We start from the raw sequence: 134,427 nt of genomic DNA, 5'->3' as shown, positions 1-134,427 counted from the left end.
ACAAGCAGTTACCTACGCCCAAAACGAGTCCGATTCCGACTTCCTGCAGATCAGTGACACCGTGGACCCGAGGGAGCCTTTTTGAGTCGCTGTTATAACAAAGAACAGGCTGTCCCCGAATCAAAACCACCAGCCACTGTCGGTGCACAGCATTGATCCAGATGACGAGTAGTGTGCCACCCTGACGGTCAACCGATCCCAGATACGATTCTGCCTGGACACTGGTGCTTCCGCTAATCTCCTAGCGTGGTCAGCCTTTCAGACCCTTGGGGTTAAACCAACCATTCTTGCGTCGACCTGCCAACTAGTGGACTACAATGGCAACGTCATTCCTGCTACCGGTTCATGCCAACTCGAAGTGACACACAACTCGCGAAAAGCCATCCTTCCCTTCGAGATCGTGGGCTCCTCGAAGGACTCTCTGCTAGGCGCACAGGCGTGCAAACTCCTAAACCTCGTTCAACGAGTACACTCTCTCTCCAGAGGACACATCTGCCTTCCAGGATGCGGACTTCAGGGCGCAACTCAATGCCATCATCGACCAGCACCGCAACGTTTTCGAAGGCATGGGCACGCTTCCATACACTTACAAAATCTTGCTCAAACAAGACGCCACGCCTGTGGTTCATGCACCTCACAGAGTCCCAGCGCCCCTCAAGGACCGCCTCAAACAGCAGCTGCAGGACCTCCAAGACCAAGGAGTGCTCTCCAGAGTGACGGAACCAACTGACTGGGTCAGTTCCATGGTGTGCGTAAAGAAGCCTTCCAGCGAGCTCCGGATCTGCATTGACCCAAAGGATCTGAATCGCAACATAATGAGGGAGCATTACCCAATCCCCAAGCGCGAGGAGATCACATGCGAGATGGCTCGGGCCAACATCTTCACCAAACTTGACGCCTCGAAAGGATTCTGGCAAATTCAACTGGACAGGTCCAGCAGAAAGCTGTGTACCTTTAATACCCCGTTTGGCAGATACTGCTACAACAGGATGCCGTTTGGGATTATATCGGCATCAGAAGTATTCCACCGGATCATGGAGCAAATGATGGAGGGCATTGAGGGTGAGCGCGTCTTTGTTGACGGCATCATCATTTGGTCCACCACCCTGCAGGAGCATATCAGTCGCCTCCAGCGCGTTTTCAAACGAATACGGGACCAAGTCCTCCGCCTCAACAGAGCCAAATGTTCCTTCGGCCAGACGGAACTCAAGTTCCTAGGGGACCACATCTCCCGGTTGGGTGTCCGGCCGGATGCGGACAAGGTGGCAGCCATCACGGCCATGCAGAAGCCAGCAGATAAGAAGGCGGTCCTCCGATTTTTGGGCATGGTCAACTTCCTAGGGAAGTTCATCCCCAACCTCGCCTCCCATACCACAGCTCTCCGGAGCCTGGTCAGGAAGACGACAGACTTCCAATGGCTTCCCGCCCACGAGCGCGAATGGGAGGAGCTTAAGACCAAATTTACCACGGCCCCGGTATTGGCTTTTTTGATCCCACGAAGGAAACAAATATTTCAACGGATGCCAGCCAATCCGGCATTGGGGCGGTGCTCCTGCAACGCGATGAGGCCTCATCATGGGCCCCCGTTGCATATGCGTCACGTGCCATGACCCCCACGGAACAGCGTTACAAGTAGATCGAAATGGAGTTGCTAGGCCTGTTGACTGGGGTCGACAAATTTCATGATTACGTGTACGGCCTCCCCCAATTCACTGTCGAGACCGACCATCGCCCGCTGGTCAACATTATACAAAAAGACCTGAATGATATGACCCCTCGCCCCCAGCGCATTCTGCTTAAACTCCGGCGGTACGATTTCCAGCTCCTATACACCCGGGCAAGGACCTGATCATAGCCGACGCTCTGTCCAGGGCAGTCAACCAGAGGGGTTCGTCTGCCAGGTTGACGCCCATGTGGCCTTCATGGCCTCCAATCTGCCGGCCACGGATGAACGCCATATCCACATTCGCCGTGAGACTGCGGCTGACCCCCTACTACAGCATGTCATGCGCCACATGACGGACGGGTGGCTCAAGGGCCAATGCCCGCAGTTCTACAATATCAGAGACGATCTGGCAGTAGTCGATGGTGTCCTCCTGAAGCTGGACCACATCATGATCCCGTACAGCATGCGCCAGCTCGTTTTGGAACAGCTACACGAGGGCCATCTTGGCGTGGAGAAGTGCCGCCGACGGGCCCGAGAGGCTGTGTACTGGCCCGGCATCAATGAGGACATCGCCAACACAATGCTCAACTGCCCCACCTGTCAGCGGTTCCAGCCGGCCCAACCACGTGAGATCCTACAGCCCCATGAGTTGGTCACGTCCCCTTGGTCTAAGATAGGTGTTGACCTGTTCCATGCGCTTGGCAGGGAATTTGTTCTGATTGTAGACTATTTTTCAAACTACCCGGAGGTCGTACGCCTGCATGACATCACATCATCGGCGGTCATCCGTGCCTGCAAGGAGACCTTTGCTCGTCACGGCATCCCACTCACTGTGATGTCGGACAATGGCCCCTGCTTTGCGAGCCAGGAATGGTCCAACTTTGCCAGCAGGTACAACTTTGTGCATGTGACATCCAGTCCCCTGCACCCCCAATCCAATGGCAAAGCGGAAAAGGGCGTCCACATCGTCAAACGGCTCCTCTGCAAGGCTGCCGATGCAGGATCCGACTTCTACCTCGCCTTGCTGGCCTATCGTTCGGCCCCACTCTCCACGGGCCTGTCGCCAGCCCAGCTGCTCATGGGTCGCACCCTCAGGACCACGGTGCCGTCCATTCACGTCCCAGACCTCGACCATGTTCCGGTCCTTCAGCGGATGCAACAGTCTCGTGCACAACACAAGGCGGCGCATGACGCTCGGGTGACTGATCTCCCTGCTCTGGCGCCGGATGATAACGTCCGCGTCCAACTTCCGGAGGGTGGCTGGTCTGCAACCGCTGTGGTTCTTCGGCAGGAGTCTCCCCGCTCGTTCCTGGTTCGTCTGCCAGATGGTTCCATTCGCCGCCGCAATCGGCGTGTCCTTCATCTCGTTCCACGCTCGCTACGTGATCTTCCACCGGTGCCACGCCCTCCTGTTGTCCCCAACCTGGACTATGTGGAGATTCCGAATACCCTGCCTCCTCCTCACTCCGCCGTGGCCCAGCCCGTTCCTCAGCCGGTGGCTCCTGACCCACCCTTGAGGCGGTCAACCAGAATTCGTCGCCCACCTCAGAGACTTGACTTATGAGTGTTACAATGTTGGACTCTTTGATCTGTCCTGTTATCCTGTTTCATCGTCCCAGTAGTTTGTATATAATGTTCATTTCGTTGTTGGTGTGACACCCTATTTCTCTGCACCAGGCACCTTCCCGTGTAAATCGATTAGCCTCATGTACATTGTCATGTAAATAACACGCACACACATAGTCAGGTACATTCACTACACAATATTTATTGTCACGCAGGCACATGTTCTTTATATAAAAGGGGCGATGTCATAATATACACCAGTATATCATGGTGCAGACACACACACACACACTGATGGACATGCAGTGGGGCCAATCAGCATACACAACACCGCAGCCAATCACCATTGAGAGCACACTCACTATAAAGACAGGGGGCATCAGAGTTCCCGCTCATTCTAGGAGCGGCCAGCTCAGAGCACAGAGCTCACAGCCTGCAACACAGACATTCACCATGTGCTGAGTGCATCACCTGGTTAGGACTAGGCAAGGGTCAACAGTTAAAGCTGGTATTGCATTTACCCACAGTTCAAGTATGTTAATCTAGTTAACCTTATAATAAAATAGTGTTGCACCACTTCCAGTGTTGGTGAACTGTTTGTGATCCAGAACACCCAACACATCAGTACAGACTCAGCACAGACAGTGACCCAAGACAGGAATTGAACCTGGGACCCTGGTGCTGTGAGGTAACAGTGCTAACCACTGTGCTGCCATGCTGCCCATAGTTTCATTCAGGGAGAAGTTTCAGAAGTACATGATGGGCCTGTGTGGAGTATGAACAGCAATGTGGATATGTTAGCCTGAATGGCGTGTTTCTGTGCCTTTTAAAAGTTTGTTCATGGATTGTGCATTTGTCACCTGTTCTTCATTGTCCTTAATCTGAAAAGATTAGAGGGCAGTTAAAAGTCAATCACATTGGCTGTGGGGTTGGAGTCACACATACGCCAGAATGGGTGGAGACATCAGATTTCCTTCTCTGAAGGGCATTAGTGAACTCGATTTAGGTGCAGGTTTTATTAATTAAATTTAACTTCTAGCAGCTGCCATGGTAGGATTCAAACACATGTCACCAGCGCATCATCAGCCTGGGCCTCTGGATTATTCATGCAGTGACAGTACCCCTACACCACCATCTCCCCCCCCCCCCCCCCCCCACCACCACTCTGCACTGTTTCACTGTACGGTTGCTCATGGTTGTTTATGGGCCTTTTCATGATAAGGTGTCACTTTAGGAGTAACGCTAATGCATTTTGCAAACTTTTGGCCCCAGTGTTAAATATTGCGAATCATTCGATTGGACCTTGGGTCATCCCGAGTTCAGATTCGATTGGGCGAACACTTGTGTTTATAATTGTGTTATAAACAAACTTCAACTGTGCTTCAAAGATAAATTTAAACACTGCATTTAACAGAGGTTAAATCTGGTGATGTGCAAACCGAAAGGGGAAACTTAATTTGCAAAAGACAAGTGCAATAAGTTCACTTATCCGACAGCTGCAGAAATCCTTGACTTAAAATAAACAAACAACGTCTTTTTGATTTGGCAGTAACGCCAAAGGGTATGTGATATGTTGATAGAATGGCAGAATCTTACAGGCATACCGGACTGTCTGCCAAGGACTTGTCCTGAACTGTGGCAGACAGTAATGGTTCTTTTAAATACAGTCTGCTGAGGAATTGAAACAAAACAGGCACCAGAGACTGAAATGAAGGCTTTGACAAACTAATGAAAAATTCTATTGGCCAAGTCCTGGCTCTCACCAAGTCCTGTCCACCCATCAGCCCTCTGCTGCTTGACCCACATTGGTTAGTGGCCTGACAGCACTTTGATTTTAAACCTCTTATTCCTTGTTTTAAATTCACTTCACAGCCTCATCCATCCACCTCTCACTCTGGAACCTCCTCCAGCTCTATAAACCCTTCCTGCCGAGGTCTCTGTGCTCCTTTAACTCCGATCTCTCGCTCAGCCCCGATTCCGTTTGTTCCACCGTTGGCGGCCGTGCCTTCAGCTACCTGGGCCCCGCGCTCTGGAATTCCCCCACTGACCCTCGCTCCCTTCCATTTAGCCATGCCATTTGCGTTTGATAAAGTTTCCCATGGCAGGTTGATGTAAAAAGTGAAGTCGTATGGGGTTCAGGGTGTACTAGCTAGATGGATAAAGAACTGGCTGGGGAACAGGAGACAGAGAGTAGTGGTGGAAGGGAGTGTCTCAAAATGGAGAAAGGTGACTAGTGGTGTTCCACAGGGATCCGTGCTCGGACCACTGTTGTTTGTGATATACAGAAATGATCTGGACGAAGGTATAGGTGGTCTGATTAGCAAGTTTACAGATGATACTAAGATTGGTGGAGTTGCAGATAACGAGGAGGACTATCAGAGAATACAGTAAAATATAGATAGATTGGAGAGTTGGGCAGAGAAATGGCAGATGGAGTTCAATCCAGGCAAATGCGAGGTGATGCATTTTGGAAGATCGAATTCAAGAGCGGACTATACGGTCAATGGAAGAGTCCTGGGGAAAATTGATGTACAGAGACATCTGGGAGTTCAGGTCCATTTTACCCTGAAGGTGGCAACACAGGTCGATAGAGTGGTCAAGAAGGCATACAGCTGTGGAAGGTGCTCAGGGAGCCCGGCGAACCATGTCCATATGTTTTGGTCATGCCCGGCACTAGAGGGGTTCTGGAGAGGAGTGGCGGGAGCAATATCTCAGGTGGTGAAAGTCCGGGTCAAGCCAAGCTGGGGGGTAGCAATATTTGGAGTAGTGGACGAACCGGGAGTGCAGGAGGCGAAAGAGGCCGGCATTCTGGCCTTTGCGTCCCTAGTAGCCCGGCGAAGGATCTTGCTAATGTGGAAGGAGGCGAAGCCCCCCAGCCTGGCGGCCTGGATAAATGATCTGGCTGGGTTCATAAAGTTGGAGAGGATTAAGTTCGCCTTGAGAGGGTCTGCGCAGGGGTTCTACAGGCGGTGGCAACCGTTCCTAGACTATCTCGCGGAGCGTTAGAGGAAGGTCGGTCAGCAGCAGCAGCAACCTTGGGTGGGGGGCGCGGGGGGGGGGTGGGGGTGGGGGGGAGTGTGGGGGGGACGTCCTGGGAGGGGGGGAGAGGGGGGGAAGGGGGGACTGCCTGGGAGGGTGGATGAGCAAGAGATAACATGAAGGGTTGGGGAAACTGGCACGTACGGGTGAGGGCCAGTGTTCAAAGCTGTGTAAATATATCATTTTGCCATGTATATATCTTGCTCTGTGCGATTTCTCGGTTTATTTTGTTACGAGGAGGGGGTGGGGGGTTATTGTTTGTAAGGGAGAAAAATTGTGTTAAAAAACTTTAATAAATATATATTTTTTAAAAAGGCATACAACATGTTTGCCTTCATCGGACAGGGTATTGAGTACAAGGGTCGGCAGGTCATGTTACAGTTGTATTGGACTTTGGTTAGGTCACATTTGGAATACTGCGTGCAGTTCTGGTCGCCACATTACCAGAAGGATGTGGATGCTTTAGAGAGGGTGCAGAGGAGGTTCACCAGGATGTTGCCTGGTATGGAGATGCTAGCTATGAAGAAAGGTTGAGTAGATTAGGATTGTTTTCATTGGAAAGACGGAAGTTGAGGGGGGAACCTGATTGAGGTCTACAAAATTATGAGAGGTATGGACAGGGTGGATAGCAACAAGCTTTTTCCAAGAGTGGGGGTGTCAATTACAAGAGGTCACGATTTCAAGGTGGGAGGAGGAAAGTTTAAGGGAGTTGTGCGTGGAAAGTTTTTTACGCAGAGGGTGGTGGGTGCCTGGAACGCTTTACCAGCGGAGGTGGTAGAGGCGGGCACGATAGCATCATTTAAGATGCATCTAGACAGATATATGAATGGGCGGGGAACAGAGGGAAGTAGATCCTTGGAAAATAGGCGACAGGTTTAGATAAAGGATCTGGATCGGCACAGGCTGGGAGGGCCGAAGGGCCTGTTCCTGTGCTGTAATTTTCTTTGTTCTTTGTTCTATGCCTGAAAACCAACCTCTTACCAAGCGTTTAGCCCATCTGCAGTGAAATCGTCTTATACGGATCAGTGTCAAATCCTGTTTGATAATTCCCCCGTTACTAGAGATGTTTTAAAGAAAGAAAGACTTGCATTTAAATGGCACTGTTCATGACCACCGGATGTCCCAAAGCGATTTGCAACCAACCTTTGTAGTGAAGTCACTGTTGATATAAGAACATAAGAACTAGGAGCAGGAGTAGGCCATCTGGCCCCTCGAGCCTGCTCCGCCATTCAATGAGATCATGGCTGATCTTTTGTGCACTCAGCTCCACTTTCCGGCCCGAACACCATAACCCTTAATCCCTTTATTCTTCAAAAAACTATCTATCTTTATCTTAAAAACATTTAATGAAGGAGCCTCTACTGCTTCACTGGGCAAGGAATTCCATAGATTCACAACCCTTTGGGTGAAGAAGTTCCTCCTAAACTCAGTCCTAAATCTACTTCCCCTTATTTTGAGGCTATGCCCCCTAGTTTTGCTTTCACCCGCCAGTGGAAACAACCTGCCCGCATCTATCCTATCGATTCCCTTCATAATCTTATATGTTTCTATAAGATCCCCCCTCATCCTTCTAAATTCCAACGAGTACAGTCCCAGTCTACTCAACCTCTCCTCGTAATCCAACCCCTTCAACTCTGGGATTAACCTAGTGAATCTCCTCTGCACACCCTCCAGTGCCAGTACAATATGTAGGAAATGCGGCAGTCAATTCTCTCACAGCAATCTCCTCAAACAGCAATGTGATAATGGCCAAATAATCTGTTTTTAGTGATATCAGTTGAGGGACAAATATTGGACAGGGTACCAGAGAGGCCTTGGCCCGTTGCAATGCTCCAGTGAAGCCCAACGTAAACTGGAAGAGCAGCAATTCCTCTTCCGATTAAGCATGTTAGGGCCTTCAGGACGAAAACATTGAGTTCAGTGACTGCAGACTGTGACCTTTCTCCTCCATCTTAATCTTTTTTTTATATATCCCAAACAATCTTTGTCACAAAGCAAAAACCCTCCTTCCCCCTGTAGCCATCTGGGATGGCCACTTACAAAAGAAACATGGATACTTGCAAAGACTCAAGGGAAATATGACCAAACAGGATTCAGGCAAACTCAGAGCCTAAATGTATATTTGCTAACAGAGAACCAGACAGTATTGAAACCCCTAGCCGATTTGCATGCTAATGACCCATTTCCCAAGGACAAAGGACTGGTACTCAGGTATCTGATACAATTCTAGACACATCGGCGCCACTCCCTTCACCCAGGAAGCCCAAACAGCCAAGGTCAATGACCGCTCAGGACACGCCCAGCCATCAAGGCACCCGCCCCTTTATTGGCTCAAATCGAAGGCAGTGATCGAAGCCTGTCGAATTATTGGGTCCAAAGCTAAGGACCGCCCAAAAGAGCGCGAAACCCCAGAGGATAAAGAGCGACACTGCCATGTGTTCGATCTCTTTTGGCCCTGGCACACCTGCACTCTTCGGCCGAGAAGCACGGTTCCCGGAGCTGTGAGCCAAGCTGGGAGTGATACCCCAGATGTGGACTTCCTGGGAAAGGCAAAAAGGTGTTCATGTGGTGTACTGTTAGTAGCAGTGCAAAGTAATGAGCGAATGGAATGCAGTGCATCAGGGAGGACCTCTTGCCAGCGGAAGGCCGGGAGATTTCTGGACCGTAGGGCCAGCTGGACGGCCCTCCATACCGTCCCATCCTCCCTTTCTACCTGTCCATTTCCCCAGGGGTTGTAGCTCGTCGTTCTGCTGGAGGCGATATCCCTGCTGAGCAGGAACTGGCGTAGCTCATCACTCATGAATGAGGATCACCTGTCACTGTGGATGTAGGTGGGGAAGCCGAACAGAGTGAAGATAGAATTAAGGACTTTAATGACGGTGGCAAACGTCATGTCGGGGCATGGGATGGCGAAGGGAAAACGGGAGTATTCATCGATCACACTGAGGAAATACGTATGTCGGGAGGGGGAGGGGAGGGGGCCTTTGAAATCCACGCTGAGACGTTCAAAGGGGCGGGAGGCCTTCACCAGGTGCGCGCGGTCCGGCCGTGTGTGGTTTGCACTCCGCACAGACCTGGCAGTCATTGGTGATCGTCCTTACTTCCTCGATGGAGTAGGGCAAATTTCGTGCCTTAATGAAGTGGTACAACCGAGTGACCCCTGGGTGACAAAGGCTGTCGTGCAGGGTCCGGAGTCGGTCTACCTGTGCGCTGGCACATGTACCTCGGGATAGGGCATCTGGGGGCTCGTTGAGTTTGCCAGGGCGATACTTAATCTCGTAGTTATAGGTGGAGAGCTCGATTCTCCACCGCAAGATTTTGTCATTTTTGATCTTGCCCCGCTGTGTGTTGTTGAACATGAAGGCTACCGACCGTTGGTCAGTGAGGAAAGTGAATCTCCTGCCGGCCAGGTAATGCCTCCAATGTCGCACAGCCTCAACGACAGCCTGGGCCTCCTTTTCGACGGATGAGTGTTGAATTTCGGAGACATGGAGGGTGCGGGAAAAGAATGCCACGGGCCTGCCTGCCTGGTTGAGGGTGGCGGCAAGGGCGACATTCGATGCATCGCTTTCTACTTGGAAAGGAAGTGTTTCGTCTACAGCGTGCATTCCAACTTTGGCAATATCAGCTCTGATCCGGGCGAAGGCCTGTTGGGCCTCGGCCGCCAGGGGGAAATGAGTGGACTGTATGAGTGGGCGGGCCTTGCCCGCATAGTTTGGGACCCACTGAGCGTAATACGAGAAGAACCTCAGGCAGCGTTTGAGGGCCTTTGGGCAGTGGGGGAGGGGAAGCTCCATGAGGGGGCGCATGCGCTCGGGATCGGGCCCCAGAACTCCGTCCTGGACCACGTAGCCGAGGATGGCTAAGCGGTTTGTACAGAACACACACTTCTCCTTGTTATACGTGAGGTTGAGGAGAGTGGCGGTGCAGAGAAATTTAGCGAGGTTGGCATCGCGGTCCTGCTGATCATGGCTGTAGATGGTCACATTGTCTAGGTACGGAAACGTGGCCCGCATGCTGTACCAGTCGACCATTCGGTCCATCTCCCTTTGGAAGACCAAAACCCCATTGGTGACGCCGAAGGGGACCCTAAGGAAGTGATATAGCCGGCCGTCTGCCTCGAAGGCGGTGTATGGCCGGTCCGATTTACGGATGGGGAGCTGGTGGTACGTGGATTTCAGGTCCACCGTTGAGAAGACCCGGTACTGGGCAATCTGGTTAACCATGTCAGATATGCATGGGAAGGGGTACGCGTCGAGCTGCGTGTACCTGTTGATGGTCTGGCTGTAGTCCACGACCATTCAATTTTTCTCCCCAGACTTAACCACTACCACTTGAGCTCTCCAGGGGCTGTTGCTGGCCTCGATGACTCCCTCCTGAAGCAACCGCTGGACCTCGGACCTGATGAAGGCCTTATCCTGGGTGCTGTACTGTCTGGTCCTGGTGGCGACGGGTTTGCAATCTGGAGTTAGATTGGCAAAGAGGGAAGGAGGATTGACCTTTAGGGTCGCGAGGCCGCACACAGTGAGGGGTGGTAAGGGTCCGCCGAATTTAAGGGTCAGGCTCTGGAGGTTGCACTGAAAATCCAGGCCAAGGATAAGTGCAGCACAGAGGTTAGGGAGGACGTAGAGGCGAAAATTGCGGAACTTTACGCCTTGGACTGTGAGCGTGACCGTGCAGTACCCCCGGTTCGCTACGCGATGGGATCCGGAGGCCAGGGAGATACTTTGATTGGTAGGGTGAACCTTAAGGGAGCAGCGCCTTACCGTATTTGGATGTACAAAGCTCTCGGTGCTCCCTGAGTCCAGTAGGCAGGAAGTCACGTGGCCGTTGACTTTCACGCTGGTGGATGCTTTGGTCAGAGTGTGTGGTCTGGACTGGTCGATTACCATGGATGCGAGTCGTGGTTGATCATCGGGTAGTGAGGCGGCCGCTGCGTCGGGGTCCTGAAACTCCATTGGTCTGTGTGCTGCTGGGTGGACAAGATGGCGGCGCCCGGAGGTCCTGGGGGTCACAAAATGGAACGCCCATGGAACGCACGTTGCGGGGGTGGAGCAAGATGGCAGCGCCCATGAAACGCACGTGTTGTGCGGGGGAGAAGATGGCAGCGCCCGTTTGTCGCACATGGCCTGGGGTGGAGGGGAGAGTAGCGGCGCCCATTGTCCATGACCGGGGGGGGGGGGGGGGCGACCACTGCCGCTGAGCGGGCCTGGCACACCGCTGCGTAGTGGCCCTTCTTCCCGCAGGCCTTACAATGGGTAGCGCGGGCCGGGCATCGTTGGCGGGGGTGTCTTTGTTGGCCGCAAAAATAGCAGCGGGACCCCCCCGGAGATCACTGGCTGGCGCGTAGCGCAGGCGTACTGGGTGGGTAGCGCCCCCGCTGGGATGGCTGCCAGTAGGGCCCATGAAGCGTAGGAGGAGTGGGCTGCGCGGTTGGGGGCGTAGGACTGTACATTGCGCAGGGTGACCATCATGGAGAGCGCTAGTGTTTTAGTCTCTGCGAGGTCGCGCGTGGCCCATTCTAGGAGCCGCTGCCTGATAACATCGGACCCAATCCCAGTTACAAAAGCGTCCCTCATAAGGAGATCTGAGTGCTCCTTAGCTGTAACGTCCTGGCAGTCACAGTCCCGAAGTAGTGGGATCAGGGCCCTCCAGAAGTCCTCGATTGACTCACCAGGTAGTTGAGTGCGCGTTGTGAGCGCGTGTCTGGCGAAGAGCGTGTTCGGCTTCTGCTCATAACTTTGTTTGAGTCGAGTCATAGCCTCAGCGTAATTGGGCGCATCCTGGATCAGCGGGAAGACTTTAGAGTTGAGTCTGGAGTACAAGATTTGAATCTTCTGAGCCTCTGGAACAGGGGTCGGTGCCGCGTTGATATACGCTTCAAAACAAGCTAGCCAGTGCTGAAAGTCCTTTCTGGCGTCGCTTGGGTGTGGATCCAGCTGCAGGCGATCTGGTTTAATCCGGAGGTCCATCTTCTGAATCAGATACTAATAAATTGATCAATTTGGCTGGAGACGAAGTTGAATTCAAACTGAGGCTTTACTAGTATCTGATGTGTGGCCTCCCACAGCAGCTGGCGAAATGGCTGCGAGCTGAAGGCCACGCATATTTATAACCCGGCTCCTGGGCGGAGCTAGCATGCAGGGGCCACAGGTGAACCTGTAGTGCAGGTACCACCGTACAACCCTTAATATAGGAACACAGTGGTTTACCACAGTTAGGGTGCTCTTTCAGAGGGTCGGTGCAGACTCGATGGGCCGAATGGGAGATTTAAATTAGGTTTCCAAAATTACAAGCGGGGTAAACAAGGAAAAACTATTTCCTTTAGCAGGAGGGTCAGTAAGTATAAGGACACAACTTTGTAAGACAATTGGCAAAAGAAAATCAGCGCGGGAGATGAAGAGTTTGTTTCTACCCAGCCAGTTGTTGTGATCTGCAAGGCGCTGCCTGAAAAGGCGGTGGAAGCAGATTCAAGAATAACTTTCAAAAGCAACGTGGATTATATAGTTGAAAAGGAAAAGGTTTGCCAGACTGTGGGGGAAAGAAAAGGGGAGTGGGATTCATTGGCTAGTGATTTCAAAAGAGCTGGCACAAGCAAAATGGGCAGAATGGTCTCCTAACAACAAAAACAAAATCCGACAAGAGGCCACAAAAAATGTAACGGGGCGAAAGATTTCCATCTGTGAGTCAGCCTTGCCAGTGATCACAGCAACTCGCATTACACTGTCAATAGGGTGGAACCTGGTATTAGATCCATGGTGAATACCTGTCTGAATAGCAATTCTGGATGAGCAGACCAGCTATTTCTGCTCAGTGGGGTGGAAGCTGGGCACATTCATGAATGATGCTTTTGAGGTATTGATGCATGCAGTGAAGAGTTTCCCCAGTTGGCAAAGCATATCTTCCTGGGACAGTATAGTTGAGTGGGCCAAATCTCACCCCTCCCTGGTGGTGCGTCAGTTCACTCAGGGGGCCTGAGTTGCCGTGGTAATGTGCATTGTTACACGCATGTTGTAGTCTGGACCTATGGTAGAAATGGTTGAGGCTCCAACATTCTTTGCATCACACGGCTGACCAGGAATTTCTCCCACGCACTACCTGCCCACTGATCTGCGTTAGGAGGATTTACAGGTTGACCACTCAACCTAGTTGGCCGAGTTATGACCAGACCTTCCTTGGCCATCAAGTCCTGGGGTGGGATTCAAACCATGGAGCTTCTCGCTCAGGGGCAGGGAGGCTACCCAATGCTCCACAAGACCCCCTTCTCAGCCCTGGTTAACGATCTGCTAAATCTCATGGAATAAGAATCGTGCAATGCAGGATGATGCCAGTGAATTGAAAGGAATGGTAACTTACTGCTCAAATTGAGTCCTGTGTAATATTCTAAAATTAGGGACCACCAAGAACAGAAATGAATGAACTTTGAAACCAATTTAATGCTCAATGAATTCAATCATTTCCTGCCTGAAAGAAATCTGTGAACCAACGATGGCGCAAGACAGTTTAAAAAGGTAGGCTCACAAAGCATCTGTGCTGCCATGCACGTGAGTGTGAGATCACCCAGTACAAACAACTATCACCACTATCATCTGCACTATGTTTCCAGGAAATGAAACATTCCAAGGCTTGCTAGGCTTAGCCCAAACAGATGAAAGCATTGTTGAAGGAAGCCGTGGAAATTTTGGGGCCTTGGGCACAAAGTCTTTGCTCGGCTATGTCTCTGTACTCCAGTTATTCCACTGATGCGGCACGGTGGCACATTGGTTAGCCCTGCTGCCTCACAGCGCCAGGACCCGGGTTCAATTCCGGCCTTGGGTGACTGTGAGAAGTTTGCACATTCTGCGTGGGTTTCCTCCGGGTGCTCTGCTTTCCTCCCACAGTCCAAAGATGAGCAAGTTAGGTAGATTGGCCATGATAAATTGGTCCTTAATTTTCCAGGGCTGTACAGGTTAAGTTATGGGGATGGGGATAGGGCAGGGTGGATAGGGGAGTGGACCTAGGTAGAGTTCTCTTTCAGAAGGTCGGTGCAGACTCAATGGCCTCCTTCTGCACTGTAGAGATTCATTTCTCATTGTAAACCTACAGCAGTAGTTACCTGCAATTACATCTAGACTGATGGAGGGCTGAATGAATAATAGATCAATCAGTTTAATGATAAAATCAGAGGGGGCAAAACCCATGGACTCTTAAGTAGTGAGATCCACAGAATCATAGAGTATACAAGGAGGCCATTTGGCCCTTATCACCTTGAAAGAGCCTTGTTCTCCCTCCGTATTCCTATCCTTTTCAATTATTTATCTAATTTCCTTTGAATATTTATGACAGAATCAGCTTCCATCACATTTTTGAACAGTGCCCTCCAGATCATAACAACTGGCTGCGTGAAAAGAAATCTCCCCCTCCGATTCTGCCCTCTTTGATTGTCTCCCACTTCCTTTGCCTGAACATTCTCGGCTGTGTTCGGGGTTGGGTGGGGTGCTGGGTTACGGGCGGAGGTGTGGGCTTAGGTGGGGTGCTCTTTCCAAGGGCCGGTGCAGACTCGATGGATCGAATGGCTTCCTTTTGCTCTGTAAATTCTATGTCTCGTTAGCTGTCTGGACCCCAAGCTCCGAATCTTCCCCATCAATTCGACTCACAATGTTAAAAACCCCTATGAGGTGACCCACCCTCCTCTCTTGGTCTTTTTTTCTAGAGAGACAGCCTGTTCAGCCTTTCCTAATAGTTATTACCACTCACTTCTGATAGATATCCTTTGAATCGGTCTTCCATCTGCTCCAGTGTCTCTATTTCCTCGTTACGATATGGAGGTCGGCATTGTTCTGGTCTAATCAAGGTTCCGCACCAGTATAAAATAACTTCTCCACTTTTCAATTTTATGCTCTAGACTTGAACTTGTTATTTTTGCATTTTTAAAATGGCTTTATTAACTTTTTAAAAATAAAATTAGTGCACTCAATTCATTTTTTCCCAATTAAGGGGCAATTTAGCGTGGCCAAGCCACCTGTCCTGCACATCTTTGGGTTGTGGGGGTGAGACCCACGGAAACACGGGGAGAATGTGCAATCTACACACGGACAGTGGCCCATAGCCGGGATTGAACCTGGGACCTCGTCAGCGTGAGGCAGCAATACTAACCACTGCGCCACCATGCTGCCCTGGCTTAATTAACTTGCGTTGCTACTTTTAAATGATTTGTGAAAATGTCTCTGTTCCACCACCTCATTTTGCTCTTACTTTCCAAGGAGTCGTATCAAAATGTACCACCTCACACTTATCTATATTGGAATAATTTTCCCATTCTCACATGCAATCTGCAAATACCGACCAATTAAGCCACACTGGAAAATCTAAATCTTTGCAAATGGATGAGGGGGCTTATTTGGGAAAGGCCAAATGCAAGCAGGTAGGGCAGTGGCTAGATTAGATCAGTGGTTATGTTACTGGACTAGTCTAACCCGAGTTATCAACCGATTGTTCAAAACCCAATTGTTTCACCAATGCCCCTTTAGGGGAAAGGAAACCACTCTTGCCTGGACTGGCCTATGTTTGAGCCCAGTCCCAAACGCAGAGTCCTCCAAGCTGGTCTCGCAAGCCATTCAATTGCATCTTAAAAAGGGCAACATGGGATGGACAAAAGATAACAGCTTTTGCCAGTGATGCGCACATCCCAAAATAATTAAACGATAAGGGTTCAGAATTTAGGCTTGGAAATACATTGCCATATCATCATCAATGCAGTGACAAAATCCTGGAACTCCCTCCGTAACAGCACTGTGGGTGTACCTACACCACATGGACTGTAGCGGTTCAAGAAGGTGCCCCCACCATCACCTTCTCAAGGGAAATTTGGAATGGGCAATAAATGCAGCAATGCCAACATCCAATGCATTAATTATTACACAAAAAGGTAGTTTTATTTCTCTTTAGTCTTTCAGTCCAAAGAGATGCTGGTTAGGTGGATTGACCACGCTCAATTGCCCCATAGTGTCCAAACATGTGCAGGTTGGGAGGAGTTACGGGGATAGGACAAGGGAGTAGGCCCGGGTAGAGTTATTTTTTGGAGGGTTGCTGCAGATTCGATGGGCCGACTGGGCTCCTTCTGCACTGTAGGATTCTATGGACGAGGGTGTCACTGGCAGGGCCAGTATTTCTCGTCTACCCTTAATTGTCCATGAACTGAGTGACTTGCTACCCCATTTCGGAGGGCCGTTAAGATTCCACCATGTTGCTGCGGGTCTGGACAAACCTGTAGGCCAGGCGGGGTAAGGATGGCAGAGTTCCTTCCCTAACGGGCTTTATTGAACCAGAAGCCTTTTTACAACAATCAATGATATTTGTCATGGTCGCCATTGTTGAGGCTAACATTCCAGACTTATTCATCGAATTTAAATTTCATGGTGGGACTTGAACCTGCGTCCCCAGAGAATTATCCTCGGTCTCTAAATCACTATTCCAAGGATATTACCATACTGTGGATATTCTTGGATGACCCCCAATTTACAACCTTATTCCAGAGTATTCCTTAGTTCTGAGACACACCATGAAACAGAAAGCAGGAGCAAGCTGTTTTTGCCGCTCTGTTTGCAGTTTTATAAACTGTTTACTTGAAGAGACTGCGGCTGGCTAGCAACAAGTGAAACCTCCAGAACATGGAACGGCGTCAAACGCAGACAGCTGCACAATCCAAAATTCCATTTTGCTATTTGATAACAGTTCCAAGTGCAGTTCAATTAACTTCCGTCTGACCACATAACTCGTAGTCACAATAGGAGTGATAGGGGTGGGAGAGGGGGTGGGTGCAGGGTGGGGGAGGGGAAGGGAATCTTCCGGAAGATTGTGATGCCCTCAGCAGGATGCTCGAGGAATTTTCCTGCCCATGTGCTTCATCGGGGGGACTTTTAAAAGACTTGCATTTATATAGCACCTTTTATGACCAGTGGATGTCTCAATGCGCTCTAAAGCCAATGGCGTGCTTTTGATGTGTAGTCACAGTTGCATTGTGGGAAGTGCAGCAGTCAATTTCTGCACAGCAAGATCCCACTAACAATAATGTCAGATAATCATCTTTTGCGATGATTTAAAAAACTTTTTAAAAATATAAATTTAGAGTATCCAATTCTTTTTTTTTTCCAATTAAGGGATAATTCAGCGTGGCCAATTCATCTACCCTGCACATCTTTGGGTTGTGGGGGTGAGACCCACGCAGACACGGGGAGAATGTGCAAACTCCACACGGACAGTGACCCGGGGTTGGGATCGAACCTGGGACCTCGGCGCTGTGAGGCAGCGGTGCTAACCACTGTGCCACCGTGCCGCCTCGCTTTTGTGATGATTGATTGAGGGATAAATATTAGCAAGGACACCAGGGAGAACTCCCATCTTAATAATATTTATTGTCACAAGTAGGCTTACATTAACACTGCAATGAAGTTACTGTGAAAATCCCCTAGTCGCCACATTCCGGCACCAGTTCAGGGACACAGAGGAAGAATTCAGAATGTCCAAATTACCTAACAGCACAATTTTGGGGCTTGTGGGAGGAAACCGGAGCATCCGGAGGAGACCCACGCAGTCACGGAGAACATGCAGACTCCGCACAGACAGTGCCCCAATCTGGGAATCGAACCTGGGACCCTGGCGCGGTGAAGCAACAGTGCTAACCACTGTGCCACCTTAAGAGAGTATACAGTGAGGGTGCGTTGAACAACACACCAAATAGAGCTAGACTCCCTCAGAACTACACTGAATTATCACCTTAGTCCTGGAGCGGGACTTTGGACCAACAACATTGAGACTCAAGGGGTGAGTGTTACCTATTGTGCCATGGTTGACACTGCCTTCCTGGTGTCCTGTATTGTTTGAATGCACTCGTTTTTCTGTTCATACTTAATTCCAGTGTGGGACAGGGGGGGAACGGTGACGCAGTGATTAGTACTGCTGCCTCATGGCGCCGAAGACCCGGGTTCGATCTCGGCCCTGGGTCACTATCCATATGGAGTTTGCACATTCTCCCCGTGTTGGCATGGGCCTCACCCCCACAACCTAAAGATGTGCAGCGCAGGCGGATTGGTCATGCTGAATTGCCCCTTAATGATAAAAAAAAACGAATTGCAGGGACAGAGATCTAAAACTCTTAAGAAACCTGCTGCAACATTTGGTATCATGCTAAACAGTGATGTTCATTGGCTGTTTCAACTGAACCATAGCACTTGAACATTTTCCTACCAGCATAAGTGCGTCCCACTGTTCTCTTTTGCCTCTACTTTATATCAACACTGGATTAGTGGGTAACACTGTCATTTCTCAAACAGTTGAGGGTTCGAGTCTTAATCCAACTGGGAAAATCCAGGCTGGCATTTGCATCCCTAATTGCCCTTCAATTGAGTGGCTTGCTGGGCCGTTGCAGGGGGCAGTTAACCACATTGCTGTGGGCCTGGAGTCACACAGAGGCCAGGCCAGGAAAGGATGGCAGATTTCCTTCCCCAAAGGACATTAGTGTGAACTATTTAAAATACTGGGTTTTTGTTAAACAGAAATTGATGACAGTTTCATCGGCACCGCTTCTGAGGTTAGCTTTATATTCAAGATTTTATTAATTGCTTTTAAATTCCACCAGTTGGCCTCGTGGGATTTGAACCCATGTCTCCAGGGAGTGTCCCAGGGAGTATTACCACTACGCCATCATCGCCCCCTTTTGGCTGCACTATTGGAGGTGAAAGCTTCAGTCAGGCTAAAACCACAGGTCGAATTTCATGAAGGGTCTGGACAGAGTAGATATAGAGTGACTGTTCCTGTTGTTCGAAGGATCGAGAGCCAGAGGACACTGATTTACGAGACTGGCAAAAGATTCAGAGGCGTCATGAGAAAAATCATTTTTATGCTGCACGTGGTTAGGAACTGGGATGCACTGCCTGAGACTGTTATCACGGATTTCAAAAGAAAATTGGATACAAACCCGAAGAGAAAATATTTTGAAGGCCGGGGGAGTGGGACTAGGGGGAGATGATGGCGTAGTGGTAATACCACAGAGTTAGTAGCTCAGAGGCTAATGGGGACATGGGTTCAAATCCCACGAGGCCAGTTGGTGGAATTGAAATCCAATTAATAAAATCTTAGGTCGGCACGGTAGCACGGTGGTTAGCACCGTTGCTTCACAGCTCTAGGGTCCCAGGTTCGATTCCCGGTTTGGGTCACTGTCTGAGAGGAGTCTGCATGTTTGCCTCGTGTCGGTGTGGGTTTCCTTCCACGGTCCAAAGATGTGCAGGTTAGGTGGATTGACCATGATAAATTGCCCCGAGTGGGGTTACTGGATTGCGGGGATGGAGTAGAGGTGTGGGCTTAAGTAGGGTGCTCTTTCCCAGGGCTGGTGCAGACTCGATGGGCCGATTGGCCTCCTTCTGCACTGTAAACTCTTATGATTCTGTGCTCTTGCAAAGTGCCAGCACAGACTTGACGACGGGATGAATGGCCTCCTCTGTGCTGTAACTATTCAGAGTGAGTTACAATGGGGCAAGTCACTGGATTATTCAGGTGACACGTTGCAAATCACTTGCATGATTCGTGGGGCCATCTCAATCCCTGTGACAAAACACAGACAAATGCTGTTTGATACACATTAACAAATAGTGGAGGACGATTGTTAAGCCTTTGAAAGTTACAAGCTTGTTGAACCATTTTGCTTTGTGGATGAACAATATTTTGCACATTTCCACGTTGATCAAACATGATGGATAACCTTTACACTTGTTACCAATGTACGTAGAAACAGTCTGCACTGTGATGTATTCAATGGATAGCATGTGGCTGTTACAAACAGTTCATCACATTCTCTCCCTCTTATGCTAAGAGTTCATTCAGAGTCACCATTTCTGGTATCAATGGTTTGAACTTGATTTCCTTTGCTGTCAATCTCCCTCTGCTGCATTCCTGCTGTCCTTTGTGCTCCTCACTGTCCGTCTGGGGTTCTTTGCAAATCTCAAACACCCAAAGTTCTGTTTCTTAGAGGATTATTGGTGTCTCTCGCACTGCAGTTCTTCTCACGGGGCAAGGGTTGAAACTGGAAACTTTGAACAGCTTTTCTTCCCAAGTATTATAACTTCGAACTTCCAAACTGTTGAACAAATTCTGGAAGAGTATAGACATCGCCCCATCCAACGGTGGGAGTCATACTGATGAACTTATCTATATTCATCTTGGCCTCTAAATTTGAACCAGAGTCACAAAAGGTTAAGTGAAGCAAGTTTTTTTTTAACAAGGCACCAAAGTTACAATCATCTTACTGGCTCTCCTGCTACTGGAACAACTGTTCTTCATTTACTTTACCCAAAACCTTCATGATTTTTCATGCTTTATTAAATCTCTCCCTTACCCTAAGGATCAAAGTGCTTTTTTTCCAAAATATGGAAGTTAGCAATCCTTCTGCCCTTATGAACCCTTTGCCCTGTGGATACATCAACTCGAGGAAATATAACATCGCGCACAAGAACACACCATCAACTTCTTGGGGGATCATCATTGACCAGAAATATAATTGGACCACTAGCATAAATACTGTGGCTACAAGAGCAGGTCAAAGGCTGGGGATTCTGAGGCTAATAACTCACCTCCTGATTCCCCAAAGCCTGCCCACCCATCTACAAGGCGCCACAGGAGTGTGATGGAACTCTTCACTTGCCTGGATGAGTGCAGCTCCAACAACACTCAAGAAGCACAACACCATCCAGGACAAAGCAGCCCGCTTGATTGGCACCCCTTCCACACACATTCAAATCCTCCACCACCGACACACAATGGCAGCCGTGTGTACCAGAAACCAGGTACACCGCAGTAACTCACCAAGGCTCCTTCGACAGCACCGTCCAAACCCATGACCTCTGCCACCTAGAAGGACAAGGGCAGACGGTGCATTGGAGCATCACTAACTGCAAGTTCCCCTCTAAGCCAAACACCACCCTGACTTGGAAATATATCGCTGTTCCGTTACTGTCCCTGGGTCAAAATCCTGGAACTCTCACCCTAATAGCACTGTGAGCCTATCTACACCAAATGGACTGGAGAAGCAGCTCACCACCTTCTCAGGGGCAATTGGGGAGGGGCAATTAAATGGTGGTCTTACCAGCAATATCCTCATCCCAAGAACCAATATTACAGCACCTCATTGACGTGTCAAGTTACACATGAGCCAGTCCAAACATTTTAATTATATTAGAAAACATGCATTATCCGGTTTTGGATAAAGCTTCAAACACACCTTATTTCACTTACCTGCTGTTTGAATACAAGGATATGGCGGAGGAGTCGTGCGCCACATTCCATTAGCCGCTTTCATATGGGAGCGATCTGAAGCGAATGTCTTCAGGTACAGATCTGCTCTTATCACTCTCATTTTTCTGAACAGAAACAATACGATTTGTTGAATTATACTTTTCCAGCCTCTTTTTCCCGCCCCGAGCCCCTCCCTTGGTCGGATCATGGGCCTCCGGACAACTCTGGCCAGAAGGAAACAAGCTGCTATTTCTGTGTTTATTCACTGATATTGTTGGTGCGATGTTAAAAAGGATGGCGCAACAGACTTCATCAGAATCAAACGGGACGTCCAGCTACAGAGGTGCACTGATACAGTTGTGGATGAGTACAGTTTATTACACTCTTTAGCTTAGCCGCAGTGGGCTTCACCCTTGGGAGACGTGAGGGGACTAAAATGTGTTCAGGATTTGGGCAGGGGAGGGACAAGTGGAAAAATAAGAGTGGTAGTGTGAGAACAAACGGACACAAGAGTAGGAGCAGGAGTAGATCATTTGGCCCATCGAGCCTGCTCCACCATTCAATATGGTCACAGCTGATCGTGAACTTCAGCTCCATTTTCTTACCCACCCCACAGATCCCTGAATTCCTCGAGAGACCTAAACTCTATCAAGATTTTCCACATAACAGAAAGATGGCAGGAGCTTTTGCTAGTTGGAGGTAGTCCCGTTTTCCATCTTTTCCTCATCTCTCTCCTTCCACTATTTTTAATTCTGTCCTGTTATTCATCAAACCCATGTCAGGCGTGGCTCAGTAGATGGCGTGCCGGCCTCGGAGGCTGGAGGTTCTGGGTTCAAGTCCCACTCCAGAGGCTGGATACATAAATCCAGGCTGACAATCCCAGTGCAGTACTGAGGGAGTGCTGCACTGCTGGAGGTGCCGTCGTTTGGATGGGGCGTAAACCGAGGCCTTGTCTGCTCTCTCAGGTGTAAAAGATTCCGCTTGTTGAAGAAGGGGCAGGATATTCCCGGTGTCCCTCAAACAAGACAGCAAAACGATTACCTGGTAATTATCACAATGCTGTTTGTGGGAGCTTGCTGTGGGCAAACTGGCTGTTGTAATGTAGGAAATGCACCAGGGACTGCACTTCAAAAAGTAGCTAATCAACTGCGGAGTGCTTTTGACCATCTTAGTTTGTTAAAGGTACTGTCCGAAGGCAAGTCTTACGATTCTGTTTTTATTTTTCTCTAATTTTCTCCGCTCCATGGTCGGCGCAGGCTTGGAGGGCCGAAGGGCCTGTTCCTGTGCTATACTTTTCTTTGTTCTTTGTTCCTCCTCCCGATTCCTTGCTGGGGCATGGACTGATAGTTTAAGTTGAAGTATCCTACAGTGCCCTCTCGAAGTAGAGGGGTCTAGAATGTTAGCGCTGGTCAGTTATTTGCGTGTGGGTCACCCGGCAAGCAAGCACCACACTCCCCTCACTCACAGGGATAGGAGGCGGCCTTGCTTTGTCATTTAGTGAGATCATAGCTGATCTGACACCCAACCCTAAATGCCCCATTTCCCCCCCCCCCCCATTTTCCTCAATATTGTAAGATTTTTAAAATTTAGAATATCCAATTATTTTTTTCCAATTAAGGGGCAATTTAGCGTGGCCAATCCACCTGCCCTGCACATCATTGGGTTGTGGGGGTGAAACCCACACAAACACGGGGAGAATGTGCAAACTCCACACGGGCAGTGACCCAGAGCCGGGATCGAACCTGGGACCTCGGCGCCGTGAGGCAGCAGGGCTAACCCACTGCGCCACCGTGCCGCCCTCAATACCTTAGATTAACGAGAATCAATCAATCTCAAATTTAAAATTTACATTGACCTAGCTGACCAGCTGCAGAAAAGAGTTCCAAACCTCTTCCATCCTTTCTGTGTAGAAGTCCATAAATATCCATAGATGTCCGACAGTCCAGATGAAGGCCATTCGGCCCATCGAGTCTGCGCCGACCGTCTGAAAGAGCACCCTACCTAGGCCCACTCCCCCGCCCTATTCCCGCAACTGCACATTTTTGGACACTTCAGGGGCAATTTTTTGGCATGGCCAATCCACCTAACCAGTAGATTATTGGGCTGTGGGAGCACCTGGACGAAATCCACGTAGACACGGGGAGAACGTGCAAACTCCACAGTCACCCTAAGCCGGAGTTGAAGCTGGGTCACTGGCGCTGTGAGGCAGCAGTGCTAACCCCTGTCCCACTATGTTTCGTAATTTACTCCTGAAAAGTCTAGCTCTAGTTTTGTAGCCACAAGCTCTAGCTCTGGTCTTTTGGTTATGGAGGCTCCCAGTCGATTCCATCCATAGTTAGGCCTGTTGCTGCCAGAATGCAGAAGGTTAAGGGTTGATCTGCTCAAAGTATTTAAGATATTAACAGGGAAAGTCAGAGTAGATAAAGATAAACTATTTCCATGGTTGGTGATTCTAAGACTAGGGGCCATAGTCTAAAAATTAGGTCCAGGCCGTTCAGGAGAGATGTTAGCAAGAACTTCTTCACTCGAAGGGTGGTAGAGGTTTGGAACTCTCCCCCACAAACAGCAGTTGTAGCTAGAACAGTTGTTAAAGATACAAGGGATATGGGCCAAAGGCAGGCATATGGAGTTGGGCGACGGAGCAGCCATGATCTCACTGAATAGTGGGACAGGCTCGAGAGGCTGAATGGCCTACTCCTGCTCCTCAAGGTTATAAAGTTCACCCATGACATTCTGGACAGTGAAGAAGTTGGGAAGAACTAATAGGAGGAACAGCCTTAGTCAACAGCTTGCTCACCTTCGGAACGCTGGTCTGATGAGGTCCTCAGATCTGAAGGCTTCTTTCACGTAAGTATCGCAGGGGCATGGAAATGGAAGTGTTGTATCCAGGTCATAGATCTCACAGTGCTGTCCTCCACAATCATGAAGTAGGATAACATGGTAATCCTGATTTAAAGTACATTATTATTGTGATGCTCGCACAACAGTATATCAGATTACAAAGGCTGTTACTCATTTATGAAAAATGATATAGTATGGTAGAAACCGAGAAACTAGGAGCAGGAGTAGGCCCTTCGAGCCTCCTTCACCATTCAATATGATCATGGCTGATTCTCCACCTCAACGCCATACTCCCACCCTCTCCCATACCCCTTTGACGCCTTTAAGAGTCTAGACATAGAACCTTTGAATCACTACAGTGCAGAAGGAGGGCATTCGGCCCATCGACTCTGCACTGACCCTCTGAAAGAGCACCCTACCTAGTCCCACACCCCCACCGTCTCCCCGTCAGCCAGTAACCCCACCTAACCTTTTGGACACTAAGGGACAATTTAGCATGGCCAATCCACCTTACCTGCGCATCTTTGGACTGTGGGAGGAAACCGGAGCACCCGGACTAAACCCACGCAGACACGGGGAGAACGTGCAGACCCCACACAGTCAGCCGAGGCCGGAATTGAACCCAGGACCCTGGCACTGTGAGGCAGCAGTGCTAACCACTGTGCCACCCCTATTTATTTCCTTCTTAAATATATTCAGTGACTTGGCCTTCTGAGGTAGAGGATTCCACAGGTTCACCACTCTTAGAGTGAAGACGTTTCTCCACATCTCAGTCTTAAATGGCCTACGCTGTATCGTGAGACTGTGACCTCTTACTCTAGACCCGCCCCCCCCCACAAACCAGAAGAGACAAGATCGCTGCATCCAGTCTGTGCAGCCGTCAGACATGTACACGTGGCAATTAGATCCCCTCTCATTCTTCTAAATACCAGCGAATCCAGGCCCAGTCAACCCAATCTCCCCTCATACGACAATCCTGCCCTTCCAGGAATCAAACAATTGATTCCTTAATTAAAAGTCACAATTGTTACACAAGCAAAAGAAACCAGTTGTCCAGCGCCCATAAACTACAGCTACAAGGCGAATGGCCAGATAATCCTCTCTCAGGATACAGGCAGCGGGTAAGACCTAACTTGCACCAAGTCCCACTCACCCATCAATAGCTGTGCTCGCTGGTCTTTATGGACTCCCGGTCCGACACACCCAAATTTTAAAATACTAATTTTTCTTTTCATTCTTTCATTGGATGTGAGCGTCACTGACAAGGGCAGCATTTATTGCTCATCCCAGTCGCCTTTGGGAAGGTGATGAACCGCTTCTTGAACCGCTGCAAGTGCACCCACGGTGCTGTTCTTGTCCAAGTCCTTCCCCTGCTTGACCCCCTCCCTGTCTCTGTAATCCTCTCCAGCCATACCGCCCTCCAAGGTGGCTGCATCCCTCCAATTCTGGCCTCTTGCACACCACCAATTTTTTTTAAAATATAAATTTAGAGTACCCAATTCATTTTTTCCAATTAAGGGGCAATTTAGCGTGGCCAACCCACCTAGCCTGCACATCTTTGGATTGTGGAGGCGAAACCCACACAAACACGGGGAGAATGTGCAAACTCCATACGGGCAGTGACCCAAAGCCGGGATCGAACCTGGGACCTCGGCGCCGTGAGGCAGCAGTGCTAACCACTGTGCCACCGTGCTGCCCTACGCCACCAATTTTAATTGCTCCACCATTGGTGACCATGCCTTCAGCTGATCAGTCCCCTAAATTCTGGGTTGAAATCAGCAGGCATCTGGTCAGGGTCTTAATTCACTCGGTTGACTCTGAGTTACATTATATGCAAAGGCGGAATTCTATATTGCACTAGAACAATGTATGCTTACAAAGTGCCTTTAACATAACTAAACATCTCAAGATGCTTCACAGCATCATCATAAAACAAAGTCTGATACTGAGCCACATAAGGGAGATATTAGTTCAGATTACCAAAAGCTTGGTCAAAGAGGTGGGTTTAAAGTGTTGTCTTAAAGGAGGAAAGTTAAGGTCCGAGAGACAGAGAGGTTTAGGGAGGAAATCCCAGAGCTTGGGGCCCAGGCAGCTGAAGACAAGGCCACCAACAGTGGAGCAATTCAAATCAGGCAAGCTCAAGGAGACAAAATTGGATGAGTGCAGAGATCTCAAGAAGGTTGTGGGGTCGGCGGAGATTACAGAGGTAGGGAGGGGCAAGGCCATGGAGGGATTTGAAAACAAGGCTGAGAATTTAAAAATCATGATGTTACTCAACTGGGAGCCAAAGTAGGTCAGCAAGCGCAGGGGTGATGGGGAAACAGGAGATGGTGCAATTAAGGCACAAACGGCAGAGTTTTGGATAACTTCAAGTCTACAGAGGATAAAACGTGGGAGATCAGCCAGTAGCGAGTTGTATAGTCACGTTTGGAGGTAACAAAGGAATGGATGAGGGTTTCAACAGCAGATGAGCTGATATAGGGGTGAAGTCGGGCAATGTTACGGAGGTGGAAATAAGAGGTATTAGCGAAGGCACAAAAATGAGGTTTGAATTCACATTATTCATAAATGACTCGGATGATGGCATAGAAAGTCATATATCCAAATTTGCCGATGGTACAAAGTTAAGGGGTATTGTAGACAGTCTAGATGATGGCGTAAAATTGCAAGGAGATATTGACAGACGAGGTGAATGGGCAAAATTGTGGCAGATGGAATTCAATTTAAGCAAGTGTGAGGTTGGACCAAAAAAGGATAGAGCAGAGTACCTTCTAAATGCAAAGAGGTTAGGTACAGTGGATGTCCAAAGAGACTTGGGGGGTTCAGGTGCATAGATCCTGAAAATGCCATGAACAAGTGCAGAAAATAATCAGAAAGGCTAATGGAATACTCGCCTTTATATCTAGAGGATTGGAATATAAAGATATAGGGGTTGTGCTGCAGCTATACAAAACCCTGGTTAGACCACACTTGATCCAGCAGAGGGCAGTCGAGCGGAGCTGCTGATTGGCTGTTACGGGGAAATTTGCATACGTCCGTTGTGGTCACCCTAACTTGAAGGTGTACCTGTGCAAGAGACCCCAGCTGTTCAAGTGAAGACAAGCATCCAGCAGAGGGCAGTAGAGCGTAGCTGCTGATTGGATGTTGCAGGCAAAATTTGCATACGTCCGTGGTGGTCACCCTAACTTGAAGGTGTACCTGTGCAAGAGACCCTAGCTGTTCAAATGAAGACAAGCATCCAGCAGAGGGCAGGAGAGCGGAGCTGCTGATTGGCTGTTGCGGGGGAAATTTGCATACATCTGTTGTGGCCTTTTGGCTAAAATCAAGTGTAGTCTCATTTGATCGAGGGAAGCTGAGGATTTCGATGACGATCGTGGATTGGAGAACTCGGAGGGATTGAAGTCGTCAAAGAAGAAACGTTTGGAGCTTGGCTGCTATTGGTGGATCTACATGCTGGCCTAAACCTTGGGTTTAGGCCTAACGCCGATACAGTTTCACACCCAACGTACGAGCTATGGATGCAGCTGCATCCCGACCACCAGGCTGGGGAGTGCGAAACACTGTCCGAGTCACAGTGAAGAAAACGGAAGGAGAGTCACCTTTGGACCGGAAACACTTCGTGAAGAGGGTGCTGCTCGAGTGCTGTGGGTTTAAAGCAACAGAGATCTTCTGCTTGCAAAACTTCCCCAAGAATGGTTTCTTTGATGTCACCTTCAAGAGCGTCGCAGCGTGCATCAAATTCTTGAACGTCTTCAAGGAAAAAGGTAACCAGAGTCCCTTGTCGATCCTGACTGCGGAGCCTCTGTTTACGCTACCGGCACAGCGAAATCGGGTTGTTACACTGCACACGTACAACCCCCACGTCCCTGTGTCTGATGTGCTCACGTTCCTCGCCAGGTACGCTGAGCTGAAAAGTGACAGCGTGCAAGTGAAAGACACCTTCAGCATCTGGACAAGTGAGCACCAGGTCAAGGTGACCCTAAGAACGGACAGCAACGGAGCCATCCTGCATCCCCCCTCCAATTTCGCTATTGGAGTAAATCGTGGCTACCTCTACTACGTGGGACAGCCACGAGTATGCCACACCTGTGGCAAAACGGGGCATGTTGCCGCAAACTGCAGTGTGACCTTCTGCAAGAACTGCAGGCAGGAGGGACACATGACTAAGGACTGCAAGGAAGACTAAGTGCTGCAACCTGTGTGGGGAGGCCGGCCATCTTTACAGGGCCTGCCCGAAACGCGGGGCGACATACGCACAGATCATCAGCAGCGGAGTCAAAAAGGCGACCAGAGAGGAGGTGCATACACCCTCCACCGAAAAAGACACCACGGTTCAGATTGAGGAAAAGCAACAGAAGGGCCCCCAACAAAAAGAGGAGGCCCCAGCACCTCCTGACAACCCAGCCCCAGCCCCATCTGATGAGGAACACTCAATGGAAGAGGAAGAGGATGGGACAAAGAATAAAGAGCCCTGGGAAACCGTGAACAGGGACAAACGTAAGAGGAAACAAAAAAACAAACTGAAGAACCCCCTGAGGGGTAGTGGCAAAAAGCGACACCTCTCAGCCGGCGCACTTAGTGCCGACACTTCATCCGATGAGGGAAAACAGGACAAGAATCGGCCTCAGATAAAGAGGCAAAGCACCAACGTGGAACGGAAGGCACAGACCCCCCAGACCACCGACCGGGAAGAAAACAAGGTCACAGACCAACCCCCGATAGCAACGAGCAGCAACAACCCAGGTGAAGACCGGCCTGCAACCCCAACACCTACTGACTGCCACGACGAACCCCAGGGCTACACCACCCCCCCAATGCATCTGCATCAAAATCACGGGGCCAGTACGGACCAGAACAGTTTTCTCAGCCCTGCAACTGTGCTAAGGTTTGCAAGCACCACCGGCATGCTGGGGAACATTCAACAGCTGGAACAGCCAACTGCATAGACTCTGGACTCTTGAGACTGGTAAATCTATCTTTTTATAATGGGTTTAAAAATTGCATCCATAAAGATACTTCGCGGTGTGTAGCCACACTCAACTACTTGGCAAATGTAAAAGCTGACCTACTGTTCCTGCAGGAGTGCGGAATTCCGCACCTCAGCAACTACAGGCGCTGGTCGAGCTGGTGGTCCCACGGGCCATCCATCTGGTCAGGAGGAAACGACTGCCGCTCCTCCGGCCTGGGTATTCTGCTGCGGGGAGGCAACTTCACCATCTCCGACGTTAAGGAGGTGGTGGGCGGGCGCCTCCTCGTAGCAGACGTGAAATACAAAAACACCCCTCTCACACTTATTAATGTGTACGCCCCGGCCGTAAAAAGTGAGCGGCTGGCAGTTCTTCAGCAACTCCCACTGCTGTTGGCCACCTCCAAGCCGGTCATCCTGGGTGGTGACTTCAACTGCATCATCGATGCGGCTGGACGATCCAGCAAAGCCGACAGCAAACTAGACGCTACGTCCAGACTCCTGATGGAAACGGTAAAAGACGCCAAGCTGCTCGACGTCTGCAGCAACCCTGCAGACGGCGCACAGCGTAGATACACATGGTCACGGCCAGACGGGTCCGTCCGCTCCAGGATAGACTTCTTTTTTGTGTCCCGAGCTTTCACGGTCAGGTCCACCGACGTAACGCCGGTGTTCTTCTCTGACCACTGCCTCCTACTGGCCGACTGCCACCTGCAGGAAGACCAGGGGGTAGGCAGGGGGACGTGGAAGCTAAATGTAAAACTGCTGACCCCTGAGAACATCGAGGAACTCAGGAGGGATTACAAAGGTTGGAGAACCGTGAAACCCCTCTTTGAGGCCCCACATCTCTGGTGGGAAGCAATCAAGGGGAATATCAAGAGGTTTTTCATCCTCAAGGGCGTTCAGAAGGTGAGAGAGAGACGAGGGGTCATGTCCAGGCTCCAGAAAAGTATGCAAAATTTGCTCCAGCTGCAGTCGATGGGGGTGGATGTCAAGGAGGATCTCCAAGAGGTGAAGAGCCAGCAAGCCTCGCTCTACACCTCGGAGGCCTCCAAGGTTATCTTCCGTTCCAGAGTCCGCTCCGTGGAGCAGGACGAAAAGTGCTCACGCTTCTTCTTCCAAAAGGTGCACAGAGAGACCTCTGTGATCAGCAGCCTGAAGGAAGAAGATGGCTCTGAAAAGTCATCGCAGTCTGACATCCTGAGGATCAGCCAATCCTTTTATGCCGGACTGTATGACCTGAAGCCAACAGATAGCACTGTTTCCCAGACCTTCCTGTCGACCATCACGGAGGTCATAGGCGACAGCGAGCTGGAAAACCTGGACAAACCACTAACTCTGGACGAGCTGACAAAGGCCGCCAAGTCCTTCGAGACGAGTAAAACTCCCGGAAGCGACGGCTTACCGGTTGAGTTGTATTCGGCTCTGTGGGACTGGATGGGCCCAGACCTGCTGGAAGTGTACGAGAGTATGCTTCTGGAAGGCAGCATGTCAGAGTCCATGAGGAAAGGCATCATCACCCTCATCTACAAGCAGAAGGGGGAAAGGGAAGAAATTCGAAATTGGCGACCCATTTCACTGCTGAATGTGGACTACAAAATTCTAGCAAAGGTCATCGCCAATCGGGTCAGGTCTGCTCTGGAGTCGGTGATCCACCCTGACCAGACCTGTGCTGTACCCGGCAGGAAGATCTCTGATAGCCTCGCGCTACTCAGGGATACGATCGCCTACGTGCAGGACAGGGGGGTGGACACTTGCCTCATCAGCCTTGACCAGGAGAAGGCTTTTGACAGAATATCGCACACCTACATGATGGATGTGCTCTCCAAAATGGGGTTTGGGGAGGGAATTCGCAATTGGATCAAACTGCTCTACACAAACATCTATAGCGCAGTCTCAATCAATGGGTGGGAATCAGAAAAGTTCCAGATCAGATCTGGAGTCAGGCAGGGCTGCCCTCTCTCCTCTGCCCTTTTTGTGTGCTGCATAGAACCTTTTGCCGAGTCCATCAGGAGGGATCCGGGTATAAGAGGAGTGACGATCCCAGGCAGTGGAGGCATGCAAGTCAAGGCCTCCCTGTACATGGACGACGTTGCCATCTTCTGCTCGGATCCTGCGTCTGTACGCAGGCTCTTGACCACCTGCGACCAGTTTGAACTGGCCTCTGGAGCCAAGGTAAACCGGGGCAAGAGCAAGGCCATGTTCTTTGGGAACTGGGCCGACCGGTCCTTTGTCCCCTTCACTGTCAGGTCAGATTACCTGAAGGTGCTGGGGATATGGTTCGGAGCTGCTGGGGCGTGCACCAAAAACTGGGAGGAACGCATAGGAAAGGTAAGACAGAAACTGGGCTGGTGGGAGCAACGCTCCCTCTCCATTGCGGGCAAAACCCTGGTCATCAGGTGTGAGGTACTCTCGGTGCTACTGTACGTGGCGCAGGTCTGGCCCATAACCCGACCCTACGCCACAGCAGTTACCCGGGCCATCTTCAAATTTATCTGGCGATCCAAGATGGACCGTGTCCGAAGGGACACCATGTACAAACCTCTGGAGAAGGGAGGACGGAACGTACCCAACGCCTCCCTCATCCTGTTGGCCACCTTTGTGTCCAGCTGCATCAAGCTGTGCGTGGACCCCCAGTATGCAAACACCAAGTGTCACTACATACTGAGGTTCTACCTGTCCCCGGTGTTACGAAGGATGGGCCTGGCCTCATTGCCGCGGAACGCTCCAAGTAGTTGGACCGTACCGTACCACCTGTCCTTCGTGGAAAAGTTTTTGAAGAAAAACACCTTTGACCACAAGGCAATGAAGCAGTGGTCAGCACGTAATGTCCTCGAGGCCCTCAGGGAAAAGGAGACCGTGGAGGATGTTGGATGGTTCCCTGAGCAGACTGCCAGAGTCATCTGGCAGAACGCCTCATCACCAGAACTTTCAAACAAGCACCAAGACCTAGCTTGGCTGGTGGTGAGAAGGGCCCTCCCTGTCAGATTCTTCATGCACACCCGAAGGCTCTGCACCAATGCACGCTGCCCTCGGAGTGGCTGTGGGGGAAATGAGACGGTCACACACCTCCTTGTGGAATGTGCCTTTGCAAAGAAGGTCTGGAGAGAGATGCAGTGGTATTTGTCAAGGTTTATCCCAAACAGATCTGTGACACAGGACTCTGTGCTCTACGGACTGTTTCCAGGGACACACACCGAGACAAATATCAACTGCTGCTGGAAGGTCATCAACTCGGTAAAAGACGCTCTTTGGTCTGCCCGAAACTTGCTGATCTTCCAGTGCAAAGAATTGTCCTCGACCGAGTGTTGCAGACTGGCACATTCCAAGGTCCAGGACTACGTGCTGAGGGACGCACTCAAGCTTGGGGCAGCTGCCGCCAAGGCGCAATGGGGAAAGACCACTGTGTAAAGTCTTTCCAGCAAATGTACACCGAGGGGCGGGTAACAGTGTAAAGCCCCTCGGTCGGGGCAACCAACACTCCAATGTATAAAACAAACATGCCACTGTAAATATCTCAGAAGGAATTGTAATGTAAAGAGTGATATGTGTACGACAATATCAAAATTGAATGAAAGAAAGTCAAGGCAACATGTAACCCTGCCGAAAATGTACAGTCAAGACAATTTGAAATGTTTCTGTAATGCTCATGATAAATTTTTATGAATAAAGTATATTTTTTTGAAAAAAAAAAAAAAAAAAAAATCTGTTGTGGTCACCCTAACTTGAAGGTGTACCTGTGCAAGAGACCCTAGCTGTTCAAGTGAAGACAAGCATCCAGCAGAGGGCAGTAGAGTAGAGCTGCTGATTGGCTGTTGCGGGGGAAATTTGCATACGTCCGTTGTGGTCACCATAACTTGAAGGTGGTTTGTGGAGGAGCTGTTGTTAAGTGACACTTAAACCCGAAACACTTCTTCAGTGTTTCCCTCCCTACCCCATCCTCTAACTAAAAAAAAAAAACAATCGCTGTAAAGATCAAGAGGAAGGCTCGAGGGCAGGTAGAAGTAGAAAGAAGTTGAACCGTGATGTCACAGCCTGCAGGTAAGGGATTGGCTGGTGACTGGTAAGTAGTTTTTCTTTTATTTTCCCTCAGGTGTTATCGTGCGGGGCAGCCCCTGGAATGTTTGAGGTGAGGGACGTCATCAGTGTCCCTGCTGATTTCATCTGTGGGAAGTGCACCCATCTCCAGCTCCTCAGAAACCGCGTTAGGGAACTGGAGCTGGATGAACTTTGGATCATCCGGGAGGCAGAGGTGATCATAGGTAGAAGCTTCAGGGATGTAGTTACTCCGAAAAATAAAGCTAGATGGTTCACGGTGAGAGGGGCTGGGAGGAAGCAGTCAGTACAGGGATCCCCTGTGGCCGTTCCCCTTTGTAACAAGTATACTGCTTTGGATACTGTTGGGGGGGGGGGGGGGGAAACTTACCAGGGGTAAGCCATGGGGTACAGGTCTCTGGCATAGAGTCTGTCCCTGTTGCTCAGAAGGGAAGCGGGGGGGAGAGGAGTAGAGCATTAGTCATTGGAGACTCCATAGTTAGGGGGATAGATCGGAGAATCTGTGTGAACGACAGAGACTCCCGGTTGGTGTGTTGCCTCCCAGGTGCGTGATGTCTCGGATCGTGTTTTCGGGATCCTTAAGGGGGAGGGGGAGCAGCCCCAAGTCGTGGTCCACATAGGTACCAACGACATAGGTAGGAAAAGGGATAGGGATGTAAGGCAGGAATTCAGGGAGCTAGGGTGGAAACTTAGATCTAGGACAAACAGAGTTATTATCTCTGGGTTGTTACCCGTGCCATGTGATAGCGAGACGAGGAATAGGGAAAGACAGGAGTTGAACACGTGGCTACAGGGATGGTGCAGGAGGGAGGGTTTCAGATTTCTGGATAACTGGGGCTCATTCTGGGGTCGGTGGGACCTCTACAAACGGGATGGTCTACACCAGGACCAGAGGGGTACCAATATCCTGGGGGGGAAATTTGCTAATGCTCTTCGGGAGAGTTTAAACTAGATCAGCAGGGGCTTGGGAACCTGAATTGTAGCTCCAGTATACAGGAGGTTGAGAGTAGTGAGGTCATGAGTAAGGTTTCAAAGTTGCAGGAGTGTACCGGCAGGCAGGAAGGTGGTTTAAAGTGTGTCTTCTTCAATGCCAGGAGCATCCGGAATAAGGTGGGTGAACTTGCGGCATGGGTTGGTACCTGGGACTTCGATGTTGTGGCCATTTCGGAGACATCGATAGAGCAGGGACAGGAATGGTTGTTGCAGGTGCCGGGGTTTAGATATTTCAGTAAGCTCAGGGAAGGTGGTAAAAGAGGGGGAAGGGTGGCATTGTTAGTCAAGGACAGTATTACGGTGGCAGAAAGAACGTTTGATGAGGACTCGTCTACTGAGGTAGTATGGGCTGAGGTTAGAAACAGGAAAGGAGAGGTCATCCTGTTAGGGGTTTTCTATAGGCCTCCGAAAAGTTCCAGAGATGTAGAGGAAAGGATTGCAAAGATGATTCTGGATAAGAGCAAAAGCAACAGTGAGGTTGTTATGGGAGACTTTAACTTTCCAAATATTGACTGGGAACGCTATAGTTTGAGTACTTTAGAGAGGTCCGTTTTTGTCCAATGTGTGCAGGAGGGTTTCCTGACACAGTATGTAGATAGGCCAACGAGAGGCGAGGCAATATTGGATTTGGTACCGGGTAATGAACCAGGACAGGTGTTAGATTTGGAGGTAGGTGAGCACTTTGGTGATAGTGACCACAATTCGATTATGTTTACTTTAGTGATGGAAAGGGATAGGTATATACCGCAGGGCAAGAGTTATATCTGGGGGAAAGGCAATTATGATGCAATGAGGCAAGGCTTAGGATGCATCGGATGGAGAGGAAAACTGCAGGGGATGGGCACAATGGAAATGTGGAGCTTGTTCAAGGAACAGCTACTGCGTGTCCTTGATAAGTATGTACCTGTCAGGCAGGGAGGAAGTGGTCGAGCAAGGGAACCGTGGTTTACTAAAGCAGTCAAAACACTTGTCAAGAGGAAGAAGGAGGCTTATGTAAAGATGAGATACGAAGGTTCAGTTAGGGCGCTCGAGTGTTCCACGTTAGCTAGGAAGGACCTAAAGAGAGAGCTAAGAAGAGCCAGGAGGGGACATGAGAAGTCTTTGGCAGGTAGGATCAAGGATAACCCGAAAGCTTTCTATAGATATGTCAGGAATAAAAGAATGACTAGGGTAAGAGTAGGGCCAGTCAAGGACAGTAGTGGGAAGTTGTGCGTGGAGTCCGAGGAGATAGGAGAGGTGCTAAATGAATATTTTCATCAGTATTCACACAGGAAAAAGACAATGTTGTCGAGGAGAATACTGAGATTCAGGCTACTAGACTAGAAGGGCTTGAGGTTCATAAGGAGGAGGTGTTAGCAATTCTGGAAAGTGTGAAAATAGATAAGTCCCCTGGGCCGGATTTATCCTAGGATTCTCTTGGAAGCTAGGGAGGAGATTGCTGAGCCTTTGGCTTTGATCTTTAAGTCATCTTTGTCTACAGGAATAGTGCCAGAAGACTGGAGGATAGCAAATGTTGTCCCCTTGTTCAAGAAGGGAAGTAGAGACAACCCCGGTAAATATAGACCAGTGAGCCTTACTTCTGTTGTGGGCAAAATCTTGGAAAGGTTTATAAGAGATAGGATATATAATCATCTGGAAAGTAATAATTTGATTAGAGATAGTCAACACGGTTTTGTGAAGGGTAGGTGGTGCCTCACAAACCTTAGAGTTCTTTGGGAAGGTGACCAAACAGGTGGATGAGGGTAAAGCAGTTGATGTGGTGTATATGGATTTCAGTAAAGCGTTTGACAAGGTTCCCCACGGTAGGCTACTGCAGAAAATACGGAGGCATGGGATTCAGGGTGATTTAGCAGTTTGGATCAGAAATTGGCTAGCTGGAAGAAGACAAAGGGTGGTGGTTGATGGGAAATGTTCAGACTGGAGTCCAGTTACTAGTGGTGTACTACAAGGATCTGTTTTGGGACCACTGCTGTTTGTCATTTTTATAAATGACCTGGAGGAGGGCGTAGAAGGATGGGTGAGTAAATTTGCAGATGACACTAAAGTCGGTGGAGTTGTGGACAGTGCGGAAGGATGTTACAAGTTACAGAGGGACATAGATAAGCTGCAGCGCTGGGCTGAGAGGTGGCAAATGGAGTTTAATGCAGAAAAGTGTGAGGTGATTCATTTTGGAAGGAATAACAGGAAGACAGAGTACTGGGCTAATGGTAAGATTCTTGGCAGTGTGGATGAGCTCAGAGATCTCGGTGTCCATGTACATAGATCCATGAAAGTTGCCACCCAGGTTGAGAGGGCTGTTAAGAAGGCGTACGGTGTGTTAGCTTTTATTGGTAGACGGACTGAGTTTCAGAGCCATGAGGTCATGTTGCAGCTGTACAAAACTCTGGTGCGGCCGCATTTGGAGTATTGCGTGCAATTCTGGTCGCCGCATTAAAGGAAGGATGTGGAAGCATTGGAAAGGGTGCAGAGGAGATTTACCAGAATGTTTCCTGGTATGGAGGGAAGATCTTATGAGGAAAGGCTGAGAGACTTGAGGCTGTTTTCGTTAGAGAGAAGAAGGTTAAGAGGTGACTTAATTGAGGCATACAAGATGATCAGAGGATTGGATAGGGTGGACAGTGAGAGCCTTTTTCCTCAGATGGTGATGTCTAGCACGAGGGGACATAGCTTTAAATTGAGGGGAGATAGATATAGGACAGATGTCAGAGGTAGGATCTTTACTCAGAGAGTAGTACGGGCGTGGAATGCCCTGCCTGGAACAGTAGTGGACTCACCAACACTAAGGGCATTCAAATGGTCATTGGATCGACATATGGATGATAAGGGAATAGTGTAGATGGTCTTTAGAGTAGTTTCACAGGTCGGCGCAACATAGAGGGCCGAAGGGCCTGTACTGCGCTGTAATGTTCTATGTTCCTGTGAGCAGTTCTGGGCATCATACCTGAGGAAGGATATTTTGGCCTTGGAGGGAGTGTAACATTGGTTTACAAATATGATACCCGGATCACAAGGGTTGAGTTACGAGGAGAGATTACTCAAATTAGACCTGTTTTCGCTCGAATTTAGAAGGTTAAGGGTGATCTGATCGAAGAATTCAAGATATTTACAGGGAAAGACTGGGTAGATAAAGATAAACTATTTCCACTGGTTGGAGATTCTAAAAATTAGGGCCAGATTTTTCAGGAGAGAAGTTAGGAAGAACTTCTTCACTCAAAGGTTGGTAGAGGTTTGGAGCTCTCTCCCACAGAGCAGCTGAAGCTGGAACAATTGTTCATTTTAAATTGGAGATAGATAATTTTTTGTAAGCAAAGATATCAAGGTATACGGACCAAAGGCAGGTATCTGGAGTTAAGCCACAGATCAGTCATGATCTCATTAAGTGGTGGGACAGGCTCCAGGGGCCAAACGGCCAAATTCTGTTCCTATTTCTTATGCCGAGAAATATGAAGAAATCCGTTGACAAAAAACAGCAGTCAGAAGTGACTGGGGTGGAGTCGACTCCTCAACATGGCGACTTTGTGAGCGAAGAGGCTCTTAATTCGGCACTCTCAAAGGCATCACAACCGATGACTGCTAATGTCATTAAGGTAATTGATGAGAAACTCGGTCTATTAGCACAAAATATCAGCGCTGACACGATAGAGCTGCCTCCCGCCGCGGGGAGGCCAGAGAATCTCACCTGTTACTACGGAGTTACGAAGGAATCACTTACCCAGATTACAGGCTGATTATCACTGCCTGACTGCTGACTCCAGATGGGCACCTTTGCAGTAATGAATTAAATAAAAACAAAATGTAAGTTAGACAAATAAAAAATTCCACCGTTTTTATTCTTTAACGTGACAGTTCATTCTCTTTTATTACTGTTTCATGTTTGTTTGTGGTGGTGGTGCCTGAGAGTTCACTCGAGGAGTTACAGACACTTTTACGTGCAGTTTGTAGTCAGCAGCTATGGAGAGTGATGGTAGAGGCTCCAATGTTCTTTCCATCACATGAATGACCAGGAATCTCTCCCACTCTTATTGCAGTGGGACCGGCATGTGCTGCAAGGATTTTCAGCTTGATATCCAAACTGTCTGGCCACGTTATGAACGCACCTTCCTCGGTCGTCGGGTCCTGGGGTGTGATTCAAATCCAGGGCTTCTGGCTCTGAGGCAGGGGGGCTACCCACTGTGCTACAGGGCCTCATTACTGTTTGTACATTTTCACTAATGCAACTGAGATAGGGGTTAGGCTGGGGTCCCCTCTGCTGGTTTAGTGCGGAGCTGCACCGTACAGTGTGAGAATGAGTCTTTCAGAACATGCTGATTAATCCCAGATTCAAACCCTTCTCCATTTCAACTCCGCAATCTCAAATGAAGCACTGGTGTGCTATATAATTGAGCAATAACATTGAATATTCTTATTCATGCTCACTGTTATTAAGGCTAAAGTGCGACATTAGGAGACCGAGTCCAGGGAATTTGTACCATGCAAGTTCATAGAGTCCAAGGGCAGAGAAAGGGAGGCCATTCTGGCCTCTGTATCCATGTTGGCTCTTTGAAAGAGCTCTCCAATTAGCCCCACACCCCCTGATCTTTCCCCACAGCCCTGCCAATTTTCCCCACTCATATATTTATCCAATTCCCTTTTGAGAGTTACTACTGAATCCGCTTCCACCGCCCGTTCAGGAAGTGCGTTCCAGATCGTAACAGCTCGCTGTGTGAAAACAAAATCATCGACCCTCTGCTTCATTTGCCAATTGCCTTAAATCTGTTTCCTCTGGTTCGCGTTCCTCCTGGCAGTGGAAACAATTTTTAATTTAATTTGGGAATCAAACCCTTCATATTTCTTAACTCTTCTATTAACTTTCCCTTTTCAAATATATCCAAAATCCCTTCTGAAAGTTCCGATTGAATCGGCTTCAAGTGCCCTTCCAGGCAGCGAGGTCCAGATCTCAAGACCTCAGTGCGTTAAAACAAAATAGCTACATTTCTCTTTTGTTCCTCTGGTTAGCGCCACCCCTGCCAGCGGGAACAGTTTCTTACTCTATCAAAACCCTTCCCGTTTATTAGCACATTTCCCTGCTTTAAGGAGAACAATCAGAGATTCTCCAGTCTCTATTGGTAAATTAAGTCCCTTATTGTGGAGCCATTCTAGCAAATCTCCCGGGCGCCCCCTCCAGAGCCTTGCCATCCTTCCTATAGTGTGGGGTCCAGGATCAGACACACAATACTGAGGCTGAGGGCTAGCCAGTGATTTGTACAGATTTAGCAGAACTTCCTTGTTTTTGTGTACTATTTTCAAATTTTAAAAAATCCAGGACCAACAACAACCTCCCCCCCCCCCCCCCCCACCCCCCCCCCCACCCCAAGGTGCTTGACATGAGTGCTACATGACATTGAGACACACAGGGAGATATCAGGTCAGAGACCAAAAGCTTGATCAAAGAGGACCCCTGAAGGATTGCCCTTGCTGCTGTGCAGTAACCAATTTAACACCGTCCTGCTTCACTGTGGTGAAAAAGAAATAAGAGCAGGAGTGGACCATTCGGCCGCTCCAAGCTGCTCCACCAGTCAGCACAAAATCAGGATTCATCTTCTCCCTCTTCCCGCACCATCCCCATCTGTGTGTCCCATGTGAGGCTGGGTCTGGGTTTTTTAAATAGAGTTAAAAGTGATTTTTTCCCCCCCCCCTCTCTATCTCGGTCAGAGTAACTATTCAGGATAAAACTGACAGAACCATCCGAAGTTAGCGATTCAAATCGCTTCTGTTGGATGGTTCCCAGCCCAGCACAATTGTCCAGGGAAAGTTAGTGCTTCTGGGCAATTGCCGGGTAAACCCTGACGTGGGAACTTCCAAGAGGGATTCCCTTGCACGTCGTTAGGGTAGCCCCAAATGCGACGCTGGGGAACCAGGAGGTGGTGTAACAATTCTATCATACAGGCATGAAAGGAATTATTTCAAATTATTGTACCCTGGAATTAAAAAATCGATTTTTTTCAAACTGCACTTACCATCTTTTGGTCGTTTGATATAAAAACAGTGTACCATTCTTCCAGAGGATTTTGTCGCCTCTTCTTGATATATTCACAAAGCTTCCACACATTTTCTTCACTGAAGAACACATTTCAATATTGTTGTTAACATTCATTGCTTAAACATTTGCAATTTCTTCTTCTTTTTAAATTAAATGTTGAAAGTTGAAATGTCCTGGGCACTGCTCTTCAGGAAGGTCTTTTGGACATTTGCTAGGATTTAGATGGGATGAGGGACTTAAGTTATAAACTGGGGTTGGAAAATTAGGATTGTCCTCCGTGGAACAGAGAAGGTTAAATGGTGACTGAATAGAAGTTTTTAAGATGACAGGAGGTTTTGAGAGAGTAGGTAAAGAAAAATGATTACCTCTGACGAGTAGGTCAATAAGCAGAGGTTTTGGATTTAAAACTATTGGGAAACTATCTAGAGGGGAGGTGAGGAGATATGATTTCATTCAAGAAAGCGCCAGGGTCCCTGGTTCGATTCCCAGCTTGGGTCACTGTTGTGCGGAGTCTGCACGTTCTCCCAGTGTCTGCGTGGGTTTCCTCCGGGTGCTCCGGTTTCCTCCCACAAGTCCCGAAAGACGTGCTGTTCGGTGAATTGGACATTCTGAATTCTCCCTCTGTGTACCCGAACAGGTGCTGGAATGTGGCGACTAGGGGCTTTTCACAGTAACTTCATTACAGTGTTGATGTAAGCCTACTTGTGACAATAATAAAGATTACTATTATTATAATAAAGACAATTTCTGGGATCTGGAACGATTAATGAAAAGATGGTGAAAGCTGATTCCATAAATAACGTCAAAAGGGAGTTGGACAGGTATTTGAGGATGAGGAACTTGGTGGGGGGGGGTGGTCTACAGACAAAAAAAAAACTGGGCTGTAGGACGAAGCATGGCTACTCCTTTAAACAGGTTTCAAAAGCATTATGGGATGAATAGGCTCCTTCTGTTCTGTAAAATACCCAATTCCAAGTGCAAAGTAGATTTTGTTTTTGTTCCATTTATCAATGGGGTTGCGTTAGTGGTGGAGTTCGGACCCCAGAGGTACTGGTGGCCCTTTGGTACCTCATACTTGTGGTTGATTGTCACATATGAGCATGGGCAATGCCAGCAGCTTGCCAAACCCAGGGGGCACATCAGGTCTAGTCTTTCCTACACGGGGAAATCAGAAGTGGTGCCTGAAAAGACTCGGGAGTGGTTTTACTGGATCTTACAGCACAGAAACAAGGCCATTTAGCCCAACATGCCCGTTTTAGCATGTCAGGAAAACTAGTCAATCAATCCCTCTCCCCGAGTTAAAGGAAAATACTGCGGATGCTGTAAAACTGACATAAAAACAGAAAATGCTGGATAAACTCAGCAGGTGTGGCAGTATCTGTGGAAAAGGAAACAAATTTATTTTTAAATTTAGAGTACCTAATTCATTTTTTTGCAATTAAGGGGCAATTTTAGCATGGCCAATCCATGTACCCTGCACATTTTGGGGTTTGTGGGGGCGAAACCCACGCAAACACGGGGCGAATGTGCAAACTCCACACAGAATGTGACCCAGAGCCAGGATCGAACTTGGGACCCCGGCGCCGTGAAGCAGCAAGGCTAACCCACTGCGCCATCGTGCTGCCCTGAGAGAGAAACAGAGTTAACGTTTTGAGTCCATATGACTCCTCTACAGGTCGGAGGATCATACGGACTCAAAACATCAACTCTGTTGCTCTCTCCACAGATGCTGCCAGGCCTGCTGGGTTCTTCCAGCATTTCTGATCGTATTTGAGTCCCACTGCTCTGCGGTGTCCCCAAAGCCCTGCAGAAGTTTTCCCTTCCCAGTTCCCTTTCCAAGGCACCACTGAGCTTCCTCCACCACCCTTTCAGGCAGCGCATTTGTTATAACCTGCCTACTTACCATTGGCTGGGGACTAATGACTATCCCACAATCCTGTGGGAGTATGAGCTTCCCCAATGAAGGGGGTGGAGAAACCACTAGAAACTCCTGGTATAAATAAAGCTGGCCAGATCACGTACCAGCAGGAAGGAGTGTGTAGCAAGGGAAGTTACTGCTACTGTTATGTGTATATGTTATAGTAAATAAATGTTATTACTTTGTATCCTTAAAACTCGTGCTGGATTCTTCGTGGCCCTTACAAAACTGGCGACGAGGATGGGATGTTTTTGAAGCTGCGCTGGAAAGCTGGAACCAGTACACACAACGGATGCGGTACTATTTCCGAGCAAACAATATCACCGAAAACGAGTGCCAGGTGGTCATATTGCTCACCGCCTGCGGCCCGCATACGTTTGGGGTGATTAGAAGCCTTACGTACCCAGCTGCGCCGGACACCAAAACGTTTGATGAACTTGTGAATATAGTGGGGCAACATTTTAACCCAACCCCGTCCATGATAGTCCAGCGTTACCGGTTTAATACCGCTGAGAGGACCCCTGGAGAATCCCTTGCCGATTTTCTATTCAGGCTACGCAGGATTGCGGAGTACTGTGACTATGGTGAGACCTTGTCAGAAATGTTACGCGACCGTTTGGTTTGCGGTATTAACAATGCGGCCACCCAGAGAAAGTTGTTAGCTGAGCCAACATTGACTTTTCAACAGGCCATTCAAATAGTATTGTCCCGAGAGAGCGCAGAACGAGGAGTGCAGGAACTACAGGGAATGGAAGTGCATGCCTTGGGGCGCAACCCCTTCCGTCCGAAAACATCCCCCCGCACTCCTGCGGTACCTTGGGCGAGGCAACGTCCGGACCGACGCCAGTGGCCGTCGGACATTCCTCCCCAAAGGGAGCCTTCTCTAGAACCAATGGATGAGGAGCCATGTCCGTGTCAGACTTGTAGGCGCCGACCCCGTCGCGGACGGCGGTCCTAGGGGCGGCCGTCGTTCTGACCGAAACTGGGACCAGCCCAGGGACCGTAACTGGGACCAGCCCAGAGGCCGTACCTTCCATGTGGATGAACCTGCGGCGACTACTCCTGAGGACGTGGAGACGGAGGACGACTGCCTGCAGCTGCATTGTGTGGTAGCTCCCCGTGTGGCCCCCATTAAGGTGACAGTACGGGTCAATGGCCACCCGCTTGAGATGGAGTTGGATACTGGCGCAGCGGTCTCCGTGACTGCCCAGAGGACATTCGACCGCATCAAGCAGAGTATATAGACCCTTACATTAACCGACTCACAGGCCAGGTTGGCCACCTACACGGGGGAACCACTGGACATTGCAGGAACTACAATGACCCCTGTTGTCTATGGACGCCAGGAGGGGCGTTTCCCACTTATCGTGGTGCGCGGCCATGGGCCCAGCCTGTTGGGTTGGGACTGGTTGCGCCATTTGTGGTTGCAATGGCAGCACATCCTCCAAACAGTTTCTGAAGGGTTGACTGAGATGCTAGGACGATACCCAGATGTATTCCAGCCTGGTTTGGGGAAAATAAAAAAGGGGCCGTAGCCCGTATCCAAGTTGAACCAGGAGCCACGCCACGCTATTTCCGGGCGCGCCCAGTGCCTTACGCCTTGCTCGAGAAGGTAGAAGGGGAGCTCACTCGTTTGGAGAGTTTGGGTATTATCAGGCCTGTCCGTTTTGCTGACTGGGCAGCACCAATTGTACCTGTAATGAAGCCAGATGCCACAGTTCGCTTGTGTGGCGACTATAAACTTACAGTGAATACGGTTTCCCGACTCGACCGATATCCAATGCCTCGCATAGAGGATCTCTACGCGAAACTTGCAGGTGGACTCTCGTTCATAAAATTAGATATGAGTCACGCCTACCTGCAGTTGGAGCTGGACCCTGCCTCCCGACCATATGTAACGATTAATACACACCCGGGCCTGTATGAATATACACGGTTGCCCTTTGGAGTATCCTCTGCCTGCGCAATTTTTCAACGTGTTATGGAGGGCATTTTGAGGGGTTTACCATGTGTGGCTGTCTACCTAGATGACGTTCTGATTACAGGGACGTCAGAGCAGGAACATTTGGAAAATCTGGAGGCTGTCCTTAGACGCCTTTCGGAGGCTGGAGTCCGTTTACGTCGCACAAAGTGCGTATTTCAGGCAAAGGAAGTAGTCTACCTAGGTTATCGGGTGGACCGCGAAGGTCTGCACCCCGTCGCAGAGAAGGTGCGTGCAATTCAACATGCCCCCGCCCCGATTGACATTTCGCATCTTCGTTCTTTTCTCGGTCTCGTAAACTATTACGGGAAGTTCCTCCCCAATCTGGCAACTACGCTGGCCCCTTTGCACCTTCTGTTAAAGAAAAATCACACCTGGGTTTGGGGTCAGCCGCAAGAAGCCGCTTTCCGGCGGGTAAAGCAACAACTGTCGTCGTCTGGGTTACTAACCCACTATGATCCTGGAAAGCCTTTGCTCGTCACATGTGATGCATCCCCGTATGGTATTGGGGCCGCCCTGTCCCACAAGATGGAGAACGGGGCCGAATGACCGATAGCTTTCGCCTCCCGCACATTGACTGCAGCGGAGAAGAGGTACACGCAGATCGAGAAGGAGGGCCTGGCAGTGGTTTTTGCGGTGAAACGCTTCCACCAGTACGTGTACGGCCGCTATTTCACTATCGTGACTGATCATAAGCCCCTGCTGGGACTTTTCAGAGAGGATAAGCCAATACCGCCCATTGCTTATGCACGGATCCGGCGCTGGGCTTTGTTGCTTGCTGCATACGAGTATTCTCTGGAGCACAAACCAGGTACGCAGATAGCAAATGCTGACGCACTGAGCCGATTGCCTTTATCGACCGGCCCCATGTCGACCCCCACGACCGGTGAGGTGGTTGCAACCCTAAATTTTATGGACACCTTGCCTGTCACGGCATCACAGATCCGTGAGTGGACCCAGACGGAGCCAGTCCTGTCAAAGGTTCGGCACATAGTCCTGTATGGTGGGCAGCATAGACAGCTCCCAGGCGAGTTGCGGGCATTTTCCTCCAAGCTGTCAGAATTCAGCGTGGAAGACGGCATCCTCTTGTGGGGGACGCGTGTGATTGTCCCGGAAAAAGGCCAGGAGCTGATACTAACAGACTTGCACAATGGGCATCCAGGCGTGACCAAAATGAAAATGTTGGCCCGGAGTTATGTCTGGTGGCCAGGCCTCGACACCGACATTGAGAAGGTGGCCCAAAACTGCTCCATTTGCCAGGAGCATCAGAAGCTTCCGCCGGCCGCGCCCCTACATCACTGGGAATGGCCAGGGCGGCCTTGGGCACGCTTGCATGCAGATTTCGCAGGCCCTTTTCAAGGATCCATGTTCCTTCTACTAATTGACGCCCAGTCCAAATGGCTAGAGGTGCATAAGATGCAGGGGATAACGTCCTGCGCAACAATTGAAAAGATGCGTTTATCGTTTAGTACGCATGGCCTCCCCGAGGTGCTGGTCACGGATAACGGCACTCCATTCACGAGTGAGGAGTTTGCGAGGTTCACGAAGAAATTAATAATAATTTTTATTAGTGTCACAAGTAGGCTTACATTAACACTGAAATGAAGTTACTGTGAAAAGCCCCTAGTCGCCACATTCCGGCGCCTGTTTGGGTACACCGAGGGAGAATTCAGAATGAACAATTCACCTAACAGCACGGCTTTCGGGACTTGTGGGAGGAAACCGGAGCACCCGGAGGAAGCCCATCCAGACACGGGGAGAATGTGCAGACTCCCGCACAGATAGTGATCCAAGTCGGGGATCAAACCCGGGGCCCCGGAGCTGTGGAGCAACAGTGCTAACCCCAATGCTGCCATGCTTAAATAAGGTAATTTATTACAGCACAGGTGCCCACCTAGATCAAAGCTATTACAAGATTCCAAATCCCATGATCAGGGGATCATGGACTTTACAGTGAAGGCGGGCCATTCAGCCCATCGAGTCTGCACCGGCCCTTGGAAAGGGCACCCTAGCCAAGCCCACACCTCCACCCTATCCTCGTGACCCAGTAACCTGCACCTTGTTTCGCAGCCCCCCAGGGGCACGGGAGGCCGGCCGGCTCTGCCCCCCACCCCCTGTCACTCACTCTAGCCAGGCCTCCTTACCAATAGCAGCTGGTGTACACACAGTCCTCCTTGGCAATGGCTGGCGCCTGCCTCCTGTCATCTCCTGGCTCCAACCTCTCAGGCTTCGGGCCGCTCATGACAGCTTTGAACAGAAAATAAGAGATTGGACCGCCAAACGGTTGGATTTCAATTCAAAGACGGAGAGGGAATTGCTGGAGAAATGTCTGGAGGAGCCCAGGGACCGAGTAGGATGAGGTGGCCGGAACCATCCAGCCAGGCCGGCCATAAGGGCGGGAAGCCGGAGGGGAATAGCGGGTGCACAGGCAGACGCGATGACGGAGGGAAATGGCGGGTGCACAGGGGCAAGCGGGTTGACGTCAGCGCCGGGCTGCGCGCGCAGCTTCCGCACCACCCGGGGGGGCGTGGTTTGTGAGCCCCGCCCCCGCGCCGCACTCCCATGACATCGGTCCTTACTGCGCAGGAGAAGGAGGGAGGCCATTCGGCCCCTCCAGTGGGCACTGACCCTCTGAAGGAGCACCCTGCCCAGGACCACTCCCCCACCCTGTCCATGTGACCCCACCCGTCTTTGGACTGTCTGTGCGGAGTCTGCACGTTCTTCCCGTGTCTGTGTGGGTTTCCTCCCACAGTCCAAAGACGTGCAGGTTAGGTGAATTGGCCATGATAAATTGCCCTTAGTGACCATAAAAGGTTAGGTGGGGTTATTGGGTAACGGGGATAGAGTGGAAGTGAGGGCTTAACTGGTTCGGTGCAGACTCGATGGGCCGAATGGCCTCCTTCTGCACTGTATGTTCTATGTTGTGAGAGGAAACCGGAGCACCCGGAGGAAACCCACGCAGACAGTGGTCCGTGCTGCTGCCTCACAGCGCCAGGGACCCGGTTTCCACTCCGGCCTCGGGTCACTATCTGTGCGGAGTCTGCACGTTCTCCCCGTGTCTGCGTGAGTTTCCTCCCACAGTCCAAAGATGGGCAGGTTAGGTGAATTGGCCATGATCAATTGCCCCTTAGTGTCCCATAAGGTTAGGTGGGCTTAAGTTGGGTGCTCTTTCCAGTGACGGGTGCAGACTCAATGGGCTGAATGGCCTCCTTCTGCACTGTAGATTCTATGATTCTACAGTCACCCAAGGTCGGACTCGAACCCGGGTCCCTGGCGCTGTGAGGCAATGGTGCTGACTGACGTGTGATTTTCGGGGGTCCTTTCGGCAAGCTTTCCCTCTATTCTGTTAACCGCATCCTCTAGCCCAGGCTGAAGAAACAGCCGCTCATCTTCTGACGAGGCACTGAGCTTGACAGCTTTAGACCATGAACTCTGTTCCACCCCCCATTTTGATTTTGATGAGCCATACGAATGAGGAGCTGGAGTAGGCCTAACATGCTTTACAGCAATGAAATATTTTTATAACGTGCATTCAGTGTTGTAATGTAGGAAACGCAGCAGCTAATTTGTGCAAACGACGATGTATTGCTGAAAAAAAGACATGCTGTTGAAGCTTTTCGTCTTCCGCTCAACAGGACAGATGCAAGAATGCCAAATTTTGAAGAGAACTAAAATTTATACTGCATGAGAAAATAAAGTGCTGATTGGTTGGCAGATTGAGCTCTAACTGATCAAAATGTTGCCATGGTTAAGGCATCGGAGCCATTGTCCCCGACCCCGCTTTTGTTTATCTATGTGTATATTCCTAGCACACTCGGTGTTGTTCAGCCAGTACTGCCCAATTATGGAATCACATCTACTGTTAGACATTCTGTTCTGAGTTTTGCAAGCACAGGCTGGTTGAGTGAGGCCAGTACCTCTGCCTTTTGCGAACTGCCGAAATGATCGAAGTAACATGCTATTTAATAAGATCTGCCAGACTTGGAGAAGGTGATGTTGAGCTGCCTTCTTGAATACATCTGAGGGGCTTGCTCGGCCATTTCAGAGGGCACATTGTGGTGTGAGGTGATTCCTTTTGGGAGGACTAACAATGGAAGGACATACACAATTAACGGTAAGACGCTCGGAGCTGCAGAGGACCATGAGTATACGTCGAATCCAAATTAGTAGTGTTAATCAATTTATAGCTTTATTCAAGTTAAAGCTATTTTGTGGTCTTTGTGAACACTACGCCAACCATCCTGAATTTAGCAACACAAAGAGTACCACAAATACCTTCATAGCTTTCTTCATGGTCAAGAAGGAATTTAAACTGCTGTGTTCTCCTGCACTGGCTGATATTTATCCAGGAAGTGCCGCTTGGGTAGGATACCTTAAATATTGTCAGCATTTACTGGGAGCTGAGTTGTGTGTGGAGTTCTAGTTCAGGTCCAGAGATTGTGATTAGTGAGAGAATAATCATTTCAACAAAAAGATGACACCTTGTTTGAGCACCCTCCAGATTTAGTTTTGCTTTATGAGAAGGGAAGTTAAGGAACTAACTTTAACCTTTACTGACTGGGTAAGAATTTGAAAACTTGTTCAGTCCAAGATTAGGACGATTGGAATGTAGGAACAGAAATAAACTATTCTCCCTCATGAGGCCATGGCTGCTCTCTCTGTATATTTTAAAAATAAGTTTAGAGTGCCCAATTCATTTTTTTCCAATTAAGGGGCAATTTAGCGTGGCCAATCCACCTACCCTGCACATCTTTGGGTTGTGGGGGCGAAACCCACGCAGACACGGGGAGAATGTGCAAACTCCACACAGACAGTGACCCAGGGCTGGGATCGAACCTGGGACCTCGGCACCGTGAGGCAGCAGGCTAACCACTGTGCCACCGTGCTGCCCTCACTGCTCTGTATTTTAACTCCATCGTTTTATAATCCTCAAAACACTTACTGAGCAAAAACTATGAATTTCAGTTTGGAAATTTCCCTCTACCCCCCAGTTGTTTGTGGGAGAGAGTTCAATATTTCCACCATCCCACGAGAATGGCAAGAGGGGTTCGGAACCTACGCAGAGTGGCAAAGGTAAGAGAAACAAGGACAGTAATAAAAGAGCATTAAATGCAAAAGCGGTAGGCGGGGTCATCAAAAACGAGAGGCAAATAGGCCCATAGTACAAAGAAAAGTTATGGTGATTGATTGATTTGTCACATGTACCAAGGCACAGTGAAAAATATTGTCCTGCTTACAAACCTGGCATATCGTTCCACACATAAATACATTGAACGTACTGTAATAATTTTAGAACACACTATAATAACGGTTATAAAAGATGTAGGAAGAGAATCTGCAGGGGAGAGCTCGCAAAGATTAAAAACGGCAAAAAGGCAAGCCTACATACAGGCTTTGTATCTTAATGCTTGAAGCATTCGGAATAAGGTGAGTCCTGAAAGTCGGCCTGCTTGGGTCCCAAATGTCAGCCAGTTGGCAAAAGTGGGTCCCGGGGATAAAAGAAAACACTTGGCCTCTTGCTGTGCTGTATGGCCCTATGACATTGCTGTGGGTCTGGGATCATATGCGGGCCAAATCAAATCCTGTTTATGCCAATCACCACTGCAATAATTATTTATCCCAAACTAATTTAATTCATAAGCTGAATTTAAATTTTCACCACTCCCCTGGTGGGATTCGAACTTGCCGCTTCCAATCATGAGTTTGGACAGCACTCATCCCGGCCAGCAGGCAGCCCACGTGTTTCTCCCGTTCAAAGCACGCCCAGAATGTACGTCATGTGTTGACCTAACTGTGATTGGTCCGATGTGAGGTAACCAAGGGAACCACGTGGCACCTCCATTCCCTGATTGGCTGAAAGGCTGATCAATCAGGGACGGCGGCACTGCACTGACGGGGGGGGTTTGGGCGGAGCGAGCCTTCCCTCCCTCCCGGGCCCGGATGAAGTGAGTTGGGAAGTCGGCCGCTTGGCTCGCGGCGAATTCTTCCGCGCCCGTCCGGAAAGATTCGAGCTTTCGCGAAAACAAAACTCCGCCCAGACAATATTCGGGGGGTGTCTGCGCGGGTTCCGTTCAGCCTGCCCGTCCCCCGACGGCCGGGGCGAACGGCGATCGGAAGGGAACTACTTTGGGCGCTTTGCTGGCGGCAGGATCGGGGAGGTGGGCGCGCGGGAAAGTTTTGGCGCCAGAAGCCGCCAACTGCCGGAGCGCGAGACCAACGGTCAGCGGGTGGCGGCCGTGCGGAGCAGGACCCGCTCATTCCCCGTCTCAGGGAAGGCGAGTGAGGGGGGGAAACTATCACTAATACCGCCGTCACCATGGTGATGCTGAGGAGCGGCGCCTCCCTCAGCCTGGACTCCAGCTCCGAGTTCATCGCCCTGCGCCAGAGCGAGACCCCGCCGGCCCGCTACGGCAAACGGAGCCGGGCCCAGACGGTAAGCGAGCGGGTAGAGGAAGGGACGGGGCCCGGACGGCGGATCGTCGTCACTCGCGGGGGGCGGCTGAAGGTCTCGTGGTGAAGCCGGCTGGAAGTGACCGGCCTGCGGGGAGGGAGGGGCCGGCAACCCCCTCCCCCCAATGTTGATGACGACGACAGTCTCTCTGGCCTGGGCCGCTCGGTCAGCGGTCACCATTACAGCGATGCCCCGCCCCCCCCCGTGTTTATCTTTCATTTATTCCTCCACCCGCTGCCCCCGGATGGGGGGGGGGGGGGGGGGGGTCGCCGCTGCTAATGGAGGCGGGGGTATCCCAGCATTCCAGCTGCCGGGGATAGTCCTCTATCCCGCGCCCCCAATCCCCTCCCCCCCCCCCCAAACCCCTCCCCCCCCCCCCCAAACCCCTCCCCTCCCAATCCCCTCCCCCCCCCAATCCCCTCCCCTCCCCAATCCCCTCCCCTCCCCCCCAATCCCCTCCCCTCCCCCCCAATCCCCTCCCCTCCCCCCCCAATCCCCTCCCCTCCCCCCCCAATCCCCTCCCCTCCCCCCCCAATCCCCTCCCCCCCCCAATCCCCTCCCCTCCCCCCCCAATCCCCTCCCCTCCCCCCCCAATCCCCTCCCCTCCCCCCCCAATCCCCTCCCCTCCCCCCCAATCCCCTCCCCTCCCCCCCAATCCCCTCCCCTCCCCCCCAATCCCCTCCCCTCCCCCCCCCAATCCCCTCCCCTCCCCCCCCCAATCCCCTCCCCTCCCCCCCCCCAATCCCCTCCCCTCCCCCCCCCCAATCCCCTCCCCTCCCCCCCCCCAATCCCCTCCCCTCCCCCCCAATCCCCTCCCCTCCCCCCCAATCCCCTCCCCCCAATCCCCTCCCCTCCCCCCCAATCCCCTCCCCTCCCCCCCCAATCCCCTCCCCTCCCCCCCAATCCCCCCCCCCGATCCCCTCCCCTCCCCCCGATCCCCTCCCCTCCCCCCGATCCCCTCCCTCCTCCCCCCGATCCCCTCCCTCCTCCCCCCGATCCCCCCCCAATCCCCTCCCTCCCCCCCCAATCCCCTCCCTCCCCCCCAATCCCCTCCCTCCCCCCCAATCCCCTCCCTCCCCCCCAATCCCCTCCCTCCCCCCCCAATCCCCTCCCTCCCCCCCCAATCCCCTCCCCCCCCAATCCCCTCCCTCCCCCCCCAATCCCCTCCCTCCCCCCCCAATCCCCTCCCTCCCCCCCCCAATCCCCTCCCTCCCCCCCCCAATCCCCTCCCTCCCCCCCCCAATCCCCTCCCTCCCCCCCCCAATCCCCTCCCTCCCCCCCCCAATCCCCTCCCTCCCCCCCCCAATCCCCTCCCTCCCCCCCCCAATCCCCTCCCTCCCCCCCAATCCCCTCCCTCCCCCCCCCAATCCCCTCCCTCCCCCCCCCAATCCCCTCCCTCCCCCCCCCCAATCCCCTCCCTCCCCCCCCCAATCCCCTCCCTCCCCCCCCCCAATCCCCTCCCTCCCCCCCCCAATCCCCTCCCTCCCCCCCCCAATCCCCTCCCTCCCCCCCCCAATCCCCTCCCTCCCCCCCCCCCAATCCCCTCCCTCCCCCCCCCCAATCCCCTCCCTCCCCCCCCCCAATCCCCTCCCTCCCCCCCCCCAATCCCCTCCCTCCCCCCCCCCCAATCCCCTCCCTCCCCCCCCCCCAATCCCCTCCCTCCCCCCCCCCCAATCCCCTCCCTCCCCCCCCCCCCAATCCCCTCCCTCCCCCCCCCCCCCAATCCCCTCCCTCCCCCCCCCCCAATCCCCTCCTCCCTCCCCCCCCCAATCCCCTTTCCCCCGCCCTCCGCCTCCCCCCGCCCTCCGCCTGCCCCCTCGGCCGCCGCCCGCCCGCCCGCCTCCTCCATCTCTCTCTCCTTTACCCCCCCTTTGAGAATCTTGTACGCTTCAAATGCACTTTGTTAATCTAAACTTTCGAGACTATATAGCCAACTTACTCGGCCCCTCTTCCTAAGACAACCCTCCCATCTCGGAAACCATTACGAACCTATATATATATATTATATATATATATATATAAATTTCGAGTACCCAATTAATATTTTCCAATTAAGGAATAATTTAGCGTGGTCAATCCACCTAACTTGCACATCTTTGGGTTCTGTGGGTGAAACCCACGCAGACACAGGGAGAATGTGCAAAGTCCACACGGACAGTGACCCAGGGCCGGAATTCGAACTCGGATCTCAGCGCTGTAGGCTGCAGTGCTAACCACTGTGCCACGTGCCGCCCTTTGGATAGTGCACTTTGAACTAAAGATGGATGCTGTGCCACCCCAAATTTTGCAGGCTTAAAATTAGTGACAAAATCCTATACATCAGGCAGTGTGAACACACACGTGTTCAGTGGAGAAAGCGCATCGGCTGCCGTATTGGTAGACTTGGAAAAAGAGGCGTCCGGGACCCATACCTGATCGGCTGTTGTACATTTGCAAATAAGGGACTGACCTCTTGTTTGAGGCTCTTTACAAATTTGGTGTGCCCATAGACCATCCCTTCGACGCTGACACCAAGAAGATGGATTTGCAATAAAAATTACTTTGAATGTGGAGCTGAAGACTGCTGTCTCAATCAAATGAGGTCTGAGGACCGATTGTAGTAGACTCCTAATTGTTTAAGTATGTCCACGCTGTAAATTATTTCATTGTCTTCTGTGGGCCGTCTCATGATTGAAGTCTGATGTGGGATCGCCAATGTACCGGCAGTTTCTAGTGTTTTTGGTGCTTGGAAAACACCACCTGTGACCTTCCACTGAGCATGTTGGCTGAACCAAATTTTGGTGCAGGCCTTCTAAGTGGGTGGGTTGACTGCATGGCTGCAATGTTTTCTGAAGAGAAAGGTGGTCCGCAGGGCAGGAGTTTGTAAGATTTTTTTTTTTTAAACCGTGTCTTTATATATTTAGTGTTGACTATCTTGATGTAATTTATTCTGAGGCAAAAAACCCAAAAGATTTGCTTAGGGATTCTGAGATCAATGCTAGATAGGCCAATCAGCCCTTCGGGCCGTGCAGCAAGACATGCAGGAGACATGACCTAATTTGAGTTGATTGAAAGGTGGTTTCCATGCTGTTGAATTCAGCACGATAGACCGGGTTGCTTGGAGTTTTATCCGCTGTAGAATTCTCGTGGTGGACATTGGTGTTTTTGAAAGAGCTTTGATGTGGTGTCCATAGGAGACCCAGAATTCTCCACCATACTGCAGGGTGCTAAGAACAAGGGCCTGATGAGGTTTGATTTTAGTTTTCAGCTTAATGCCCTGCTGCTTCCAGAAAGGTTATCAAGTTGGCTATAGGGAGAACTTGCTTTTTGAATGTGCACTGGTATCCTCATCAGTAGGGATATCCCACCAAGATACCAAAACTTTTAAACAGTCTATCTGGTGCTTTGTGGAATCATCTTGATTTTGGCAGAAACCTACCTAATCATGTTCTTGGGAAAAACTGATTTGTGGATCAAGGGTATTGGCAGCACTTGTTGTACTTGCCATAGTTTGGATGACTTCTTATGATGTGGGCAGCTGAGCACAATATGTCGAAGTTCTTTGAATACTGACTTTGTGCTTTTGGTGAAGGCACATTCATAGAATCCCTACAGTGCAGAAGGAGGCCATTCAGCCTATGGAGTCTGCTCTGCCCTCCCCGTAACCAAACCTGCACATTGTTGGACACTAAGGGGCTATTTATCATGGCCAGTGGGAGGAAACAGGAGCACCCAGAGGAAACCGATGCTGACACTGCAAGAACGTACAAACTCCTCCACAGACAGTCACACAAGGCCAGAATTAAACCCCGGTCCTGGTGCTGAGGCAGCAGTGCTAGCCCACTGCCACTATGCTGCCTTCTGGAGAGATTGAAGAGAGCGGAGCTAGTGTTGCCTGCGGGCTTGTCAGGAGTGAGTTTCTTAAACATTGCAGCAAAGGAGAAATTGAATCATTGGGGAGCCACAATGCAACCTTGTCTTTTATGCCTTTGGTTACCACAAAGGCAGACCATCTCATCACTGGCATAAACTCACCCAATCATGCAGTAGTTACAGAATTTTGGCAAACTTGTTCAGACATTTTGGCTATTTTGTCTTGTCATTTTGCATTGTTATGGTTTGCTAATGTCAATTATGTTGAAGGAAACAGATGATGGATATTTGAACAAGTACAATAGGCGATAGCTGGGACATTTGAGTGTGGGTGAAGAGTGTTGACACTGAATAAAGGTTAATGAATGGAAGGGCTGTGTGTCCTAGTTTTGACTTTCACCAGCATGGATCCTGTTATTTTAATAACTGATAATGGTTGGCCTAAAGGTGAAGATTAATAACGGAGATACCTTTTCAAGCAGTTGAAGTTATTTTGGAGAAGAATGGCTGAAACCCAGTGTCAAGTTTCCGGGTATGATTTTCCATCATTGTTCTGTGAAGCAGAACCATTTGACCAATGAAAGAATGAAGTGGAAGCGTCCACAAGAAAAATCAAGGGATGGCCTTGAGGAAAGTTTGGAAAATCTATGTACAATACTATTTTTTTGTAAAAAGAAAAAAAAAAAAAAATTTATTAAAGGTTTTCATAAAATATCAATAACAAAATGAGAACGAAAAAGAACCCAACACTGGTAAGTACAAAACACAATCTAAAAAAGGAACCCCCCCCCGGTACCCAGATAATAAATTAACATTAACACCCCGACTTAAGACAACAGGTGTATACACCCCCTCAGACCCTTCCAGTGTAAATAACATAAACAAAAATAAAGTAACCCCCCCCCCCCCCCCCCCCCGAGCTGCTGCTGCCATTGACCAATGCCTAGCGTTCTGCCAGAAAGTCTAAGAACGGTTGCCACCGCCTAAAGAACCCTTGTACCGACCCTCTCAAGGCGAATTTCACCCTCCAATTTAATGAACCCTGCCATGTCGCTGATCCAGGATTCCACACTTGGGGGCCTCTCGTATCTTTCCACTGAAGGAGAATCCTCCGCCGGGCTACCAGGGACGCAAAGGCCAGAATTCCAGCCTCTTTCGCCTCCTGCACTCCCGGCTCCTCTACCACCCGAAATATTGCCAGCCCCCCCCCCCCCCCCCCCCCCCCCCCCCCCCCGAGAGCACCCTGTCCTGTACTGTGTGGCAGTAGCTGTGGGAATTTCACCACCTGCCGTCTGGCAAACGCCCTTACCTGTAAGTACCTGAAGGTGTTCCCCAGGGGGAGCCCGTACTTCTCCAGCTCACCCAAGCTCGCGAACTTCCTGTCCACAAACAGGTCCCCTAACTTTCGTATGCCTGCCCTGTGCCACCCCGAAAACCCTCCACCTGTTCTTCCTGGGGCGAACCGGTGGTTCCCCCGTAATGGGGTCCACGCCGAGGCCCTAACTCTTCCCCCCCCCCCCCCCCCCATGCCGCCTCCACTGCCCCCAAATTTTGAGGGCCGCCACCACCACCGGGCTCGTAGTATACCTCCTTGGAGGCAGCGGCGCCGTTGCCAGCGCCCCCAGACTTGTACCCACACAGGATGCCGTCTCCAGCCTCTTCCATGCAGCCCCCTCCCCCTCCATCACCCACTTGCGCACCATTGTAGCATTGGCGGCCCAGTAGTACCCACAGAGGTTGGGCAGCGCCAGCCCCCCCTATCTCTACTCCGCTCCAGGAATACCCTCGGAGTCCCTCGCGCCCACACAAACCCCATTATACTCCTGTTAACCCGCCTGAAAAAAGCCTTCGGGATAAACACTGGGAGGCACTGGAACAGGAACAAAAACCTTGGGAGCACCGTCATTTTGATTGACTGCACCCTACCAGCCAGGGACAGCGGCAACGCGTCCCACCTCTTGAAATCCTCCTCCATTTGCTCCACCAGCCTTGTAAAGTTAAGCCTAGGTATGCAGGACCCCCTGGCCACCTGGACCCCCAAATATCTGAAACTCCTCTCCGCCCTTTTTAGTGGGAGCTCGCCAATCCCCCTCTCCTGGTCCCCTAGCTGAACTACGAACAGCTTGCTCTTCCCCATATTGAGCTTGCACTCCGAAAAGTCCCCGAATTCCCTAAGCATCCTCATTACCTCTGGCATTCCTCCCACTGGGTCCGCCACATACAGCAGCAGGTTGTCCGCATAAAGTGACACCCTGTGCTCCTCCCCACCCCGCACCAACCCCCTCCAGTTCCTCGACTCTCTCAGTGCCATCGCCAGTGCGAAGAGCAGGAGGGACAGGGGACACCCCTGTCTCGTCCCTCGGTGCAACCGAAAGTACTCGGACCTCCTCCTATTTGTGGTCACACGCCATCGGGACCTCGTACAACAGCCTAACCCACCTGACAAACCCCTCCCCAAACTCGAACCTCTTCAGCACCTCCCACAGGTACCCCCCACTCTACCCTATCGAAGGCTTTCTCAGCGTCCATCGCCACCACTATCTCCCCCTCCCTCACCGGCATCATGATAACGTTCAAAAGCCTCCGCACATTCGCGTTCAACTGTCTCTCCTTCACAAACCCCGTCTGGTCTTCATGGATGATCTGCGGCACTCAATCCTCGTGGCTAAGACCTTCGCCAGCACCTTGGCATCTACATTTAGCAAGGAAATCGGTCTGTAAGACCCACATTGCAGGAGATCCTTGTCCCGCTTCAGGATCAAGGAGATCAGTGCCCGGGACATCGTCGGGAGTAAAGCCCCCCCCCCCCCCCCTCCCATGCCTCATTAAATGTCCTAACTAACAGCGGGCCCAACTGGTCCATATATTTTTTCTAGAACTCGACCGGGAAACCGTCCGGCCCCGGTGCCTTCCCCGCCTGCATGCTTCCTATCCCTGTGATCAGCTCCTCCAGCCCAATCGGGGCCCCCAGTCCCGCCACCAGTCCCTTTTCCACCTTTGGAAACCTCAATTGGTCCAGGAAACGGCCCATCCCTCCCTCCTCCCGTGGGGGCTCGGATCGGTACAATTCCTCATAGAAGTCCCTGAAGACCCCATTGACGCCAACCCCACTCCGCACCACGCTCCCTCCCCTGTCCTTAACTCCCCTGATCTCCCTAGCTGCGTCCCGCTTCTGAAGCTGATGCGCCAGCATCTGGCTTGCCTTTTCCCCATACTCGTAGACCGCCCCCTGGGCCTTCCTCCACTGCACCTCCGCCTTCCTGGTGGTCACCAGGTCGAATTCGGCCTGGAGGCTGCGCCTCTTCCTCAACAATCCTTCCTCAGGTTCTTCCGCATACCTCCTGTCTACCCTCACCATCTCCCCCACCAGCCTCTCCCTCCGCTCCTTGTGGGCCCTGATGGAGATCAGCTCTCCCCTCACCACCGCCTTCAGTGCCTCCCATACCATCCCCACTCGGACCTCCCCGTTGTCGTTGGTCTCCAAGTACCTCTCTATACTTTCTCGGACCCGCTCGCTCACCTCCTCGTCCGCCAACAGCCCCACCTCCAAGCATCACAGCGGGCGCTGGTCCGAAATGGCTATTGCTGAATACTCGGTATCCTCTACTCTCGCTATCAGCGCCCTACTCAAAATGAAAAAGTCGATTCGAGAATAAGCCTTATGGACATGTGAGAAGAATGAAAATTCCCTCGCCCCCGGCCTTGCAAATCTCCATGGGTCCACCCCTCCCATTTGGTCCATAAATCCCCTCAACACTCTAGCCGCTGCCGGCTTCCTACCTGTCCTAGACCTGGAGCGATCCAGTGCAGGATCCAACACCGTGTTAAAGTCTCCCCCCATTATCAGGCCCCCCACTTCCAAGTCTGGGATCCGACCCAACATACGCCGCATAAAACCCGCATCGTCCCAGTTCGGAACATACACATTGACCAGTACCACCCTCTCTCCCTGCAACTTACCATTATGTACCTACCGCCATTATCTGCCACAATGCTCGACGCCTCGAATAACACCACCTTTCCCACCAAGATCGCCACCCCTCGATTTTTGGCATCTAGCCCCGAGTGAAACACCTGACCTACCCACCCTTTTCCTCAGTCTTATCTGGTCTGCCACCTTCAGGTGTGTCTCCTGGAGCATAACCACATCCGCCTTGAGCCCCTTCAGGTACGCGGGCCCGCTTAACCGGCCCATTCAGTCCCCTTACATTCCAGGTTATCAGCCGGATTAGGGGGCTACCCTCCCCCGCAGACTAGCCATGACCACCCCTCGGCCAGCCACGCGCCCGCACCCCACAGCGGCATACCCCCGTCTTGACCCACCCCACTCGCTCCAGCTCCTCCTTGATCTTAGCAGCAGCAACTCGATTTCCCCCCCACCCCCGGCTAGGACCCATCCTAGCTGGTTTACTCCCCCCCCGCCCCCCCAAATTGCAAGTCTGCTGACCCCGGCCACTCCTGCCTCCCCTTCGACTCCTCCCATTGTGTGGCACACCCTCCTCTTCCGCTCCCCATTTATGTACAATATTTATAAGAAAGGTGATCTGTTGAACGAATGGTCAGGTTTTGATGAATATGTAAGGGAGGACGGTTCCTCCATAGAAGAATATATCATGGAATTTAACAGGTTATATAACAGATTGCAGAAGTTCTATTTGGAGAGCTCTAATTATCATAGATAATCACTACAGTGCGGAAGAAGGTCATTCAGCCCATCGAGTCTACACCAGCCCTTCGAAAGAGCACCCTACTTAAGCCCACACTTCCATCCTATCCCAGTCACCCCATCTAACCCTTTTGGACACCAAGGGCAATTTAGCATGGCCAATCCACCTAAGTTGCACATCTTTGGACTGTGGGAGGAAACCCACGCAGACATGCGGAGAACGTGCAGACTTCGCACAGTGCCCCAAGCCGGGAATCGTGCATGGGACCCTGGAGCTGTGCTGCAGTGAAAAGTATTGTTCTGCATATAGTCCAGGCAGATTGTTCCCTACATGAAAAACATAGGACATATGATGAATACGCTTGTGACATCTGGTGAAGCATACAAAGTGTGTTACTCACTAGAGATGATGCGTAGAGAGATCAGTTCAGTCCATAAGAGGGTCATTCAGAAGCTGTTTTTGAATCTATTCATGCGTGCTCTCAGACTTGTATCTTCTGCCCCATGCATGAGGTTGGAAGACCGAATAACCTTGGTGGGAGGGATCTTTGATTATGCTGTTTGCTTTCCCAAGGTTGCGGAAGGTGCAGGCAGAGTCAATGGCTGGGAAGTGGGTTCTCGTGATGAACTGGGCCGTGTCCACGACTCTGTCGTTTCTTAAGGTCTTGGGCTGAGCAGTTCCCATACCAAGCCTTGATGTAGCCAGATAGAATGCATTTTGTGATGCATCTGTAAAAATTGGTAAGAGTCAATGTGGACATGCCGAATTTCTTTAGTTTCCTGAGGAAGTATAAACGCTGTTGTACTTTCTTGGTCATGGCATTGACATGGGTGGACCAAGACATTGTTGATGATGTGCACACCTAGGAATTTGAAGCTGTCAACCATCTCTGCCGTGGCACCATTGATGCAGACGAGGTTTGTACAATACTTCAAATGACCAGCTCCTTAGTTTTGCTGACATTGAGGGAGCGATTGTTGTCATTACACCATACCACTAGGTCCTCTATCTTCCTCCTGTAAAATCTGACTCATTGTTGTTTGAGATCCGAGCCACTACAGTCACGTCAGCAAACTGGTAGATGGAGTTGGAGCCAAATTTTGCCGCACAGTCGTGTATGTATAGGGAGTAGGGGGCTAAGTATGCAGCGTTGCAGGGCCCTAATATTGAGGACTATCATGGATGTGTTGTTTATCCTTACTGATGTGGTCTATGGGGCAGGAAGCCGAGGATCCAGTTGCAGAGGGAGGAGCCAAGTCCTAGGTTTTGGAATTTTGACTACAGTTGCTCCTTCAACACCAACAATCCAGCCAAGCTCATATCACTGAATAGGAGTCCTTGTTGTTGAGATGTTCCAGGGGTGAGTGTAGGGCCAGGGAGGTGGTGTCTGCTGTGTACCGGTTGTGGCAGTATGCGAATTGCAATGGATCAAGGCATTCTGGGAGTATGGATTGATGTGTCTCATGACCAACCTCTCGAAGCACTTCATAATGATAGATGTCAAGGCCACCGGATGGTAGTCGTTGAGACATGTTGCCTCTTCTTTGGCACCGTTATGATGATGGTCTTGAAGCAGGTAGGAACCTCGGAATGGAGTAGGGAGAGGTTGAAGATGTCTGCGAACACACCTGCCAGTTGGTCCGCGCAGGATCTGAGTGCTGACTCAGTTGCTTTCTGAGGGTTCACTTTCAAGAAGGCTGATCTGACTTTGGTGGCTGTGACAGTAGGTATGGCTGTGTCTGAGAATGCTGGGGCAGTTGACAATGGTTTGTTGGTTTCCTGCCCAAAACAAGCATAGAATGCATTGAGTTCATCAGGAAGGGATGTGCTGTTGCCGGACTTTCTACTTGTAGTCCGTTACGTTGATTAATTTGAAAGAGTGTTCTTGTGTTTTCAAAAGTTTTAATTTGAATAAAAGGGAATCTCTGTCTTGTCAATTACATTGTTAAGGGAAACGGGTGGTGGGTATTTGAACACAAATAGCGGAAGGTTGGGACATTAGGTGAGGGTGCGAGTGTTGTTACTGAGCAAAGTCAAAAAACTAAGCAAGGAAAGGTTGACTCTTAGTTTTGACTTCGGCAACCGTTGTGGATCCAGTTCATATTAGCTTAGAGAGCAAGTGCGATGCTGACTAATCTCTGCATATTTTCAGATAACAAAGTAAAAATACTGAACTTGCAGCACGATCCTGCTTAAATGGTTGCCTTGTTTATAGGGAAATTGGACACCGACAAAAAGGTTATTAGAATAGATTGCTAAAAACTTGGCCAAAGTGACCGGTTTTAAGGAGTGTCTTAAAGGAGAAGGAATTGCATTGCAGAGCTTCAGGCCGTGGCAGTTGAAGACACGGCTGCCAGTAGTGGAGTGCATTAGAGGTGAGGTTTGTGGGACTGGGGAGATTAGAGATAGGGAAACATGAGGCCATGAAAGAATGAAAAAAATTAAACCAAGGTGTTAATGGACCAGGAAGCAAGCACAAATGACAGGTGAGTAGGACTTGATGTAGCAGGTTTATTGGCATCAGAGATTTGGATGAACTAAAATATATGGAGGGTGGAAGAAGTGTCCCAAGATTCTGGATAAGCTTGGCTTTAAATTTCAGTGCATTCATACAAGTTTAAAAAGGGGCATCCAGACAAAGGCAGTTAGTGTATTAAATTGGAAGACTGTTTTCCCGAGTGACTAAGCCATAAATTACTTGCCAGAAAAATTGACAATTCTCCCCAAATACTATCTGTGGAAATAGTCACATTTCAAAATGTGACAACGCTAACATAATAGTGACAGGATCTCAATATATTTGAAGCTTCCTCTCCGCCAACTCCATGCACACTCAAATTTGCATTGATTGGGAGACTTCGAGGAGCTGTGTAACCAAAAGTAAAAGCTAGCTTATCCCTGACTCCTGAACATATGGTACATAAATCATTTTTACTAATTTCCAACCAATCTAGATATATACGGTAAATATTAGCATACGCTGCAGGAGATGTTTTCAAAAATTGTAGTTTGAATCATCTAACACTCTTAATTGTTTCATTGCAGATTTATTTGTCTGGTGATGTGAAGGAGAACTGCAATGGTAACCTGTCTCCACTTTTGAGAAGGAAAAATCAGTTGCAGATTCATACCTCCTTAGATTCGAGTTGTAATGAAAAGAGCGTGGAAGATATGTGTGACAATGGAATGGAAGTACGACATTTTACCAGGTACAGAAAGTGTTTGTATTGTATTGAGAATTTTTACAATATAATGTTTCCTTCTGCAGAGTATGCATTGGATTGTCTCTATATTTTAATTGTGATTGGGGGGGGGGGGGGGGCGAGAGCGCTACCTCGCAGGTAAGCATTTACACAATTTCCCAGAAGAGCAAACTTCCTCTGGTCAATTGCCCTGTGCTGTGAAGCATCTGAAAATGTGATGTCACAAACTTCTGATGGTCCGGACAGGGGTTACACTAATAGTTTTTTAAAAAGTGAGAAAAATTAAAACCTCTTCTAACCTCTGGGTAACTGTTGTAAGGACGCAGAATGGCTGTCTCACAGGACCCCAGCCCTCCCAACACTCTCACCACCCAGCTGCATGGGATTCCTCAACCCTATGTCCCTTGCTGGTTCTACCTGAATGCCACCTTGGCTCATTTACAGCGACTAGTGCTGTTTTTAAAAAAAAAAAAAGAGTGGAGTCATATCCGTATCCAATCTGATGGTACTGGACTTTTAGCCTCGAGGGCCACCTGAAGGTAGCACAGTGGTTAGCACCATGGCTTCACAGTGCCAGGGTCTCAGCTTTGATTCCCCGCTGGGTCACTGTCTGTGTGGAGTCTGCACGTTCTCCCAGTGTCTGCGCGGGTTTGCTCCCACAGTCGAAAGACGTGCAGGTTGGGTGGATTGGACATGCTAGATTGCCCTTGGTGTCCATTGGATTTGAGGAAGTGAGGGCTTGAAGTAGGTCAGTGCTGACTTGATGGGCCGAATCGCCTCCTTCTGCACTCTATGTTCTATGAATCTTGCCTGGCCTGAGTCAGACATGGAAGATATTTAGTGTAAGTAATTGTTATTGAAGTGGCAATCTGATGCTGATTTCCACTCGAGGCCGTATAGCCCAATTTAATTAGCCCCGAGTTCAGAAAACTCCCAAGAATGTTATCTCTTCCTCACAGAAAATGCTTTCCCTTCAGTATTTAAGAACTTCTCTTCTCTCTGCAGGCAATCAGTAAGACTGCAAATCAACAAATGTAATGATAAAGAAGGTACGTTTGACTGTTGCATTTTTGTATCTTACCTTGTTAACAAAACAAAGGTAGTTTTAAGGGATTTATATTTGTATTGGTAAACATTACAAATAAGGTCAAATTTTATTCCTATTGGTAAACATTACAAATAAGGTCAAATTTTAAGTGGGTTTTATTTAATGATTCTGTGCCTGGAAGGGTAAAACCTATAGTTAATTCATGCTGGACAAAGATGTTTGTATGTGTGGGGGTTGGTTACGTTCCAACTGTATTTCTATTATGCTCCAAGGACTACAGTGTGAAAAATGAATAAAAGACAAAAGCATGTGGGGGTTGCTTAACAAGTGGGGCCATGTCAGGTCGAGAAGCTTTAAAGGTTTAGTTTAGCTAATTTGATTGCAGTTGAAGATAAGTAGTGAGAAAGATACTCCCTCAGCTCTGTTAGAAGCAGTTGGTCTTAAAAGGCTAAAGAAGGAACAACTCTCAGCCTTGTTTTAAGAAAAGCCATACTGTGGCGTAATGGTTAAGAAAACAGATGCTGGAAATGTAAAGTACAACTAGTTGAGGAAACTGGAGAAATAATAATCATAATCTATATTAGTGTCACAAGTAGGCTTACATTAACACTGCAATTAAGTTACTGTGAAAATCTCCTAGTCGCCACACCCGGTGCCTTTTCGGGTACACTGAGGGAGAATTCGGAATGTCCAATTCACCGAACAACAGCTCTTTCGAGACTTGTGGGAGGAAACCGGAACACCCAGGAAACCCACGCAGACACTGGGAAAACATGCAGACTCCGCACAGACAGTGACTCAAGTTGGGAATCAAACCTGGGTCCTGGCGCTGTGAAGCAACAGTGCGAACTACTGTGCTACCATGCTGCCCTCTCTGCCATCACCAAGAGTGGCTTGGTAGTGCCACCACAGACCGAGCTGGCCGGGTCCCAAAGGACATGGCTGCTAGACTGGGAATGCAGCAGGTGGTGAGGGAACCAACAAGAGGGAAAAACATACTTTACCTCATCCTCAGCAATCTGCCTGCTGCAATGCATGTGTCCTTGACCATATTGGTAGAAGTGGCCACCGCGGGCAGCACGGTAGAGTAGGTTAGCCCTGCTGCCTCAGCGGTGAGGTCCCAGGTTCAATCCCGGCTCTGGATCACTATCCCTGTGGAGTTTGCACATTTTCCCCGTGTTTGCGTGGGTTTCGTCTCCACAACCCAAAAGATGTGCAGGTTAGGTGGATTGGCCACGCTAAATTGCCCCTTAATGGGAAAAATGAATTGGGTGCTCTAAATTCATAACAAAAAAGTGACCACCACAGTCCTTGTGGAGGCAAAAGTCCCATCTTCACATTGAGGGCACCCTCCATATCATCCAGGACAAAGAAGCCTGCTTGTTTGGCAGGCCTTCTGCAAACCTTCACTCCCATCAGCCACCGACGGACAGTTGTTTACTACCATCTTCTCAAGGACAATTAGGGATGGGCAATAAATGCTGGCCTAGCCAGCGATGCCCTCATCCTGTGAATGAATAAAAACTTTGTGCACATAATAGATTGGGGTATTTTTAATATATTGGGATCAATCCCATAATAATATAAATTATAGGACAATGAGATCCGTTGATATTTGCTATGCGCAAATTAGATTGTTAATTTTCTAATTGGGTTGGGACTGGCTGACTCCTCACTTTTTTGTCAATGGAATTGTAGCTATTCCGAAAATATTGGAACTGGCAGCAAGCAATTATTGCATTGGGCAACATTGTTCAATTGGACTCACTTCAAAATGAAATGAAAATCACTTATTGTCACAAGTAGGCTTCAAATTAAGTTACTGTGAAAAGCCCCTAGTCACCACATGCCGGCGCCTGTTCGGGGAGGCTGGTACAGGAATTGAACCGTGCTGCTGGCCTGCCTTGGTCTGCTTTAAAAGCCAGTGATTTAGCCCTGTGCTAAACCAGCCCCTTGAGCAACAGCAGCTTGTCTGTAACATAAGGGAAAATGCACTTCACAGAATTGAAAAATTGGCACTGAAGTGATGAAAGAGATATTAGGTGGGATGACTGTTTAAAATTAAGAGTTTTAGGCAACTTCTTAAAGGAGGAGAGATGCAATTAAGGAGAGAATTCCAGCAATTGGAGCCAAGGCAACTAAAGGCTCATTAGCTATAGGTGGTGCAAAAGGTGTGGGGCAAGCATTCGGAGGACTGTAGAATTGGAAGAGGGTTGTTGGACTGGAGGATGTCTGGGATCGAGTACTGTGCTGCAAATCCTCTTTGTAAAGCTATCTTGCGTCGCCCAGAGAAGCAAAATGTGGCTTTAAATGCTATAGCCATGTATACATTCTGTAATATAATGCCATGCATTGTGTCCTCTTTCTTGTGAATGCAGCTCCACTCACCAGAACACGTCGGGATAAGAGAGTTGAAATGAAAGTGAATGAAAGAGTACATGAAGGCACTGAGGTGCGGCGCAGTTGTCGACTCAGAAGAAATCGCTACAACACACTAAACCAATCTGTTCTCTTTGACAAATTGATAACAAAGTAAGAGTGAGGGAAATTTCCTTTTTGTGCTCATGATTCAATAATTAGGAATCACGCTACCTTGATGTCTGTAATATATCACTGGAATCTAACATTTGCAAACGTTTGTTGGACAGCACTGCGGAAGCTGTTTTGCAGAAAATGGATGACATGAAGAAACTGCGTCGTCAGAGAATGAGAGAATTAGAGAATTTAAGAGAGTTTAATGACACAGAAGAAGATGAAGTAAGTTTGTGCTTTAGAGTTGAAGTTTAATTTGTGAACTGCATCTGAATGTGACTAGATTGATCTATTGTTCCCCGTGTTTGCTTTGGTCTCACCCCACAACCCAAAGATGTGCAGGGTCGGTGTATTGGCCACGCTAAATTGCCCCTTGATTGGGAGGAAAAAAAGAATTGGGTACTCTAAATAATAAAAATAGATTGAACTATTGTGTGGTTGAAATACTGGCATGTTCGAGATGTTAGTTGTTTTGGGGAGGAAAGAGATGATTGACAATTACCGTTGTTTTGAAATCATTCGTGTGTATTGGGTTGAATACTTGTGTTTATTGACTGGCATGGTAGAGTTGGGACAGGCCATCCTTTGTAGCTTTGGCTGGTGTGTAGCCCATTTTTGTTGGAAGTTTTGTATTGTACTCTTGAATCATGTGATGTTATTTAATCATGATAGTTCTCTATGTTTTTTTCAAATTTAGTGCTCTACCTTTGTTAGAGTAATTGAAGTCGGTCACATCCCTATCAAAGGATAAAAGTGTTTCAAGATTTGTTCTTTGATGTTTTTTTGTTTTGAAGGAAAATCTAGATATGTATTCATGTGTGGGAAAGAGGACGATTCAGACAATAGATGAAGAAACCACTGAAGATCATGAGGATGGGAGTGGTGGTAAGTAATAAGTGTTCAGTTGTCCAACGGCAATTTTGGCTTGTGCTCCTGCTCCTCTGTTTTTTAATTCCTGTATAAGTATATCAAGATAGATTAATGCAGGATCTCTCTTCTGCATACAGTAGCTCATGATTGTCAAAATTAAAAGGAAAAGGCTGAATTATCCCTTAAATTAGATAACTCATTCATTTGTACTTGCAATCAGATTGCTGATGAGAGGGAGAGTTTAATGTATGTCTCATTTTCTGTGACAGTATCTATTGCTCTAACGGGTAAGGAGCTTTTTTACACCGTGTCTGACAATTCTGGACTGTGATCTGTCAGCACGGCGCATATTGCGAGTCAAGCTTGACTGGGAACTTTGTGGTCATTAGGTTCAGAACCCAATGAGTACTTACGAGTCTAATATAATTGGGGACTGTCAGCTGATGCACATGCTGACAAAGCCTATACATTCGGGTTCAAATCCCTTAGAATTTAATAAGCAAATTTTAAAAAATGTTTGAAACATGCCTTGGTGCCAAAGTGAAATCAGGGTTAATACATCTATAAATTGAGAATAAAAGCCGTTTAGACTAAAACTTCCTCAAGCAGTCGTTGTTTTCCATCTTTTATGAGTTTAGTTAAATAAAATGTTGTGAGCTGTTAACTTTGTGACTTTGGATAAAAATCTATCCTTGGATACCTAAGTTGTTTCTTAACATGCATAAATGGGAGAAGCTATAGCTTCCCTTAGGACCATCTGATTAGGAACATGAGCTTATTTTATCCCTCGTTGATTTGTGTAGCTTGATAAAGAGCGTGTGTGGTATGTCCTCTCAACAAATCATTTCCCAAACCTATAACTATAGAACTTTCTGAGGAAGAAGAAGCTGAAGATAGAGAAGATGAGGATGGTGAAGAGGACACTCCAAAGCGCTATTATTTACGTCAGAGGAAAGCTGTTGTGCAATGCCAAGCTCCAGGTGAAGGTATAACTGCTTTTTATTTGATGTGATTCAAAGTCTTTTTTTCTTTTGCTCCCTCGGGCACCATGTTAATATTTTTATTATAATTAAATTCCTTTCTTTGAACTTTCTTCTGCATTCATTCTTGAGTTGGCTGCCGGATTGTACGTGACAACAGTAAACGAGTGACTCTCTGATTTATTTACTTTAATGCCTAGCTTTACCGAACCCCTCTGCACATAAAAGAAACCAGTAGCAACTAACTTTTACAGATCATTATCTTCTTACTCTGGAGGGGCGGGGTGGGTTGGAATGGTTGTATTCTGTGGGCACTATTACCAGGGTTCTTCGAGGCAAGGACTGATGAACGCTTGCCTGGGTGAAAAGTTTTGACTTGGTTTACAGCAGGCTTTTGGAGATGGCAATAATACTCTGGCATCTGTGTTGCCTCCAATATCCGTTTTAATCATTGTTCATCATTCCAACTACAGAAAATCAGTTACTTGGTTTTGTAGCATTGTTGTCTTGGCTGTTTTTTAAAGTCTCAAGTTTGAACATTGTAAACTGATTTATTTTAGATTGTTGTAAGAGACCTAACCTGCTTACGCATTACGCGTACCCACATCCCTGCTCGCAAGTAAACTGCATCTTTATATATGTAGTCCAAGACTACCAATGAACCTATTTGGAATGAAACTGTGCTCCAGAGTTTGGGTGGATTCCCACTGTTAATCTGAGACACAAAATATTTTCAGATTAATCCACCATTATACATTTTCTGCCAATATAGATTTTTCATTAAAAGCAAAATTGATTTATTCTACATAACTATCGCTTTCCGTTAAACAATAGTGGCGTGACCCTGCAAATTCTCACTTTTGGCTTTTACGGGTGTGATATTTCCGGCAAATAGGTAACTACTAATCTACCTTTTACATGGTGTTTGGGGAAAACCTTCAGTGTAGTCTATGTACTTACTAGAGGAGTCTGATGAAATTGTTTCATTTATGTTTTTACTAGAACCAAAAAGAAAACGCACCGTGTTTTATCATGGCCCAGCTTCTCCTGTGCGACGAAGATTTCGATTTGGTACTGACCGTTCTTGCAGTCCTTACTGCAAGAGAAAAATGACTAGGTTTGTAATTTTTTTTGAAAGCGTTTTTATTCAGCAACTCCTGTAAATGCATGATGAACAAACCCCAGCAATTGTAGAATGCATCATTCGCCCCGCTCTTCAGAGCAAATTTCGCCCTTTTCAGAGTCAGAAACTTTAGTAGGTCCCCCTGCCACGCCAAGGCACCAGGTGGAGAAGCTGACCTCCACCCCCAACAAGACCAGTCTACGAGAAATCAGCGAGGTGAAGGTTAAAACATCTGTCCCCGCATCCGCCTGCAGCTCCGGCCCGTCCGACACCCTGAATATGGCTTCATGGGGACCGGGCTCCATGTCCACATGTAAAACCCCCAAAATGGTGCTGAACACTGTCCTCCAAAACCTTTCCAGCTTTGGGCAGGACCAAAACATATGCACATGTTCGCAGGGCCCTCCCACATCGCTCACAAACATCCTCCTCCCTTCAAACAGCCGGCTCATCCTAGACTTTGTAAGTTGCACCGTGTACATCTTCAGCTGTCTCAGCCCCAGCCTCGTGCACAAAGTCGAGGCTTTTACCCTCCGCAACATCTCACACCACAGACCCTCCTTCAGCACTACCCCGAACTCTTCCTCCCACTTTGCCATAACCTCGTCCAAGGACACCCCGCCCTCCTCCAAAATCCTCATGTAAATCGTCGAGACGAACTCTTTCTGTAAAACACACACACACACACACACACACACACACACACACACACACACACTGACAGCACTGCCTCCAGCAACGTGGTTGGCCGGAAAGACATTCCTCGCAAAGTCCCGTACCTGTATATCCCTGAATCTTTCACCCCGTGCCAGCCCAAACTTCTTGCCAAACTCTCAAATCGTCCTCAAAGGAACAAATCCCTCATTTCCTTAATTCCCCTCTCATCCCATCCGCGAAACCTCTCATCCATCCTCCCTGGCTCGAACCCATGATTCCCTCTAATCGGCATCCTCCATGACATGGACCCCAACCTAAAGTGCTGTGCTTCCAAATCTCCTAAACGTGACCACCACCACCGGACTCGCTAAATACTTCTATGTATCACCCTCCTAATATTTGCCACCTTCCCTGCCCAAACAAATGAGGAGATCAGCCTGTTCACCCCTCTGATAAATACCTTGGACAAAAAAATCACCTTAATGCCTGCACCCGGCTTGCCTATTACAGAGGGAGATTGTCCCACCTGAGCAAACCAGCATTCATCCTCCCCACCAAACTAGTAAAGTTAAACTTCTGACACTCTGCCCAACCCCGGGCCACCTGCACCCCCAAGTACCTAAAATGAGACGCCGCCAGGTGGAATGGCACCCCGCCCCAGCTCCCACCCCCAGAGGGTAGACAACAAAATACTCTCTTTTCCCTAAATTCAATTTGTAACCTGAAAACGTCCCAGTTCTCTGGAGCAACCCATTAATCTCCCCACCAAAGTGCTTGGTTCTGAAGTATATAGCAACAAAGATACCCTATGTTCCGTCCCCCCAATGTCCTCTTCCACAACCATGAGCTCCTCGGCAAAATAGCCATGGGCTCGAAAGTCAATGCAAACAGATGGGGCATCCTGCCTTGTATCCCGATGTAATGCAAAATACCCTGAGTTCATACTACTTGTGCGCATGCTCGCAGTGGCTCCTTGTATAGCAGCTACACCCATGCCATAAACTTCGGCCCGATCCCAATACTGCTATCAAATAAGTCCACTTCCCCTGATCTAACGCCACCACCACCTCTGTCTCCCTCTCTGCCGAAGAGAGCAACATGTTCAGCAACCTCCTCGCATTCGAGGACAACTGTCTTCCCTTCACGAAGCTCATTTGGTCCTCCCCAATTACCTTTCGGAGACACACTTCCAACCTTGACGCCAACACCGTTGCAAATATCCTGCCATCTGCATTCAGCAGAGATATGGGCCTATACGACCCACACTCCACCGAATCCTTGTCCTCCTTTAACAAGAGCGAGGTGGAAGCCTGCCTCATTGTTTGTGGCCAGACACCCCCTACCCATTGCATCCTCAAACATTTGTGGTGCCAGCTTGTTCTTAAATGTTTTAAACTTTGACCGGAAACCCATCGGGCCCCGCCGCCTTCCCTGTCTGCATCCTCCCAATCGCCACCATTACTACCGGCTCCTCCAACCCCACCCTCTGCATCCCCCAACCTCGGACACTCCAGCCCATCCAGAAACCCCTTATTTCCCTCTGCTCTTCCTCTGGTGGCTCCAACCTATACAGGTCTCTATAGAACTCCACGAACACTTTACTAATCTGCCTTGGAGCCCTCGTCCTCCGTCGTTCCTCCGATGGCTCCAACCTACACATCCCTATAGAACTCCTTGAACATTTTATTAATCTGTTCTGGAGCCACCGCCTTATCCCGCACCTGAACTATCTCCCTTGCCGTGGCCTCCCATCGGAGCTGACCTGCCAACATACGCCCTGCCTTCTCCCCATACTCCTAGACTGCTCGCTTGCCCTTCTCAGCTGACACACGTTTTCCCTTCACCCGCAAGGTTTGGGGTGTGGGTTTCTCTCATCCTCCAAAGTCTCCTCCTCCAAAGTCTCTTCTATCAGTCGTTAGCATTCCTCCCTATCCACCTGAGCCTGAAACGAGATCACCCCCCCCCCCCCTTAACCACCGTCCTCAGAGCCTCCCAGACCACTGATGGCAAGACCTCCCCCATGCAATTAAACACCACATACTCCTCAATCACCTTCGATATCTTGTCACAGTGGCTCCGCTCTGCCAGTGACCCCACATCCATTCTCCACCCTGGTCTCTGGGCTGCCCCCTTCTCCAAAACCACATCCAGCCAATGCGGAGCACGATCCGAGATCACAGTTGCCGAATACTCAAACCCCTTAATCCCAGCCAACAACGCCTTTCCCACCACAAAAAAAGTAAATCCTCAAATATATCTTGTGCGCCAAGGAGAAAATTAAATACTCTCGATCCCTTGGGTGTAAAAACCTCCACCCCACCCCGGTCTGCGAGCACGGCTGGGACCTGTCCACCTTCGGTTCCAACACTCTTCCAATCCCCTCCTACTATCAGCTCATGGGTATCCAGACCCAGGATGACACCCAGTGCCCTCTCCACAAACCCCGCATCTTCCCAATTGGGGCCATATAAGCTTTCCAGTGGCACCAACCTCTCCTCTCACATACCCATCACTACCACATACCTGCCCCCCTGATAAGCCACCACCTTCTCGATCTGGCACCTCGCTCTCTTGCCCACTAATATTGCTACCCCGAGCCCTACTATTGAACCCCGAATGAAACACCTGACTCACCCAACTCTTCCTAAGCCTATCTAAAACGTTTAGACTATGGCTAACGGCCTCTCTTAGTAATGGGGATCACGGCACCTGTAATCCAGATAATTGATTTGTTGGCCATCTTGATCCTAAACTCTGTCATATAAAGAAAGTGTGAATATTGGCATCAGTTTAATTTCTCATCTTAGAAATTCTTAAGACTTGTCCTAGAGTCTTTGAAAAGATTACAAATGGCCTTGCATTTGTTGGTTTGATAATAGAAGACCAAAGATATATTGAGGCTTTAAAATACAATTGCTGTGTGGAACTTTAAGTAAGTCTGCTTACAAAAATGTTCTTGTTGAAGGCGACGACATGCAATACACAGCAGTGAATCCACCTCCTCTTCCTCGTCTTCTGATGAGGAAGGGAATTTTGGAAGAAACAAAACCAGGAGCCAAACACTTTTGAGGTATGTTGCATGTTTTCGAAATAGAGACGTGAAATAGAAATAGCTTTGGTTAGGGCGGCACGGCTGTGCAGTGGTTAGCACTGCTGCCTCATGGCACCGAGGTCCCAGGTTCGATCCTAGCCCTGGGTCACTGTCCATGTGGAGTTTGCACTTTCTCCCTGTGTCTGCGTGGGTCTCACCCCCACAACCCAAAAAATCTGCAGGGTAGGTGGATTGGCCATGTTAAATTGCCCTTAATTGGGGAAAATAATAATTTGATACTCTAAATTTAAAATAAAAAGAAATAGATTTGATCGAGGTGTTCAAAGGGAAATTGGTTTGCTATCTGAAAAGAATGAATGTGCATGGTTACGGAAGGCTGGGGAATGGGACTAGATGAAATACTCTTTCAGAGAACCAGTGCACACTTAGAAATTAGATTTCGAAATTCTTAAGACTTGTCCTAGTGTCTTTGAAATGATAGCAAATGGTCTTGCACTTGCTGGTTGATAATATTGTGGCTTTAAAATACATTTACGGTGTGGAACTTTAAGTAAGTCTGCTTACAGAATTTTTCTTGTTGAAGGCGACGGCATGCAATACACAGCAGTGATTCAACCTCCTCTTCCTCATCTTCTGATGAGGAAGGGCATTTTGAAAGAAGAAGAAACCAAACCAGGAGCCAAACACTTTTGAGGTATGTTGCATGTTTTAAAAATAGAGAAGTGAAATAGATTTGATCGAGGTATTCAAAGGGAATTTGGTTTGCTAGCCGAAAAGAATTGCACTGAAACAGGCTTTGGCTGGGGAATGGAACTAGGTGAAATGCTCTTTCAGAGAGCCAGTGCAGACTTGATGGGCTAAATGAGACATTCTTCACTAAAGATTCTATGATGATGTAAAATGGCGGATGGTTTGTTCTTGGCCTTTTTTATTTTGTTTTAAATCTTAAGAGCTATGACTTTTATATTTTTATATATATTATATATATATATTTTTTTTAAAGCTAGCTTTTACAGTTAGTTCGGTGTGTGAGGGAAGATAATTTTGGAATAAGTTTGCATTGAAATATATATTTTGCTGTCTACTCTTTCACTTTATTTATCTACAACTTGTGTCTGCTGTAGTGGGTTCAAGTGGAACCCGAAATAATGAGGTTAGTGCCATTGTGATTATAATATTTCCTATTGAAATGTGGCTTGCTTTTGCCAATACCTGCCCATATTTATTTTTAATTGGTACATGTGTGAAATACTGCTCTTCAGTCACAACATTTTAGGCTGGTTATTTAAATCTCATTAGAATGAATTATGATGTAATTTGGTTCTCTTTTAAAAAGAGGCTTGCATCATAACTGTAGGACTTTGTTGTTTGAATATAAATCATCCCTGGCAGTGGCATGAATAATGTAGAGAAAGTGGTTCAGAGGCTGTTGGGTTGAAGTGATGTTAATATTCAGTGAAGTAAACTATTTAAAAAATAAATTTGAGGTTTTTAATTTTTATGAAAAATTGATGGATGAACTAGAATTGGAAAAAGGTAATGGTGACTGGTGAGTGTTGTGGCTGGAGTTTTGAAACAGGAATTAACATTGCTTTTAATTTTGCATTGCAGAATTTGTTGTGCATGGTTTTCATTTGTGAAAAGGTCCTGCCAGGAATGAGAGCCCTTTCTGTGGCTTAGGTTGGACACCAGGAGGACTGAAATAAGGAGGAATAGAGAGGGAAGGACAAATGACAAGTTCTCATCCCAACAAGGAAATTTAGATTGCAGTTTAAAAAATAAGAGGTCTCCCATTTAGGATGGAGATTAGCTGATTTTTTCCCCCCCTCAGGCAGCTGTTAACCTGTGGAATTTCCTTCCTCCGAGCAGTGGTGGCTGGGTCATTGAATGTATTCAAGGCTAAGTTAGATCATTCTTGATTGACAAGGGAATCCCATGTTATGGTAGACAGACAGGAAAGTGGTGCTGAGGCCACATTCAGAATAGCCATGATCTTATCAAATGGTGAAGCAGGCTCAACAGGTTGAATGGCGTACTCCTAATCCATATGTATGGTATTGCTTTGAGGGACTATAAAAATGATGGAAAGGTGAGGTTCCCTAAAGACTTGACAAACCAAGAGAAGGGATCTCATTACTATTTTGCATGTCTTGTTGAGAAACAAAGTGAAATCTGTCGAGGTAAGGCAATCTTTTGAATTGGCTTAAAACGCTTTAAAGTTTTGTGTTATTGTGAAACGTTTATGCTTTGCCATCCCATCAAAACAGTTTTGGATACTAATTTGTTTTAAGTCTTTCATGTCTTTACTTAAAAAAACATGCTAAATCCTCTGCCCTCTACACATTCACCACGAAAATGCAACATAATGTTCCTAGTTTACAATACACTTGGAGTGCTAAATGATTTCACAGAATCTTTATAGTGTAGAAGGAGGCCATTCGGTCCATTAAGTTTGCACTGGCTCTCAAGAATATTCTCCCTGGTCTCACTGCCCTGTCTTACCCTGTAAGGATGTACATTCTTTTATGTCCATTATAAAGACATTGCCTACTTAATGGCAGCCCACAGTGCCATCTTTCGGAATGGCATTCAATGACTATGAGTCAGGGGTGGGTTCCGGTAATCTTTCCAAATATCCACTGTGCGCTGGGGTAAGCCTTTGAGTATGTTACAGCTAAAACATTCTATATCTATTTCTGAACAAACTGACAGGCTTTGCACATTTTTAGAATTGCCACTTAAAAATAGGCTATTCATCTTACTCCTAACTTGGTAAAACGCAGAAATATACAGCTCAAATACAAAGAATTCATTCATCTGATGACATTAATACACGTGATCCACGTTTGTACCTGACTTCGGAGTTGGGGGAGCAGTGGACGTTTGGAAAACATCTGGAATGGCCTGATCTGATTGTTGAGAAAAGAGTTGCTTGAAGTTGAGGCTGGTCTTAACTGGGGTTGCCTCGTAATCCCTGGAGCAGCTTTTCCTTCAACTGTTGTTCAGCGGGTGGTGACATCACTGAGTTTACTTATATTATACTGACGCAGATGAACCAAATACTTTATCCAGTACTTGCTATTATTCTGGCAATTCTATCAATTTGAATTAAGACTACAGGTTAGCAGCGGCTTATGTGGAAATGCAATGTTTGTACAGGGCTGGGAATCATGCAAGGTACAGCTGCCATTCTCGTATCCAATGTCTTTTAACCAACTTCAATGGGAATTTTCACCATGAAAGAACGTGCATTACTGGGATGGGTAACTATTCTTCCCTTCCTACATTGCCCCACATGAAGCAATAAGCGTTCACAGACATCCGCTGGAGTAAATGAATTTGTTGAAATTTTCATTCTTCAGGAGAATTTAACGCAATATAAAAGACAATCGAACAATCACCAACAGATTGTTGCTGTAAGAAAATTTTAAGTCCATGTGTCTTCAATCCTACCACCCTCCACCCCAATTTCCTTTTATGTGGGCGTATTGCTGAATAATAGTAATTGATGTTAAATTCAATAGTTACTTCATTCACAACATTTTAAACATTTGGAACGTATAATGTGAAACAGAAGAACATTTGATGGTAAACATGCTATGCCATTAAATGCAATACCAGCTGGTTGCTATAATTCAGTAACATTCTCATCAATCAGCAGCACAAGGCATGAGGATTCAGGTAGTGAGGAGATATTGGCTTGTTTTTTGACTAGTACTAAAGTATCATTACTCAAAATTGGCCTTGGAAAGAAGGAGCTGCAAAATGTCCTGCTAAAACAATACAGTACTCTTTTTTTTTTGTTTTTTAAACTCATTTTATTCACACTTGTATCAAAGTAGGTTACAGCAAATACACACCCCGGGAAACATTCTTCCCAATATTCAACTATACAGTTTGTACAGATTTTTCTCCTTTTTTACCTCCCCATCAACCACACCCACCCCCTGCGATGAACAGCTCCTCAAACACGGTCACAAACACCCCCCACCTTTTCTCAAACTCTCCTGCTGAGCCCCATAACTCATACTTTATCTTCTCTAACCGCAGGAAGTCATACAGGTCACCCAACCATGCTGCTACCCCCGGTCGCGATGCAGATCGCCACTCCAGCAAAGTTTGTCGCCGTGCAATCAGAGGCGAAGGCCAAGACATCGGCCTTCCTCCTCCGGCTTCTCTGAAACCCCAAATGTCGCCACCAAAGGGTCTGGGTCCACTCCCTCCTCCACTATCCTGGCTAAGACCACGAACACTCCTGCCCAGAATCTTCCCAATTTTTCACAACCCCAAAACATGTGCGCATGATTCGCTGGCCCCTGCCCACAACTCTCTCACTCATCTGCTACCTCCTGAAAGAACCACTCATTCTCACCCGAGTCATATGCACCCTGTGCACCACCTTAAACTGTCAGGCTCATCCTTGCACAAGAGGAGGTCCCGTTTACAATTCGCAGTGCCTCACTCCATACTCCCCAATGATCATCATTCCCAACTCCACTTCCCATTTCTCCTTGATCTTCACCACCCGCTCGCCTCCCTGCTCCCCCAGCCACTTCTATATATCCCCAATTCGTCCCTCTCCTTCCACATCCGGAAGCAGCAGTTGCTCCAGCAGGGTGTATCCCGGCAATCTAGGGAATCCCTTCCAGACCTTTTGTGCAAAGTCCCTAACCTGTAGATACCTGAACACACTTTCCCTTGGCAGCTCAACCCTCTCCCTTAACTCCTCCAGACTGGCAAACCCTTCCTCCAAATACAAATCCCTCACCTTGACCAGCCCCACTTCCCTCCACCTCCTGTATACACTATCCATCCCCCCCCCCCCCCAGCTCAAACCCATGATTCTCGCAAAGTGGCGTTAGCACCGACATCCCTTCCACCCTAAAATGCCTCCTCAGCTGATTCCATATCTTCACCGTGGACTGCACCACTGGGCTCCCTGAATACCTACTCTGAGCCATTGGCAATGCTGCCGTAACCATAGCCCTCAAACTAGACCCCTTACAAGATCCTCCTCCATCCTAACCCACTCTACCCCTTCTCCTTCCCACCACTGCTGCACCTTGTTCACATTCGCCACCCAATACTAATGAAGCAATTTTGGCAACGCCAACCCCTCCTGCTGCCTCTGTAGCAGGGTTCCCCCCCCCCCCCCCCACCAAGCACCCTCCCCGCCCATACAAAGTCAGATGATTGTGTCCACTTTGGTATAAAGATTGGGAGAGCCTGAAAGATACCTCGGCAGAATATTCATTTTCACCACTTGGACCCTCCCCGCCAACGTTATGTGCAGTGTATCCCACCTCTTAAGATCCTCCCTGGCCTCCTCCACAAGCTTTGTTAAGTTCCACTTATGGAGCCCCATCCATTTCCTCGCTACCTGAATCCCCAAGTACCTAAACCTATCTACCTGAATTCCCAAGTACCTAAACTTATCCCTCGCTACCGTAAATGGCATCCCTCCTAAATTAGCCCGCTGTGTCAGCTCATTCACAGTGAATACCTCGCTTTTCCCTACATTCAGCTTGTATCCTGTGAACCCTCCAAACCTCTCCAACAGGCCCATAATCCTTCCCATACTCTCCAACGGATCCGAAACATACAGAAAGCGGTCATCGGCATAGTGACACTCGATGCTCCCTCTGTCCCCTCCTTATCCTCTGCCGACCCCCTGAGAGCCATTGCCAGTGGCTCTATGGCCAGTGCAAACAGCCGCAGCGACAGCGGGCATCCCTGCCTTGTACCCTTGTGTAAGTCAAAGCTTCGTGAGCTCATATCATTCGTCCTCACCCTCTCTCTTGGCGCCACATACAGCAACCGCACCCATGCCACAAATCTTGGCCCAAACATAAACCTTCCCAAAACTTCGAACAAGTACCGCCACTCCACCCGATCAAATGCTTTCTCCTCGTCCATGGACGACATCACCTCCGGTATCAGAGCTCTCGACAGATTCATCACCACATTCAACAGCCGTCTTGTATTACTCGCGAGCTGCCTGCCTTCACGTAGCCTGTTTGATCTTCTGCCACCACCCCCAGGACACAATCCTCCCCGCCAACAACTTAGCCAATACTTTCACATCCGTGTTCAATATAGTTTTTTTTTAAATGTATATTAAGAATTTTTTAACAGTGCTTTGTAAGAGGGGAAAAATTGTTGTTTGGGAAAAAAATTTCAATAAAACATATTTAAAAAAAGAAAAGAATTTTTAACAGAATTTTCAACCATATAAACACCCCCCCCCCCCCCCCCCCGTAACAAAAAAGAAGAAACAACTCGCATAGCAATCCGTGTTCAATAGTGATATGGGTCTATACGATGCACATTGCACGGGATCCTTCGCTTTTTGGGGGATTAGTGTGATTACTGCCTGCTTCATCGTCTCTGGCAACTCCCCCTTCTCCAGTGCTTCATTAAACGCCCCCAACAGATGTGCTAGGTCCGCCGCAAATTCCTTATAAAATTCTGCCGGGTACCCATCCGGCCCAGGGGCCTTCCCCGACTTCATACCCCTGATACTATCCAGCACCTCCCTCAGCCCCAGGGACTCCTCCAACGCCTGCCTCTTTGCTTCCTCCACCTGGGAAAATTTCAGCACGTCCAGAAACCACCCCATGTCCATCTCCTCTCTTCCTGAGCCTGCCTCATAAAGTCTCTGGCAATACTCTTTAAATGCCTCATTTATCTTCCCTGGCTCTGACACCACATCCCCAGTCCGGATCTTCAGTATTTCCCTGGACACAGCCTGCCTCTGCAGCTGGTGCGCCAGCATGCGGCTCGCCTTCTCCCCATACTCGTATTGCACCCCTCTTGCCCTACCGCCCTCCCCGTTGTCAGCCTGTCAAATTGCCACTGCAACCTTTTCCTCCTCGCCAATCCCTCCACGGTGGGAACCCTCCAATATTCCCTGTCTCTCGCTCACTAGACGGTCATGTTCCACCCTCCTTTCTTTATTTGCACGAACCATAAATGAAATAATTTCTCCCCAGACCACTGCCTTCAGTGCTTTCCAAAAAATGCCCACCGACACCTCCCCATTCTGATTGAACTCCCACATAATCCCTAATCGGCAACCGCACCTTATCACAAACACCGCCATCCGCCAACAACCCCGAGAACTATACAGTACTCTAACCAAAGGTGATTTTTACTGAACTGGATTTTTTTGTCAACTTTTTATCATCCCTTTTGCCCAAGCATCAACTAGAGTAGAAAGAAAACACCAAATAGCCAGCAATGAAGTGCAATATGAGTAAAGACTCCGATGTCGACTGAGTGCTTGCAGCCAAATGGTCACTACACCAACTGTTATGCTACTGCAGGCGATTGTACAACTGGTCAGTGATGACATTTGTACCAGCATCAGTGAAGGAAAGATGAATGGTTTTGAGCAGAGCTCCTGTAGATTTGGAAGCCACTAGAAAAATGAATACTGGTGTGTTGGCAACATCTGTTTCAGCTGTTTGACAGACTGTGGTAGTCAACGTGAAGCGTCTGCCAGAGAGGGCTGCCTTAAAGCTGCAAGTGCTCAGCACCCAATCTGTTCCACACCCTAATCATGAATTATTTTTCAAAGAAAGCCTCCGCTGGAATGCCAGGGGAAGGCTTCAAATTGAGAGAAATTGAAGCATTTCTAACTTGCTGGTAGAAATCAGGCAGGGGGGGTCCTCCAAAGGCGGGCTGTCATTCACAGCCTTGTTCAAGTGGATTGAATAATTTCTTGATACAAATAAGACTGAAAGCTGGTATACTTATTCTTGTAGCTTTACATGTTTCTGTTTTCCTCCAACCCTCGTCCTTTGCAGAGGTTAATTTAGAGGAGGCAAATGTGCTCTTGGTAATTCCACATTGGTCTTCAGCATTGCAGAATTGTTTGGCGAGATCATTTTTTTGAATTATATTATCTTTTGATTAACAACCTAATTGTTGAAAAGTAGTTTTTGGAGCAGCACTACTTTCTTGATGTCTTTCAATCATCTTTCAATAAACAATGCATGAAACAAAGTGGGGGAAACGTCTGTACTGGTCCTGTGTCAGGATCCTTTGTCCACTAACTTAAGGACTTTTTAATTTCACCTCTGAAACAGAAATTGTAAATCCTGGATTAGCACAGCATGTCTGTCAGCATCTGGAGTGAGAATAGACAATTCAACATTCTGGATGAGCCTTTTTGTTTAAAATTGGATCTTTAGTCTTTCCCTCAGCTGCACTACTGTGTATTACAGACTCTTACCAATATTGGGAATCAAATATGGATTTCCTCCAGCTGCTCCGGTTTCCTCCCACAAGTCCCGAAAGATCTGCTTGTTAAGTGAATTGGACATTCTGAATTCTCCCTCAGGGTACCCAAACAGGCGCCGGAGTGTGGGGACTAGGGGCTTTTCACAGTAACTTCATTGCAGTGTTAATGTAAGCCTACTTGTGACACTAATAAAAATTATTATTATTAGAAATGGATAATAGCAAGTCCAAATTATAAAATGGCTAATAGTGAAAGGGAAGTCTTTTATTCTGCTCAATTTATTTCTGTTTTCCATTGATTTCAATGCCTCTAAAGTATTGAATCTTCTACTATAAATATCTTCCTGCTTTTTTTCACCTATCCACTCTACCCTTTGCATTGCCTCTTTTACCACAGTGTTGATTCAAACTACTATTTCCCCTGCCATCTAAATCTCTTGCTGTCCTCATTGCCATTCAAAACTTTATAGCTATTCCAGAGTCCTTGGCGAGGTCAGCTCTAGTTTTCTTTGCACATTGTGACCTGTTCCTTTTCCCCAGCTAAAGTCACTCTGCTATCTGCCAGTCTCTCGGGCAACTGTACTCTTAAGACATGTGATCCTACACTTTGTCCTCCAGATGTTGGAGCTTTTGCCTCAAACATCAGTGCTCTGCATCCCTCTGAATCCAGGATGAGACATTTCGTATTCTGCATCTATCCTGATGGTCACCAATCACTCCATTTCTAATTTCTGTTGAAAACATTCACGTGCCGATCTCTGCTCTGTCCATCTATTCATGATATTTGCTTACCACTATCAGCGATGCACGGAATTTAAAAACAGTTGCCAGATCTGCTTGCCTTTGTTTGTGATTGCTTTGAGAGGGCTGCCTCTTTTGTGAGTTCCCTCCTAAAAGACCGCTGTTTGTATAAAACAGGATAAGATTCATAAGACAACACAAGTGTACTCTTTTGCTATTTGGTTGAATTGTTCCCCCTTCTAAGAATATCTCTCATCAATTGTTTACGTATGGAAAGGCAAGCTTTTGTCCACAATTCCACTATTAAAATTGTTTTATATTTTTTAGATGTCTCCCACTGAATGTTAGGAAAGATGACTTGAAAGGAATTCATAAAGATCGAATGAAAATAGGTGCTAGCCTGGCAGATGTGGACCCAATGCAAATTGACACTTCCGTAAGTTAAGGGAATTTGGGCTTTCCCCCCAAATCTTTAATTATTTCTACTCCTTTGTTTCTTCAGTAATAAACTTAACGGATCAATCACCAAATGTCAAGTTAAAGATCTATAGAAAATGGGAATAGTGTGTTAACCCATTGCAATTTCATGGCCCCTGCTTTATTTGCACTGAAGTACCAGCAACTATGAAGGTTTCTTGTCATCAGTAGCAGATTTTCATTTGTTGTATATCTTGTTTACGGAAGCTTTTTGTAAGTTTCCTCTGAAGTCTAACTGATTTCTCTGAGAAAAACCACCACCTCAATTTTGTCTGCTGGTTATCAGTTTCTGCCGCTGAGGTACTTTATTGGATAGGTGAGATATTGTATGCGAGGGCACACTAGAACTTGTGAACATTTCATGCAAGGAAGCAAGCTGTTCTCCTTGCTGATTTTGCATGCACATTGACATGAGCCCTTTTTGCCAATTTGACTGAATCTTTAAGTTGGAAGAAAAGAATGACTTCACCTTTACTGGCAAGAGAGGAACCATGACCGAAGTTCAGTGGCGAGATAATCATGTGGAATTTTTAAAAAATAACTTTTGCCTTGCTCTTAAGTAGGCATCACAATGAAACTATAAGAAATGTGTGAAGAAGGGCAGTGTCTTCTCACTGCATTGTTGAGTCCAAGGCTGTGGGCTTTCTTTGAAATTTGCAGCTACCAAGGGAGGACAAGCTCACCCACCACCTCAGTAGAGGATAATTTCTCTTGTTTTTGGGATTCGAAGCTGTGAAGCAAGATTAGCATTGAATGAATTTAGCTAAACCCTTTTCACTTTAATCTTTGTCTCGAAATTGTGCTTTTGGTTTGAAGTTTCAACATTTTAAGCCAAGAAGAGTTTAAACTCATCCTCTTCTATTTTCTCCTTCCCGACTTTGCCCTGCCTAGAGAGGGATCTTTTCAAAATTCCTCTAGCTGTCTTGTTAGTTCTTCCTTCCTTCACCCCACCCTACCATCTAGGTCATTTTTGACTGAGGTCTTGTTTTCCTGCCCTGGTTGAGAGTTAATAGTACAGGGCACCATTGAAACTTCCAGGTAGGCTGTGTAACTTAGATGGTGTATTTTACCCACAACTGTCAGGAACGTCAGCTACTGTATCCCTCCTGGGAGCTTGATTCTGGTTGCAGAATGGCTGAGCACAATGCATCAGGCCCCTTCTTGATGAAGTTTGTTCTCCTTTTCACTCTGGGAAGAGAGATATGGGGCGGGATTCTCCGAGCCCCCGTCGGGTCGGAGAATCGCTGGGGGCCAGCTGCCGAATTCTCCGGCGCTGGGGATTTGGCGGAGGTGGGAATCGCGGCGGCCGTTGGCAGCGCCCCCCCCCCCGGGCGATTCTCCGGCCCGTGATGGGCCGAGTGGCCGCCCGTTTTCGGCCAGTCCTGCTGGCGTATATTACACCAGGTATTTGCCGGCAGGTCCTGGCTGCGTGGGCGGCCTCTGGCGGGGGTGGGGGGTGGTGGTGGCGTCTGGCCCCAGGCGGTGCCCCCACGGTGGCCTGGCCCACGATCGGGGCCCACCGATCCACGGGCCGGCCTGTGATGTGGGGGCACTCTATCCGTCCGCACCGGCTGCGATGGCCAACGCAGAGATGAACCCCCTGCGCATGCGCTGGGATGACGCCAGCACACTCTGGCGCTCCCGCGCATGCGCCGACTCGTGCCGGCCAGCGGAGGCCCTTCGGCGCAGGTTGGCATGGCACCAGGCCCCTTCCCTGCCAGCCAGCGTGGTGCAAACCACTTCGGCGCCGGTCTAGCCTCTGAAGGTGCAGAGGATTCCGCACCTTTGGGGCAGCCTGATGCGGGAGTGGCTCACGCCACTCCTTTGCGCAGGAGTTGCCCGTCCCGCAGAATCCCGCCCATGATTGTAGTCTTTTTGGTATTGGATTGGTGACTTTGGAATAATCTGCCTCACTGGAGTTTGTTGACCATTTACACCTTGGAGCTTGTCCTTGGTTGCAGATCAGTTGATTTTTACAACTGTTTCTGCATTTATGTATCCCTTAATTGGATCCTTAATATATTTAAGATACTGTGGCGATAACCTGGGCTAGTGTGTGGTCAATTCCAGCCCCACTTGACCCAGAGTGGCAACATGGGTGAAATTAGATTTTATTTTAAATACCCGAGGTCCTTGGCTGAGCCCAATAAACGACAGTCACCAGGTTTGTAACTTGAACACAAGTAACCATTTTATTATGTACAGTGTTATAATTAAATGGACAGAAAATGTAACTATCTAATTCCCCTTTTCCAAACCCCACCATCGCTGGTTAGGCCAGCATTTATTGCCCATCCCTAGTCGCCCTTCAGAAAGTGGTTGTGAGCTGCCTTGAACTGCTGCAGTCCGAGGTTTAGGTACACCCACAATGCTGTCAGGGAGGGACTACCAGGATTTTGCCCCAGCGACAGTGAAGGAGTGGCGATATATTTCTATGTCAGGGTGGTGAGTGACTTGGAGGGGAACCTCCAGGTGGTGCGGTTCCTAGGTATCTGCTGCTCTTGTCCTTCTAGGTGGTAACAGTCATGGGTCTGGAAAGTGTTGTCTAAGGAACCTTGGAGTGTTACTGCAGTGCATCTGGTAGATGGTACACATGACTGCTGCTGTTCGTCTGTGTTGAAGGTTTTGAATGTTTGTGGAAGGGGGAGCAATTAAGCGGGCTGCTTTGTCCTGGATGGTGTCAAGCTTCTTGAATGTTGTTGGAGCTGCACTCATCCAGGCAAGTGGAGGGTATTCCATTACACTCCTGACCTGTGCCTTGTAGGTGATGGACTGACTTTGTGGGGCTGGAGCTGAGTTAGTTGCTGTAGGATTCCTAGCATTTGACCTGTCCTTGTAGCTAGTTGAGTTCGGTTTCTGATTAATGGTAACCAAAGAAAGTTGATTGTGGGAGATTCAGCGATGGTAATGCCATTGAATATCAAGGGACGATGGTTATATCCTCTCGTGTAGGTGATGGTCATTACCTGGCATTTGTGTGGTGTGAATGTAACTTGCCACTTAGCAGTGCAAGCCTGGATATTGTCTTACTTCATTTGGACACGGATTGCTTCATTATCTGAGGAGTTGTGAGTGGGAGAAGGAGTGGTTGAAATGAAAAGGATAAAAGATCTTTGCAATGCAATGTCTGAAGCTCAGGCTTTTGATTTGGTACTTCCTTCTAGGCTTGAGATGGTTTTCTCTGGCAAGGTTGTTACTGTCTCTGCAGACTCTACATCATTTAATATTCACAGCAAAGGGTGTGCCAGGCACTCACTGGTTTTAGAACAATAAAGCAGTTATTTTACTTCAAGCGAGAGAGGGGCCGTTGCTTTTACTTCCAAGGTTTAAACACTTCTGCTAAGTTCTCTCAAAGTGTCAAGCAGTAATTAATTGCTGACTGTTGTCGGGCAGAACACTGTTCCTGGCCAACCCACCGGTTGCCAGTTAACCAATCAAAGAGAATCCCTCCAAAGCTGGTTCCTAAGATCCACTCGGCACCGAGAGTCTAGTTTCTCCTCTCCAAAATACAAAACCTGAGAACAGTGTCCTGGCAAGGGGACATGTTTAACTCCATCTTCTGGTTAAAGGCACATCCCGATTATGGTTCCGCGGACCAAAAATAATAAAATAAATGGGAACAATGTAAATAAACAGGAAGGACTCTTACTATACCACCATTCTTTTGATTTAAATTTTAATTGGTGGTTTGGAAGTGAAGGGAATATTTTGTAGAGGTATTAAAAATCATCAGTTTTGATAGAAAATGAGAAACTGTTCTTTGAAGGGTCGTTAAGCAGGGGACATGTTTAAGATTGCTCCTCATTTTATCTCTGCCTCTTTTTTACGCAGTGAGTAATAACGATCTAGAATTTACTGCCTGAAAGATCCATGGAAGCAGAATCAATAATAACTTTCAAAATGGCAATGGGGGAAAATTAGAAGGAAAAATAATTGTAGGGCAGTGGTCTGGTGGGAAACACGGGGGTGGGATTAATTGATTAGCCCTCTCAAAGAGGGGGAACACACGATTCTGTGTGGCTGACTCTTGAACCAAGGCTCAGCATTATATTATAGACCGTAAACTTCTACAGCTGGGTTCGGAAAAGATTTTCTACTGACTATACTGTTTTCCTCTTCTGCGCTGTCATGCAGTGCAAACTGTTTCTGTTGCAATTATTAAACTAATGCTCTGTCTTTGCTTATTTAATACCTATGGCTGTCAATTTCATTTGAAAGCGGGGGAGGGGGGGGGATATCCAGATTTGTAAAAGGTAATGCTTTGTCAAGCACTCAGACTAATTTACTTCCTTTATGCTTCTGATATATTTTTTTTCCCTGTGGGGTGTGTTCTGCAGTTTTACAAATCCTGCTGAATTTTCACAAGTTTGGTGGAGTGAACCCCAATGCCAGTAGGATGTCGTTATATTTGGCAGAATTTGTCAGATTCATTTTTGTTAACTTTGGCTGTGCCAAATAGATGAATGAAGACGAATATATTGTATTCAAAATTTTATAATGTGAATGGGGAGACCTATAAAAGATGATATGAATCCAGTTTACTGATGTTAGGGAGGATGGCATATGTAGGATAATGGCATTATTTGTTGAAAGTGGCATTTGTTTGTTATATATTCTTAGGTTCGTTTCGATAGTGTGGGTGGACTTTCCAGCCATATCGCTGCACTGAAGGAGATGGTGGTTTTTCCATTGCTTTATCCTGAAGTGTTTGAGAGATTTAAGATTCAACCTCCAAGGTATAGGAAGGCCATTTTGTTCATCAATTTAAATAATGCTTTTTTTATGTGGACTGAGGTGGTTAATTGAAACTTAGGATCAGTATGTTAAAGGAGAACACAAAATGCAAGTTGTATATTAGATTTTTAAGTTTTATACTTGAATTCTTCTGTGCTAACCTGCATTACTACATTACTTTCTGGTCTTCCCATTGATATTGCTCATAGGTAGTCCATGATCTGGAAGAAATTATGGTGCTTAGCTATTTAACCTAGCCTGTCCCTTCAAGCCTGCTGCAGTTAATGAGCAAATCCAGCTGATTGTGAATTGCTGTAGTTTTAAGCACCAGATCATCAATCGTTTTTTAAAAACTGCATCTGAATCAAATGTGTAGATTCATGCTAGATACAATATTTTATGTTAAAGCATGAACTATAGAAAATGAGATGATGTTCAATTCAAACAATAGCTTGCACTTATGTAGCAGTTTTAACCTTGTAAAATGTTCCTGGGTGGTTTGCAGGAGTGTTATCAAACCAAATTTGACATGAGTCGTAAGGAAATATTAGGCCAAAATCTTGATCAAAGAGTAGATTTTAAGATGAGGTTTCAGGATTAAATCACAGAGATAGACTGCCAAAGGAATTGTACAAACAAAAGACCAGAATTGGAGGAGTGTGGAGATATCCGGGTGATATGTGGAGGAGATTACAGGGATAAAGAGAGGTGAAGACATGAATGGTTTGAAAACTAGGATGAGAATTTTAAATTTCAATTGTTGCCTGACCCTGGAGTCAATATAGGCCAACGGAAGTGGTGATTGGGTTTTAGTGCAAGTTAGGATACAGGCATCAGAAATTTGCAGAATGGCCATATTGCATATTCTGTTCATGAGATGGAGGTTAGTCTCCAGCCATAAAAGCTGAATAGTAGTTAAGTTAACAGAATCTGGTCATTTAGAGTTGGATTCATTCTGTCAGAGATTCTATCTGCATGTGTGCTGATGTAACGAATACCCAATGAAATGCAATCGCACCAAATAATGAAGTTAAGTTATGCAAAAATAAAACTTCAAGTAAAACTTAGTTTTGAGTCATTTATTACCTTATTCAGTTGATCTGCAGTTAACTTGCAGGTGCTGTGCAATGGGGCTGAAACTGAATCTACAAGAACTGAACTAATTGTCACTTCAATATTTCTTCATTTGTAAATACTTGGCACAAAACAGTACTCTTGAAGTTTCTCGTCTTCAATTTTTAGAGGCTGCTTATTTTGTGGCCCTCCTGGAACGGGAAAGACCCTTGTTGCCAGAGCCCTGGCCAATGAGTGTAGTCATGGAGACCGAAGGGTGTCCTTCTTCATGCGAAAGGGTGCAGATTGCCTCAGTAAATGGGTCGGGGAATCTGAACGACAACTACGCTTACTTTTTGATCAGGTAAGTAGAAGACTTTTTAATAAGTTTGGAGTACCCAATTCTCTCTCTTTTCCCAATTAAGGGGCAATTCAATGTGTCCAATTCACCTACCCTGCACATATTTTTGCGTTGTGGGGGTGAGACCCACGTAGACACGGGGAGAATGTGCAAACTTTCTCACGGACAGTGACCCGGGATCGAGCCCGGGTCCTTGGTGCCGTGAGGCAGCAGTGCTAACCACTGCGTCACCATGCTGCCCCAAGGTAAATAGAAGAGTTTATCCTTTTCCCAATTATGATTAATTAACTTTTAAGTTGTGATTTCTTAAAATAATGCAAGTTTTTTGAGCTGTTAGCTAGCTCATTAAAAATAAAAGATACTTTACATCTAGGAAATCCATATGTGCATATAATCTCAGACAGCATTCTTTCACGGATAGGGGTGTTGCTGGCAAGGCCAGCATTTATTTATTGCCCACTTAAGTGGCCCTGGAGAAGGTAGTGAAGAGCTGCCTATAAACACTGCAGTCCAATGATGTAGATACAACCATAGTGCTGTTAGTAATGGAGTTCCAGGATTTTGACCCAGCAAGTGAAGTATTGATGATATAATTCCAAGTAAGGATGATGTGTGGCTTGGAGAGGAACTTTGAGATAGATGGTGGCATTCCCATCCATCTGTTACCCTTGTTCTTCGAGGTAGTAGGGGGTTGGGAGTTTGGAGGATGCTGTCAAAGGAGCCTTGCGGAGTTGCTGCAGTGCATCTTGTAGGTAGCATACACTGCTGCCACTGTGCTGATGCTGGAGGGAATGGATGTTGATGGGTGCCAATCAAGTGGATTGATTTGTCCTGGATGATGCTGAGCTTCAAATGTTGTCGGAGCTGCACTCATCCAGGCTAGTGGAAAGTATTTTATCACACTCTCGATTTGTGCTTGGTAGATGGTGGACAGGGTTGAGGTGAGTTACCTCTGCAGAATTCCCAGCATCTGACCAGCTCTTATAGCTGCAGTATTGTCACCAGATTAGTAATCTGGAGACCCAGGGGACCTGGGTTTGAATCCCACCATGCCATATGGTAAAATTTGAATTCAACATAAATCTGGAATTAGCAGTCTAATGATCATGAAACCATTGATTGCTGTAAAAACCCATCTCGTTCACTAATGTCCTTTTAGAGAAGGAAATCTGCTGTTCTTACCCGGTCTGGCTTACTTGTGACTCCAGATCCACAGCAATGTGGTTGACTCTTGAAAGGCCTCTGAAATGGCCTATAAAGTCACTCAATTTAAGGCCAATTAGGGATGGGCAATAAATGCTGGCTTAGCCAGCGACACCTACATTTAAAGAAATTCATTTATGGGATGTGGGCGTCGCTGGTTAGGCCAGCATTTATTGTCCATCCCTAGTTGCCCTTCAGAAGGTGGTTGTGAATTGCCGTCTTGAACTACTGCAGTTCTAACTGTGCTGTTAGGGAAGGAGTTCCAGGATGTTGCCCCAGCGACAATGAAGGAATGGTGACATATTTCCAAGTCAGGGTGGTGAGTGACTTGGAGGGGAACCTCCAGGTGGTGGGGCTTATCATTATTGTACTTAAACCCAAAATGCCATTGGCCCTTTTCAGGTTTTATTCACCTGAACTCTCGCATTCATCTATTTTTGAAAACCTGGGTCTCTGAGCAATAAGCCATTGGGTAAATATTCTTATTACCTGGTATTGGCCTCAAATTTACTACATTATACTTTTTTCATAAAATTGAATCTGTCAGCCTTTCTGTGCCAGCTCCCTATTTTTCTGTCACTAGAAAATTGTTAGATTTTCCATTTCAAAAGTGAACCTAAAACTACACCTTTGCCCTTACCACTTCCAAATCTTCTTCAATCCAAACATTTTGTCTTATATTGTAATTGATTTCAGATTATTCATTTTATGTTATCCCTTGAAGTTTGAGACAAGTAACTTTTTTTTTTAAAAGGCCTATCTTATGCGTCCTTCAATTATTTTCTTTGATGAAGTAGATGGCTTAGCCCCTGTTCGTTCAAGCAGGCAGGATCAGATACACAGGTAAGGATGCAAAGGTTTTTTTTTTTTTCTTTCAACAGGATTAAGTACTCTTGGCCAATGCTTGTATGGTAATCTGGGGCGACATTCTCCGACCCCCCCGCTGGGTCGGAGAATCGCCGGGGGCTGGCGTGAATCCCGCCCCCGCCGGTTGCCAAAGCCTCCAGCACCAGAGATTCGGCGGGGGCGGGAATCGGGCCACGCCGGTTGGCGGGCCCCCCCGCTCGATTCTCCGGCCCGAATGGGCCGAAGTCCCGCCGATAAATTGCCTGTCCCGCTGGCATAAATTAAATCACCTACCTTACCGGCGGGACAAGGCGGCGTGGGCGGGTCCTGGGGGGGGGGGGCGCGGGGCGACCTGGCCCCGGGGGGTGCCCCCACGGTGGCCTGGCCCGCGATCGGGGCCCACCGATCCGCGGGCGGGCCTGTGCCGTGGGGGCACTCTTTCCCTTCCGCCTCCGCCACGGTCTCCACCATGGCGGAGGCGGAAGAGACTCACTCCACTGCGCATGCGTGGGAAGCTGTCAGCGGCCGCTGACGCTCCCGCGCATGCGCCGCCCCGAGATGTCATTTCCGCGCCAGCTGGCGGGGCAACAAAGGCTGTTTCCGCCAGCTGGCGGGGCGGAAATTCCTCCGGCGTCGGCCTAGCCCCTCAATGTTGGGGCTCGGCCCCCAAAGATGCAGAGCATTCCGCACCTTTGGGGCGGCGCGATGCCCGTCTGATTGGTGCCGTTTTGGGCGCCAGTCGGCGGACATCGCGCTGTTTCGGGAGAATTTCGCCCCTGATGTCATTTAATATTCACTGCACTACTAATCTAATTTTATTATTTAATTTAATATATTTAGTCTGAATTGGAGGGAAGCTGTTGAAGCTGGGGTATCTCCCCTATAAAGTTCTTTAAAAGCGTGAGAGGGTAGATGCTGAGAGGATTCCTCCTGGCTGGAGAGTCTAGAATTCAGATAATCAGGGTTCATGAGTCACTAAAAGTTAGCATGCAGATGTAGCGAGCAATTAGGAAGGCAAACAGTATGTTGGCCTTCATGGCATGAGGATTTGAGGATGGGGATAAACATGTAAATATACATGAATATATTTAAGACTGTGACCAACAATCTTTGGGACACCTAAGGGAGTCTAGGGATAAGGGGATGAGATGAGTTAGCTCATTGTCCATTATCTTAATAGTGGAGCTGGCTTAAGGGACCCTATGGTCTATTCCTCCTATTTATTATGTGATGAAATTCAATTGGCAATAGTTGCATATTTCAAAGAAATTGGATTGTTATAGATGGGTGTTCCTATTTTCATTTTTTTTGCTTCCAGATTTTGTTTATTTTCCCCATTTTGTCCCTCCCCAACTTATTTAACTAATTGCAGTTTGCTTTTTTCCTTCATTCTAAAGCAAGATTTCATTGTTCATCAAGAAAATAAAGTAGAGTTCAATTAGATATTTGGTAAATTTCTGTGTAATAGTTTTATAAATTGATTTATGGAGAACCATAAATGTTGAATGCATTTTTGATTTTCAACAGAATGCCAATTTCAAAATACTGCATTTTTATAATGGTGATTTTTATTTAATAAATTCAAAACGTTGATTCCCTGGTTACACGTTTCTACATTTAAGTCTGTTTACATATTTTTTTTGTTATACATTTTCTTCAGTTCTATAGTTTCTACTCTGTTGGCATTGATGGATGGGCTTGATAGCAGGGGTGAGATTGTGGTAATAGGGGCAACAAACAGACTGGATTCCGTTGATCCTGCTTTGAGAAGACCAGGACGATTTGATAGAGAATTTCTTTTTGGCCTCCCAGACAAAGATGTAAGTATGCAGCTACTATATTAGCAAATCAATTTAGCTAATGGATTAACTTATATAAAGCTAATCACTTTCTGATTCCCAAAATGGGAAGATTACAGTTTAGTTATATTTTTGCAAGGTGCCCTTTGTGTAGTTTCTCAACTGCTTTTCTTCCTTGTGGGTGCTCTCAATTGAAACATGCTGTGGCCCACTCCCCCAGACCTTTCTCAATGCTGTTGACCTATATTTTCCAAAACTTTAACTTTCTCAATGAAATTCTGCTCAACATAGCCTAATGTTCAGAGCATGCTGGAGAAAAGGGAAGTTTTGTGCACTTTTACAAACAAGGATTGATAGACTGTACACCATTTGAATGCTGGTGGTGGGCAAAAAACATTGTGGAAGTGTGAATGTTCACTTATAGTTGGCATTGTTCACTTCATGGCTTTGTGGCACTGATTTTAGTGTCCCACTTTTCAGGTCATACAAACCTATGAATTAGATTCATCGAGTATTTAAAACAATGCTATTTGCAGAAGTATAAAGTCAAATTTAACTAGAAATAGAATAGTTGTTTACCAACACGTTAATAAAATTGTCCTCTGGCCCTTTCCATTTTGCCTGTAGGCCCGTAAAGAAATTCTGAAGATCCATACCAGGGACTGGGATCCAAAGCCATCCGATGCATTTCTCCAAGAACTGGCAGAAAAGTGTGTAGGTAAGTAATCAGTTAGTGCGTAATAAGGAATACCCTGGCCCATAATCTTAAATGTTTGTGTGTTTAGAAAGAATTGATCTAATTGAACAGTGCTGCTTAGTATATGCTCACCAATCCATTTTCTCCCCCCGCCCACCCCCCTCCCCCATAGGTTATTGTGGTGCTGATATTAAATCTGTCTGCGCTGAAGCAGTACTGTGTGCCCTGCGCCGCCGTTATCCCCAGATCTACGTCACAAGTGAGAAATTGCAACTAGATGTTTCTTCCATCAGCATAAAAGCACAAGATTTTGTGAGGGCCATGCAAAAGATAGTACCCGCTTCTCAGCGGACGGTGGCTTCGCCTGGACAAGTGCTATCACTTGTTGTCAGACCGCTCCTAGAAAACACCTTCACTAGAATTCTAGAAGCATTGAGAAAGATTTTCCCACATGCAGAGCAAGATTTTAAAATTAATTGCAGTCCTGGTGAGTATTTTGTGCTTTGTATTTACAACACTAAAATGGGCCATTTGGCCCAGCAGGGTTTTTGCAGCTGTTGCCTTAAATCTAGGTTGGATTGAGATGCAAATTTAAAGGTGAATTGACAGTATATTAACTTGCAGTCCATCCCGTTTCCAAAATAGAGGCTAATGGTGCAGCGCGGTAGCATTGTGGATAGCACAGCTGCTTCACAGCTCCAGGGTCCCAGGTTCAATTCCGGCTTGGGTCACTGTCTGTGCGGAGTTTGCACATCCTCCCCGTCTGTGCGTGGGTTTCCTTCGGGTGCTCCGGTTTCCTCCCACAGTCCAAAGATGTGCAGGTTAGGTGGATTGGCCATGATAAATTGCCCTTAGTGTCCAAAATTGCCCTTAGTGTTGGGTGGGGTTACTGGGTTATGGGGATAGGGTGGAGGTGTTGACCTTGGGTAGGGTGCTCTTTCCAAGAGCCAGTGCAGACTCGATGGGCCGAAAGGCCTCCTGCACTGTAAATTCTATGACATAGACTTGAGTACGTTTTCAGGGCAGTAGACATGCATTCCAGGCAAGCGCCATTAACCTTTAATGGAAGGTAGTGTTTTAAGTGCTCTGGAAACTCCTGTTTAGGTGTGAGTTAGTGCAAATTACCCAAATCTTTGTACAAATCAGCTATTAGGAGATTTACTTATTCCTAGGTTTTATTTATTTATTGTCAATTAAATATTAAAAGCACTTCAAGATGTTTGGTCTCCGTATCAATTGTACATTGAGCAATATGGCCTTTTTATAGTCTCAGACTTTTTGAATTGTTTTTATTTCTTTGACTTGCAAGCGCCTCTGCAACAATCTGACAGCTGGTTTCGCTCAGTGGGCTAGACAGCTGGTTTGTAATGCAGAACAAGGCCAGCAGTGTGGGTCCAATTCCCGTACCGGCTGAGAATTCTGAATTCTACCTCTGTACCTGAACAGGTGCTGAAATGTGGCAAATTAGTCTTTTCACAGTAACTTCATTGCAGTATTAATATAAGCCTACTTGTGGCAATAAATATTATTATTATTATTTGTATTGATAGCAACTTTTTATTCTCCAATTTTATTTAACTAAATTCAAATTCTCAAACTGCTGTGGTGTAATTTGAATTTGCTATCTCTGGATTGTTAGTTCAGTAATATAATCATCACCGTGTGAATAGAGTGGTTGTGTCCAGAGAAGCACTGGACAGATAATTGGTGGTAGAATCTTTACTTCTGTAAATAGATTGAGGAGGGTAGGCAGGCTGCAGGGCAAAATCAAATTCTCTTTTCCTACTTAGATTTTTGTTGTAAGCATCGTCTCTTTATAATAATCGTGACACCAAAGGCAGGATTTCAGTTTGCAGCTCAGAAGTCCGAGGTGTCTGCGTTCATACTCTCAGTCTACCTCAGTTTTCACACTGCAAGATTTGTACGATAAGTGGGTTACCAAGTTCTTTAAAACCATAGAAATTTTAGGAGAGGAAGAGGCCTTTTGGCCAAATGTGTCTGAATGTTTCAGATTTCATTTCCGAGGGGTGTGCTGGGAGGGCCAAAAGGTGCTCTCTCAAATCAGTTCACTATTGTTATATATGACTTCCGGTGATAGGGATGTGCTGAGTGAATATTGTTATAATATGTGTGTTATTGCATGGTCACTTTAAGAGCCTCGACACATAATCCATGATGTTATCGGCTACTTTGTGGGCTTTCCCTCAGTCTAGATCAAGCCTTTGTACAGTTCACATCCATCTAATAAATATCTGTTCATTATTGCATTCAACCCATGTGCTTCAGCATACCTTTCTTTTATCCTGCAAGTACAATACATAACAAATATAACTTATGATTGCTCCTTCAGCAGATGGAATAAGGCTAAATGATGGCATCTACAGTGATGATGAAGGCCCGTCTATTTTTGAAGATGGGCCACTTCAAAAATCAGCTAGTAAGCAGGGAAATAATGGCAATTTCCTCTGTTACAGCAGGTAAGAATATTTTTGTTATTTTGTAGAAATCTACTTGTTTACAGATGGTTTGTAGAACCATATGTGTGGGTTTTCTCAGTCCATGCTTTTTTTCCTGGCTGTATCACTTGAGAGGCATTACAAAAACATTTGAAGGGGACGTGCAAGCACAGTCCGAGGAGCAGATTATTCACTTACTTAAATTAATAGATTTTGAAGACTTAAGTGAGAAAGTGAGAGACTTGTATTTTTTTATTTCAAAAAAGGGAAATAGAGATAAGTATAATTAAACTTTGCAAAATATTCAACATTAAAGCTTTAAGTGATACATATTGTCAAAAGTTGAGTAATAAACTTTGGGATTTATTTTCTAATTTCCAGTTCACTGAATTTTGCCTTTATCTCTTTATGAATTTAAGCATGCATATCTGTGAATATTTTTCAGTGATAAATTCCCTTATCCACTTTAACATTCCAGGTCTTCAGTATGATATTATGTTCTTAAAGTTCCTACCTTTCAGATCCAACCTTTCAGATACAATGTTAAACCAAGGCCTGGTCTGTCGGCTCTGTTAGATGTAAAAAAAGTCCCATGCCTTTTTTTTTTAAGGAAGCATTGGGAATTTCTCTTGGGTGTTCTGGCCAACACCACCAAAAACTGGACACTTAATCTCACAGCTGTGTGTGACACCGTACTATGTGCAAATTGCTGCCTTGTTTCCCTCTAAAAAGATTGACAACATTTCAAAGATAATTCATTCACTGTAAAGTGCTTTGTCATAATTTGAGGTGGCACCGTGCTTAGCACTGCTAACTCATTGTGTCAGGGACCTGGTTTTGATTCAGGTCTTGGATAACTGTGTGGATTTTGCACGTTCTCCCTGTGTCTGTGTTTCCCCTCCAGGTGCGCTGGTTCCCTCCCACAGTCTAAAGATGTGCAGGTTAGGTGGATTGGCCGTGATAAATTGCCCCTCAGTAGCAATAGCTGGGTTAAGGGTGTCATGGGAATAGAGTGGGGGAGTGAGTAGGGTGCTCTTCTGGATGGGCGGTGCAGACCCAATGGGCCGAATGGCATCATTCTGCACTGTAGGGATTCTATGAAAGCAATATATAAAAGCAATAAAACATGACTTCTGAAGAAGAGACAAACAGATTATAAACATTTAACTCTGTTCCTCTCCACAGATGCCACCGGCCCTGCTCTGAGTTCTTCCAGTATTTTTTGTTTTGTATAAACTTTGTCACACTAATTGCACCGCACCCTGAAAGTAGAGTTGCTGCATTCAATGGGTGAAATTTTAGCATGACACTGGCACTATCCATTAATAAAGGTGGACACCAGACAACATATATTGCTTTAAAATGCAGGCTGATTTATATATCCGTACCCTCTTAATTCCACATAACCTGATTACACTTGGTCTTGACTCCTCCATGTGTGATGCTACAGAAGAAACTCAAATATAGTGTGCCTTTTAATGTGATCTTTGAGTGACTAATTTGTATAGCACACTTTAGAAGACGAGAGCATTCTGTATCATTACTTACAATCTAGTGCTGTAACAGTGCAAGGGAGTATTAACTGAAGATGCCCAACATAAGTCTTGCTATTATTCCCTTATCCTTGCCCTGCATTAAAGTATAACATTCAAAGAAAAGTAAACTTCATCTTTGACAAGTTGGAACATTTTTCTTTTTGTTTCAAAGTATTGTAAGCATACCTTTCAATGTCAAGCAGTAAACATGATTTTAAAACCACATTTTCATTAGGCGTGCCTATCACCAACCAACCTCCTACAGACCAAGACTACTACTGGCTGGGATACTGGGTTCAGGTCAGAGTTCGCATCTTGCCCCTGCACTGCTCCACAGTTTGGAGAAATACACGGTGCATATGCTAGACCTTTCAGTATTGTATGGCATCAGTACAACATCACCTGAAGAAACCTGTGCACAGGTAAGATTGTGTGGTTGAAATGATCTGAACACCTATTTTAGTGGAAATGTAGTTGTTGCTCACTCTTCAGTGGCACAAAACTCAATTGTTTAGACATATAATTTGATGGTGTGCTTTCAGTGAAGTGACTACAAATAATTGTTCAATTGAAGCTGTTTTATAAAGTAAATTATGTCTTTGCAGAATAAATTTAGGTCACCCATATAATTTCATCTTGTTTGTTACACCAGGGATCTTTCATTGCATCCTTTTCTGTAGATCACTGCAGATCATCTAAACTAAATGCTTCCTGGAGAGTACTTTTTTTTTTTAAAAAAAAAAGGAAAAGTAGGGCCATGCAGTGGTTAGCACTTTAAAAAAAAAAAAAAAAAAAATTTAATAAGAATTTTTTAACAAAATTTTCAACCTTACAAACAAACCCCCACCGTAACACAAAAGAAAGAAAGTTTGTGTAGCAAGACATGAACTTGGCAAGTCAATATGATACAGAACTTTGTACATTGGATTCCTCCCGTACATTTCAGTTTTCCGGATCATTCATGTATTTTCTTGCTCAAATGCCCCCCAGAAACTCTTTCCCCCCCCCCCCCCCCGGGTTGCTGCTGTCCGACCTTCATCTAACGCTCCGCGAGATAGTCTAGGAACGGTTGCCACCGCCTGTAGAACCCTTCGCAGACCCTCTCAAGGCAAACTTTATCCTCTCCACCTTGATAAATCCTGCCATATTTATCCAGGCCTCCACACTGGGGGGGGCTTCGCCCCTTTCCACATTAACAAGATCCTTCGCCGGGCTACTAGGGACGCAAAGGCCTGGCACGAGGAAGAGGAATTAACCCTGCTTAGGGCATTCACCCACAGCCCCCCCCCCCCCCCCCTCAATCTCCTCCCCCAGCTCCTCTTCCCATTTACCCTTCAGCTCCTCTACCAAAGCCGCCTCCTCTTCTTTCATCTCCTGGTATATTGCCGACACCTTGCCCTCTCCGACCCATACGTCCGAAATCACCCTGTCTTGAATCCCCTGTGCTGGGAGCAGCGGGAATTCCCTCACCTTCCGCCTCACAAACGCCCTTACTTGCATGTACCTGAAAGCGTTTCCTGGGGGTAGCCCAAACTTCTCCTCCAGTGCCCCTAGGCTCGCAAACGTCCCATCAATGAACAGGTCCCCCATTCTTTTAATCCCTGCCCTATGCCAGCTCTGAAACCCCCCGTCCATCCTTCCCGGGACAAATCGATGGTTGTCTCTGATCGGGGACCACACCGAGGCTCCCATCGCACCCCTGTGCCGTCTCCACTGCCCCCAGATCTTTAGCGTTGCTGCCACCACCGGCCTCATGGTGTACCTTGTCGGCGAGAGCGGCAGCTGTGCCGTCACCAGCGCCCCCAGGCTCGTTCCTTTGCAGGACGCCATCTCCAACCTATTCCATGCCGCCCCCTCTCCCTCCACCACCCACTTACGGATCATCGCCACATTGGCTGCCCAATAGTAGCCACCCAGATTCGGCAACGCCAGCCCTCTATCCCTACTTCGCTCCAGGAACCCCCTCCTTACCCTCGGGGTCTTACTTGCCCATAATGCTCCTGCCTACCCTCTTAAAAAAGGCCTTGGTGATCACAATTGGAAGGCATTGAAATACAAAAAGAAACCTCGGAAGGACCACCGTTTTAATCGACTGTATCCTGCCCGCCAGCGAGAGCAGCAACATGTCCCACCGTTTAAAGTCCTCCTCCATCTGCTCCACCAAGTTTGTGCAGGGCCCCCCAGCTCCTAGCTACCTGGATCCCCAAGTATCGAAAGCTCCTATCCGCCCTCCTCAGCGGTAGGTCGTCTATCCCTCTTCCCTGATCCCCCGGATGCACCACAAAGAGCTCGCTCTTCCCTACATTGAGCTTATAGCCCGAGAAGTCCCCAAACTCCCTTACGATCTGCATGACCAACGCCATCCCCTCCATTGGGTCCGCCACATACAGCGACACTCTATGCTCCTCTCCCCCTCGGACCACCGCCCTCCATTTCCCAGACTCCCTTAATGCCATGGCCAAAGGTTCAATTGCTAGTGCAAACAACAAGGGGGACAGGGGGCACCCCTGCCTCGTCCCTCAATACAGCCAAAAGTAGTCCGACCTCTGCCGATTCGTAACCACACTCGCCACCGGGGCTCTATATAGGAGTTTAACCCAACTGATAAACCCCTCTCCAAACCTCCGCAACACTTCCCAGAGATACTCCCACTCCACTCGGTCAAAGGCCTTCTCCGCGTCCATAGCTGCCACTATCTCCGCCTCTCCCTCCACCGATGGCATCATTATCACATTTAAGAGCCTTCACACATTGGTATTTAGCTGCCTACCCTTTGCGAATCCCGTCTGGTCCTCGTGAATCACCCCCGGGACACAGTCCTCAATCCTCATAGCCAACATTTTTGCCAGCAACTTAGCATCTACGTTGAGCGAGATCGGTCTATACAACCCGCATTGCAGTGGGTCCTTATCCCGCTTCAGGATCAAAGAGATTGTCTCCTCCGACATTGTCAGGGGCAGGGTCCCCCCTCCCTTGCTTCATTGAAGGTCCTTACCAGCAACGGGGCTAACGGGTCTACATACTTCCTATAGATCTCCACCGGGAACCCACCCGGCCCCGGGGCCTTCCCTGCCTGCATGCTCCCCAGTCCTTTAACCAGCTCCTCCACCCCAATTGGCGCCCCCAAACCAGCCACCTCCCGCTCCTCCACCCTCGGGAACCTCCGTTGGTCCAAGAATCGTCGCATCCCCTCTTTTCCCCCTGGGGGCTGGGACCTATACAGCTCCTCGTAAAAGGCCTTGAATGCCTCATTCACTTTCACCGCATTCCGCACCGTAGTTTCCCTGCCATCCTTGACTCCATCTATTTCCCTCGCTGCCATCCTCTTACGGAGCTGATGTGCCAGCATCCGACTTGCCTTCTCCCCATATTCATACATCGCCCCCTGTGCCTCTGCCTTCCCCGTGGTCAACAGGTCGAACTCCGTCTGGAGACTTCGTCTCTCCCTGAGTAGCCCCTCATCAGGGGCCTCTGCATATCTCCTGTCCACCCTTAAAATCTCCCCCACTAACCTCTCCCTTTCCCTGCCCTCTCTTCTCCCTATAAGCCCTGATGGAGATTAACTCTCCTTCAGCGCCTCCCATACTACTCTCACCTGCACCTCCCCGTTGTCGTTGGCCTCCAGATATCATTCGATGCACCCCCGCACCCTCCTACACATTTCCTTGTCCGCCAGCAGTCCCACATCCAACCGCTTCAACGGGCGTTGGTCCCTCTCCTCCCCCAGCTCTAGCTCCACCCAATGCGGGGCGTGGTCTGAAATGGCTATGGCCGAATACTCCGTTCCCTACACTTTCGGGATCAATGCCCTGCCCAGAACAAAAAAGTCTATCCGGGAGTAGGCCTTATGTACATGGGAGAAAAAAGAAAATTCTCTGGCCAAAGGCCTGGCAAATCTCCACGGATCTACTTCCCCCCCCCCATCTGATCCATAAACCCCCTGAGCACCTTGGCCGCAGCTGGCCTCTTCCCCGTCCTAGATCTGGAACGATCTAATGCTGGGTCCAACACCGTGTTGAAATCCCCACCCATTATCAAGCTTCCTACCTCCAAGTCCGGGATACGCCCCAACATCCGTTTCATGAATCCAGCATCGTCCCAGTTCGGGGCGTATACATTTACCAATACTACCCCCGTCCCCTGCAACCTACCACTCACCATCACGTATCGGCCTCCGCTACAATGTTCTTGGCCTCAAACGACACCCGCTTCCCCACCAGTATTGCCACCCCTCTATTCCTCGCGTCCAGCCCCGAATGGAACACCTGTCCTACCCATCCCTTCCTTAACCTGACCTGATCTGCCACCTTCACGTGCGTCTCCTGAAGCATGACCACGTCTGCCTTCAGTCCCTTTAAGTGCACAAACACTCGGGCCCTCTTTACCGGCCCATTCAGGCCTCTCACATGCCACGTGATCAGCCGGATTGGGGGGGCTTACCCCCACCCCACCCCCGCCGACTAGCCATCTCCTATCTTAGGCCAGTCCCGTGCCCGCGTCTCCCGCACCCTCCAGTCCCCCAGAAGGGGAACCCCCGCCCCGACCACCTCTTGCATTTTCAGTTCCCCCTCGGCCAGTGCAGCAGCAACCCTATTCCTCCCTCTTTCTCCCCCCCCCCCCCAAGATCCGCATCTAGCTCTTTTCCTCCCCCCACGAGTCAGCTGACTTCTGCTGACCCCGGCTTCCCCCGCCTTCACGTTGATCTCCCCCGTGTGGGAATCTCTCCTCCTCCTCCTTACGTTCCTCCATCTCTCTCCCTCCCCCTCCCCCCCCCCCCCCCCCCCCCCTTCCCTAGCGCGGGAAAAAGCCCGTGCTTTCCTGAGCCAGCCCGCCGCTCCTGTTGCGGCCTTATCCCAGTTCCCCCATCCCCGGGTCTCACCTCCCTCCAGCACTGACTCCCACATTCCCCACTATCTCATCAAAAGAAAAAAGAACTCTTCCCCCATGCCCATCCATCATCCCACCCGTGAAACATTCTTTACCCATATTTACAGCCCTATATACAGTCAACATCTCCCCCACAATCACAGCCCCTCAGTTCGAGTCCAATTTTTCGGTATGGATAAAGGTTCAAGCCTCTTCTGGCGTTGGTCCTGATAAGTGACCCACAGTCGCGCAGGCTGCAGCATTCCGAATCTCTCCTTTTTTGTGCAGCACCGCCTTGGCCCGGTTGAAGTCCGCTCTCCTCTTTGCCACCTCCGCACTCCAGTGCTGGTAGACTCGGATCGCCGCATTCTCCCATCTACTGCTCCGCACCTTCTTGGCCCATCTCAGGACACTCTCTTTGTCTGCGAAGCGATGGAACCTCGCCACTATCGCCCTTGGCGGCTCGCCAGCCTTGAGTCTCCTCGCCAAGACCCAGTGAGCCCCTTCTAGCTCCAGGGGGCTCGGAGAGACCTCCGCACCCATCAGCGAATGGAGCATCGTGCTCACATACGCCCCGGCATCAGCCCCCTCCACTCCTTCGGGGAGACGCAGAATCCGGAGATTCTTCCTCCTCGACCTGTTCTCCAGGACCTCGAACATTTCTCGGCCCACCTCTTGTGCACCGCCTCATGCGCCTCCATCTTAACCGCCAGGCCCAGGATCTCGTCCTCGTTCTCATTAGTTTTATCCCTCACCTCACGGAGCTCCACCGCCTGGGCCTTCTGGGTCTCCTTCAGCCCCTCGATCGCCAACAGCATTAGCGCCAGCACCTCCTTTTTAAGCTCCTCCACGCAGAGCCTGAGGAACTCCTCCTTCTCCGGCCCCCATGCTGCTCAATCACCTTCCTCCGCCATCTTGGTTTTTCCCCCTCGTTTTTGCCGCTGCTCCAAAGCCTCTTTCTCCATCGCTCCACAGCTAATCCTCACCATACGACATAAGGGGGAACCTTACTTCACCTTCCCACACGGGATTCAATCAAACTATTTCCGTTGGGGCTCCTTCGGAGAGCCCAAAAGTCCGTTAAAGCGGGAGCTGCCGAAGTGTGCGGCTTAGCTCCGCATCGCCGCAACCGGAAGTCCCCGTGGTTAGCACTGTTGCCTCACAGCACCGAGGTCCCAGGTTCGGTCGCGGGCCTAGGACACTGTCTGTGTGGAGTTTGTACATTCTCTCCGTGTCTGCATGGGTCTCGCCCCTGCAACACACAGATGTGCAAGTTGGGTGGATTGGCCATGCTAAATTAACCCTTAATTGGAAAACAAAAAATTGGATACTTTAAATTTTAAGAAAAGTCACTATTGGTGATCCTCTCTCCTGGTCACGTATGAACTTGTTATGCCTTGCGCAACTCTCCCCTGTTCATGCACGCACAAAGGTTTTGTCATTCAACCTGCCACACACTTGTTCTGCTGTGGTTTAAATTGGTGTGAGAATAATAAATTAATATTTCTCCAGTCATGCAGAGTGCTGTTAAAAGCTTGCACAAAAAGTGGGATAAGCATAACTGAAAGAAATGGGAGAAGTTTGGTGTCTCAATTCTCATTAAAATTAAACTTTTTTTGAAGTGTTTATTTTTTAATTTTCCCTGTCAACAAAATTTGAGTCAATATTTGTTTGGGTTTATTTCTATTTTGGGTGAACTGGAATGGGGGAGGGGATAGCAGAGGAATTTATATCAGACTGCCAAAGTGGCTTTGAAACAGAACAATCCTGGGAGAGTTCCTCTTTTAAAATATGTTTTATTTACCGTGCCTATTTAAAGAAATGATGGAAAGGCTAACAATTCACATGGACGGCAAACTTGTGAAGAAGTGTTGCGGGAGAAAAAACTACACACGGGATGTTTTCGGGTACAAAACATGGATTAAGATTTTGACTTAATATTATCCACATTTACTCAATTGCTGCTCCGAGTAAGGAACAAGGTTTGACTATCTGCTGAACAGGTGTAGCATTTGACAATAAAGGCACTTTGGATGAAAGCTCAACTCCTTGCGTTCCACTAATGCATCTGGTTGAGGATATTGGATTTCTCGCTAGCAGTACAGTTATAGACTCCCTACAGTGCAAAAGGAGGCTATTTGACCATCCAAGTCTGCACCGACCCTTTGATCAGCACTCTACCCATGTCCACTTCCCCCGTCCTATCCCTGTAACTCCATTATCTAACCTGCATATCCCTGGACACTAAGGGGCAATTTACCATGGCCAATTCACCTACTCCCGTACATCTTTGGACTGTGGGAGGAAATCTACGCAGACGTGAGGAGAACGTACAGACTCCATACAGACAGTGACATGGCTGGAATTGAACCGGGGTCCTTGTCACTGTGCCACCAGATAAATAGAAAGCTATTTTTAAGTAGAGATCAGATAATATCCCTAAGGAAAATGCCACTGTTCTGATTTAGCCATAATATCTTAACACCTACCTAGTATGTTTGGCAGAGAGCTGATGAAGGATGGTCTCACCACTACAGTTTAATGTTTTGTATAAGTTGAATTAGGAAGGCCAGAAATGAGTCCGTTGCTTTGCTCGCTGTCTGGCAGAACTGGAAAGTTAATTGGAAAACTGCATCAAATAAGTTTCAATGAATGGCATTTTGAGATGCTGGCTATCCAGGTAAAGAAAACAAAGATTCAAATGAGTTTTATTACAGCCCTGAAAGAATCCAAGTATGATCTGCTGGAGCATTACTGCTCACTGGGAATATGGAAAGGCTATCTTGTTTGTCGATGATGGGTGTAATTTTTTTTTATTGCAATAATGAAAATACATTTTTAGATTTGAGGTGATTGTAAGGAATGTTATGTATAATGTTTTTACACTATCTTGATCCTTTTAGCTGTTCAAAGAAGCTCGACGAACAGCTCCAAGCGTACTGTATATTCCTCACATTGATCAATGGTGGGAATCAGTTGGAGACACCTTGAGAGCCACATTCATTACATTACTTCAAGACATTCCCACATTTACCCCAATCTTGCTACTTGCAACATGTGATGTTCTGCAGAGTGAGCTGGCAGAGGAGGTGAATTTTCATATTAAAATATACAGGATATCAGTTATATAAACTACTTTGTTTTGTCTGATCTAGATTGTGATATTTATTTCGGGGTTAATTCTGATGGTTTGAATCTAGTTGTTTTGTTTTTAATAATCTGAATATTGCAAGAAAATACATTTCCCAGAAACATTGATTAGATCTTGTCAAATAAATGCATAAAGACAAGTAAGGAGTTTGCTTAGAAGGATGTGACAAAATCTTTGCATTAAGTCACGTTAATGAATATCACTTTTGTAGATTAACCATACCTCTGAACCTCGACTGTTTCAGCCTTCTAAAATGTGTCCAACCAATTTTTATTCTTGGTTCTAATTTTTCATCTTTTAAGTTCATTTTTGGTCTTTTTAAGGTAAAAAAGATGTTTGTTTGCCATTACGGAGAAGTTTTCAACGTTGAACTTCCTAGTCATGAAGAACGAAAGAAATTCTTTGAAGACCTTATATTGAAACAGGCTGCAAAACCCCCGCCGTCCAAGAGAAAACCGGGTAAGGCTTAATATTGCTGAAGTGGAATAATTACACTGAGCCAATACTGAGATAATTAGTAACAGAAAAATATCTTGTAGATACTATTCCCAGTTTTTATGTTTCAGCTTTTGAAAAAAAACCTTTTTAAGCTTGAAAATTGAAAGCATTAAGTTTACAATGTGTGGCATTCTTTCAAAATGCTTCCCAGTTATAGAGTCATGGATGTTTACACCATGGAAACAGGCCCTTTGGCCCAGCTTGTCCATGCCGCCCAGTTTCTGTCATTAAGCTAGTCCCACTTGCCTGCATTTGGCCCATATCCCTTTATACCCACCCTGCCCATGTAACTAACGGTTTTTTAAAGGAAGAAATTGTACCTGCCTCTACCACGGCCTCTGGCAGCTCATTCCAGATGCTCACCACCCTCTGTGAATAAATTTCCCCTCTGGTCTCTTTTGTATCTCTCACCTCAAACCTATGCCCTCTAGTTCTAGACTCCTACCTTTGGGAAAAGAGGTTGATGATCTACCATATCTAGGCCCCTCATTATTTTATAGACCTCTATAAATCACTCCTGAGCCACCTACGCTTTAACGGAAAATGTCCCAGCCTCTCCTTATAGCTCAGACTACCAAGTCCTGGTAGCATCCTCGTAAATCTCTTCTGCGCTCTTTCTAGTTTAACAATATCCTTCCTATGATAGGGTGACCAGAACTGAACGCCGTATTCCATGTGTCGTCTTACTAATTTCTTGTACAATTTTTTTTTTAAAACAATTTTTATTAAGGTTTTCATAAAATATCAGTAACAAAATGAAAAGGGAACCCAACAGGGTTAAGTACAAAACACAGTCCAAAAAAACAACCCTCCATACCCCCCTCCCCCTGTACATAAATAATAAATTTACATTAACACCCCGACTTAACACAATAAATATATACACCCCCTCAGATCCCCCGGTGTAAATAACAAAACCAGAAATAAAGTAAAGTAAACCCCCCCCCCCTCCCGCCCAAGTTGCTGCTGCCATTGACCAATGTCTACCGTTCTGCCAGGAAGTCTAAGAACAGTTGTCACCGCCTAAAGAGCCCTTGTACCGACCCTCTCAAGGCGAATTTCACCCTCTCCAACTTAATAAACCCCGCCATATCGTTGATCCAGGATTCCATGCTTGGGGGGCCTCGCATCCTTCCACTGAAGAAGAATCTTCCACCGAATACTGGCTCTTTTGCCTCCTGTGCTCCCGGCTCCTCTGCCACCCCAAATATTGCGAGCCCCCAGCCCGGCTTGACCCTGGAACCTACCACCCTCGACACCGTCCTCGCTACACCCCTCCAAAATTCCTCCAGCGCTGGGCATGCCCAGAACATATGGGTGTGGTTTGCTGGGCTCCCTGTGCACCTAACACACCTGTCCTCACCCCCAAAGAACTGGCTTATCCTTGGCCCGGTCATGTGTGCCCTGTGCAGCACCTTAAACTGTATGAGGCTGAGCCTCGAGCACGATGAGGAAGAGTTCACCCTCCCTAGGGCATCTGCCCACGTCCCTTCCTCAATCTCCTCTCCCAACTCCTCCCACTTACCTTTCACCTCCACCACCGAGGCCGCCTCCTCCTCCTGCATCACCTGGTAAGTTTCCCAGATCTTCCCCACTCCCACCCACCGCCCCGAGAGCACCCTGTCCTGTACTGTGCGTGGCAGCAGCCGCAGGAATTCCACCGCCTGGCAAACGCCCTTACCTGCAAGTACCTGAAGGTGTTCCCCGGGGGGAGCCCATACTTCTCCTCCAGCTTACCCAGGCATGCGAACTTCCCGTCCACTAACAGGTCTCCCAACCTTCCTATCCCTGCCCTGTGCCATCCCAAAAACCCTCCATCTGTTCTCCCTGGGACGAACCGGTGGTTCCCCCGGTTTGGGGTCCACACCGTGCCGCCTGCACTGCCCCCAGATTTTGAGGGCAGCCGCCACTACCGGGCTCGTGGTATACCTCCTTGGAGGGGACGACAGTGGCGCCGTTGCCAGCGCCCCCAGACTCGTACCCACACAAGATGCCGTCTCCAGCCTCTTCCATGCAGCCCCCTCCATCACCCACTTGCGCACCATCGTCGCATTGGCGTCCCAGTAGTACCCACAGAGGTTGGGCAGCGCCAGCCCCCTATCTCTACTCCGCTCCAGGAACACCCTTCTCACCCTCTGAATCCCTCGCGTCCACACAAACTCCATTATACTCCTGTTGACCAGCCTAAAAAAGGCCTTCGGGATAAACACGGGGAGGCACTGGAACAGGAACAAAAACCTTGGGAGCACCGTCATTTTGACTGACTGCACCCTACCCGCCAAGGACAGCGGCAGTGCGTCCCACCTCTTGAACTCCTCCTCCATTTGCTCCACCAGCCTTGTGAAATTAAGCCTATGGTCCAGAAAGCGGCCCATCCCTCCCTCCTCCAGTGGGGGCTCGGACCGATACAATTCCTCATAAAAGTCCCTGAAGACCCCATTGATACCAATCCCACTCCGCACCGCACTCCGTTCCCTGTCCTTAACTCCCCCGATCTCCCTAGCTGCGTCCCGCTTCCGAAGCTGATGCGCCAGTATCCGGCTTGCCTTTTCCCCATACTCGTAAATCGCCCACTGGGCCTTCCTGGTGGTCACCAGGTCGAATTCGGCCTGGAGGCTGCGCCTCTTCCTCAACAGTCCTTCCTCAGGCACCTCCGCATACCTCCTGTCTACCCTCACCATCTCCCCCACCAGCCTCTCCCTCTGCTCCCTCCTCTCCTTGTGGGCCCTAATGGAGACCAGCTCTCACCTAACCACCGCCTTCAGCGCCTCCCATACCATCCCCACTCGGACCTCACCGTTATCGTTGGCCTCCAGGTACCTCTCTATGCTTCCTCGGACCCCCTCACTCACCACCTCCAAGCGCCACAACGGGCGCTGGTCCCTCTCCTCCCCCAGCTCTAAGTCCACCCAATGCGGGGTGTGATCCGAAATGGCTATCGCCGAGTACTCTGTATCCTTTACTCTCGCTATCAGCGCCCTGCTCAGAATAAAAAAGTCGATCCGGGAATAAGCCTTATGGACTTGACAAGAATGAAAATTCCTTAGCCCCGGCCTTGCAAATCTCCAAGGGTCCACCCCTCCCATCTGGTCCATAAACCCCCTCAGCACCTTTGCCGCCGCCGGCCGATCCGTGCTAGACCTGGAGCGATCCAGTGCCGGATCCAACGCTGTGTTAAAGTCTCTCTTTCTCTCCCCCCCCCCCCCCCCCAATTATCAGGCCCCCCACTTCCAAGCCTGGGATCCGGCCCAACATGCGCCGCATAAAACCCGCATCGTCCCAGTTCGAGGCATACACATTGACCAGTACCACCCTCTCTCCCTGCAGCTTACCACTTACCATTACGTACCTACCGCCATTGTCTGCCACAATGCTCGACGCCTCGATTGACATCTTCTTTCCCACCAAGATCGCCGCCCCTCTATTTTTGGCATCCAGCCCCGAATGAAACACCTGACCTACCCATCCTTTCCTCAATCTTACCTGGTCTGCCACCTTCAGGTGTATCTCCTGGAGCATAACCACATCCGCCGTCAGCCCCTTCAGGTGCGCGAACACGCGGGCCCGCTTGACCGGCCCGTTCAGTCCCCTTACGTTCCAGGTTATCAGCCGGATCAGGGGGCTACCCTTCCCCGCCAACTAGCCATAACCTGTCCTCGGCCAGTCACGCGCCCGCGCCCCCCCCCCCCCCCCCACTCGCTCCAGCTCCCCCTTGACCATAGCAGCAGCAACTCGATCCCCCCCACCCCCCGGCTAGGACCCATCCGAGATGATTTACTCCCCACATGGTCTAAAAATTAGAGCCAGACTTTTCAAGAGTGAAGTTGGGAAACATTTGCACACACAAGAGGGCGGCAGAAGTTCGGAACTCTCTTCTCCAAACGGCAATTGGTGCAAGATCAATTGTTAATTTTATATCTGAGATTGATGGGATTTTGTTAGCTAGAGGTAACCAGGGTTTTGGGGGGGAAAAGGAGGGCATGTGGAATTAGTTTGCAGATCAGCTGTGCTCTCACTGAACGATGGAACAGACGGAATGAAAATGAAAATCGCTTATTGTCACAAGTAGGCTTCAAATGAAGTTACTGTGAAAAGCCCCTAGTCGCCACATTCCGGCGCCTGTTCGGGGAGGCTGTTACGGGAATCGAACCGTGCTGCTGGCCTGCCTTGGTCTGCTTTCGCTGGTTTTGAAAGCAGACCAAGGCAGACCAGCAGCACAGTTCGATTGCCGTAACAGCCTCCCCGAACAGGCGCCGGAATGTGGCGACTAGGGGCTTTTCTCAGTAACTTCATTTGAAGCCTACTTGTGACAATAAGCGATTTTCATTGCACATGCGCAAGTCAGCTGACCCCGGCCACTCCCGCTTCACCTTCGACTCCTCCCATTGTGTGACACACCCTCCTCTTCCATTCCCCATCCGCAAGCTCTCCACCTCCCCCTTCCATCCCAAGCGCGGGAAACAACCCTCGCTTCCCGGCCCCGTCCCCTCCAGTCTTCAGCGCGGGAAAAAGCCTGCGCTTTCCACCTACCCGGCCCCGCCATCTCTGACGCAGCTCCTTTTACAGGCCCAGTCTCCTCACCCCCGACTCGGGCCTCCCCCGCGGAGCCCCATCTCACTGCCGGCCATCCACCCCTGTTCCATTTGCTTTCCCGCCTCCAAGAGCCCCCCCGACCAACCCAACCAAAACAGTGCCCAACCCGCCCTAACCACCCTCACCGAACCAGAAAGAAAAAGAAAGAAGAAAAAAAACAAGAGCAAAGGACCCCCCTCAAAAACTAACATATCAACCGCAATCCCCAAACGCCAATCCCGACCCTCAATCTGTGTCCAACTTCTCGGCCTGAACAAAGGGCCACGCCTCCTCCGGATACTCGAAATAATGGTGCTGGTCCTTGCAGGTGACCCACAGTCGGCCGGCTGCAACATGCCAAACTTCACCCCCTTCCTGTGCACCACCGCCTTCGTTCGATTGTACCCGGCCCCCCTCTTCGCCACCTCCGCACTCCAGTCCTGATATATTCGAACCTCCGCGTTCTCCCACCTGCTGCTCCTCTCCTTCTTGGCCCACCTGAGCGCACACTCTCAATCAGCGAACTGATGAAACCGCACCAGCACCGCCGGGGGAGGCTCGATAGCCTTGGGCCTCCTCGCCAGCACTCTATGGGCCCCTTCCAGCTCCAGGGGCTCCTGGAAGGACCCCGCTCCCATCAGCGAGTTCAACATGGTGACCACATAGGCCCCCACGTCCGGCCCCTCCGGGAGGCCCAGAATCCGCAAATTCTTCCGCCTCGACCGATTCTCTATCTCCTCGAGCCGCTGCTGCCATTTCTTGTGGAGCGCCTTGTGCACCTTTACCGGCAGGCCTAAGATATCGTCCTCGTTGTCGGAGATCTTTTGTCGGGCCTCGCGGATCGCCACCCCCTGGGCCGTCTGTGTCTCCAGCAGCTTATCGATAGAAGCCTTCATCGATTCAAGTAGGTCCGCTTTAATCTCCCTAAAGCAGCGCTGGATAACCTCCTGTTGCTCCTGCGCCCACTGCATCCATGCTGCCTGGTCCCCGCCCGCCGCCATTTTGTTGTTCTTCCCTCGCACCTTCTTCGGGTCCACCACCACTTTTTTAGTCGCCCCGCTCCTGGTAAAAGCAATATACTGTCGGGAACTATTGTACTCTCCTTCCCACAGCGGGAAACATCAAAAAAATGCCATTGGGGGCCCTGAAAAGAGCCCAAAAGTCTGTTTTTTGCGGGAGCTGCCGAATGTGCGACTTAGCTCTGCATAGCCGCAACCGGAAGTCCGTCTTGTACAACTTCAACAAGACGTCCCAACTCCTGTAATCAATATTTTGAACAATAAAACCTAGCATGCTGAGTGCCTTCTTCACCACCCTGTCCACCTGCGACTCCACCTTCAAGGAGCTATGAACCTGTACCCCTAGATCTCTGTTTGTAACTCTCCCCAACTCCCTACCATTAACGGAGTAGGTCCTCCCCTGATTTGATCTACCAAAATGCATCACCTCACATTTATCCAAATTAAACTCTATCTGCCATTCATTGACCCAATTGGTCAAGATCCTGTTGCAATCGTATATAACCTTCTTCACTATCCACTATGCCACCAATCTTGGTGTCATCTGCAAACCTACTAACCATGCCTCCTACATTCTCATCCAAATCATTAATATATATAACAAATAACAGTGGACCCAGCACCAACCCCTGAGGCACATCGCAAACAACCCTCCACAACCACCCTTTGGCTTCGGTTGCCAAGCCAATTTTGTATCCGATTGATTACCTCATCCTGGATTCTGTGAGATTTGACCTTTTGCAACAGCCTATCATGCGATACCCTGTCAAAGGTATTGCATTTTAAAAATTTATTTTTAACTACTGCGTGAATATCAAGTAAATTTAAAATCATTCCTAGTCCTTCAGGCTTTGGAAGTCCTTCCAGTAGCACCACCACTAGAACCACAACGTCTTTCTAAGGATGAGGTGAAACGATTAGAAGAGGAGGAGGAATGCACCCTACGGGAGCTGAGACTTTTCCTCCGGGATGTGACTCACAGGCTGGCAAATGACAAGCGTTTCAGAGCATTCACAAAGCCTGTTGATTTTGAGGAGGTAGAAATTGTTGAACTTTTGAAGCATGTTGGCTCATGATATTGGTGAAACATTAATTGTGACTTTTTATAGTTCAGAAACTCATCCATATCCTTGTTGCATTGCTAATGGAATTTAAGGTGAGGTAAAGCATTTACGTTTAAAAACAGAAGGAACTTGCATTCATGAAATGCTTTTCTCATCCGAGAGACATCCCAATAGGTTGAAGTTAGAAATCAAGAGGCACAGTGACTACATAGTGGGCAGGAAGTAGAGAAAGAATGGCAGGTTGCCAGAGTGGGCCTGATGAAGGAAATGGCCCGGATTGTAGATATTAATGTGAATGATGATCATTATATTACATGGTCTGTGTGGGTAAAGGGAAACTAGAGAGAATGAATAGAAAGTTAGAGGGAGTAGAATTGGGGAAAGGGTGTATAGAATGGACATGTGGAGGGAGAATAAGTGACAGACATTCTTAGGAAAATTTGATTAAAATAAATTAGTTTGTTTCATCTTGAACAATGGAAATAAGTAGTATAGTTACAAATATTCCAAGCAGAAAACACAAATGGCCAGTTACAATTTTGTCCAGTGTGTCTTGAGCCCAATAACTTTCAAGATCTGCTTGTTAAATGAATTGGACATTCTGAATTCTCCCTCCGTGTACCCAAACAGGCGCCAGAATGTGGTGACTTGGGGTTTTTCACAGTAACTTCATTGCACTATTAATGTAAGCCTACTTGTGACAAAGATTATTATTATTATAAAGAAGCTGAGAATAAATTACGATGAATCGGATATTGTATTCCAAGCGGGTCTAGTTCTGTTTATCAGCCCTTGGATTTTATTCAGCTGCATCTAAAATATGCATCTAGAATTAAATAGCATAAACATTTTGCATACCATTACAATATTTCTTCTAATGTACGACTAGCAAAAGTAACCCCCTTTCTGTTAGGTTCCAGATTACTGCGCTGTTATCGAACAACCAATGGACCTTTCAACTATGATGTCAAACATTGACCTGCACAGATATATGACTGTAAAGACATATCTTCAAGACATCGAATTAATCTGCAATAATGCGCTGGAGTACAATCCTGATAGAGATCCTTCAGGTGAGAAACAAACAAATATTTTTATTCAGTTTTTAAAAATTATACATAAATACGAACAATAACAAGTCCAATAACAAAAATTAATCCCCCCTTCCTCCGTCTTTCCCCATTCCTTTAGCAGCTAACGGTGATCAAATCTTGAAAGTGTAAAATGAATGTCTGGCATCTCCGGTAGAACCCATCAATTGAGCCCTTCGTGGTGTACTTAAATATTTGAGATATAAAACTTCCATAACATCTCCAAGCCATATTGAGGCACTGGGTGGGGAAGATGATCTCCACCTCATTAGCATCAGCCTACGAGCAATTAGTGGGGTGAAGGAGAGAAACGCAACCCCAGTTCGTGTTTGAAGCTTCAGCAAGTCTGATAACCTAAATGACAGATTCAATTTGATTTATAGAATGGCCGACATGGTACTGAAGAAAGAGACCCAAAATTTCACAGTTTAGGACACAGCCAGAACTAATGTACGTGATTGACCGGGCCAATTCCACACTGTTCGCGCTCACCTTTCACTTCCACAAACATTCTACGCATCTTGGATTTGGTCAACTGGGCTCTTGTATTAATCCTAATCTTGCACCGATTTTTTTAAAATAAAAAAAAAGAACAGTACAGCAGAGGAACAGGCCCTTTGACCCTCTAAGCCTGCGCCGATCATGTCTACCTAAACTAAAAACGTCTACATTTCATGGTCCGTAGTCCCCTATTCCCATCCTATTCATGTATTCGTTAAGATGTCCCTTAAGCATCGCTATTATATCTACTTCCACCAACTACCCTGGCAGCGTGTTCCAGGCACTCACCACACTGTTTAAAAACAAAAACTTGCCTCACACTGTAAACCTATATCCCCTAGTAATTGACTTTTCAACACGACAAAAAAGTGTCTGACTATCCACTCTGTCCATGCCACTCATGATTTCGTAAACCAGCAGCACGGTGGTTAGCACTGTTGCTTCACTGCTCCAGGGTCCCAGGTTTGATTCCCGGCTTGGGTCACTGTCTGTGGAGTTGGCACGTTCTCCCCGTGTCTGCGTGGGTTTCCTGTCCGGGTGCTTGGTTTCCTCCCACAAGTCTCGGAAGCCGTGCTGTTAGGTAATTTGGACATTCTGAATTCTCCCTCCGTGTTCACGAACGGGCGTGGAATGTGGCGACTAGGGGATTTTCACAGTAACTTCCAACTTGTGACAATAAAGGTTATTATCTTATCAGGTCGTTCCTCAATCTCCATTGTTCAGTGAAAACAATCCAAATTTATCCAACCAATATGATGTCGCGTTTATCCTTCATAGAAGGGCGGCAAGGTGTCTTGGTAGTTAGCACTGCTGCCTCATGGTGCCAAAGACCCGTGTCACTGTCTGTGTGGAGTTTGCACATTCTCCTCGTGGGTTTCACCCCAACAAAAAGATGTGCAGGGCAAGTGGATTGGCCATGCTAATTTGACCCTTTAATTGGAGGGCACTATGGCAAATGTTAACACACTTTCCTGATCTCCGCTGAGCAAAGAACTTGGCATGGACTATGAACGGAATATGGAAAGTGCTGATTGCCACAGTGATCCATTTTGTATAGTCATTGGAGAGTATCTGCTTAACCTCTAAATTTAATAGAATTTACAGTGCAGAAGGAGGCCATTTGGCCCATTGAGTCTGCACCGGCTCATGGAAAGAGCACCCAACTTAAGCCCACATCTCCACCCTATCCCAGTAACCCCACCTAACTTTTTGGATACTAAGGGGCAATTTAGCATAGCCAATCCACCTAACCTGCACATCTTTGGACTGTGGGAGGAAACCGGAGCACCCGGAGGAACCACGCGCACACGGGGAGAACGTGCCGAATCCGCACAGACAGTGACCCAAGCCTGGAATCAAACCTGGGACCCAGGAGCTGTGAAGCCATAATGCTGACCACTATGCTACCGTGCTGCCCGAAATTAATTCTCTAAATTTCTACATATCTACCTGGATCAAGGCAATTTTATACTATGCTACCCTGGATAGTGGAATGCAATCCTACGCGCAAGTGACTAAAAGGTTTCAGTTCTGTGTAGTGAAAAGAAATTACAATTAGTTCCTGCAACCAGCTGCCCAGATTATGGTAAATAGCAGTTTCTTCGTACATTGAAAGTAATGTTGCTGTTTTCCATTATAGAGAAAACTGGCACAACTCTGGAATGCAATCCCTAAACCGCCATGAAGATTCTAGCATTTGACATTCATTTGCTGTGAGCCAGTGACTGATTATGTAACTAAACAGAATTAACTGCATTGTTCTAGTTTAAAAGAGACTATCATCTTCATAATAATAAACTACATTTAAAATGTGTCTCTGATATACAGAAAGCATCAAAGTGCCTCGGGTGTAGTCATAAATAGGCATGAACAGATTTTAGGAGGACTGGCCAAAAACCTGGTAAAAGAGCTGGATTTTAAAGAGAGTTGCGAGGGAAATGGAGAGTTAGGGTGCAAATTCCAGAGGTAAGGACGTAAGCTGCTGAAGGCACAGGCACCAGTGAAGGAGGATTAGGTGGAGATGCATGATGGAGCATTCTCAGAGGTGACATAGCTGAAGACGAAGAAAGGCGAGCTACTTAGATGCAAGAATGAAGAGAAATTTATCTGGGAACCATGAAAGCCAGAGTAATAGGTAAATGGGACTTCGTGCAGAACAAGGTACAACCACAGAGTTCTGAAGGCCTGAGAATAAAAGGTTGATCTGGAATATGGATGAGGGCTTCAGCAACACTTCCAACAATGTCCACGTCTCTAATATTATTTTTTTAAACGACTTGAGGCACAGAATGGTGTATTCTATGCAGCCCATGTCCATGTATTTCAATTTCTGGGATAAGATCCTGAGTAATTATTTAACATGACACTATTCCAAAATACAAACCATAATCTGCTGTGATCTTCTACTCCTGTGCAACTGTTCTGTAAAGAGATTTTTTTTAAAACCTTGTTTCTATTTTTTTTTACATTTGATTTGTAACAATGTTGTTAGATCAGTGTTTAAACATGCATCCCGTACCGGCCTCCCCGAACAGGTGCCGGAATGTGGCGACTAGGGGCTTTTCACAGTAACTTCATTGAAGCCTACTTGTGACAATCAATTATCATTATTAAGATCAAGAGATCCTCACTTCCGGGTGCGGCAATGACCAGCTAAGTCGCACGTTTCGGCAGCTCCCGGTGGAACGGACTTTTGGGCTCTTAATAAGAGCCCCAACTGCAATTTTAACGGCTAGAAGCACTGTGCGGTAAACCAGAAGGGAATCCCCCCTGGAAACGGATGGAAAAAGAAGAGGGAAGTGGCCAGATTGCAGTGGATCCTTTGGAGCAGCGGCAAGGAAGGCAAGCAAGAACCAAGATGGCGACGGAAGGTGGCAGTTTAACATGGGGCCCTGAACAACAAGAGTTTTTGAAATGTTGCGTGGAAGAACTTAAAAAGGAAATGAAGAAGGAGCTGTTGGCCCCGATATTACAGGCGATCGAAGGGCTAAAGGAGGAGCAAAAGACCCAGGAGCGGGAGCTTCGGGTCGTGAAGGCAAAGGCTGCCGAGAACGAGGACGATATAAAGGGCCTGGTGGTGAAGACGGAAATGCATGAGGCACACCATAAACGATGTGTGGAAAGACTGGAGGTGCTGGAGAATAACGCGAGGAGGAATAATTTAAGGATTCTTGGTCTTCCTGAAGGTGCAGCAGGAGCAGACGTCGGGGCATATGTGAGCACGATGCTGCACTCGTTAATGGGAGCGGAGGCCCCGGCGGGTCCGCTGGAGGTGGAGGGAGCATACCGAGTGATGGCGCGAGGACCGAGAGCAGGAGAAATTCCTAGAGCCATAGTGGTGAGATTCCTCCGTTTTAAGGACAGAGAGATGGTCCTTAGATGGGCAAAGAAAACTCGGAGCAGTAAGTGGGAGAACGCGGTGATCCGCGTATATCAAGACTGGAGTGCGGAGGTGGCGAGAAGGAGGGCGAGCTTTAATCGGGCCAAGGCGGTGCTTCACAAAAAGAAGATAAAATTTGGAATGCTGCAACCGGCAAGACTGTGGGTCACATATCAAGGGAGGCACCACTACTTTGAGACGGCGGATGAGGCGTGGACTTTTATTGTGGAAGAAAAACTGGAATAAGCGGGTTATTAAAAAAGAACGTTTGAAACAAAGGGTGGGGCGAGTATGGGGGGGGGGGGGAAAGGGGGGGAAAGATGAGTTTTATGTTATTAATCCTGCGATGCGGTAACTTTTCTCTCTTCCACAGGTGGTGGTGGAGGGAGGAAGGGAGGTGGAGGAGATGGGGCGTTGGCCATGGGGGGCGGGGCCAAAAGGGAAGCGCGGGCTTTGTTCCCGCGCTATGATAATCATGGTGGGAATAGGGAAGCAGGAAGGAGGGGGCGTCGCACGGTGCGAGCCGAAGTCACGGGGGGAAGCCGAGGTCGGCCAGAGTTTGCTGACTTCTGGGAGCAACATGGGGGGTGTAACTACGCTAGTGGGGGATCTAGCAGGGGGGGTGGGAGGGGGGAGTTACTGGGTTGCTGCTGCTGGGGAGAGGGGGGAGCCGGAATGGGGTGGGGTGGGCGGGGGGGGCACCGCCTGGGGGGGACACAGCTGCGTGGGAACCGGGTGAGGAGCTGGAAAAAGGGGATGGCTAATCGACGAGGGGGGGGGGGTAAAAAGCCCCCCAACCCGGTTGATCACGTGGAATGTGAGAGGGCTGAACAGGCCGATAAAGAGGGCACGAGTACTCGCACACCTTAGGAAACTTAAGGCAGACGTGGTTATGTTACGAGAGACGCACTTGAAACTTATAGACCAGGTTAGACTACGCAAAGGATGGGTGGGGCAGGTGTTTCATTCGGGGCTAGATGCGAAAAACAGGGGGGTGGCTATACTAGTGGGGAAGCGGGTTATGTTTGAGGCAAAGACCATAGTGGCGGATAGCGGGGGCAGATACGTGATGGTGAATGGCAAATTACAGGGGGAGGCGGTGGTCTTGGTAAACATATATGCCCCGAACTGGGATGATGCCAATTTTATGAGGCGCATGCTAGAACGCATCCCGGACCTAGAGGTGGGAAAGCTGGTAATGGGGGGAGATTTTAATACGGTGCTGGAGCCAGGGCTGGACAGGTCGAGGTCCAGGACTGGAAGGAGGCCGGCTGCAGCCAAGGTGCTTAAAGATTTTATGGAGCAGATGGGAGGAGTAGATCCGTGGAGATTTAGTAGACCTAGGAGTAAGGAGTTTTCGTTTTTCTCCTATGTCCACAAAGTTTATTCGCGAATAGACTTTTTTGTTTTGGGAAGGGCGTTGATACCGAAGGTGAGGGGGACGGAGTATACGGCTATAGCCATTTCGGATCACGCTCCACATTGGGTAGACTTGGAGATAGGGGAGGAAACAGAAGGGCGTCCACCCTGGAGAATGGACATGGGACTAATGGCAGATGAAGGGGTGTGTCTAAGGGTGAGGGGGTGCATTGAAAAATACTTGGAACTCAATGATAAGGGGGAGGTCCAGGTGGGAGTGATCTGGGAGGCGCTGAAGGCAGTGGTTAGAGGGGAGCTGATATCAATAAGGGCACATAAAGGAAAGCAGGAGAGTAGGGAAAGGGAGCGGTTGCTGCAAGAACTTCTGAGGGTGGACAGGCAATATGCGGAGGCACCGGAGGAGGGACTGTACAGGGAAAGGCAAAGGTTACACGTAGAATTTGACTTGCTGACAACGGGTACTGCAGAAGCACAGTGGAGGAAGGCACAGGGTGTACAGTATGAGTATGGGGAGAAGGCGAGCAGGTTGCTGGCCCATCAATTGAGGAAAAGGGGAGCAGCGAGGGAAATAGGGGGAGTGAGGGATGAGGAAGGAGAGATAGAGCGGGGAGCGGAGAGAGTGAATGGAGTGTTCAAGGCATTCTATAAAAGATTATACGAAGCTCAGCCCCCGGATGGGAAGGAGAGAATAATGTGCTTCCTGGACCGGCTGGAATTTCCTCGGGTGGAGGAGCAGGATTGGGTGGGACTGGGAGCACAGATCGAGATAGAGGAAGTAGTGAAAGGAATTAGGAATATGCAGGCGGGGAAGGCTCCGGGACCGGATGGATTTCCAGTCGAATTTTATAGGAAATATGTGGACTTGCTTGCCCCGCTACTGATGAGAACCTTTAATGAGGCGAAGGAAAGGGGACAGCTGCCCCCGACTATGTCTGAGGCAACGATATCGCTTCTAAAGAAGGAAAAAGACCTGCTGCAATGCGGGTCCTATAGACCTATTTCCCTCCTAAATGTAGACGCTAAGATTCTGGCCAAGGTAATGGCAATGAGGATAGAGGATTGTGTCCCGGGGGTAGTCCATGAGGACCAAACTGGGTTTGTGATGGGGAGACAGCTGAATACGAATATACGGAGGCTGCTAGGGGTAATGATGATGCCCCCACCAGAGGGGGAAGCGGAGATAGTGGTGGCGATGGATGCCGAGAAAGCATTTGATAGAGTGGAGTGGGATTATTTGTGGGAGGTGTTGAGGAGATGAGTATATTAGATGGGTACAGCTGCTGTATAGGGCCCCAATGGCGAGCGTGGTCACGAATGGACGGGGGTCTGCGTATTCTCGGCTCCATAGAGGGACGAGGCAGGGATGTCCTCTGTCCCCATTATTGTTTGCACTGGCGATTGAGCACCTGGCCATAGCATTGAGGGGTTCCAGGAAGTGGAGGGGAGTACTCAGGGGAGGAGAGGAACACCGGGTATCTCTTTACGCGGACGATTTATTGGTGTATGTGGCGGACCCGGCGGAGGGGATGCCAGAGATAATGCAGATACTTGGGGAGTTTGGAGAATTTTCAGGATATAAGCTGAACATGGGGAAAAGTGAGCTGTTTGTGCTGCATCCAGGGGAGCAGAGCAGAGAAATAGAGGACTTACCGCTGAGGAAGGTAACAAGGGACTTTCGCTACTTGGGGATCCAGATAGCCAAGAATTGGGGTACATTGCATAGGTTAAACTTAACGCGGTTGGTGGAACAGATGGAGGAGGACTTCAAGAGATGGGACATGGTATCCCTGTCACTGGCAGGGAGGGTACAAGCGGTTAAAATGGTGGTCCTCCCGAGATTCCTCTTTGTGTTTCAGTGCCTCCGGGTGGTGATCACAAAGGCTTTTTTCAAAAGGATTGAGAAGAGTATCATGAGTTTTGTGTGGGCCGGGAAGACCCCGAGAGTGAGGAAGGGATTTTTGCAGTGTAGTAGAGATAGGGGGGGGGGGCTGGCGCTACCAAGCCTGAGTGAGTACTACTGGGCCGCCAACATCTCAATGGTATGTAAGTGGATGGGAGAAGAGGAGGGAGCGGCGTGGAAGAGATTGGAGAAGGCGTCCTGTGGGGGGACTTGCCTACAAGCCATGGTGACGACGCCGTTGCCGTTCTCACCGAAGAAATACACCACAAGCCCGGTGGTGGTGGCTACTCTAAAAATTTGGGGGCAATGGAGACGGCATAGGGGAAAGACTGGAGCCTCGGTGTGGTCCCCGATAAGAAATAATCATAGGTTTGCTCCGGGGAGAATGGATGGGGGATTTGGAACATGGCAAAGAGCAGGAGTAACACAATTGAGAGAACTGTTTGTAGATGGGACGTTTGCAAGTCTGGGAGCGCTGACCGAAAAATATGGGTTGCCCCAAGGGAATGCATTCCGGTATATGCAACTGAGGGCTTTTACGAGGCAACAGGTGAGGGAATTCCCGCAGCTCCCGACACAGGAGGTGCAGGACAGAGTGATCTCAAAGACATGGGTGGGGGACGGTAAGGTGTCAGACATATATAGGGAGATGAGAGGACGAGGGGGAGATTATGGTAGATGAGCTGAAAGGGAAATGGGAAGAAGAGCTGGGGGAGGAGATTGAGGAGGGGCTGTGGGCTGATGCCCTAAGTAGGGTAAACTCATCGTCCTCGTGTGCCAGGCTAAGCCTGATACAATTTAAGGTGTTACACAGGGCGCATATGACTGGAACATGGCTTAGCAAATTTTTTGGAGTAGAGGATAGGTGTGCGAGATGCTCGAAAAGCCCAGCGAATCACACCCACATGTTCTGGTCATGTCCGGCACTACAGGGGTTTTGGGTGGGGGTGACAAAGGTGCTTTCGAAGGTAGTGGGGGTCCAGGTCGAACCAAGCTGGGGGTTGGCTATATTTGGGGTTGCAGAAGAGCCGGGAGTGCAGGAGGCGAGAGAGGCTGATGTTTTGGCCTTTGCGTCCCTAGTAGCCTGGCGCAGGATACTGTTGATGTGGAAGGAAGCCAAGCCCCCGGGTGTGGAGACCTGGATAAATGACATGGCAGGGTTTATAAAGCTGGAACGGATTAAGTTCGTCCTAAGGGGATCGGCTCAAGGGTTCACCAGGCGGTGGCAACCGTTCGTCGAATACCTCACAGAAAGATAGAGGGAAGGGAAAAGAAGAAGACAGCAGCAGCAACCCGGGGGGGGGGGGGGGGGGGGGCGGGGGGGGACCAGAGGGATTCTCAGGGATGTTAATATATAAGTATAATATGTATAGGTTGTTGTTATAGATAATTGTATATTGGACTGTTAAAACATATTTTTGGAGAATATTTATCTGGGACAAGGCAGTTGCCATTTAGTTTTGTTTTTGTTTATATATTTATTTCTTGTTTATAAAACTGGCCATTGTTATTTATATTGTTATATTACTGTGTAAAGGATACACAATGTACTGTGATGATTGGCCAAAAATTTTCAATAAAGTATTTATAAAAAAAAAAAAGATCAAGAGATCCTGTAAAAATGTACAATATAAAATATAACGCAAACTGGGAATTAATATAATCTGTTTCAATAACTGGAGAACGTATGTACAGGTTTTGGGGCCTGTTTGCTTTAGGCCCCTGGTGATCAGGTACCCAACACCCCAATTCCACTATTTCTGTGTGGCTCCCTGGTATTAACATCATACCAGGGTGTTTGCTTGCCGTCACCCAGGTGTGTCATCCTTGTTGGGTGTTTTGGACATCGTTCCTGGGCTTTCCTTCCCCCTTCGGTATCCTTTTGGTCCCTCTGCTCTGTGTTCTGGGTTGTGTCTTCCTCTCAGTCTCTACACTACCCCCCACACCCCGGTACAAACCGATCCTCTGACAGGTTAGTGAGCTGCTTCCATGTACTGTGGAAGCTGTCCTCCGATCCTCTGAATTTTATTTTTTCCAATTTGAGTAATTTGGCTGGGTTGGCCAACCAATCCCTGGCCCTAGTTAGTGCTGCTGATCTCCAGGTGAGCAGGAGTCTCCGGTGGGCAATTGGAGAGGCAACGGCTGGGGTGCCTGCCCCTCTGGTTCGGTAAAGAGATGAAAGCGGCCATTTGAACATTAACATGGCGAAGGGAAATTAAAGGATATTACTGTGAATTATGTTTGTTACTTTCAAATAGTAATGCAATTTCTGTGATTTATCTAAACTGGAGTTCTTAAAACCAGTACACTGTTGCATTGCAAATAGATTTCTCTTTAAATTGATGGTCTTAAGTGCATCTTAAAATGGACATTTTATAGTCTTTATTAGCCTTTCATTTTAAGAGTCTTCTTAATCAATTCACAGATTTGAGCATCGCTGGCAAGGCCAGCATTTATTGGCAATCCCAATTTCTCTTACGGTGGTGGTGAGCCACCTCGCTGGCTGGCTTGCTCGACCATTTCAGAGGGCAGTTAAGAGCCATTATTGTGGGGTCTGGAGTCACATGTAGGCCAGACCATGTAAGGATGGCAGATTTCCTTTCCTAAAGGACGTTCTTGAACCAAAGGGAATTTATGACTATCTTCTAGCTAATTGGTTACCATTATTGATGCTAACTTTTTATTCAAAATTATTTAATTAACTGAATTTAAATATCCTAGCAGTCGCAGTGTTTTATGAACTCATGTCAGCAGTCCAAATCTCTGGAATTCTTGTTCAATAACATAACCATTATGCTATTGTACCTCTGCTTCCTTTCAAAACAGAAATGGAAATAAAAGGTAGTTTGCATTTGCTTCTATAGACTTATTTATGTTGCTTGCTGTCTTAGATCGCATAATTAGACACCGAGCCTGTGCTTTGAAAGACACCGCCAATGCAATTATGAAATCAGAACTTGATGAAGAATTTGAAAAACTTTGTGAAGAAATCCAAGAATCTCGGAAGAATAGAGGTACTTTAACTAGTATAAATGTGGAGAGCCTTGCAGTAACGTTCCTTAAATTGCTTATGGTAGAAGAAATTTGATAGAACATAAAAAGGGGCTGCTTGATAAAGTTTATGAAGAAATCTCAAGTGCTTGCCAACATTGAGTATTTTTTGTGTCAATGGTATGCTAGCATATATCATGTGAAACCTAGCATTAATGGAAAATGTGAATATTGAATTTCATATCATATCCAAATACTTTTACTTGTATCGTTGCTATCACAGGATGCTATTCTTCCAAATTTGCACCTACATTTTATCACGTGTTACCAAAGAGTTCCACAACCGAGAATAAAAAGCCAGCTCAGGAACTTTCTGACCAAATGGATAAAGTGCCTTCACCAGTTGCTGCAAGCACACCGTCAGTTTCCAGAGGCAAGTATTGTTGGGAGTTCTTGTAATCTTTTAAAATCAACCTACATTCTTCAAATCTTTTACTGTGCTCTAATTTTTAAACTTCTGTGGCTCTTGTTCCTTCAATTTTGTAGTGAGAATTGCCAGAGTTGAGTGTGCTTATGGTGATTTTGAAAAATGCTGCACTGCCCTGAAGCATTTTAAAATCACACTGTGGTTAGGTGTTCTAAATTGGTAGGAAATGCAAGCCATATGCAAGTAATTTTAATTGCAGTAAAAGCTTCAGATTCCTTACAGATAATAAATAAAACTTGCAATTAAAATACAGCGTTTAACCAAAAGGTTAACTTTCAAATTAATGTATCAACTTATTTTAACACATTCAATCTTGGTTTAATACTTCTAACAAGACATGCTGCAGATGTCACCTATTAAAACAAACTAGAAAGGCTCTCGCTTGCATACAAAGTACTACTTGGTCATTGTTTAAATGTGTGATAAAAAGGCAGCAAGGTGGCGCAGTGGGTTAGCTCTGATGCCTCACATTTGACAATGATCTGGATTGTATGTGATAAAGCTAGATAGGCATTGTAGCGATAGTTAGTCTGCATGCATTATTCTGGCATGTAGTAACAGAATACGTTGTTTAAGTAGCTCAATCAAAGAAGAAACTTCGCAGATCTAGTCGCTGGGACCGTAATATATATACAAATAAACGCAAGAGGCCTTCATCAAATGTCAGATGTGAGGAAGATGGTTATAGTGAAGATGCCCCTGAGGCAATAGAAAATCACTATGATTCAAGTACAGATCAGGCAGCCTACAATGGAGATTCCTCCATGGAAACTCAGCAAGAGCAACACCTTTACGATGGGTGCATAAAAAAATTGACTAAGGAGCTTATTGAAACGCATTCTAATGATGCGCTTGTATCTGCTCGTGCAAATGAAGACAAGAGGAAAATGCTTTCTATTAATGAGGCAAAATGGGAAGAAAGCGAATTGGGTAAAGGAGATTCTCTTAAAAATCAACAACTTGAGTCAAGTGAACACAAAGAAAGGAAGAGAAATAAAGCACATCATTCTGCAGGTTTGTGTATATGTTTGTATTTAAGCTTTATTCCCCTCTAAGCAATTCATGTAAATAACTTGTGCAAGGAAATAAATTAGTATGGAACAGCAAAATTAGGTATATTTCATAAATACATGCATTGTATGAGTAAATAAAGTATTTTGCTCAGTCCTGTGGCCCCCTCACTTTGAAGTAGAGATAGATCTAGAAAGATCCGCTGACATTGTTCAAGGAGCAGGGAAGTTTGTCTGAAGCCCGAGTCAGCATGTATCCATTACCAAAGCCGCCAAGGCAGATTCATTGGTGACAGCACTGTTTGTTGAGCCATCTGTTTGGAAATTGGCTGCTGTGTTTGCTTGGGTTGAAGTGACTACACCTCAGAAGAAGTCATATTGGCTTTGACATACTGAGATCATGAAAGGCACTAAAGAAATGCACGGTCATTGTTTTTGCTTCATTATCTTAATCTGAGTTTAATTTCAAATGAATCCTATTCTTCAGGAATGCTTGCCTCTATTTCGTCCATGTAAAAAGATGCCTGACATTCGAGGCTTGTTGAACTCGTGCTCATGATTTGACGCTAAAAGATTAGGCTAAAGACTAGGGCCTAGAAATCCATGTCATTTTCAGTTGCTAAATCAGCACCTAAGCTTTCAAATATTGCAAACGGGAAGCACAATTTCATTATAAAGCAGAAGTGACTCACCTGTCATAATGGATTAACCACCCAAAAAGAGAGTCCAGGGCCCATACCTGAAGAAACGTCACACCTATTTGAGGTCCTCCGTACAGAATTTGGTTCCCTCTCCACAGCTAACACTAGACCAGCATTCAGGGAAACCTGGTCTATCGGGACTATTGCAGGCTGCCACCAAAATAAATTGAAGTAGGCTTATCCGCATGGAACCACAGGCTATTGCCAGCCACCATTTCTTGACCCCCACCCCCATTAGGTCTTATTTCTGTGACCCACACTGGTGAGCTGTCTGAGGATGCCCAGCAAATACCTGCAGTTGCCTGACTGAGGTCCTATATCGGTTGGGCTTTGAGTCTTATCTATTCTGAATATTCTCTATGCCCAGCTTGTGTTAGCAGGTCAGCGCATACAGAATTCTACAGCAGGAGCTTCTTCGTGAGGATTCAGTTTACTCATTTATCCCCTGTTGTCTTATTTTCTTGTGGAGATGGCCAAACGATATATGGAAAATTAAAATGGTAATGACTTTTGGGAATGGGCATTTTACACTGCTACGTTTATCATCAAGTTACAAGTTTTTATTTTGTGTCAGGTACCTCAGATATTTCTTTTAGCTTGTCATTTTCCATTAATATTGCACCGTGGTGTGTCAAGGGGGCAGCACGATGGTGCAGTGGTTAGCACTGCTGCCTCACGGCACCGAGTACTCCGATTCGATTCTGGCCCTATTGTCAGTGTCTGCGTGGGTCTCACCCCCACAAACCAAAAAAAAATGTGCAGGGTAGGTGAATTGGCCAAGCTAAATTGCCCCTTAATTGGGGGAAAAAAAGAATTGGGTACTCAATTTATTTTTTGATATAAATTTAGTCGTGGTAAAGGGCGTTTGAACCCATGTCCCCAGAGCACTTGCCTGGGTTTTTGGATTACTAATCCAGTGTCATTACCACTATGCCATCATCTCCACTGAAATATTTTGGGGCAGTAAACCGTGAATGTTTTAAAAAATGATTACAGAAATTCCAAAGGAAAGTGGAGCACCATTTTAAAGATGTTACTATTTATAATCCCATACAGATAAATGCTCAATGTTGCGTATGGCCCGCAGCAGACATGCCCAGGTGGAACAGCAGCAGCATATTAATGCTGAGAAAACGCCGGAGGTCCTTTCTGATCGCACCCTGCCTGTAACTGTAGACCATGAAAGGCTGATGGTAGGTTGCGATATATGGACTATTTATGTTTTAAGCATTGTATTTGAAATTCAATCCTTTTTTAAAAACTATTTTCTGTAATTGTATTAATCTCTTGTATTCTTTTATCTCTAGAGGTATCATTTCCCCAGAGAGAAACATTAATTTGATTGCTTTGTTCTTGTAACACTAATGCAATTGAGTAAATTAACTTAACTTAAATGAAAATTGATTTTATTCGTAATTCTATAATAGAACTGAATTGTTCCTTTTAGCAGATCTTATCTGTAAGCAAATACAAAATAGTAATGTAAATAAAAACTGAAAATGTCAGTTATTCATTCAACACCCACATCAGTTGTCTTGCTGTTTTCATACTGTGCTCTCATACAGTGGACAGTGTTCCTTCATTACCCCAGAAGTTTTGGATATCTTATTTCCACCCTTCACTGTAACATGTTTCTCCTAATATTTGTACTTTCAGAACAGCTAACTAGCTGTGTGCTTCTAATTCTATAGATTAAACAAGTGTAGAAATGTAGTCACATATGCTGCAGAATTATGTTAAACTGACTGCTTAAATGTATTCTTCAATCTGGGTTCACATGCAGAATCTCTGGGAACAGGCTACTAAGAAAACTGAGGGATTCACTGTACATCAGCTTGAAAAATTGTATGCAGTGCTCAGTCAATGCATTTACCATCATCGTAAAGAGATTGACAAAACTGCGCTAATACAGGTATATTACAAGGCCGTTCAACTTTTAAGCAAAGCATTCGCTACTCCCTATTGAGGTTTACTTGGGTTAATAGCTGTAAAATGTTGATGTGCTATTTGTGTAATTAAACATTATTTCATTAGATCTATGATGAGCGACCAATCTAAATGCATCAGCCAAATAGTATACGGTATGAAATTCTCTCTATATAAACAAAAGCCAATTAATAGCCAATTTGCTGTCAATTCACCTATTTCTCCACAACTTTTACATTCCTTAACCAAATTAGCCTATTGTTGACCCTTCTTAACCTATATACCAAAGTCAGGTATATTCAAAGCTTCGTGGAGATGATTCTGTGCAGCTTTACATTGTAAACACAATCTGCATTTATATAGTGACTTTCAGTAAAATATCCCTAAAACCTCTTCCGGAATGTTGAGCTGCAAATTGGGGCAAAAGGAGACCTCCGGACAGGTGACAGAAAGCTTTGGTCAAAGAGGTAGGTTTAAAGGGGGAGAGTGGTTTAAAGAGGTAACTTGAGTTTAGGGTCCCAAACAGCTGAAGACATGGCTACCACGAGGAGATGAACAAGGCCACGTTATAGTAATACAAATATGTTTTTGAGGATTGTCACGCTAAAGAGATAGGGACAGGAGAGGTCATGGGAGGATTTAGAAATGAGGATAAGAACTTTATTTAAAAATTAAAAATTTTAGAGTACCCAATTCTTTTTTTCCAATGAAGGGGCAATTTAGCGTGGCCAATCCACCTACCCTGCACATCTTTGGGCTGTGGGGTGGCTAAAAACTTGATCTAAGTAGTAATTTTGACTGATAGAACTCAGATGGTGGTGGTGGTAGAAGAATGATCATAAGACTGGAAATTTTTTGCCAATGGGTTTCACAGGGTTTTTATTGGGATCTCTTGTTTTAGATGTTCATAAATCATTTGGAGCGAAGGCTAGAAGCACAGTGGTCAAATCTACAGGTGATATTTGGCAATTATAATTCCTCGACCACCAAAAACCTACTGCCACCTCCAGAACTGCACCTCCCTCCACTATATATACTGCTGAAATATACTTTTCAGACTCTCTTTTTCCAATATTATTGTGGTCAGACGTCCAGCTTTTATTAATTTTAGTTCATCCCAAATTCTGCTGTCCTGTATTCTCAATTGTACCAAATTCCCAGCCCCCATTATCTGTGCTCACGAATCTACATCGACTCCAGTTACATCTCCATTTTAAAGTTCTAGGGCACACGGTAGCACAGTGGCTAGCACTGTTGCTTCACAGGGTCCCAGGTTTGATTCCTGGCTTGGGTCAATGTGCGGAGTCGACACGTTCTCCCTGTGTCTGCGTGGGTTTCCGGGTGCTCCGGTTTGCTCCCACAGGTCCTGAAACTTGTAGACTCCGCACATTGACCCAAGCCAGGAATCAAACCTGGGACCCTGTGAAGCAACAGTGCTAACAACTGTGCTACTGTGTGCCATAGAACTTTAAAATGGAGATGCACCTGGAGTCGATGTAGATTCGTGAGCACAGATAATGGGCGATGGGAATTTGGTACAATTGAGAATACAGGCAGCAGAATTTGGGATGAACTAAAATTAATAAAAGCTGGATGTCTGACCACAATAACATTGGAAAAATAGAGTGCAAAGTATATTTCAGCAGTATATATAGTGGAGGGAGGTGCAGTTCTGGAGGTGGAAGTAGGTTTTTGGTGGTCGAGGAATTATAATTGCCAAATATCATCTATAGATTTGGCCACTGCTTCTGGCCTTCGCTCCAAATGGTTTATGAACATCTAAAACAAGAGATCCCAATAAAGACCCTGTGAAACCCATTGGCAAAAAATTTCCAGTCTTATGATCATTCTTCTACCACCACCACCATCTGAGTTCTATCAGTCAAGCAATTACAAAATGACTACTTAGATCAAGTTTTTAGTCACCCCACAGCCCAAAGATGTGCAGGGTAGGTGGAATTACTGTTTTTTGACAGAGGCTAAATAAACAAAATGCTACATTCTCTTCCCATCATAGGATTTCAAAATAAAATTTCTGACTTGAGTCATACCAGGAAACTTTCCAGGTTCCCTACATGGTTTTGTAACTGGTCTCTGTTGGGACTGTAATAGAAGTGCAGGAATTAACTTCAACACCTGAGTAAGGGAGGGAAGTTGACCAGAGATCCCAATCCTAAACAGTGCCCAGCAACCACTACTACAATTTATTTATGTGGGAGTATCAGATAACCCAGGACAATGTTCAACTCTGATATCCTACACAGTTGAATAAGTTACTGCTGCTCACTTGTCAAGGCTGACCCATGAAAGATAGAAGAGTGTGGACAGCTGCCATTATTGAATCTTAATGAGAAAATCACCTTTAGGAAGAGAGAAATTTGGCCTTTCTTATCCTGAATTTATCAATGAATAATATTTGTTCATGGTAAACATGTGGGCAAGAGTGGGGGACTGTAGGGAAGATATGTACACTGACCACAGCACCGTGCTACAGGGAGCCATTCAAGTGGAGGGGAGAAAAGAGAAATGTAGTCCTAGTCGGGGATAGTATGGTTGGGGGAATAGACACTCTTTTCTGTGGCCAGGATCAAGAGTCCCAAAGACCGTGTTGCCTACCTGGTGCCAGGGTTTGGGGCATCTGCTCCAGGCTAGAGGGGAACTTTCAGTACGATGAGGACGATCCTGTTGTTTGGTCTATGTAGGTATCAACGACATAGGTAGAACAAGGTCAAGGAAAGAGGTTCTGCACAAGAGAGTTTGAGGAGCTAGGCACTAAATTAAACAACTGAATCTCCAGGTTATAATCTCTGGATTATTACCCGAGCCATGTGTAAAATTAGAACGATGAATACGTGGCTCAAAGACCGGTGTGAGAGAAGTGGGTTTTGGTTTGTGGGGTACTGGCTTTAGGATAGCCTACATCTGAACTGCTGGGACCAGAGTTCATGCTAACCGCACAACTTGGGAAAGAGGGCTTTAAACTATATTTGCATGGGGGGGTGGGGGGGGTTATGGTTCTGTAGATGGGATATGTAGGCTTACAAAGCAAAAGGATATGACAGCATTACATGGTGGCTATTCAGATAATGATACCCAGAGTGTGACAGGAAAGGATGGTTACACAAAGGTAAATAAAATGCAACAAATTGGGTCAAAAAGGGAAAAAATGACAACAGGGCAAAATGAATGGCTCTTAAATGCATATATGTGACATTCAGGACAAAATGAATTCACAGCACAAATTGAGGTTAATGGGTATGCTCTAATTAGAGTCATGGTTACAAGGAGATTATACCTGGGAACTAACACTCAGGGGTATGTGACTTTTCGTAAGGACAGGGAGGAAGGAAAGTGTGGGGTAGCTGTTAGTACAAGATGGAATAAGTACAATAGCAAAAGATTATCTTGATCGGAAGATGTAAAATCCTTGTGTGGAGGTAAGAAATAACATTGGGAAGGCCCTGCTGGGAGTAGTATATCGACCCCAAAATATTGTTGGACGGAGAATAAATCATGAGATAATAAGAGCATGTAAAAAAGGCAGTACGTTTCTGTAAATAGTTCATGACTTACAACAAAGAGATATCCCAGTGAAGAAGAAGGGGATAAATCAACAAAGGAAGTGAAGGATAGTATTAAACTGGGGGAAAAAAAACAATGTTGCAAAGATTAATGGTAACCAGAGGATTGGGAAAGTTTTTTTAAACACAACAAACGATGACCAAAACACAGCACGAGAAGGAAGATAAACTAGCAATAATATAAAAATGGATAACAAGTGCTCCTTTAAATATATAAAAAGGAAGAGAGGTCAAAGTGAACATAGGCCCCTTAGAGAATGAGACTGGGGAAATAATAATGGGAAACCAGGAAATGGCAGAGGAGTTAAACAAATACTTTGCATCATTCTTCACGGTGGAAGACATAAAAATAGGGAAGTCCTGTTCAAACTATCAAGGCACCAGTTAGACTACTAACTGGAATACTGTGAAAGTTTTTGTCCCTTATCTAAAGAAAAATATACTGGCATTGGAGGTAGTCCAGAGAAGGTTCACTAAGTTAATCGAGGGATTTTCTTATGAGGAGAGGTTGAGTAGATTGGGCCTGCACTCATTGGAGTTTAGAAGAATGAGAGGAGATCTTATTGAGACATATAGGATTCTCGGGGGGCTTGACAGGGTAGATGCTGAGTTTTCTCTTGTGGGAGAGTCTAGGACCAGAGGGGATAATCTGAGTAAGGGGTCGTCCATTTAAGACATGAGGAATTTCTTCTCTGATGAGAGTGAATCTGTGGAATTCTTTACCGCAGAGAGCTGTTGAGGCTCTGGGTCATTAAGTATGTTCAAGGCTGAGATAGGCAGATTTTTCATCAGTAAGGGAATCGAGGGTGGAGCCATGTTTTCATTGAATGGTGGGGCAGACTCGATGGGCCGAGTCTTATGGATAGGGTATGATAATTGTGAATGTCATTGGATGTTTTTTCTTTTTCCCTGTCCTATAGGAAATGAAAAATGAAGTGAGGAAGTTAAGGCGATCTTGAACTTTGATTGCAAATAGAATTTACCTTGTGCTTGTTCCCATCACTTGTTCAAGTTTTTGTATTTTGAATGTTTGTTTGTAACATTGAATGTAAAATCAGCTTTTCCATTGATTAATCCCTTTGAATGTAAATATATACTACCAGAACATGAAGTTTATACAGTTGGACTAAAAGTTTAGCCATATTATCTTGCTAAAAGCCATATTTTGTAATTTTTATGTAAAGAATAAAGTATAAACTGAAGAATTTCTACCCACTATTAGGCTAATAGGATCTGCAATATACTGTATTCTTTGCATGTTCCATTTGTTTGGTCATTTTTTTGTTCAGAGGTTATTTATTTAGCTGCACTCACTTTTACCATAAAACCTTTCAACACAGGAGACTGGACAATGTCAAGCCTCTGCTGGCTTTTTCAAAGAGTGGTCATAAGTATCTCATCCTATCCGTTCTTTTGAAAAGACACTGACAATTCTGCCACTTTGTTGTTTACTATTTTGCTCAGATACTAAACAAACTAGTTTAGATTTTTAAAATTCTGGATTCTTCCCTTTACCGCCACCCATATCAACTGAACAAGACGGAAGTAAATTTTCCAGTTTATCAAACTATTTACACATCCTGCTAACTATGCTAATAGAGAGTTAAAAAATTCCATCTGCTGTAAGATCTTCCACAATCTTTGGTTTATGGCCCTTTCCTGCAGCAAACACCTTAACTGGACTGCTGGATTTCAACAGTTCATTTAGCTGCACTTGGTAAGCAGTCGTCATTTGCTGTTTACAGTAAAAGCAGTCTTTGAAAATAGTTTTTGGAAAATTTAATGTTAAATGTATTGTGCAGCAAAACAGGAAGATTGGATTGCAGCTGTGCACAGTGCAAATATAACTAATTACCATGGCACGTGATAAAACGCTGTAAAACAATTCACACATTTGGCTACCTGCTATTTGTAAATACAGCTCCATGAACATGCAGCAAAACTGGTTTGTAGCTTCTCTAGGAGTAAAAATTTTGGATCCCTCCATTAAATAAACTCAACAGTAAGTAAAACTAAACAAATGCTGCAACAGATTTACAATTGAAAATTATTTAAAGGAAGCATTGTGCTGTGACCGAAATGTTTCTAAACTTTACTTGAATCACAACCTCCCATTTTACTTCCCTCCCTCCAGTGCTTAAGACTCTGAATACAGTTGCAGATTTTCAATTGAAATATTTACGGCTTATATATACAGCCGGAAAACAGGATATTGACATATATTGAAACATGACATCTGAAAAGAACTCCCGTCTGATCATATCTCAAACTAGATTTTTGGCACTCTGCAATATACTTTTAGAAAAAACCTGAAGTAGTTACACTAAATACCATGTTTTCACAGTGGAACTGTAATTGATATTTAATTTAAATCTCATTCTACTCTTGAAGCACCTGTCCATACCATTTTTCAGAGGGGGGGGGGGTTTATCTCCCTTGTTTGCCTTGGTGTTATTTTTGCCTCCAGGGACATTACATGACTAAGTGTGCAGTAATCATGTCCTGGCCATTAAGTAAGTTTAACTGGCCAGCTGGTGGTTTCCTGCCTGCCATTTGCATTCATGTACCTTCCACAGCAAAGAACATACTGGAAAGATCAATGATGGAAGCAAATGTAGTGGCCATGATTTACAGTTCTGCGCACACACCAAGTTTTACATAGAATTTACAGTGCAGAAGGTGGCCATTCAGCCCATCGAGTCTGCACCGGCTCTTGGAAAGAGCACCCCATCCTATCCCCATAACCCAGTAACCCCACCCAACACTAAGGGCAATTTTGGACACTAAGGGAAATTTACCATGGCCAATCTACCTAACCTGCACATCTTTGGACTGTGGGAGGAAACCGGAGGAAACCCACGCACACGCGCGGAGGATGTGCAGACTCTGCACAGACAGTGGCCCAAGCCAGAATCGAACCTGGGACCCTGGAGCTGTGAAGCAATTGTGCTATCCACAATGAAGTTGATACTCATTAGTCACGTTGAACATCAAGGTATTTTTTCATATGGTTCAGAATATGATTGATTCTTTCTGTTTACTATGTTTTCAATTGGTGTTTCATTGTCAAATTCAATAAAGCATCAGCATCCAGCAGTCACTTGTATGCTCTCCCAACAACGACGAACAGTGTAGTGGTTATTGAAACGATTGCGATGGTAGAAATTGGTATTTTATCCAAAGCTGCTGAAATCCACAAAGCTTCATAGGCCTGTAATAAAGATTTAAGTGCAGCACCAAAAGTCCAATTTGATGCACACTCCACCCATTTTCAGGATGAACAGCACAGCTATCAGCCAGTGCTGTACCGTTGGAAGAAAACTTTAAACAATCCATTATAGCTTTATATTGGTACATGCTTCCATTTAGTGTGATCGCTTCTCGGCCATTTGGCTAATGCCTGGACTGGTATGTCTTGTG

General features: G+C 47.5%; 2 protein-coding genes across 6 annotated transcripts; one reads left to right on the top strand and one right to left on the bottom strand.

Moving 5' to 3' along the window:
• Positions 1 to 17,641: 17,641 nt before the first annotated feature.
• ntaq1 (N-terminal glutamine amidase 1) lies at positions 17,642 to 46,741 on the bottom strand. The gene is made up of 6 exons (XM_072466939.1): positions 46,454 to 46,741; positions 40,388 to 40,487; positions 38,104 to 38,154; positions 24,333 to 24,481; positions 21,536 to 21,660; positions 17,642 to 20,470 (listed from the first exon to the last, which is right to left on the bottom strand). The coding sequence occupies exons 1-6, from the start codon at positions 46,549 to 46,551 to the stop codon at positions 20,361 to 20,363; spliced, it is 633 nt and encodes a 210-aa protein (XP_072323040.1). The 5' UTR covers positions 46,552 to 46,741; the 3' UTR covers positions 17,642 to 20,360.
• Positions 46,742 to 50,276: 3,535 nt separating this feature from the next.
• Positions 50,277 to 132,347, top strand: LOC140385106 (ATPase family AAA domain-containing protein 2-like). 5 transcript variants are annotated; one of them, XM_072466930.1, is made up of 29 exons: positions 50,277 to 50,742; positions 62,325 to 62,488; positions 63,488 to 63,531; positions 65,909 to 66,062; positions 66,179 to 66,287; positions 66,857 to 66,947; positions 67,799 to 67,918; positions 68,915 to 69,029; positions 72,658 to 72,762; positions 73,328 to 73,438; positions 82,057 to 82,165; positions 86,827 to 86,942; positions 88,183 to 88,357; positions 90,312 to 90,400; positions 92,064 to 92,223; positions 92,830 to 92,920; positions 93,072 to 93,386; positions 95,253 to 95,376; positions 97,126 to 97,312; positions 104,660 to 104,845; positions 105,231 to 105,366; positions 111,837 to 112,033; positions 112,974 to 113,133; positions 123,203 to 123,325; positions 123,586 to 123,735; positions 124,369 to 124,803; positions 126,557 to 126,693; positions 127,284 to 127,412; positions 131,928 to 132,347. In XM_072466930.1, the coding sequence occupies exons 1-29, from the start codon at positions 50,626 to 50,628 to the stop codon at positions 131,964 to 131,966; spliced, it is 4,188 nt and encodes a 1,395-aa protein (XP_072323031.1). In that variant the 5' UTR covers positions 50,277 to 50,625; the 3' UTR covers positions 131,967 to 132,347. The 5 variants fall into 5 exon arrangements, with proteins under 5 accessions (XP_072323031.1, XP_072323030.1, XP_072323033.1 ...); XM_072466929.1 differs by having other exon boundaries at positions 50,278 to 50,742; positions 95,250 to 95,376; XM_072466932.1 differs by lacking the exon at positions 93,072 to 93,386 and having other exon boundaries at positions 50,279 to 50,742; positions 95,250 to 95,376.
• Positions 132,348 to 134,427: the final 2,080 nt, after the last annotated feature.

The sequence above is a fragment of the Scyliorhinus torazame genome, chromosome 11, assembly GCF_047496885.1.
Source record: "Scyliorhinus torazame isolate Kashiwa2021f chromosome 11, sScyTor2.1, whole genome shotgun sequence".
NCBI lineage: Eukaryota > Metazoa > Chordata > Chondrichthyes > Carcharhiniformes > Scyliorhinidae > Scyliorhinus > Scyliorhinus torazame.
This window is presented reverse-complemented; position numbering and strand designations above follow the sequence as displayed.

Coding starts and splice junctions, on each gene's coding strand:
- LOC140385106 (XM_072466929.1), top strand. CDS start 50,626: ATGGTGATGCTGAGGAGCGGCGCCTCCCTCAGCCTGGACTCCAGCTCC. Junction 97,313..104,659: donor CTGAAGAAACCTGTGCACAG/GTAAGATTGTGT, acceptor TGATCCTTTTAG/CTGTTCAAAGAAGCTCGACG. Junction 123,326..123,585: donor AGAATCTCGGAAGAATAGAG/GTACTTTAACTA, acceptor TTGCTATCACAG/GATGCTATTCTTCCAAATTT.
- ntaq1 (XM_072466939.1), bottom strand. CDS start 46,551: ATGAGCGGCCCGAAGCCTGAGAGGTTGGAGCCAGGAGATGACAGGAGG. Junction 38,155..40,387: donor TATCAAACGACCAAAAGATG/GTAAGTGCAGTT, acceptor ATTACTGCAAAG/GTGCCCATCTGGAGTCAGCA. Junction 20,471..21,535: donor TCCTTGTATTCAAACAGCAG/GTAAGTGAAATA, acceptor GTTCAAATTTAG/AGGCCAAGATGAATATAGAT.